This window comes from Onychomys torridus, chromosome 8 (assembly GCF_903995425.1).
Source record: "Onychomys torridus chromosome 8, mOncTor1.1, whole genome shotgun sequence".
NCBI classification, from domain to species: domain Eukaryota; kingdom Metazoa; phylum Chordata; class Mammalia; order Rodentia; family Cricetidae; genus Onychomys; species Onychomys torridus.
This window is the reverse complement of record NC_050450.1, coordinates 103126666-103264320: the sequence shown is the minus strand read 5'-3', so window position 1 is coordinate 103264320 and position 137655 is coordinate 103126666. Positions and strand designations below refer to the sequence as shown.

Genomic DNA, 137655 nt, shown 5'->3' with positions numbered 1-137655 from the left:
TGCAGCATGTATTCAGGACCTTGCAGCAGGCTCAGCTGCCTTGCCTTATGCAACTTCACTGAGGTCTGCACGCCCACCACGTGCAGTTTGCTGGATGCCTGTCATCGCCCCACAGAACCACAAACACTGCCTCACACACCTTGGCTCCACCTGGGTACTGTTGTATGTTGTGAACTGAAGTGTTTTGACTGTACATATGACGTTGTTTTGCTCTTATGGAAACAACATGGTTTAATTACAAAACCACAAAATTTTACTACTGCATTCCTCAGCGTGTGCCAAATCCGGATTCCATTAGAGCGTGGTGTTGAGGTTTGAAATGGTGATCCTGTGCATGCTGGGTAAGCCCCCATCAGCTGCGGTATCTCTTCAGCACTCTTTTAGCTTCTATTTTGTGTAAGAGTGAAGTTGCCCAGACTGGCCTTGAACTCATGGTATATCTAAAGATATCACTAATTCCCTATCCTTCTGCTCTAGCCTCCCAAGTAGATGACACTCGGGGTATGCTAGTCTTGGGCCCAGCTCCTCACCCCCCGACGCTAGAGTATGTTTCCCTGTGTTATCTGGCAGGATTATCATCCTGCCTTGGCTTCCAGGGTCTGGCACTCCAGGCATGAACAGATATGACTGAATTAGGGTTTTTTTTTTCTAAAGGGATTAAAAATAAAAGATTGCATTTGTTTTTATGCATAAAACAATTTGCCTGCATGTATTTCTGTGCACTACGTTCCTGTAGAGGCCAGAAGAGGACATGAGATTCCCTGGAATCCAGATGGTTGTGAGGCACTATGTGTGTGGTGGAAATCAAACACAGGTCCAGTGGAAGAGCAACCAATGCTCTTAAGCACTGAGCCATCTCTCCAGCCCCCGTTATAATTTTTCTTTCTTTCCTTCCTTCTTTCTTTCTTTCTTCCTTTTTTTTTTTTTTTTTAAGATTTATTTACTTAGTACAGTGTTCTGCCTGCATGTATCCCTGAAGGCCAGAAGAGGGCACCAGATGTCATTATAGATGGTTGTGAGCCACTACTTGGATGCTGGGAATTGAACTCAGGACTTCTGGAAGAGCAGCCAGGGCTCTTAACTGCTGAGCCATCTCTCCAGCCCCCCAATAATAGATTTTCAAAAAGCAAAAGCAACAAACAAAAAAACCGAAATCAAGGGCTGGAGAGATGGCTCAGCACTAAAGAACATTGTTTGCTCTTCCAGACAACCTGGGTGGGCTCTCTGTGCCCTCACAACTGGATGTAACTACAGTTCCAAAGGATCTGATTTCTTCTGTCTTCCTTGGGCACCAGGCATACACAGGGTGCACAGACATACAGGAGGCAAAACACCCATGAACATGAAATTATGTATTTATCAGTCGCTAAAAAAATTCTGGGGCTGGAGAGATGGCTCAGTGATTAAGAGTACATACTGCTCTTGCAGACCTGAATTCCCAGCCCCCACATTAGACAGCTAACAACCGCCTGTAACCTCAGCTGCAGCGATCCAATGCCCCTCTGACCTCCTCTTACACAGACATGTACAAGTACACACACACACACACACACACACACACACACACACACACACACACACTTCAGCAGAACATGGAGCCTTTAATCCCAGCACTCAGGAGGCAGATGCAGGCAGATCTCCGAGTTCTAGGCCAGCAAGCTCTAGTGAATTCCAGGACAGCCTGGGCTGCATAGTGAAACTCTGTCTCAAAATAATAAAAAAGATTCAAGGGGATGGGAGTGTATGTACAAGTACTTAGCAGGTGTGTATGAGGACCTAGGTTTCCCATCACCACAGGGCAAAAAAGAAAAAAAAAATCAGGTTCAGATTTCAGCAAATCTCTCATACAGTGAGTGCTATGTTGTTCCTATTGCTAGGCTCCGGGAGGCCCACTGTAGTTGGCTGGCTCTGCCTGGGTCATAGTCATCGTGTATTGAGCATGGGACAGGAGAAATGAAGATGCAGTCTGAGGCCAAGAGGAATGTCATATTCCTTCAGAACAGATTGAAGATTTCCGGGGGGCTGGAGAGATGACTCAGTGGTTAAGAGCACTGGCTGCTCTTCCAGAGGACCCAGATTCAATTCCTAGCACCCACATCAGGCTGCTCACAACCACCTGTAACTCCAGTCCGTAGTGATCCCAATACCCTCTTGGGCCAGTGTGGGCGCCAAGCATACATGTGGTGCACAGACATATATCTGAGCAAACACTCATACAAAATAAATATTAGGGGCTGGAGAGATGGCTCAGAGGTTAAGAGCACTGCTGCTCTCCCAGAGGTCCTGAGTTCAATTCCCAGCAACCACATGGTGGCTCACAACCATCTGTAATGAGATCTGGTGCCCTCTTCAGCTATGCTCTCAACCCTGTGCAAAGAAAGCTTTTACCAGTGGCCCTTACCTGGCATACCTGGCTCTCCAGCTTCCTTCCCTACCCCGGCCCCCTGGGGAGGAACTAAGGGGAGTTTTGTGAGCCCTTCTGTCAGAATTAGCAGACAGTACCAGAAACCTGGGCTCAGAACACGGGATGTGCCTCTTTGAGTTTCCTTCTCCTGGATTGAGGCCTTTCGTTGCTACTCCGAGTGCTTGAGTACACAGCTTCCCCCACCCCCCACCCCCAAACACACACTATTTTCAGAATGAATGCTGGTCAGAATAATCTGGCCCTTGATTATCAGTATCTCAGTATTTACTATCTCCTCACTGGCCCGGTTTCCTCTGTTCCACCATTGCTTGCTTAAATGGAGGCTCTGCGTGAAAGCAGATGGCTTGTCCCTCCTGCTGGGAGACGGAATGTGCCCAGCAGAGTGTCTTTGGATCTGCCTGCCATCACTTAGTCTGCTGTTGGTTTTCTGTCCCCACCACTTCTCAGACTTCCACTGCCACTTCCTCCTTTTCTCACCTTTTACAGGTTTCTGTCCTCTTAGAGTTCCGTCCTAGGGAAGTTCACTCACACTACCAAGGCATCTCCTCTGATGGTCTGTGTGAATGGGCTGGTTCAGGGCTGAGGATTTCAAACCTTCTCGACTTGAGAAGCTGAGAGTGAAAAGTGGAGCCAGATCCAGAGCCTGACACGCGCCATATCACTGTGTAGAGAAATGTGAATCACATCCATTGTACCCTGGCCCTTTAATAACGCATTTGAAAATGTTGATGTATGCCACTGAACCAGCCTCAGTTGAAGGTTTGGCTGTGTGACTGAACAAGCACCCTCTCCCTCTCTTCCCTCCTCCCTGCTGGATGCAACTCAGAAGGCCCAGAAGGAATGACCTGGACCTGCCACAGGTGGATGCTGTGTTTGAGGGTGGCATGGCTTTTCAATAGAGCCACCATACTACCTAGATGTGGCTGCGGTGAATGCTAAGAGAGGAATAAAGGTAGCAGGTATCTCAGCTGAACAGCAACCCAAACAATGGCTTAAGAAAGCGCTACTTGGGGGCTGGTGAGGCAGCTCAGAGGTTAAAGGCTTTTGCAGCCAAGCCAGAGTTTGATTCCTGGAAGCGTTCATCCGTGGTGGAGTGAGTGTGCTGATTCCTGTATGGTCCTGTGACCTCACCTGGGTACTGTGGCGTGAGTGATCCCCATCAATAACACTTTCTAAACAAACAAGTAGCAAGCTACACTCAGCCTTATTATGTGCAATCTGAGAGTCCCCAACATTAAGATTTTTTTTTAAAGTTAGTGGCATGGGCTCATGTAGCTTAGGCTGACCTCAAATCTGCTGTGTAGGGGAGCTTGATCTCCTAATCTCCCTGTCTCTCTTTCCCAAGGGTAGGGATTACAGGCACGTGCCATCATGTCTGGCTGGAGCTGTTAAGGGACTAGAGTTATATCATGAGGATTTGTGAGATGGAAGGTGAGTACAAGTGCAGTATGCAGGCCTGATGACCTTCATGCATTGCTGGATCCCACAGATGGTAATCAAGAAACAGTTCATGTACATGTACCTGCACACCCATAAAATATCAAGAAAAAAAGATTTAAAGTGGAATTTGATGTGAGAACGTTGATTGGATTTTGGCTTAAAAAAGAAGAGCAGCATCTATGGGGCTGGAGAGATGGTTCAGTAGGTAGTTAAGAGCACTGGCTGCTCTTCCAGATGATCTGGGTTCCATTTCTAGCACCCATATGGCAGATCACAACTGTCTGGAACTCCAGTCCCAAGGAATCTGATGCCCTCCTCTGACTTCTGTGGGCACCAGACACACATGTGGTGGACCGACATACATTCAGTCAAAACACTCGTGCACATAAAAATAAAATACATTAAAGAGCACCTAAATGTTTGGACAATTTGGGAAATTTGAGTAAAAACTACATATTTAGGTCATATTGTGGACTTGTTTCTTAAGACAGTGTTTGATGGATCCCAGGCTGGTCTCTAACTTACTACGTAACTGAGAGTGAACTTGAACTACCAATCCTTCTGCCTCTAGTTCCCAAGAGCTGGGATGTTAAGCTAGTGCTACTGAGCTCAGTTTTGCATTGCTGGGAAACAACCCAGGGCTTCCTGCATAATAGGCAAGCAGTCTAACTGAGCTACATTTCCAGGCCCAGATATTGTGGAATTTTTGTTTATAGCTGTGATAGTGCTACTGCATTTGTGGGGAAGAACATTTTTATTCTTTTGTTTTGTTTTTTTTTGAGACAGGGTTTCTCTGTGTAGTTTTGGTGCCTGTCCTAGATCTCGCTCTGTAGACCAGGCTGGCCTCGAACTCAAACAGAGTTCTCTGCCTCCCAAGTGCTGGGATTAAAGGCATGTGCCACCACCGTCCAGCGAATATTTTTAGTCTTAAAAGATGTTGGCTGAAATACTTAAGGTTGAAGTGAGACAAGGTCTATAATTACTTTAGACAAAAATGCCCCAGCAATGTATATATAAAACAAAGACAGACGTTAACAATGGTTGAGTCCCAATAGATGGGAGGCACATGTTCAGTATCAGTCAACCTTTTTACATATATGTGCATTTGGTGTGTGTGTGTGTGTGTGTGTGTGTGTGTGTGTGTGTGTGTGTGTGTGTGGTGTGTATGCCCAGAGGTCAGAAGAGGATGATGGACGCCAGGGAGTTGTAAGCCTCCAGCCTGGGTGCTGGGAAGTGAGTTCTTGTTTGCTCCCATCACTGACAAACAGCAACATCTCTGGTGTCAACAGCTGGTTTGGAAGCAGGGTTGGTTCACTGTGGTATTTCACCAGCATTCCTCCACAGCACCTCCTGACATGTTGCTAATCCTGCCTCTTCCCTCTGCTGCCCATCCCTGCAGCTGGGGCGCTCAGGCCCTCCCTCCCAGTAACTGCACTAACCAGCTGCCTCTGGAGTGACCCTGCGACACTGCCTGCCTGTTCCTTCATCTGTGTGGCTCGCCTCTTCCCAGCTGCAGCCCCCACAGGGCCTTTAAAGGTCCCCCTCACCCCAGGCCTGTGATCAACACCTGTCACTTGGTTCTCACCACCTTCTATCACCCTTCCTCTGCCTGGTAGACATGGGCACCTGGTCTTCTCTTCAGCAACTCCTCCCTGTTCCTCCAGCTCTGGCCTCTGCTCTCAGCAATCTCCAGTGTCAGGAAAGGGAGTCTGATCAGGCAGAAGGAGCAGTGTGTTAAGGAGCACTGAAGAGCAGGTACGGAAAGCCTGTCTGTCCCCTGAGAGCAGCCAGACGATATGAAATGGTTACAGCAGCCAGGGGCTAGCAAATGCACACATGGCCCAAGACCCAGTGCTTGTTTCTCATCTTTATTGACAAACAAGTCACATTTCAGACTTTGTTCAGACATATGAACAGTCACGAAGGACAGCACTCAGCAGTGACTGGCATGGTCCTAGAGGCATGGGACAAAGGCCATGCTGAAAGGTTTAGGTGTCCCTTTGTCTCTACTCCCTGAGCATCTTATCATTCCTTCCCACTCCTTGATGACAGCCAAGAAGTGACTGTGGAGATGAAGTCACCTGAGAGGATGCTGGTCCCATCACCACCAAGGAAAAGACCTGGGACAAAGGAAAACGCAGAAAGACACTCCTATTTGGCGGTCCTAGGCAGCAGTGGCATGTGGGTCACAGACGTCCCCAGCTGACTGGTCAGCCACTCTCCAGCAAGGTTTGAAAAAATAAAAAAAATAAAAAATAAAAAAGCAAGCAGTGAATCCTCTGCTGCCTAGAATACAGACTGTTAAAATAACCCAGGATACAGAGAGGAAGCCACCAACACTTGCTCTCTAGGACAGGGCCATTAATGCCTGCCTCTGGGCTTAGGCTTGATGCTCGCTAGGTGGTGTTCTCTGGAACGTTCAATGAGGATAACACTCCCCATACTCCTTACTCCTTGCTGAACATGGGGCTAGAGGCACCAAGCCTGTCCAGTCCTGGTCTCAACAGACCACCTGGTGTGCCTGAGCAGAGCCGAGAACAGGGGCTTCACAGGCAGAGTGAACAGAGGCTCCAAATGAAGAGCCTCTTCTCCCAACTCGACACCACTGCTGACAGGGTCAAAAGTCCCTTTTCTAAGTTCTAGTATCTGGGCAGACCACCCATCCTCTAGTTTTCCTTGAATACACACACATTTTTTTTTTCTTTTTTTTTTTTTTTTTTTTTTTTTGTGAAAGAGACAGCAATGGATGCCTAGGACCCTGTGGAAGGGAGACTTCTCCTGAAGGCAGCTGTCCAATAGCACAGCCAGCTGGACTGGGGTGCCAACACTAGCTGACAAGCAGGGGCCTAGGACAGGTGCACACAGCACTATGCTGCAGAGCTGAAGGGAAGAGAGTCCTAGGGAACAGCGAGGCTCTCTGGGCAGTCAGCCACAGGACGAGATAGCTGGCACAGAATGCTGCTGTTCTAGAAGTCTCTACCCTCCAGCCCTTGGTAAGTACCCATGCTATAGGATGTAGTTTTTTTTTTTTTTTTTTTTTGAGATAGGGTCTCACTATGGAGCCCTGGTTGTCCTGGAACTCACTCTGTAGACCAGGCTGTCTTTGAACTTACAGAGATCCACCTGCCCCTGCCTCCCAGATGCTTGGATGAAAGGTGTATGCCACCACACCCAATGAAAGCAGAGAATCTTGGTGTTGGAAGAACCCATGGGTGCTGGGCCTGGGTCAATCTGAGGGAGCATTCCATTTTGTACCACATATCACAGTTCAATTGTCTAGGAAGAACAAAGGAGACCCTGGTCCCATCTTCAAAGAATGTTTAGATTCCAAAGTTCAGACAAGCAGGACCACGTCAGCTCTAGGCTGACAGCTTCAGAGGCTTTGCAGCACCCCATCTCACAAGCTCTGAATCCTTGTCTGCCAACATTGCATGCCCAGGTGAAAGTGTGGGGGTGGTATTAGAAATGCAGGGCGTTCACAGACCACCATGCATGTGAACACACACACACACACACACACACACACACACACACACACACACACTGGGGATGATTCTGCAGGGCTGCTTTGCCACAGTTAGAAATCAAGGAGAGACACAAGTATCACCGATCAGTCAGTGCATGTTCAATAGACAATCACAAAAACACCACCACTTTTAGCTATGACAACATGACACATTTGGCAGCTTTCACAGAAACAGCCTTCCTCACCCCAAGCCATACAGAGGGTCCACAAAGTCCTTTCTCTTTGGTCCAGTTCAAGAAGCTGGGGGAGGAAGACGTGGGCCAACCAGGTAAGAAATGCAGAAGCAGTTACAGCAACTGCCTACTACCATCGTCCGTCTAGCGCTGCTTAGGAGGCTGCAGCCTCTAACCTCCTGCTCGAGGCTGGGCCACGTGGAGCCCCACTGTGGGACAGACACCAGGAGAAGCTACTTGTGGGGACAGGGCAGTGCTCAGAACCAGGAATAGCAACCAGTTCCCTCCAAGCACAGCACAGGACACCTCATCCTCCTGCCTCTGGGGCTCTGCTCATAGGATTGTGGGGCCTCTGGCAACTCTATTCTGTACCCAAAACCCCGACTCAACACGCTAAAGCTGGAATCCCCTGCATCCCACCAACTTCAAAGAATGCCTTGGTCATGGCAGCTGCCAGCATCCATCATGGCACACGCAGGCTGAGATCAGGGCACAGCTCAGGACAAGCCTCCTTCCTCTGTTCTAGCTTCCCTGGACTGTTTTCAGGGAGCTAGGCCCTCCTCCTTTTCCCCCAGCTCCCCACAAGGCTCCAGCCAGGGACCCATCCCAGATGCTATTGTGAAGGTCTGTCATAACACTGGCTAGAAAACAAAAGTAGGTTTCTGAAAAGGGGCTGTGCAGCCAGCCAGAGGCGCACTGTCTTCGTCCGAGGCGGGTGGGGCTCCTCTGGTTTGAGCGGACACCACTTCTCTGGGACCAGGCGCAGCTTTGCTCTGCAGTAGCTCAGTTACTGTACAGGTGCAGGATTCCCTTCACAGCTGCTCGGTCGATCACTCTCTTGCCTTCAGGGCTCTTGAACTTCAGATTCTCTGTTTACATCCGAGAGCCTCTCTCCTGAAGAATCTAAAGGTGGAAGAGAGAGGGAGACAGTCAGCTGAGCATCTGCTGAGGGAACGGGAGACCCGAGGGGCCAGGGTGAGGCTCAGAGTCAAGCTGAAGACAGTGAAGTAGGCTAGATATCATAATAACGGTTTTAAAAAGCTTCCTCTGGCCCTGTGGGCAGCTCACAACCGTTGTCAGCCCATGCAGCAAGGCAGGCAGGAGCCTCATTGGGTGCCTGAGTGCAAAGAGCCCTCCTGCCAAGTGCAGGGAGGCTGTTGTGGGGTAGAGGCTCCATGCTGGTGGATCAAAGCTTTCTAAGGGAAAGAAAGCAGTTCAAGTCACCACACACTCAGGCTCTTCAGAAGTGTGCAGTTTGCATCTGCAGGGCACAGTGGGGGAAGAGAGGGAAATAATGGGCTGTCAAGGAGCAAGGCAGACACTGCCTGATTGCATCTAGCAACACTGAGAAGTGCTGTCAGTGCGAAAACCCGCTTTTCCACCATCTTGACAGGATGCAAAAACTACCCTCATCTAGGCACAGCTCCTATGAATCCCGATTGATTGCTTTTCTATGTGTGTGTGGTGTAAGTGTGTGTGTGTTGGTGGGTGTGCATGTTTGTGTGGCAGTCAGAGGTCCAAGCCGGGCATGTTCCTTTATCACTCTCTACCTCATTTTGTTTTCTTTTTGGAGACAAGGTCTTGCACTGAAGCTGGAGCTTACCAATCTGACTCTGCTTGCCATCTCTCATGGCCCTACAAAGCCTGGTTTAAATCCAGCATCCAAGAAAGCATGAGAGAAAACTCGTAGTTGGAGAAGGAGGGAAAGGAACCCAGTGGCAGCCTGGGCAAAGCTGGAGAGAGGCTGGGCACAAAGGAGGCAGAGGACAGCTTGGGGAAGCCATGTCTTACCTTGGCCTTTTCGCTTGGCTCTATGACAATGCCGTTGGTAGAATTATTTAGTTCTCTGGAGACAACACAGAGGAATTCTGCCTGGTCTTCATTTCCATAGTTATAAGAGGAGCCAATGCTGATCAGCTGGCAAAACAGGAGGGTGGTGACTGTACACAGGGGCTTAAAACACTCAAGTCCTGGGCCAGGTGTGGTGGCATACACCTTTAACCCCAGCACTCAGGATGCAGAGCTAAGCAGATCTCTCTGAGTTCAAGGCTAGCCTGATCTACATAGTTTCAGGGAAGCCAGGGCTATTTAGTGGGACCCTGTCTTAAAAAACAAAAACAAAAACAATCAAACCAAACCAAAAAGCACCCCAGGGCCACATGAGTCACACCAACTGGACTGTGTAGTTTTATTCCTCAAAGGATAACAGTTCTTGGGGAGAGCCAAGGTCCCTGGGAATAAGTGGACCCCCATTTAGGTATCACCACGGAGTTCATCCTGTCCCCTCACCCAAGCACCTGACACCATTCCAAAGGCATCCGAACATCAACATGAGGTAAGATGAGTATTCTGCAAGCACTCCCTACAGTCCTGCCTGCTTCCACCAGCTCCTTTTCCAGACCAGAACCCAGAACCCAGAGACCTGGAAGTACCAAGCAAACCACTCTGCAGCCACCAAAAGCTACATGCCATGGTACTTTAACCCTTTGGGAGAAACAAATTCAGCATTTAACTCTAAATTGGAAATCTGCACATAGAGAAGCTTGGCAGAGAGCGAGTGTGGCGTCACAAGCACAGCCTAAAGTTGGGGCACTGCTGCTCCAAGACTGGGCACCCCCATGTCCAACTTCCTCACCCACACCTTGGAGGCAATAAGAACAAACCTCATCCTCCTTCAAGACATCAGAAGATTCCATATGAGGACTAGAGGTGCAGCTCATTGGGAGGGCACTCGCCTAGACTGTGTGAGGCCATGGGTTCAAGCACCAGGACCATGATAACACTAATAAGTAACATTTAAAATTAACCATTACCTTCACAAAGAACATTCACATATTGTTTTAAATAACCTCTGCCTAAGACTAGCTCTCAGGGAAGAGTTGTGACAATAAGCCCTGCGGTGTTTGGCCCCCCAGCTGACTGGGCACCAGGGACCACGTGCCAGGGCTGGTTCTGCGCGCAGACAGAGGCGTCTCTGCCTCTAGCTGACAGTGTCCACACAAGCTGTGGCTTTTGCTCTGTAATGAGCTTCTGGCGACAGCTCAGCTGGCCTCTGAGATTCCACATAAAAGTCATCTCCAGACAAACGCCCACTCCCTGCTGCAAGCTCAGCTTCCTGGAGAGCCGAAGCAACAGAAAATGAACGAGGCTGCCATCTAATGGAAGGAAATGGTAAAATCCAGATCCTCAGAGGCTTTGTTTTCATAACCTCAATTCTAAGCTCAAAGCCAAAACCATCAAGGGAGAGAATGTTGGGAAATGACTGTGACACGCGTCTGTGTCTAGTCCCTTCTATCACACCTGAGACACCCATACATCCAGAACTCTAAGTTCCTGCTGAAGCCAGCCTTCTTCAGGGCTCACAGAATGTCAGCAGAGCACTTCTGAAGGAATGTTTGAGGTGACGAAAAGCAAAGGGAGGTGCTTCAGTCTATAAGCTCCATGACCCTGGGCACTGTCAAGTTCAAACTCTGGATGTGAAACCAAGAAATGTGGTCCTCCCCCGAACCCTTCACATGCCGCTGAGCACATAATGCACACCAAGGAGCTCTTTCCTAATTCTGACTGGGGCTGCACCTGTCTCACCCACTCCCACTTCCAGGGCTGGCTGGTGGTGGCTCCCTGGGGTCGCTGCTCTTTGAGAAATATACCTGTTCAAATTTCCAGCCGTCAGACATGGTGGAGACCATCTGAGTGAGCTCCTCCTCTTGACACTGCAGGACCCTGTAGACGTGCTTCACGGGGCCCTGCAACAAGAGGCAGACGACGATGGCAACATGGGGCCCCACCAGGACCCCACCACCTGCAGCTGCCTTGGGGGTTCTGGGACCACCCAGTGCCTCTCTCTGTGGCACTGTGGGTTCAATGAGAACCCATCAGCTATAAGAACAGAAAGCAAGTCCAAGGGCAAGAATCGATGTGGACAATAACCCTGAACTCTGGAGGACAGTTCGTGTGAGCAGCTGTGCTAACACACTTAGAGCAACCACTCCCCAGTCTCTCGGAGCAGGAAAGTCATGTTGTTTTTAAGTGATTTATATGTGATTTGGATGCTAAGATATATACCATATTTTGATGGTCTAGACTGGATATAAATGATTATGGGAATGACCTTTTTGAAATAAAAAAATTGTATTTATGTGTATGAACATGTATGCCATTTGTTTCTGGATGCCCATGGAAGTCAAAGGAAGATGTGGAATGCCTTGGAGCTGAAGTTACAGGTGGTTGTGAGTCACCCAACACAGATGCTGGGAACTGAACTCCAGTCCTCTGCCAGACCAGCATGCACTCTTAGCCATATGTTCAGCCTCCCCCTTTTTCCTTTTAGAGAAAGGGTCTCACTATTTAGTCCTAGCTGTCTTGGAATTCATTAGTATAGCAGACTGGTCCTGAACTCAGATCCATCTTCCTTTGCCTCCCCAGTGCTGGGATAATGGCATGTACCACCACACCTTGCAAGCTTATCCTAGATGTCCTGGAATTCACTATTTATTCCAACCTGGTCTCAAAGTCCTGATTTTATCCCTGGCTCAGTTTCCCATGTGCTGGGGTTATGGTCTGCCACCTGGCAATGGGGAACTGCATATTAACCTATTATCGTATCAAGAAGAAAACACATATTGTACAAATACTCATTAGTTTCCCCCTTGCTGACGCTACCAGGAAGCCATCAGTGTTTAACAGTACATTCCTGTTACAGAGGTGTGGGATTATAGAAAAAACAAAAACAAAAACAAAAAAACAACCATTTATTTATTTATTTTTGCCTGCATTGCTGGGAGAGCTTCCCAGCTGCTTAGAACTTCCTGAGTAGCTGTGGTGGACATGGACACATTTGTAGCCCTAGCACTCAGAAGGTTAAAGCAGGAGGACTGAGCCCAGGCCAGCTGGCACTGCACAAAGAGGCTGTGTGTCACAACACCGAGAAACAAAAAAGAGGCTTTGGGGCTGGGCATGTGGCTCAGCAGCAGAGCCACCGTCTAGTATTTGGGAGCTCCTGGGATCCATGCCAGGCACCTTTAAAGACAAAACGACAAGGCTGGCGGGGCTGGTGCATGCCTTTAATCCCAGCACTCTGGAAGCAGAGGCAGGGGGAATCTCTGAGTTTGAGGCCAGCCTGGTCTACAGAGTGAGTTCCAGGACAGCCAGAGCTACACAGAGAAACCCTGTCTCAAAAAACAAAAACAAAACAAAGACACAAAGACAATAAACTAAAGAACTATTGGCCAGAGTAGCCAAAGTCCCTACTATCTAAGCTGCCATTAACCCCCCTTTTCTTTTCCAGAGTCAACCCACCAGTACTCCAAAATGAACCAAGACTAATCACGTGTGTGTGTGTGTGTGTGTGTGTGTGTGTGTGTGTGTGTGTGTGACTAAAAGAGACAAGAGGCCACAGCAAAAGGGGGCTTAGGGCCCCCACATCTTAGGTTCTGCCTGAATGCCTGCCATGCATAACTGACAGTGCACACACTCAAGGAGGTACATCTGGAAATGTATGAGGACACAGGAAGACGGAGTCTTTGACTATCAACCCATCTCTCAGTCACTACATAAAAAGGACAGAAGAAAGATCAATCAACATCAAAGGGTCTTGACATTCCTGGAACAAAAAAGCTACCAACAGGGTATGAGTCCTCAAACCTTCAGAATCTGGAGGACTAATTAAGTTAATTGCTGCCATCAAAAAGAAATCTTGGGCCGGGCGGTGGTAGCGCACGCCTTTAATCCCAGCACTTGGGAGGCAGAGCCAGGAGGATCTCTGTGAGTTCCAGGCCAGCCTGGTCTCCAAAGCGAGTTCCAGGAAAGGCACAATGCTACACAGAGAAACCCTGTCTCAAGGGAAAAAAAAAAAAAAGAAATCTTGGAATGCTCTCAGGAATCAACTAATGGCAAAGAATGCAGAACATTCAGGTTCTATGATTTGGATGGTTTCAGATTATGCAATTCAGGGTACCATCAAGATTTCTACTAAGCAATCAAGTTTATTTTAGAATGTGGGAAACTGGGGATAAAGCTAGACTTCTGAAACATCTATTAAATATCTACAAAGCAAAAGATGCCATGGAAATGTAGAATGGCAGAGACTAGAGAACACAGTTTGATGTCTACCAAGTATAAATCTACCAGTAAACATCAACAAGAAACCTAAGCTCTGGCCAGAAGTCTATCTCTGCAAACGCCTGGGGAAAAGTGGTTCAGCAACCCTGGTGGCCTTTTCCTTAGTAGTGACAGCCAAGGCTGTGACAGAGTAAGGAAAAAAGAGCCACCGCTGGAATAAGGTGGTGTAAGAAAGAAGCATGCCATTCAGACAGGTGGCCATGGAGGAGCGAGCACAGCCTGCCTGGTCCTGCAAATCTAGAGCTGCCGTTTCTTTTTCTTTTTCTTTTTTTCTTTTTTTTGAGCTGAGGATTGAACCCAGGGCCTTGCACTTGCTAGGCAAGCGCTCTATCACTGAGCTAAATCCCCAACCCAAGCTGCCGTTTCTTACACACAGGAAAGGGAGAGTCTATTCTCTTCGGCTAGACTCCACAAGGACTTTCTCCTGTTACAGAATCACAAGGGCTTCACACAGTACAGAAGCTGCACCCATGTGATGAATGACATGGGAAGTAGGCTACGTCTGCCCCACCATCTGCCCTCCCCCAACAGGAGGCATTCTGTTATCTCATCTACTGGGTTAATATAAAAATCCAGATATTGTGATAAGGAGAGGCTGGATATCATCTTCTCAGTAGCACAATTCACACATGTTTTTCAAGTGGCTTGCAGAACCTGATGCGAGGTGATCAGAGCTTAAAGATGGTCCTAATACAGAACAAGAGCAAGTGAGACTACGGGCTTTCATACTGTGGGAGGTAGATGCTCCATCAGCAAAGACAGGCTTTGCTGGGCCAGGAATTCCAGCACTAGGGAAGCGGAGGCAGGAAAGTGCGAGACCAGGCTGGCTACAACCTGGAGAACAGACACTGGATTTAGAGTCGCTTGGGGTCTTCCCACCAGCACAAGGTGAACAGTAACACTCTACCCTAAGGGGTGGGGCTGTTCTGTGCTCTCCTCAACGTTCTCCCTCTGAGCCATTGTGGCCCTCCAGCTCTGAGGAGAAAGGCACCCTTTTCACATCACACATAGAGAGAGACCACTGGAGAGGTTTGCCCTTAGCAGTTCCAGACACCTTACTTGTGAAGTTCTGTTCTCATTGTCTCGTATCCTTTCCTTAACCAGCCGCACGAGAGATGCGATATTGTAAAACTCTGCTTCCTCCAACACACCTAGAACAAGGACCAGACCGAAGTCAGAGATGTGTGAGCTCACCACGAAAACAGCAAGACAAGGCTTGCAAAGAACTGTGGGTAGCAGTGGCGGTGACCCACACCTTTAATCCTACCACTAAGAAGGCAGAGGCAGGCAGATCTGTGAGTTCAAGGCCAGCCTGGTCTACAAAGGGAGTTCCAGGACAGCCAGGACAATACAGAGAAACCCTGTCTCAAACAACAACAAAAACAAAAAAGGAAAGAAAAGAAAAAGAGGGGTGGGGATTTAGCTCAGTGGTACAGCACTTGCTTAGCAAGCACAAGGCCCTGGGTTCGGTCCTCAGCTCTGGAAAAAAAAAAAGAAAGAAAAGAAAAAGAAAAAAAGAACTGCATTTTTCAAACACAAATCTCATCTCCCTTTTAACTCTGCCATACAGGGCATGCCTATAACCTTTCCCACATTAAAGTAAATAAAGCAAAGGGGTTTTTTCTTGCTTCCCACCTTATCTGCCCTGCTTCCTCTTGGCACCTTCGCATTAGCTATCTATATGTCACGGAGTTCTTGGAACCTGCCACAGTGGATAACTCCTGACCTTGCAGTATTTACCTGTTTCCCCTAAAAAAGGGCTGGTGGACAGGTGCAGGTATATAAACTTCAGAATTTAATAGGGTAATTATTATCTGAACAAAATTAAAAGGCCATCAGGGGTGGTCAGTGGCAGAATGCTTGCCTAGTAAAGTTTCATCCCCAGCTGACAAAAAAGGCATGTGTGGGGGACAGCAATCATGACTTCTCACGGCAAACAAAAATCAAAGATTTGGAACAATTATGGGATGTATGATCCTGCACTAGGGGAAAAAAATGTTCTAATGAACATTATCACAACAATGAACAAATTGGAAAGAAGATGCAGATAAATGATCAACATTAGATTTCCTTATACGTTTCCTATTATTCAAGTATAAATCTGAAATGATTTTTTTTGAGACAGGGTTTCTGTGTAGCCCTGACTGTCCTGAAACTCACTCTATAGACCAGGCTGGCCTCAAACTCAGAGATCTACCTGCCTCTGCCTACTGAGTGCTGGGATTAAAGGTATGGGACACTACCTACCAGCTTGATGTTTTTTTTTTTTTTTTTTTTTAAAGGCTTCAGAAAGAAAGAGAATGAGCAAGAATTCACAATTCTTCTCTTTACTGGCCATCCTCATTAATGAAGTGGCTTGCCATTACAAGCTTTCCTATCCAGAGATTTTAGATCAGGGTCTTGGATTTAGGAAAGGGCCCCAAATTTCCACTGAATGCCTCCAGAGACCAGGTAGGCCTTTTACATGGAGGACTAGACCCACTTACAATCCAAATGCCCTACAAAGCCAATCGACAAGGCAGCCAGAGACACAGCTGACAATGAGCTGCAGAGTGAATTAGGTCAGAACAACTTCACAGGGAAGCATGAGACCAGAGTCTTAAAGAAATGAGGTCAGACCTTTATTAATATTATTTTTGCAAATCTAAAGGAAAATTGGAAAATAAAAATAACCGAGTGCCGGAGATGTGGTGTTTCAGGCTACGGACATTCACTGGCAGCACATACAATCAATTCTGCACGTTCAGAAGCCTGAAGTAGTCTGCAAAGCCAAGTAACCCAGCTTCCCACTCTGGCAGCTCCTTCAAGGCTCTCAGGACAAGCCCCGGGAGCTGGAAGCTTCCTGCTCACTTCTCAGATCGCGTGTTGTATCTGCACAAGTCCAGTGAGGACCCCAGACAAACTCAAGCCTGTGAGGCAGCTCTGGTGGCCTGGAAGTTCGAAACCACTCAGTGAGGTGTCCTTACCTTCTTCTGCCAACTCCTTGGTAATGATGAGCTTTCCATGTCGGAGGTAGTTTAGGATAGGACCAAAGTAGGTGGGGTCTCTGTCAATCAGATATGCTCCAGTCTCGTCCTGTCGACCAAACACAACCTTTCAGGAATATTTTCTTTCTTTCTTTCTTTTTTTTTTCCCCAGAGCTGAGGACCGAACCCTTGCGCTTGCTAGGCAAGCGCTCTACCACTGAGCTAAATCCCCAATCCCCAGGAATATTTTCTAAATAGTATTTCCCCCTAATCTGTCAGTGCACTCAGGCAATGGATTCACTCAATGCTAAAAAACAGATGTCAGGTGTGGTGGTACATCTTTTAATCCTAGCTGTTGTTTTTTTTTAAGTGAGGTCTGTTTTGCTACACAGTTTGCTTTTTTTTTTTTTTCTCTCAAGACAAGGTTTCTCTGTGTAGTTTTGGTGCCTGTCCTGGATCTCACTCTGTAGACGAGGCTGGCTTTGAACTCACAGAGATCCGCCTGGCTCTGCCTCCCAAAGGTGTGAGCCACCGCTGCCTGGTCCAGTTTGCTTATCTTAAACTATTGGCCAGAAGGCTGGATTTAAGATAATTTCAGGTCAGGTGTCATAGATGCACAGTCACCCCCATTGCTAGGCCTTTATTTACCGGGTAACATTCTTCTGTAGGATACCAGGAGATGAAGGAAATGCCATAGCTGTGTGTTGAACATTTTGACTCTTCATTGCCCCTGGACTACATTCCTAATTCTAAGAAAACCTTCGTTCTATTGGCAACTCTCCTGAGCACAAGGCCAACATCAGTGGGAGTCCGAATTGCCAGCTGTAATCTCACACACCCTAGCTCCGTGCCCAGAGGAAGTGTGGTACTGCCAGGACTTGGCTCTGGGCAGCTTTAATTCTACTCATCTTTACAGTAAAAGAAACAAGAAACTGGCTTTGTGGCCAGAAAGAAGATTTAGGGTATATAAAAATAACTCCCTATAAACAGGAGTTCTAGAATCTCTCCTCAGGATGGGTTAGGTTCCCATTAATTTGGTATGAGAGGAGAACAGATGAAATTGCTAAGCGTTTATCCAAGTCTAACGCTGTTAACCACAGGAGTGCTTTATGGCATGGAAGGCGGTGTAAGCTACAGCCAATGAATGCATCAGAGAATCAAAGATGAACCTACAGAAGTTACAGTTCAAATTGGAAACGAATGACACACGTCTTGCCACCCCTCAACCCTTTGGTCAGCGGTCCTCAATCTTGTCTAACGGTATTTATTCCTCAGTCTACATAATTGCTGAGTCCTAACTGCTCAGCCTATATTTGCATGGGCAAATGCAATCATCTTCCCAATGAATGCGTTTACTTCCAAAAATGTACCGAAACGGCGATTGTTACCCCACACAAGTTCTGGGACTAGGATTTTAGGGAAGCCGTGCAACACCGTCAAGAGCACCTCTGCAGCCTTCAGCGACGGACGCTATCTATCGTTAAACCTCAAGTTTACTAAAGTGACAAAGATGTGGTCGTTCATCCTGACCCAGTTCTGAATGCACCTGGCACCTGAGGGTTGTGCCGGAGCCAGGGGAAAACTCATGCAGCTCTAAGAAGGTGGGGTCCTCGGGAGGGGCAGAGAATGTCAGAGTAGTACACATGGGGGTCCCGTGGGTGCAGGTGGACAACGCTTGGAAGGAGCAGCTGAGCAAAGGGCGGGGTGCGGAGGGAAGTGTGCCTAAAGATGGGGGAGAATGGGGAGGGGAGAGCCTTCCGAGGGCGGCAGGTGCTAACCCGGGGGGGGGGGGGGGGGCGAAAGTGGACTGAAGTCCGGATTTGCAGGGCCTGCGGGAGGGAAGCGCGTCCCAGAGGTCGGAACGCCAGCCTAGAAGGGGTCCCACAGCCCGGGGGCGCGCCCGAGGGCGGGGCGCACCTTGTCCGAGTCCAGCTCCGGGTCCTCCTGGCAGCACAGACGGCAGAGGAAGGACTTGGGCTCCCGGCCTAGCGTCTGTCTGGTGGTCACGAAGTAGGTGCCGCCCACGTTGAGCCGGACCCAGCGGGCCGCTCCGCCGCCCCCCGCCCGCTCCGGAGGTCCGGGCCCCGGTTCCAATGGCTGCGCGACGGCGGCGGGCTGGCGGCCGTGTCCGCGGGGCGTGGGGCCAGCCGGGCGAGGGCTGGGGGGTCCGCGGCCCGAGCTGCCCCCGTCGCCCACAGCACTCCCGCCACCCCCTCCCAGCCCCGCCATCGCCGGGTCCAGCTGCAGCTCCGCCATCTTGGGCCGCCGCTGCCCGCCCGCCACCGGGCCGGCCCATTCCTCGGCAGGGAGAGCCGGGCCGGCCCATCGGCGGGGGTGGGGCAGGGGGTGAGGGACGGGAGCGCCCCCAACCAACAGAGACCCCGACTGCGCAGGCGCCGTGCCCGCCTTTGAGGGCGGGACTTCCTGAGGCTGGCTCCATATTCATTGGCTGACGTGTAAAACAAGGTCCGTCCATTGCGCTTTCGGATTAGCCGAAGGGAGAACTTCCGGCGATCCACTTCCGTTCTTTACTGCTGGAGACAGCGGTCCGCCGGGGTCGGTGAAGGTGAGTGGGGTTCGAGGTACTGAGTCCGATCTCCACCGGCTCTTCTGCATTAGACGCTCTAGACCTCGCTTTGACGCTTGTTCCACCTCCGCGGAGGTCGTCGTGCCTTCAGGCTGCCCCGCTGGCTGAGCTCCCGAGGTCACTGTTTCGCCCTGCTCACCTTCGCGGCGGGGCGAGGCTGGGGCCTGGCTATGACTTGGCCAATCACTACTGATTTAGATGTTGCCACAAACCGTGTCTCAAACTGTGACGAACTCAGGAGTGCAGTGTATGGGTTGGGGAACCATCACATAGCCATAGTGATGGCTTTCTCAGGGGACAGGACACCTAGGAGGTTGCAGCGCTACGTCCTCCCCTCCCTATGGAGGTCCTAGGATTCCAGTGTGGGTAATACTGAGGTTTCTCAAGTTCGCGTACCGGTTGGTCGAATAACCATTGGTCATTCCTTATTCTCATGACCTGTTCCAGGCGCTAGAGATTAACCAGACAATAAAACGTCTGTGACTTCTGCGTTCCCCTCGTGCCTAGGAAAGTGCATTTTGGCATCTTTAGTTCACCTGACAATTGCCTTAGCCTCTCCCCTCCTGGAGACGTAAGCTGTTCTAGAAGGGCTCTGGCATTTGACAGCTTTGATCTTTAGGAAGGTATCCTCCACGTCGCCTGGAATCCACTCAGCTTGTCCAGACGGTTTCCACGTTACAAACCCGTGGATCGTAGTGATTTCCTGTATTTTGTCTTGTTTTGGTTTAAGGCAGCTACAGTCACTTTCTTCTCTCACTGTCGTTTGTGTAAATGCCTCTGGAAATGAAAGGCATGTGTGCTGTGGACAATATGACGCCACTATGAAGTTCCAGTGTAAGACGGCGGTTGAGAGTCCACAGGAGTCTGTGTGAAACTAGAGCAAATTGATGCCTACAGTTTCACTTGGTATTTTTTTGTTTTGTTTAGTTTAGTTTTTTGAGACAGGGTTTCTCTGTGTAGCTTTGCGCCTTTCCTGGAACTCGCTTGGTAGACCAGGCTGGCCTCGAACTCACTGAGATCCACCTGCCTCTGCCTTCCTTAGTGCTGGGATTACAGGCCTGCGCCACCACCGCCCAGCTTCACTTGGTATTTTTAACAGTTCTTTCCCCCAATTTGGAGATGAGGAAATTTTGTCTTCTCTTTTTGAAGCTTTGTCAAATTTTCTCTGTCAAATTTCTATATGGTGGGAAATCAGTGGATAAGGCACAATTGTTATTTATTTAATTTTTGTACAGTGTTTGAATGTCCTTTAGCAATGTTTGCACAGACACATGTAGAACAGAAAGTAGAAATGGGTTTCTAATGATAAAGGGTCGGGCTAGAGGAAGGGTTGAAGCAGGTTATCATGTGTCCCAGGGTGGCCTTGAACTCACTGTGTAACCAGAGATGACCCTGAACTTTCATCCTCCTGCCTCCCACATCAGCTTATGTGGTGCTGGAGATGGAACCCAGGGCTTTGCCCATGCTCAGCAAGCATTCTAAAAACGGAGCCACAAGTCCTAATTCCTTTAGCCATTGAATATACCACCAAATACTTAAACTGTGCTGAGCTATCTCTAGAGAGATTTGTATTTCTCTGAAATACTCTCCTTCAGGGGTTCTCTCCAATTGTCTAATCTGACCTGCCTTGTTTTTTAGGATCCCAAGATGGCTGGGCGTAAATTTGCGCTAAAAACCATCGATTGGGTAGCTTTTGTGGAGATCATACCCCGAAACCAAAAGACAATTGCAAACTCCCTAAAGTCCTGGAGTGAGACCCTCCATACCAGGTCAGTATGTTGTGAAAAAGAGCCCCCCCCCCACTTGTCCCTGACCCAGAAGCAATGTTTTGACATTTCTTACATTTATTTAGTGTGTATATCAGTGCACATCTGCCACTATGTGCACCATGGAGCACATATGGACAAGAGAGGAAAGCTTGTGGGTGTTGGCTCTCTGCCTTCCACCACGAGGCCCAGGTAGTCAGCACATGTCCTCAGGGTTAGCACCAAGTGCCTTTACTCACTTAGCCATCTTGCCAGCACTACACAGGCATTTCCAATATTCTGAGCAAGTAAAGAAATTGATGTGATTTGTAAATGAAAGAGGTGTGTGTGTGTGTGTGTGTGTGTGTGTGTGTGTGTGTGTGTGGCATTTTTGTGGTGGTCCTTCAGAGAAATGTGTGCTGACATTCCAGTGTGATAAGGACTAGGGAGATTGTTGTGTGGGTAGTGTCTGTTTCTTGTGGAATAATCCTGACTTTTACTTTTCCATATGAGCAGGTTGGCTAATGTGTCTGAGAAACCACCAGCGATTGACTGGGCTTACTACAGGGCCAATGTGGCCAAGGCTGGCTTGGTGGATGAATTTGAAAAGAAGGTAAGCTTTCAGATAACTAAAGCTTTGCTCTTGTTAAGGGTGGTAGGTGGGGAAAGTGGGTGTGGCCAAAGGCCCTGCTCAGTGGGCTTAGAGAGCACCTGGGTCTAGGCCCAGCCCCGGGTTCAGCAGTCCAGGGTAACCTTACTCCAGGGAGCTGGAGGGCTGCCAGGGCCAGCTCTTCTCCCAAGTTCCCCTTCAGATCCCTTACCTGCCTCCTTTTCATAAACTAACCTGTTCCTCTTCTCTCACGTCCCTGGCCCTTCTGTCTCCTTCTCTTCTTTAAAAAAAAAAAAAATTTCATGTGTATGGGGTTTTTGCCTGCCTATATTTCTGTGTACATGGCTGGTGCCAGAAGCTTGATGAGGCTACCAGGCCTCCTGGAATTGGAATTCTAGACTGTTCTGAGCTGCTATATGGATGCTGAGGATTGAATCGGGTTTCTCTGGAAGAACAGCCAGTGCACTTCACCTCTGGGCCATCTTTCTAGCCCCATCAGTGATCTGTCTTTTGATACATTACGTCTCAATGTCCCGAGTTCATTTGCTTATTCATTTGAAGATGCTTCTAGGAGGCCTGCTCTTTGTAGCATAGCATTCTGTGCCAGGGCCATAACTAAAGAGTCTTCTGACAACCATTTCTACCTTCATAATGCAAACACGATTCCTGCCAGGCAGTCCTTCAGGGTTTGTGTGAAAAAGAATTAGACACAAGGTGCTCAGTGGCTATTACCAGTCTCGTAACCATTTTCAGATGAGGGAAGGAACATTTGTGATCAAGAAGTGGGGAGGTTCCTGAGTGATTAGTGATAGGGCTAGGGAGATCTTCCAACTCTTCCTACCACAGTACCAGAGATTGGAAGGGGTGTTTTCATGTGGTCTGTAAGGAGTAGAGGCATTAAGTCCTTCGGGCTCTTGGGTACAAGGGTGACTGCCTTGTTCTTGTTTCTAGTATAATGCCCTGAAGATTCCAGTGCCCGAGGATAAATACACAGCCCTGGTGGACAGTGAGGAAAAGGAGGATGTAAGTAGTAGGCACGTTGTTTTTCTTTGTTTGTTTTGGTTTTTTCTTCCAAAATTGTTTTGGGTTTTTTGTTTTGTTTTGTAAGGTCTCACTGTGTAGCCTTGGTTGGCCTCAAAGTCATGGTGATCCTCTTGCCTCAGCCTCCCACTATGATCAGATCTTAATGACTATTGTCATTAGTAGGAAGGGTAGATAGTAAGTTAAATTGAAGGTTAATGTGTTGTAGGAACTAAGAGGATTGCTAATAAATGCAGCAGCGTGAGTGAATCTAAGATAATGCTGGTTAGAAGAAGACAATGAACTTGAGCCTGGAGGTACACACCTTCATATGCAGCACTCTGAGGGGAAAGGCAGAGTAGATCTTGGAGTTGGAGGCCACCCAGAGCTACATCGTGAAGCCTTGTCTTTATAAATCTCTAGAAAATGCAATTAATCTTTAGTGACAGATGACCTGAGAGGCTGCTTGGGGAGAGGTAGGGGTGAGCTAATAGATAAGTCACTGTTTTTGAGCATGACAACAGTGTGTCCAGTGATTACGTGATCTATTGGGAGTTCTTTAAATACATGCATCACAGTGTCAGTTTTACACCCAGCAGATGTGTTAAAAAACAGGACATCAGTTTAAAAATACAATCCATTCAGCATTCAAATATCTATTTGCCTGAAAATACCTCAGGTCAACATTGGAACCTGGACCTAGAGTCATGTGACTTGCCCAGACTCTGCAGTGACCAGTCCTAAGCTGCTTTCCTGCCTGGCTGCTTTGTGGGTGTTGGGAAAGCTGTGGTTTGCCCCCTTCCAAAGCACTCAGGCTAGGTCAGCATGGTCTTCTTTAGATAGCAGAGGGAAATGAGCAGGCTGGAGCTGCTCGCGCCTCAGGCAGGCTGTTGCTTGGTTTCAGGACAGTTTCTCCTTTCTCTTAAAGGTGAAGAACTGTGCTGCATTTGTGTCTGAGTCCCAGGCCCGGATCCGGCAATATGAGACGCAGGTGAGGATGAGCCATGGCCTCTATGACACCCTTGGTAGTGACCGTCCTTGGATTCTTGTTTTGTTCTTGGTGGCCTTGCCTGTTTCCTAGGGCTGACTCGTGCCTGCTCTTTCTAGCTGGAGAAAATAAAGAACATCGTCCCCTTTGACCAGATGACCATTGACGACTTGAATGAAGTCTTCCCAGAAACCAAACTGGACAAGAAGAAGTACCCGTACTGGCCTCATCAGCCCATCGAGAACCTGTGAGACAGGCCAGGAAGAAGCGCCAGTCCTTCATTCCCAATTCTGGACATCAAAATAAAACATTTACATAGCGTGGTTGTCGTCTTTCAGTGGGTGAACTCTTCTGAGGTGGCCCCACCAGAAGCATTCAGTTCTGTGAAATAGTCATCTAAGGGACAGACTGTAGGGAACCAGTTACTGTGGCCTCAGGGCTGCTAAACCTTGAACAGCAGAGCCTGTGTTATGGTGTTAGGTCATAGTGTTATGGTGAGGACAGTCTCTGACCTCCACATGTGCATTCTGTTCTCTACATCACACAAAATGGGAAAATGAAAAGTTAAGGTGGTTGGAGGAGACAGCCCTGAAGTCAGGGCCAGTGCCCAACACACAATTGCTGAGTTAACTGTTTTGGGATTCTACTGTTCTTACAAGCATCAGGATTGTAATGAGAATTAAATAGATAGCCTGGGAAGTTTCTAGATAACCAAGCACCCCCATCTCACCTACTATAGCTTAAATTCTGTAGGGAGAGCATGACCAAGGGAGGGTTCGAATGCAGTCCAGAAAATGGATGACGTCAGTGGCACAGCAGGGCTGGAACTCGGCTCCAATGGGGTGCCAGTCCCACAATTTAGGGATAACTTGGTGTGGTAATCTGCTGTTCAGAACAAAAGGCATAGCTACCTGTGAGTATCTGTGAGCTCCACCAGGTCAACAGAGCTCTCTGCTACCTTCTGTCTACATTTGGGGATAATCCACCTTAGGAGACATTGTTTTATCAGAATAACCGTTCTTGCTTGAGAAGTCTAGAAATTACTGCTGCCCCATCTCTGTAAAAAACAACAAAACACCTGTACCGTACGTATTGGTGCATGCCTTAAATCTCAGCACTTGGGAGGCAGAGACAGGCAGTTCTGAGTTTGAGGCCAGGCTGGTCTACATAGTGATTTTCAGGACAGCTAGGGCTACACAGAGAAACCAAAAGGGAAAAACAGAACAGCCAGGTGGGAAGGTGCACTAATCCCAGCACTAGGGAGGCAGAGGCAGGTGGATTTCTGTGAGTTTGAGGCCAGCCTGGTTTACAATAAATCTTTTGCTGAAGGAACAAAAGCAGAAAGCAAGGAAGTGAGGACATTGCACTGATGTGTATCTATGAAGGAAACAACTCCAGATCAAATGCAGACCTTGGCCAGCTTCTCAAGGCCATGCTTTTGCCCTGGCCCCTGGTGACACCTTGTTATGACAGGGCTTAACCTAACCTGATCTCCACCCCTCCCCTCCATGACAGTAAGGGTTGTGAATGCTGTGTGTGGAAGCGCAAAGGGTGTGCCAGGGGTGAGACCTCTCCACTGCTCTGGGTCCCCGACCTATCTGGGAGGCATCCAAACAAAGGCTGTACTCTCACTGGACCACCTCAGCAGCAGAAAGGATGAAGTTGGGCATTTTCCCTGGTGGATTGTCTCATTCAAAAATTATCTAGTTAGGGCTGGAGAGATGGCTCAGAGGTTAAGAGCACTGACTGCTCTTCCGGAGGTCCTGAGTTCAATCCTCAGCTCACACATGGTGGCTCACAACCATCTGTAACGACATCTTCTGTATACATAATAAATAAATAAATCTTTAAAAAAAAAAAAAGGGCTGGAGAGATGGCTCAGAAGTTAAGAGCACTGACTGCTCTTTCAGAGGTCCTGAGTTCAATTCCCAGCAACCACATGGTGGCCCACAACCATCTGCAATGAGATCTGGCACCCTCTTCTGTATACATAATAAATCTTAAAAAAACAAACAAACAAACAAAAAACTAGTTAAATATATACATGCATGATTGAAGCCCTCAAACCAGACACTCAATGTCTACAATCCCAGCGCTCAGGAGGTTAAAATGGTGGGTGGACGGCAAGTTTGAACCTAGCAAAACACTACCACAAATTTTTGTTTTTTGATTTTCGTGTAGGGAACTCACTCTTTAGCTTCGAATTCAGAACTCAGAGATCCGCATGCCTCTGCCTCCCGAGTGCTGGGATTGAAAGAATGAGCAACCACTGCCTGGCCACAAAAATAAATTTAAAAGAAACAACAGGAAACAAATCATACCAGATGAGACTCAGCGCCAAATCTCTTGCCTACGAGGCCTTACACATTAGGACACTGGAACTTCCTGGGTGCTCTATAATCCGCCTTTTAAAAGGTAAATAAATAACAGAGTCACAAGAATAAGTTCTCCAACGCTAAAAGCCCAGAGTCTTGCAGTGTCTTTGGAAATCTTTTCCATTTAAAACAAGGAACTAAATAGTACTCAATTGGGAAGACCGATTAAGGATGAAAACGTTTCGACCACGAAGGGACTCGAACCCTCAATCTTCTGATCCGAAGTCAGACGCCTTATCCATTAGGCCACGCGGTCTCACTGCCTTAGCTTCTTCACTGGAACGTATTATTTGGTGAAGAACAAGCTCTGCTCCAATGGCCCGATCGTACTGTGCCCTGGCATCTGTAACTTCCGAGAGGCGGCAAGCGGGCCCGGCTGGGGGCCGCTGGGCAGCGCGGATGTACGGCTTGGCGGATAGCTCAGCTGACTTCGGGCCAGTTCGAATCCTCTCCGGTCGGCCCCGTGTGCCCACTGGCCGAATCGCGGCTCTCTTCCATCTCGCAGCGCGTCGTCGCCCGGCTTTCTTCTGAGTCTGGTGAGATCTGGGTGTCGGGTCCACAGGCCCGAGCCACGGCGTTCAGTCACTGTTCCGGGATAGAGTTGGCCACGTCAGCGCGCCGTGCTATCACGGACCACGTGAACACGGCTTTTTATCGCGCCCCAGTGGCCTAATGGATAAGGCACTGGCCTCCTAAGCCAGGGATTGTGGGTTCGAGTCCCACCTGGGGTGGTGCAGTCCTAATTTTGGAGTCGTGTACTTCCTGTCTCTGAGCCGGTTCTTTCGCGCGGCCCGTTTATTTGCTCGATCCTGATTGGTGTGTCCCACAGGTCTGGGTTCTGCCTGTCCTGTCTGGCCTACACCCTGGTTTATCAACGCCGAGCATGCGCGTCTCGTTTACCTGGCTAAAGAGGAGGACTAAAAATAGAGGACACACATCCAGTTTCTACCCCAGGTGGGACTCGAACCCACAATCCCTGGCTTAGGAGGCCAGTGCCTTATCCATTAGGCCACTGGGGCCCACAGCACGTGGCTATCACCTTTTCTGTCCTAATGAGTGCAGACACGACCATGTCTCTGCTCCCATTTAAATGCGTTTTTTGGTTGTTGCCTTGGGGAGCTGCTGGGAAGTGAACTCAAGCCCGAGCTCGGCCAGCGCCCAGTGTGCAGGGTAGGGCCAAGGGGGTACCTTGAGATCGCTCGCACACCGGGACCGTGAACGAGTGGAAGTTTCCACGGCATTAATTCCCGGTGCTCCCCCGTCCCGCCCCCCACTCCCGGGCTATTTTGTTCCTTCCTACACCTCTTAAGAACTGACGGTGAATCCAGAAAGGATGAGAAATAAGTATCAGTCACAATATTGACAATATTGAAATGTAAGCACTGAAAAACTTCCCGATCCTTCCATAACGACAGAAACATTTATACACAATGTATATTCTTTGCAAATGTATAGTGCACGGAGAGGGCGGGCATCAGCCAAAAGAGGGGCGGGAAGGAAGGGAGATAGACAAGGAGAGAGAAACCTTAGTACTGTAATGTTAAGACACTTTATTTTTTATTTATATTTTTATTTTTCGAGACAGGGTTTCTCTGTAGCTATGGAGCCTGTCCTGGACTAGCTCTGTAGACCAGGCTGGCCTCGAACTCACAGAGATCCACCTGCCTCTGCCTCCCGAGTGCTGGGCCGCCACCACCGCCCAGCTACACTTTAAAAAACAAAACAAAACAAAAAACCCTGAGGGGCCAGGGGTTGGTGGCGACGCCTTTAATCCCAGCACTCAGAGGCAGAGGCAGGCGGATCTCTGTAAGTTCCAGGCCAGCCTGGTCTACAGAGCAAGATCCAGGAAAGGTGCAAAACTACACAGAGAAACCCTGTCTCCAAAAACCAACAAAACAAAACAAAACAACCAAAGAACAACAACAACAAAAGAAACCCTGAGGGAGTGGAGGCGCAGAGCAGTCTGGGAAGTATAGTTTAATTCAGGGGCTTAGCAATGGCTTCATGGTAGGTGTTGAGGTTCTGGGAAAGGGCTGAGGCTTGAAAGGAGGCATGTATGATTTTGAACTATGTAACTGACCACAGGAAGCGTTTGTTTAAATGACTTATCTGTGTGGAATAATGGTTCCCCTGTAGTTAATCCTAACAGTTCCCTGGCATGTTTCTCAACGCTGACTTCACTAAGTGCAACAACTGGGGTTGGAGGTGGGAGACTACCACGACCTCGACCCCAACATGCTTGAGGACACTGAAGTTTGAAAGCATTTGGAGAGATGTGCAGACTGGGAGAAACAGAAGTCATGGCCATTGTAGTGACAGTGATATAAAGGAGCCACTGGGCTCAGCAACGACCCAGGGAACTGGCAACAAGATCCATAATGGGATTGTTAAATGGGATTGTTAAAACCCCACCCACGCCCAGAAGCCTGGAGAAGAATAAACCAAACTTAGAGAATGTCCTTGCAGCCCAGCAGTGCTTTATCTCCTGTAGGTAAGTGGCTCCTGCCAGACACTAATGATGCTCAATTTGCTTTTCCTTTCCTTTTTTTTTTTCCGAGACAGGGTTTCTCTGTGTAGCTTTGCTCCTTTCCTGGCTGGCCTCGAACTCACAGAGATCGCCTGCCTCTGCCTCTGAGTGCTGGGCTTAAAGGTGTGCGCCACCACCACCTGGCTGATGCTCAATTTTCAAGCTAATATAGAGTCCAAATTCTGATTTGTCTCTGGGAAATCTGACCAGGGCAGAGCTTATCTGATTAAAAGAAATTAAGTTATATTTGTGTGTGCACATGAATGCTTCACGGAGCTGGTGGAGGTCAGAAGCCAACTCTCATGAGTCAGTTCTCTCCTTCCACCATGTGGGTACCAGGGATCGATTCATGGCAGTCTTGGCAACAAGTGCCTTTATCCGCTGAGCCACCTCTCTAGCCCTTATTTTTGCTTTTAAAAGTAAATCCATTTTGGGGGAAAAGATAATAAACAACTTGCAGGGTTGGTGAGATGGTTCAGCAGCAGGTAAAGGTGCTGTGTCCCAGCCTGACTAGTCCCTGGGACTGCCATGGAGGAGGGGAACTGACCTCCACAAACTGTCCTCTGACCACGAACCATGTACTGTGGTTCATGCACGCCTCCCCTCATAATAATAAATAAAACCAGGGCCAGCAAGACGGCTTGGCAGGTAAAGATATTTGCCTTTAAGCCTGAAGCAAGTTCCACTCCCATGTAAAGAAAGGTGACTCTGTGGGCGGGCTGCCCTCTAACCCCCTCATGTAAATGTGTCACACAAATGCCACCTACCAAATGAGTAAACAAACCCCAAACTTCTGGCCTGGGGATGTAGCTAAACGAATTTCCAGGCTCTTCCATGTCTTCTTCCCAGGTGCGCCTCCCACATCTCCTGCACAGCCTGCCACTTGGCACCCCGGCTTCCTTGTCACCTCCTGCCACCAGCTTCCTTCCTGCCCACCGCGTTCGGTCGCTGTGTGTTTCTGATGGTCCAGCTCAAATGCCTGCTCATGGATCCCAGCCCTTCTAGCTCTTTGCTCCTTGAGGACAGACTCACCATCCTCTGCTGCCCTATGTGCTGTCACAGAAACCAACCGTGAGGCAGGTTTAGGCTGGAAGGCAGGGGCCCTGTTGCAAAGCTCTGACTGAGTGGTGAGGCTCACAGTTGTGCTTAGGAGTTTATTGCTGCCAGTAATAAATGAAGTGGACAACTGAGGGGCTGCCCTGGATGACCTCTAGCCTTCCCTCCTAAGGAAGGTCCTAGCAAGGCTCCCCTGGTATGGCAGCTGTCTGCAGAGCAGCATGACACCCCAGTCTTGGCTGGCAGTGTGGTGACTTCAGTCCACCGTCACCCTCCTGCTCGTCTTTATGGAAGAGTTTATTCTTTTCTGTCGCAGTCTTTCCCGATTCATGTTTTCTATCCTGAAAACAAAAGACGCCAATGAGGTCCAGATGTGCAGTCAGTGCTTTTCAAAGCTGGAAGCTGAGGGGTAGCAGAGCAACCCAGTCAGCAGAAACCAGATGTGCACCTCGCTCCTCTCAGCAGCTTCTCCACTGCCCCTGCTGGGAGCTCCTGGACTCTACCCTGCCTCCTCTCACCCGCCCATCTGTACCTGAGTCTCTGGAGCTGAGCGTCCTCTTTGGATGGCTCCTTGGGCAACTGGCTGGCCTCAGCAATCATGTCTCGAATTTTCTGTAGGCATTCTGCCAGATTCCGGAACTGATAGCGACTGCTCTCGGAGGTAAGTACCAGCTCTCCTGCCTTGTTGATTTTGTTTTTATGCTGCCAAGGAGGAAAATGAGAAACACCACAAAGGCCAACAAGCCTATCCCCACCCCAAGGAGCCACAGGGACAGAAAGGGATGAGTACCTTGAGAGCAATTTTCTGGCGCACGGGCTCAGCAATCCAGTCTGCACTGGCCAAGTGAAACCTGACTTCAGCCTTGGAATTCACTGTGGATGGGAGGAAGGAGCAGGGATCCTGAGACTCTTCTGAGGCCACACTGCCCAGGCATTCAGGGGCAGTCCTGAAGCCAAGGGCAGCCAACTACTTAGCCAGGAACTGTCTAGCCTGTGTCAAAGCTAGCCATGGAACAAGCCCACAAGTTTAACTCTTTGGGACAAATCTAGACTTCTGGTATCCAAATGTCCAGGGTTTCTCCTGACAGTTTTACTGGACTCTGAAAAGAGCAGGGGGATGGGTTTCACGAGAGCAAAGGAAACCTGTTCTCTGTGGATCCAAGCAGGCTGCCAGCTCAAGCTGTGAGTTCTCTTTGTTTATCCTCAAAAGCCAATCCTAGCCTTAGCAACCTACAGCTGAGCACCAGACAATCAGACCACAGTCAGAAGAGTCAAAGGGTTATTGTAAGCTGGGGGTGGGAGAGCTGCAGAAAAACCCCGTTATTCCACAGGAATGTGAATGCGGACCCCCCTCACACCCTCTCCCAGCTGAGATCTGCAGCAAAAGGGAACACTGAAGTGCCTCTACCTTTGTTAACATTCTGCCCCCCAGGACCACTGCTCCGACAGTAAGATATGCTCAATCGATCTGCAAAACAGGAGAATACATACATGAGGGTTCCCCGACGCCTGAACATGTAAAGTGCTAATTTAGTCAATGTGATGATCACACACCTCTCTTACACACACACACACACACACACACACACACACACACACACACACCTGTAAAGCTGGACAGCATCCAAAGATGTCAAAACTAAAATCAGGACAACTGACTTTCCCAAGGCCTCCCAGAGAGTGGAGGAAGTAAAATTATGACCCAAGTCTAGCACATTCTACCAAATCCTTCTTGTGTTTGGTTTGTTTGTTTTAAAGGGAAGACTCAAGCTAAGGGACATATTTAGTTTTACATAGTTCCAAGAGTGATGAATATGGAATCACGATGGGCTAGAATCCTAAGAGGACATGGCTAGGTGGGCGGGATGGCACATTCCTTGTAAAGCTGGCACTTGGGAGGCTGAGGGAGGAGAATGTTGAGTTTGAGGCCTTCAGTGTAGACTACACAGACAGGGACAAGAGAGTATTGTTTCTGACTGTGTCTTCAGGGCCTAGCTCATACTATGGGTTGAAATTATGTGTTGGATGGATGAGAACTTGATCTTTAGTTTGGGAGCTCTCATCCTGAAAGGCAGTGTGGCCACTAACTATATATGATCTTGACAAAGTCCTACAGCTTCTCTGTCTGTCTTGTTTGTTTGTTTGTTTTGTTGTTGTTCTTTTTTGAGCTGAGGATCGAACCCAGGGCCTTGCACTTGCTAGGCAAGTGCTCTACCACTGAGCTAAATCCCCAACCCCCTTCCTCCCATTTCTATATCTCCTGCAAAGGCCTTGACAGTGTCTGGGTAGGAGAGACACAGAAGCAGCAAACTGCGAGAAGATCAGCTGGTAAACCACAGCAGTGTGGGTGTTGAGGTACTGTGACACCATGGTGGCAGGGAACAGTGCCCCATCTTGAGACCACCTCCCAGGTCTTTCCTCCTTTGGAAAAGCCAGTTAAATCTTGTTCTGACTCAGTAACAAAGGTACCTGGTACTGCAGGGGAATGGCTACACTATGGAGCCCAGCACCCTTGCATGTAAGACAGGTAGGTCATGCTGGCTGTGGCTGACTCTGCTGAAATGGAATGCAATGTGAACCTCCAGAGAGCTCAGGAGGCCATGAGAGGCAACCAATGTCCACTGAGCAGAGACTGACGAGGCACTGCCCTTGGCTGCCACTCTCCTGTACCTTCCTTCTTCACACAGCACTCAACCCCGATACACTACAAAAGTTCTAAATCGTAAGCACATCAAGAGCTCTTCACATGTGGGCAGACCTTGCAGTCTACATGCATGGCTGTCATCATTTGGTTGCTATTCTAAGATAAGCTGCAAGGCTCCTTTCACACTCACGGTTGGTCTCTCTACTGTCCTTCACTGGTCTGGTGAGATCTAGAAAGAACATGTGAGAAATTCGGTAAATGGTTTTGTGTGTGTGTGTGTGGTGCCTGGGACTGACCCCAGGGCCTATCTCATGCTAGGCAAGCACTCTACCACTGAGTTAGCCCCCTAACCTAAGATGACTGATTTTCAATAACATTACTTACCTAGAGGGATGTCACTGCTGGCTTGTTTCGCATGCTCCTGGAATATAACATACATAGTGTTAAGGAAGTCCCTAGTTGGCCTGACTTTCACATACATTCTGTGGGGCGCGCGCACACACACACACACACACACACACACACACACACACACACAACAATTGCAATAAACACTTTTAAGAAGTTATGCATTATTGTTTTTAGGCCTTCAGCAAAGTCATGCTATCAAACCATCCCCGACTCAGGCACTACCTCTGAAGCGCTCCTCTAGGAAGATGGAGCTCACGCCTCCAGCCATCTGGGCCATGGTTTAAGCTATTGCTGGGTACTATCAGCAGCCTGGCTCATGGGGACAGGAATGGGGTGGGTGAGACAAGACAAAGATGTAGTAGATAGCTATCCCAGCATTGGCCTGGAAGTTCCAACCCCCACTGAGGCTTCGGTAATGGTCATGCCCACAAGGCGGGGCAGAGGAGGAAGCGGAAAGACCCAAGATAGAGAGGAGGTCTCTCTCTTTTGGTTCTGGGACGCTGGACGCAGGAGGTAGACTGAGCAGAGTTCTCCAGAGAACACCACCAGACTGCGCCATACCTTTGCCAGACCCTACAACCTATCCTTTCATTTGTAAGTTACCCCACAAAATAAACCTCCCTTTTAACTACGTGGAGTGGCCTTAATAATTTTACCAATATCTGGCGCCCAATGTGGGGCAAGAGTTTCCACCTAAAACTGGATAAAAAGATTCTAAAACGGAGCTAAAAACAGCTTCCTAGTTGTCTCTCTCAAGTTAGCAACCTGCCGATTAGAGCTACTATGGCAGGTTCCTGGCGTGTGCAATCTGACCTGCACTGTGGCAGGAATGAGGAGTATACAAGCAGCACTTTACTCTGCTGCATGAGGGATTTAGCCTTTGCTAGTTTAAAAAAAAAAAGTTTCTGGGCTAAGCACTGCTTTGATAAAACTGCTTTTGATAGTTGATGGTACACATGGCTCCAGACCTAGAACTGGTGGTAAACTGTACCACCCCCACTTCGGGAAGCGGAGGTGGGCAGAACCAGCAGCCACAGCAGCGTTTCAATTTACAAAGATGGATATTACACAAAAAATCTGGTTTGTGTTGTTTTTGGGATTTTTAACTAAAAAAAAAAAAGATTTGATCGAAAAAGCTGTTGAGTTAAACAAATATGTAAATTTTAAAGATACCTTGACTTCAAAATTTAGATATAAGGATAGGTTGCTTTGGAAAAGAGTCTCTGCTTTTGTTTTCCACAGAAAGCCAGAGGCTATGGATTTGTTCCAGATTAAGATACATCAGGTTTGATCAGCCAAGACCACCTGAACAGTCTCCGATAACACCATGGCCCAGATGATCCAACATCCAGAATGGTTTCAAGGCAACTGGCTCAGAGGTTTACCCTCACGGACTACTCCATAATCCTAAAATTTTCTTTGTGTCCCCATAAGATACAGTGCCCCCCTCCAGCAGGAAGTAGTAAGAGAAACTACACCCAATTTCCCAAAATTATCAAGCTGGCTTTGGAGATGGAATTGGCTCACTCCTTCTCTAAACCAAGACATATTGCTAAAAAAAAAGGTTAAGAGATTCTTGTGTCCCAAATCAGAAGAGCCCTCTGATGTGGGACAGAGAAAAACCAGTATTTTTATTTAAAGCAGGTTGATTATAAATGTGATCTCTTTCTAAAGAAGAAAAGGGGATATGATATAGATATAATAGGAAAAAAGGGTAGATTAAGAAATTTACTTCTAAAGAGCAACAACTTGTTTAAAATGTTTTACATTGGTATAGATTTTAGTCTATTGATACAAACTTAAAGTTAATTTTGTTATACTGTGTGTATATTTCTACTCTTGTTTAAGGTATTATGTTTGTACAGCTCATTTAAAATTGTAATGTATAATTAAAAATAGATTAATAATTAGTCATCTATGATAATCATACTCATAGCCATGTTAGTTACGTCTTCTAGGTATACGCAGAGATATTTCAGATAGATAGGTAATCTTCAAATACTTCAAAGACCTACAGAATATGGCATTTAAACTATTTTTAAAATTCAGCCTTTCTGGACAGTGAGACATGTCTGCTCCTGGCAGCACCAGATTTACTTCAGAGAAGAGGATGTGGGCATTGAAGACACTTCATATGGAATTTATCTTCACCTTGGCAAAAATAGCCATTTGGGCAAGAAACTGTTCTTGCCTGGACTGCTTGATCAACTGGACATGCAGGACCCATAGAAAGGTGACCACTGAACTTTGCTTGACAAAATGGTCCTTCAGGTTCCTGCTTCGCAGAGGAAACTGCCAGACATTCTACAGGACACTGAGAGAAGTGACCAAGAGACTCTAGCCCTGTGGGCTGAAGACAGATGCCCCAACTTTACAAAGGAACATTAGGTGACTGTCCAGGCTGCCAGCTGTCTCTGTCTACTCTACGAGACTCCCGAAAGTTGCTTGCATCCTTCTTCCAGTTCTCAGGTAATATTATATCCTTCTGAGGTCTTTGATGTGGTTGAAGACTAGATAGTTATAATTTTCTCAGTTATGATAAAAGATAAGTTAGATATAAAAACCTCAGACTCACAAATATAAGATAGATAGGATATCTTCCTTAATATTATAACTGTAATTCTTGCTTAATAATTGTTTTTTTATATGTAATCTTACTATGTAAAAGTTAAAACCTTCCTTTAAAAAAAAAGAAAAGGGGAAGTGCTGTAGATATCACTCTGTATAAATAAAGTGCTGATTGGCCAGTAGCCAGGCAGGAAAGAGGGTAGGCGGGACAAGGAAGAGGAGGAGGCTGGGAACAGGAAGGCTGGGAACAGGAAGGCTGGGAAGAGACACTGCAAGCCGCTGCCATGAGAAGCAACATGTAAAGACACCGGTAAGCCACAAGTCACGTGGCAAAGTATAGATTAATAGAAATGGGTTAATTTAAGATAGAAGAAGTAGATAACAAGAAGCCTGCCAGGGCCATACAGTTTGTAAACAATATAAGTTTCTGTGTGTTTACTTGGTTGGTTCTGAGCAACTATGGGCCTGGCGGGTGAGAGAGGTTTGTCCTGACTGTGGGCCTGGCGGGTGAGAGAGGTTTGTCCTGACTGTGCCAGGCAGGAATCTCCAGCTACACAAAGAGCACACACATGAAGGGCACTAAACACCAATGCCCGCTGCCAACCTGAAGCAACAACCCTAGTGGGCCACCCTGTTCCTTCTGGTGCTCGGGAAGCTGGCAGCAGAGGCACCATGCCTTGAACGATCCTGGTTCATTTGCCTGGAGGGCTTGTGTCACACTGAGTTCCTCCCACCAGACCTTCTCTCCCCAGCTCTTTATTCAGCAGCAATGCCCTTCCTATTTTCCGCTAAGTCATCCCCAGCCCAGGTTTTCTCTTTGACTCTTTACGCCTCTTCCTCACATTCCTTTACTGGGTCTCTGTGGTGGCTAAAACTCTGATGTGCCACTGAAATCTTTTTTCTCCCTCCCTAAAACATTCCATCCTTCTAAGCTGATGAAAATGCCATATATGTTGGTGACTCCCAACTTTTGGGTTCAAGTAAACCTCTTTGCTCCACTACAGTCCCACAGACCCAGCTTGCTCTCACTTATCCTGCCCGGTAGCAAATCCTAGATACTTCCTTCCTTTATGCCTAGGATATGGCAATCTGCAAGACTCCTGTTGCTTCCACGCTGCGAATCCTCTCTTGTCTATGTTATTGCAATCTTCGAGCTCACCTCCTAGCTCTTGCTGTTCTTCAGGCTATTGTCTCTAACTCTCTATAATACACAGTCAATCTTGTAAAGTTCATATCATTCGATTCCCGGCCGCTGCCCACTTCTCTCCTCTTTGGCTTCCCTTCATCGAACTGGCCTGCCCAGCCACACTTGTCCAGCATACTACTGTCCTGAAGGGGCTGCATTTGCTCACCACACTTTTACCACTCCAGGATTCTCATTCCTTCCTGTTCTCTGTCCGTAACAAGGTCTCACATGCTTCAGGCTGGCCCTGAACTTCTGATTTTCCTGCCTCTGCCTCCCAAGTGCTGGGATTGCAGATGCAGGCCACTATGCCCCACTCCTTCAGGCAGGGCTTTTCCAGATCACTCTACTTAAAACTGCAACTCTGAGCTAGGTTTGGTGGTGCATGCCTATCATCTCGGCACTTAAGAGGCAGAGGCAGGAAGATCATTACAAATTAAGAGCCCAGCCAGGGCTTTGAAAGAGCCTTTCTGAAAACAAACAAATAGGCCAAATGCCAGTAATCTTGACACTTGGGAGATAAAGGTGGAAAGATCAGGAGCTCAAAACTATCCTTAGCTCTGTAGCAAGTTTGGGGCCAGCCTAGGTTACATGAGATCCTTTGTCAAAACAAACTTTTTAAAAAAAAAAACTTTCAATTTATATATTATTTTTTAACAACTTTATTTTTATTTTATGTGCATTGGCATTTTGCCTGCATGTGTGTCTGTGTGAGGGTGTCAGATCTTGGGGTTATAGACAGTTGTGAGCTGTCATGTGGGTGCTGGGAATTGAACCTGGGTCCTCTGGAAGAGCAGTCAGTGTTCTTAACCACTGGGCCATCTCTCCAGCCCCAAAACAAACTTATAAGAAACCTGCAGCTGCTTTTCTGGCTTTACTTCTTCCTTCTGGGTCTTATTTTCTCTAAAGTATCATATCCAGTGTTACTTGTCATTTATTTGTCTGTCTCCCTCTAGTATACCATAAGCTCCACAGCCTTAGGATTTGTTTTTACTACACTCTGTCCCAAATTATCAGTGCTCACTGGACAATCTCGAGAAGTCTGGTGAATGAAGTGTGAGTGAATGAAAACACTGGATGCTCTTTCAGTCCTTTGGATGCAACTCAATAGGTTCTCTCTCTCCTGCTCCGGCCCAATGCAGTGTAGCTACGTACAACAGTCTAAATATGGATCACGAAGGAACAACCTTGTCTCTGGCTTCCTGACGTTACTAGGGGCAACAGACCGAGTAACGTTACAACTTGCGGACCTCAGCTTTTATTGTCCACTTTGAGGGTCCATAATTCACATTCCCCATAGAATGTGGGCCTGAAGACCGGAAAACAAACGGGGAAAAGCTGGTGATTTTGAAGGATGCAGAGGTGGCAGGCTCTCTCCCAGGCCCTGCACTACTCGAAGCACGATGGCTGCAACCACACCCTAAAATCCCACAGCCCCCACCCCTCCCACCTGGGTTGCTAGGACGACCAGTTCCTCCCTCAGCAACCAAAAGGTTCCACGCCGCCCGGCTTCTTGGCGTCACCTAGCAGCGAGAGGAACCGCCCTTTCCGTCCCGCCTTTCTCGGCTCACCGGGACCTTCCAGGCCGTATCCACGCCCTTGGACTCGGGGTAGAGCTTGTCCAGGCTGTAGATGCTCTGGAATTCGGTGCCGTCTACCTGTCTGTGCAGAGCGTGGCGAGCACAGCGCGCGGGCGGCGAGAGCAACAAGGTTCCAGCTCGGTGCAGGCCCCAGCGCAGGCCCCCGGCGGCCGCCATGATCATTTCTCAGGACTGCTTCCGGTGCGCACTCTCCCCGTGGTCCGCGAGCTGGCGCTGCCCTCGCGTCCTGAGTTCCGCCTGGTTTTTCGGGCCCTGGGCTGGCCACCTAGGTGTGGTGGTGGTGGTGGGTACCCAGCTGGCATCTGGCAGAGGTTGACCGGCAGACAGCGACCACCTACGGGAGATTCTTTTTAAAAAGACTCCTGTATCTGCCTGGCTTGGTGGTGCTCGCTTGCAGTATCATCACTAAGGCAGATTCTAGCCTAATCTAGTTACATAGTGAGCCCCTGTAGTAAAAATAATAAATAGCTGGGAGGCAATGGTGGCGCACGCCCTTAATCCCAGCACTCAGGTGGCAAAGGCAGGCAGATCTCTATGAATTCGAGGCTAGCCTGGTCTACAGAATGAGTTCCAGGACAGCCGAGGCTACCCAGAGAAATCTTGTCTCGAAAACTAAAAATAACAACAACAATGATACTACTACTAATAAATAAATACATAAATGAACAAACAACCCCTGGGTTCCATGTCCCCAGAAACACACTTTTCTCTTTTTGAATCCATTCTTTTCACCCGGACCCAACAACCTAACCAAACACATCAATAAGATCTTACCTACTACAGAGCCATGGTGGAGCATACCTTCAAGTCTAGCACTCCAGAGGCAGAGGCAGGCAGATCTCTGAATTTGAGGCCACCCTGGTCTATAGAGTGAGTTCCAGAACAGCCAGAGACACACAGAGAAACTTTGTCTTGAAGAACCAAAAAATAAATGAATAAAATAAATATAATCTTACCTGCTTAGTTTGGGTTATCCCTGCCCTCTCCTATCCCTTCTCAGTGTGTGAGCCACATTCCTAGTCTGCTTCAGATAGATGGGTAGATTAGATAGACAGACAGACAAATAGGTAGATAATTAGCCAATCTTTGTGTGTGTGGTTTTGAGTTTAATGGTTGGTTGATTTGTGCTATCTATGTATGGTATGTATATGTATGTATGTACGTATGTATGTATGTGTTTATACGTACTGAGACAGGGTCTCAGTTCTGTAACCCTGGTTGGCCTGGAACTCACTATATAGAGCAGGTCTGGTTTGTGTTTTTGTTCTGAGATATATATATATCTCAGGCTGGCCTTGAACTCCTGATCCTCCTGCCTCTACCTCCCAGATGCTCAGATTACAGGTGGGTGCCACCATGCAAGGCCCAGTCTTATTTTCGAACATAATTTTCTGTCTCCTAGCTGGAATGTAGGCTCTCTGCTATATTCTAAGCATGCAGAGCGTGGCACACCATGGACAAACCATAGTGAATTGTATGGCAATTTGTTTTTGAAAGTTGAGTTTCAGTCAAGTTGAGTTGTAGGGTTTTAGGTGTTCTTTGTTTTGTTTTGTTTGTTCCCACCGTCCCCACAAAAGAGCCTATAAGGACTGGAGAGATGGGTCAAAGGTTAAAAGCACTGGCTGCTCTTCCAGAGGTCCCGAGTTCAATTCCCAGCAATCACACAGTGGCTCACAACCATCTGTAATGATATCTGGCGCCCTCTTCTGGACTGCAGGATACATGCATACAGAACACTGTATATAATAAGTAAATAAAACTTAAAAACAAAACAAAACAAAACAAAAAAACTATAAGTCACCCCCACCCATGTGTGAGTTGTGATGGATGGCTTAGTTTATACCCAGCCTAGGGTGGGAGGGAGATCATTGGAGGGATTGTTTCTAAATTTAAAAAACAAGAAAAAAAATATAGATGAGGTAGATTATTGAATCTATTCTGAAAAAAGAAGATAGAAATAATAGAATAAAAGGGTAGATTATTGAATCTACTCTGAAAAGATAAATGGGAGGGTATAGAAATAATAAGATAAAAGGTAGATTTTTTTAAAAGGGAAGATATAGAATTGATAAGATAAAAAGGGAGATTATTGAATCTACTTTTAAAAAGGAACTACTTGTTTTAAATAGTATAAGTAATGAAATTTTTTTGTCTGAATTTATTAAATGTTAATGGACTGGACATTATTATATATATAATGGAGCCAGGCGGATCTCTGAGTTCAAGGCCAGCCTGGGCTACCAAGTGAGTTCCAGGAAAGGTGCAAAGCTACACAGAGAAACTCTGTCTCGAAAAACCAAATATATATATATTTGAGTTTTTGTCTGAATCTGTCAATTGTTAATGTAATTCTTGAGTGTATATATTGAATATACTTACTGGATATAGTTTTTCTTGTATTAGTTATAAGCTTTTTTAAATTTTAGACAAAAAGGGGGAAATGTGATATTGTGTTTCCCCAATATATTGTGCACCCTAATAATGGAGGGAAATGTTTCTAAATACAGTCCTCTTCCTTCCCTGTAGCTTTAAGCATTGTGGGTTCTTCTAGCCACTAGATAAGACAAGCTGGAGAAATAGGTAAGAATCCAGAAGACTCCAGGTTAAGCAGAGCCATTTCATTTTGGTGTTAAGGCATGAAACCCAGAATTGGTGAAGTCCCAATGCTAAGGCTCCAGGGAAACGAGTGGTGTTTGAAGGTGACTAATTCCTAGCCTAGCTAAGCTACTTAGTTGGGGTTGTGTGTAGATGAAAACAGAGGCCAATAAATGTTAGCAATTGTTAGCAATGCTTGTGGTTAGCTTGTAATGAAGAGTTTGATTTTAGGAGAAAGTGTCATTACCTAGAAAAATATGCCCCTGGGACAATTTAAATATTCCCCAGGGACACTGGCTGATTGGAATAGGAGATTGTCACTGAAGCAAGCCTTTATGGTCTCAGCATTACTGGGGAGATAAACCAGCCCCAGTTCCTAGGCACTCTGTAAACTCAAACTACTAAGCACTGGCAACTGACATATTCCTTTGGGGCTCTGGGCTAGAAGGAGTCTCCTGGGTCCCTCCATGTCTGACTTATTCCCAGAACCTCAGTGGGAGCAGAGACGTTTCCATAGTGACCAGAATAAGCTGCTCAGGGAAGCAAACCCAGACATTCAGGTTATGGATTATGAATAATGAAATCAGAGCATTGCCAAGGTATCTTTGCTCCGAGCTGTGGCTCCAACCTGTGTCTGACCCACGGGTCGAAGGAAAAGGAAGCTTCACATTTTTATGGCTCCAAATAAACATAGCCTGTTCAGGCCATCTGGTGGCCTGGATTCTGGGAGAGATGGGAATATAGCAGAGAATGAGAGGCAGGTTGCCCTGGAGTCGGGGGAAGAGCAGCTGGCAGGCTCTTCTCACTGGCTGCTGCCAGGAACCATTCAGTACGGGCCCTGGGGAGGAAAAATGGGCCTATGAGGTGACACCTGTTCCCTGGATAAAGGCAAGCACTAAGTGGGGTGTGGTGGAGCAGGTCTATAATTTCAGCCCTTGGGAGGCTGAGGCAGGAGGATTACTACGAGTTCACAGCCAGCCTGTGATAGATGCATAGTGAGTTTCATGCCAGCCTACGTTATGTAACAAGATCTCCTGTTAAATAACGGTGAAAAGACTGGCACTGAAGGTTGAAGCCAGATCTCCACTTCCCTCATTGGCCCTCCCAAGGTTGGATGGGCTGAGATGCTGCTTCAGGAAGCGGGCATTCACTCAAGGAAAAATGAAGAAAGGATTAAGAATCGACAAGCCAGTCCTGGAAGCTGGGGAACTGTGAACACAGCCCAGCTGTACAGCTTGTGAGTTGGCATATGACTGTCACATGAAGGGCCCACAGGATTTCCCTTCTGAGTGACCTAAGTCAGGTGGTCCCTTAAAACGCTATGTCAAGACAGCTGGTGGTGGCACATGCCTTTAATCCCAGCACTCGTGAGGCAGAGACAGGCGGACCTCTGGGTTCGATGCCAGCCTGGTCTATAGAGTAAGTTCCAAGACAGCCAGGGCTACACAGAGAAACTGTGTCTCAAAAAACCCAAAACCTCTCTATGTTGTGGGCATAGGCAATATGTAGTGAGGAATGGTGGCATCAGGTCTCAGTTGAAATACTTTGAATGCACTCTGTGTGTGTGTGTGTGTGTGTGTGTGTGAGTGTGTATGTGTGTGTGTGTGTGTGTGTGTGTGTGTGTGAGTGTGTGTGTGTGTGGTGCTGGGGATGGACCATGGGAGCTTGCATATGCTAGAGAAACACTTTGCATCAGCTACATCCCTCATCCTGAGTTGAAATATTTCTGGGTGACCTTGAATGACTCACTTAACCTCCGAACTTGAGTAAATGAGAGCATTTACAGTTGTCTCGTGAAGTTGCTGCGGGTACTAAACAGACTAGAGCCACTTGCCACAGAGCCAGCCACAGAGCCAGCACAAGTCAACACGCAACAAGCACTCCTCAGAGATGCTGTGCACAGGCCCCTTAAGATCCGATGGCTTTTCCCTCTGCAGCCAGAGGGTAGGAAATCCATTCTGACAAGCTCTCTGGACGACTTTTTCTCCCCAGAGGGATGAGCAGCACAGCATGTGCTCCGTGGCTTGAGTGAAAGGGTAAAGCTGTCTCTTTGGAAACTGCATCCTTCCCTACCTCCAGTTTCCTGTCTGGTCCCTGCAGGAAGTATAGGCGGGACAAGAGAGTAGAGAATGCTGGGAAGTAGAAGGCTGGGGAGAGACACCGCCAGCCGCTGCCATGAGAAGCAACATGTAAAGACACCGGTAAGCCACAAGCCATGTGGTAAAGTATAGATAAGCAGAAATGGGTTAATTTAAGATAGAAAAAGTAGATAACAAGAAGCCTGCCACAGCCATACAGTTTCTAAACAATGTAAGTTTCTGTGTGCTTTCTTGTTTGGGTCTGAGCGACTGTGGGACTGGCGGGTAAGAGAGATTTGTCCTGACTGGGCCAGGCAGGAAAACTCTAGCTACAAATGGCTCCCAACGTGGGGCAAGAATTTCCACCTAAAACCTGAGAAAAAAGATTCTAAAACGGAGCTAAAAACAGCTTCCTAGTTGTTTCTGTCAAGTTAGCGGCAGCCTGCTGGTTTTAGCTACTGTGGCAGGTTCCTGGCGTGTGCGTCTGACCTGCAGTGTGGCGGGAATGAGGAGTCTACAAGCAGCACTTTGCTCTGCTGCATGGTGGATTTAGCCTTTGCAAGTTAAAAAAAAAAAAAGAGTTTCTGGGCTATGCACTGCTTTGATAGAACTGCTTCTGATAGTTGATGGTACACATGGCTCCAGAACCAGAGCTGGCGGTAAACTGTACCACCGCCATGTTGGGAAGCTGAGGTGGGTGGAGCCGGCAGCCACAGTGGCATTTCAGTCTTACAAAGATGGATATTACACAGAGAATCTGGTTTATGTTGTCTTTGGGATTTTTAACTGCAGAAAAAGATTTGATCATAAAAGCTATTGAGTTAAACAAATATGTAAATTTTAAAGGTACCTTGACTTCAAAATTTGGATATAAGGATATGTTGCTTTGGAAAAGAGTCTCTGCTTTTGTTTCCACAGAAAGCCAGAGGCTATGGATTTGTTCCAGATTAAGATACATCAGGTTTGATCAGCCAAGACCACCTGAAAGGTCTCCGATAACACCATGGCCCAGATGATCTGACATGCAGAATGGTTTCAAGGCAACTGGCTCAGAGTTTTACCCTCACAGACTACTCCATAATCCTAAAATTTTCTTTGTGTCCCCATAAGATACAGCGCCCCCCTCCAGCAGGAAGTAGTAAGAGAAACTACGCCCAATTTCCCAAAATTATCAAGCTGGCTTTGGAGATGGAATTGGCTCACTCCTTCACTAAACCCAGACATATTGCTAAAAAAAAAGGTTAAGAGATTCTTGTGTCCCAAATCAGAAGAGCCCTCTGGTGTGGGACAGAGAAAAACCAATATTTTTCTTTAAAGCAGTTTGATTATAAATGAGATCTCTTTCTAAAAAAGAAAGGGGGATATGATACAGATATAATAGGATGAAAGGGTAGATTAAGGAACTTACTTCTAAAGAGCAACAACTGGTTTGAAATGTTTTACATTGGTATAGATTTTAGTCTATTGATACAAACTTAAAGTTAATTTTGTTATACTGTGTGTATATTTCTAATCGTGTTTAAGGTATTATGTTTGTATAGCTCATTTTAAATTGAAATGGATAATTAAAAATAGATTAATAATTAGTCATCTATGATAATCATACTCATAGCCATGTTAGTTAAGTCTTCTAGATATACATAGACATATTTCAGATAGATAGGTAATCTTCAAATACTTCAAAGACCTACAGAATATGGCATTTAAAATACTTTTAAAATTTAGACTTTCTGGACAGTGAGACATGTCTGCTCCTGGCAGCACTGATTTACTTCAGAGAGGAGGATGGGCATTGAAGACACTTCATATGGAGTTTATCTTCACCTTGGCAAAAATAGTCATTTGGACAAGAAACTGTTCTTGCCTGGACTGCTCGAGCAACTGGACATGCAGGACCCATAGAAAGGTGACCACTGAACTTTGCTTGACAAAATGGTCCTTCAGGTTCCTGCTTTGCAGAGGAAACTGCCAGACATTCTACAGGACATTGAGAGAAGTGACCAAGAGACTCTAGCCCTGTGGGCTGAAGACAAATGCCCCAACTTTACAAAGGAACATTAGGTGACTGTCCAGGCTGCCAGCTGTCTCTGTCTACTCTTGCAAGACTCCCGAAAGTTGCTTGCATCCTTCTCCCAGTTCTCAGGTAATATTATATCCTTCTGAGGCCTTTGATGTGGTTGAAGACTAGATAGTTATAATTTCCTCAGTTATGATAAAAGGTAAGTTAGATATAAAACCTTAGACTCACAAATATAAGATAGATAGGATATCTTCTTTAATATTGTAACTGTAATTCTTGCTTGATAATTGTTTTGTTATATGTAATTGTACTATGTAAAAGTTAAAACCTTCCTTAAAAAAAAAAAAAAAGAAAAGGGGAAGTGCTGTGGATATCGCTCTGTGTAAATAAAGATCTGATTGGCCAGTGGCCAGGCAGGAAGTATAGGCGGGACAAGAGAGTAGAGAATTCTGGGAAGTAGAAGGCTGGGGGGAGACACCGCCAGCCGCTGCCATGAAAAGCAACATGTAAAGACACTGGTAAGCCACAAGCCATGTGGTAAAGTATAGATAAGCAGAAATGGGTTAATTTAAGATAGAAAAAGTAGATAACAAGAAGCCTGCCACAGCCATACAGTTTGTAAACAATGTAAGTTTCCATGTGCTTTCTTGTTTGGTTCTGAGCGACTGTGGGACTGGTGGGTAAGAGAGATTTGTCCTGACTGGGCCAGGCAGGAAAACTCTAACTACATACATCTCTCTCTCTCTCTCTCTCTCTCTCTCTCTGTGCATATGAACTTACGATTTGCAGAGAGGCTGAAACAGGGGTGTGTTGAATTCCTTACCACAGTGATTTACTGGGTTCAGCCTTGGATCTAGAAAAGTGTTGGTTCAATGAAAGGGAATAGCAGAGAAATTGCTGTGGTGTGGTGATGTACACCTGTAATCCCAGCACTTGGATGCTGCAGTAGGAGCATCCTACCAGCAACACAAGCTGTCCTCTGACCGCCTCATGCATGCTTCACATGAAACCGCCCAGGCTGTTAGTTGATGTAATCACCTATTTGGGGCCCAGCTCTGTGCCCCCCCCCCCCATTGCACCTTCTTCCCTTCCAGAGTTCAAGGAGGCTATGTGGAGACTTGGTGAGACATGCCTCCCAGATAAGAAGTTCACAATGGTGTCTACTGTCCTTTCCACACTGTTGGGAGGAAATGGGTCCCCAGGAATGGATGGGAGCTGTGAGTGCTACATGCATGGAATGTAAGTTTGAAGACACCAGGAGATAAACGGCCCTTTTGTTTTTCCTATAACCGTCTTATGCTCTCAATGGGCAGGGGCTGGTCTGATTCTGTGGTGGTATTGTGTTCCCCGAAATATTGTGCACGCTAATAAACTTATCTGGGGTCAGAGAACAGAACAGCCACAATATTAAACATGAGGATAGGCAGTGGTAGCACTCGTCTTTAATCCTAGCATTCCAGAGGCAGAAATCCAACTGTTCAAGGATACAGCCGAGCATGGTGACTCACGCCCTTAATCCTAGAAAGCGAGCCTTTAATCCCAGAAAGTGAGTGACGGCAGAAAGAGAAAGATATATAAGGCATGGAGACCAGAAACTAGCAACATTTGGCTGGTTAGACATTCAGGCTTTGGAGCAGCAGTTCAGCTGAGACCCATTCTGGATGAGGACACAGAGGCTTCCAGTCTGAGGAAACAGGATCAGCTGAGGAACTGGAGAGACCATTTAAGGTTCCTGCTACGTGATTCCTCCTCTTGTGCTCCCTCAAGGTATCAGTCTCTCCCCTTCTGCCTTTCACTCACTCAACATCACCATAGCAACCCAGGAAACCTTTTAAAAAACCCCAGGGCTGGAAAGATGGCTAATTCTGATGACCTGAGTTTGATTCTCAGAACCCACAGGATGGAAAGATAGAATTAATTCCTGAAGGTTATCCTTTGACCTCCACATTCAAGCCATGGTATGGGGAACCCCTCCCCCATACTACTAATAAATAATAATAAGAGATGGTGGGTAGGACTGAAGAGATGGTTTAGTAGTTAAGAGCATTGGCTACTCTTTCAAAAGACCTAGGTTCAATTCCCAGCATTCACCTGGGGGTTTAAAACTGTCTATAACTCCAGTCCCCATGGATCTTAATGCCTTCTTCTGGCCTCAGACATGAAGCATCCACAAGGTGCACAGACACATGCAGAGAAAAAATTCCTTACATGTTAAAAAAAAAAAAAAAAAAAAAAAAAAAAAAAAAAAAACCACCAGGGTCTCTTCTCCGTGAAAACACTAAAGCAAAGAAGCAATCTCCCCAGTGTCCCTGCTTCAGCCCCCTGAGCTAAGGCCAGAGTGAAGGCTTTGAACTCTAAGAAGTTCATGCTGAATGGCTGCCACAGCCACATGCTGACTCGCCCATCACCCGTCTTCCGGCAGCCTAGTCATCCTGGGAAGAGTGTCCTCTGGTGACACCAGCTTTATCACTGACCACCATCAACTTCCCTGGCCTTGGAGTCAGCCATGGAGAAGGCAGAAGAAGTGGGGTGTTAGTGGTCACTATGGAAGTCAGGGTTAAGTCTAGGTTGAACAGACTCAGAAGAAGCTGCATGAACAAGCTTGGCTGATGTGACCAAGGTCAGCACCCTTAGACTGGAAGGAGAGAAGGCACATGTTCAGCTGGCTCCTCATCATGGTGCTTTGGATGTTGCCAGCCAACTGAGTCCTCCTGGCTTGCTCTAAATTTATTTATTTATTTATTCATTTATTTATTTTCGACACAGGGTTTCTCTGTAGCTTTGGAGCCTGTCCTGGACTAGCTCTGTAGCCCAGGCTGGCCTCAAACTCACAGAGATCCGCCTGCCTCTGCCTCCTGAGTGCTGGGATTACAGGCGTGCACCACCACTGCCTGGCCAAATCTATCTATTTTTATCATCATAAAAAAATCCTAAGTAACTGAATGGCAGTGGCGCACATCCCTAATCCCAGTACTCAGGAGGCAGAGGCCGCAGATCTCTATGAGTTCTAGGCCAGCTGGGCTACAGAGTGAGATCCAGGACAGCTCCAAAGCTACACAGAGAAACCCTGTCTCAAGAAACAAAAACAAAACAAAACAAAAACAAAAACAAAAACAAAAAGAATGATAATAGAAAAGGAAGACTGAGTCACACAAATAATCTCACCACTCTGCAGGCTCAGGGGTCCCAACTTCAAGGCCATTCTGGACTAAATATTAAGTTCCAGTGTAGACAGGTATGTATTGGAATTTTCCCAGGGGTCTGCCCTGAGAAAATTCTTCCCCAGGGGTCCTGGGGAAGATGCTACATCTGGTGTGGGGCTATCTGAGGGAAAATAATCTATGTATACCATGCTCCTTTGCCCATTTACTTTATTTCTCTAAGACCAAATTCTATCTATACAGCTTCAGCTCCATCCTCACATTCAGCTCCTCTCTGTACTACTTTTCCTATTCTCTCAGAGTCCCTAACTAAGCTCCTATGCTTTCAATCTCATCTTCATCCTCTGTGTCTTCATCCTCCACCTTTCCTTCCTTGCTTCTTACCCCTTGGCCTGATCCAGTCTGCCTTTTGCCACCTACAGAAACTCTGCCTTTTTCTCTTCCCTCTGGCCACACTGCTCTGCCTGCTCCAGAAATCCTGCCACAGACTTTACTGCCCCTGGTTATGCAAAAAGCCCTATTGTCCTGAGTCAATAGCTCTGCAATGCTACTAGTACTGAAGGGAGGGGATGGTCTGAGCTTCATTTGCACAAGAAACAAAGCTGTGCATCTATAGTTTGTCTGTCTCCTATGTTCTGTAGGGGTGTTGCCTAGTGGATCAGCAGTAGGTCTGAGAAGTTTATTCTGTTTGCCATATGGCCTAGTAGTGTATAAGAATTTTGTAGCAGAAGACAGCTGATATATATTAAAAGCTGAATAACACGAATATTCCTTGATAAATGACTTCCCTCTTGAAGGATTCCTTGATTGATCAAAGTATAGCTTACATACACCTGAATTCTATGCTATATTCTTGTGGCTCACTTTAGGTATGTAATGAAATCTTCTCTCTCTCTCTCTCTCTCTCTCTCTCTCTTTCTTTAAGCTGAGGCTCGAACCCAGGGCCTTGTGCTTGCTAGGCAAGCGCTCTACCACTGAGCTAAATCCCCAACCCTGAAATCTTTTCTCAATGACAACAAATGACTAAGAAACATTGAACAAGAGAGGTCATGGGCACCTGCTGCCAGTGTGATGATGTTGAGACCCAATGCTGGGCACAGTGTCTGGATCAGGGATGAGGGTGGAGACTGCTAGTTCTAGGTCCCCAAAGACTTGGCTACCATAAATGCAATAAATGAGAGCCTGGTATGGAGGCACATGCCTGTAACCCATGCACATGTGGAGGTTAGAGGATAACTTTGTAGAGTGGGCTCTCTCTCTTTCCAACTTTACATGGATTCTGGGCATCAAACTCATGTTTTCAGGACTGTGGCAAGTGCCCCTACCTGCTGAGCCATCTTATAGCAGGCTCCTATGACTTAAAAATATTTTTTTTACATTTATTTTACATGCCATGATGCCAGTGTGGAAGTCAGAGAACAATCCAAGTGAGTCATTTTCACATGCTGAGCCATCTCATGGGTCCCTCCATGACTTTTAAAAACTTATCTTCTCATATATTGTATCTATGACCTACACATACTAAGATAAAAAAAAGGAGCCATGTGTAATGGGTCTTTCTTTGGACTGCCAGCTCCTGAATAATGACATGGACTTTTTATTAATTATGAAAGTTTGGCCTTTGCTTATGCTTGTTCCCAACTAGCTCTTAAAACTTAAACTAACCTGTTTATACTAATCTACATTCTGTTATGTGGCTCATTACCTTTCCTCAGTACCATATATTCGACTTCCTCTGTGTCTGGCAAATCTCCTGAGCCTCCAATTCTTTTTCAGAGTTCCTATCTCTCCCCAGAAGTCCCGCCTATCCTCTCCTGCCTAGCTATTGGCCATTCAGCTCTTTATTAAACCAATCATAAGGTGCCTTAGGCAGGTGAAGTAAAACAGAGACACATTTTTTACACAGTGTACAAAAATATTATCCTAACTGCCAGGGCATAGTGGTGTGCTCCTTTAATCCCAGCAGAGGGAGGAGGCAAAGGCAGGTGGATCTTTATAAGTTCCAGGCTAGCCTAGTCTACTTAATGATACTCTGTCCGGTTTTTGCTTTATTTTTGTTTTTGAATGTTTATGAGTGTCTTGTCTGCGTGTATATATGTGTACCACATGCATGCCTGGTGCCTGCAGAAGCCAGAAGAGGTCATTGGATCCCCTGAAACTGGAGTTTCAGATAATTTTGATCTTTTATGTGGGTGCTGGGAATGGAACCCAGGTATTCTGCAAGAGTAAAAGGTGCTCTTAACTGCTGAATCATCTCTTTACCCTTCATGAGATCATGTCTTAAAGAAAAAAGAGAAAGAAAAGATAAAAAGCAGTGAGAGGGTGGGGATGTGGTGGCAAATGCTTGTAATCCCAGAACTTGGGAAGGGTCAGAAGGTAGAGGACCAGAAGTTTAAGGCCACCTTCAGCTACACAGCAAGTTTGAATCTAACCTAACATCCATGAGAACCTGTCTTGAAAAGATAGAAAATAACCAACCCCCAGCTGATCACGAATGCCCTGCCTGATAGTGCTTCCCCTCCCTGACCCCATTGGTAGATCACCTCATCTTTTTACTTGCTCTGGGGGGATTTCCCCAGTCAGAAGGTAAACTCTGAGGCAATGTAGACCCTTTGTGTTTTGTTCCTGAGCATGCTTGGCACAGCTGGGCTCTGCAGATACAGACTTTCTCAAGAGTTCAGCGTCAGAGTGACCTCAAAACAAAGCATTAGTTGTGGGGTGGTGTGGCGCTCAGATATACCCCTCATCTGCAGTGGTGCAGGGAAGAGGCAAGCCCGTGAGATGCAGAGACGAAACTGTGGCTCCAGGGCGGTTTCAGAATACTGGTGCATTTTTTATTAAAGAAGAGAATAAAGCATTTGTAAATATATTTCTTTCATGTATACTTCAAAGGTGATGCCGGTCAGCTGCTACAGAACTGGGGAAGTGAAACAGGCCTGAACTCCTCCTCTACCCTAGATGACAGACAACAGAGGGCCCGGAGGTACCCAGCCCTAGAGGACAAAAGGTTCCAAGTTGCATGAACAGAAGGATGCCAGCTGGCATCACAGTGCCACCTGGAGCAAGGTAGCTACCCCAGGGATGTTAGACATGCTTGATAAGAAAGCCCCTTTACCCAAAGAAAGAGGTAAGGCATGGCGGTTCCCACTGGGCTCCCAGCACAGAGGCCAGAGTCACTGCCTCCCACTGGATTGTATGGCTCCTTTGATTTCTAGGGTCTCAGGAGGATGGCAGAAAGGAACCAGAAGCCCTGAAGGGCTGCTGAGGGCAAGCTGGGGACCTGGGCATCTCTTAGATGAAGCTAGACTTTCTGAGGTTTTAGATTAAAATACTGAACCCCTGACCCAGGTTGGGCTTCAAAAGCCCCCATAAAGGTGGGAGGTAAAGAGCAGGCATTCTGTAGGAACGTGGGAAAGGAGAAATGTCTTCCTCAACCTAAGAATATTTAACATGGAGTAAAGATCTTCCAGTCCCCGGTGAAGGACACGGATGGACACTGGGGTCTGGATTGGTGACACTCACATAGGACACTCTTGGAGGCTGCAGATGTGAACTGTACCAGGGCTGGCTGAGGAGGTGAGGAGTGGATGAGACATCATGGTCCCTGAGATGGGGGCAGGCACAGAGAAGGGGAGGGAAGCAGAGATGGTGGCACTCCCTGCCATCCTAGCCCCTGGAGGGCTTCATGGCCAGAAAGTACTTCAGGGATGGAACTTGAAGAGGTTGGCTCTGAGAGGAAAGGGGTGCTACCCAGGTATGGCTGCTGAGGGCCTCCCTCTTCCTGTAGTCAGATGGGCTACAGACCTGTGGTGAGCTGAAGGTCTTTGCCAGGGTTGGAGGGGTCCTGCTCTGCAAAGTGGGAGCCACCTGTGCCCTGCTCAGAACTCTGGGAGTGGGTGCAGCTATGGGAAAGACAGTCATGGTTGGCAAAAGCAGTGAGTGGTCGAGGAGACCCCAGGCACCAGCGACGGCTGGTTCCGAGAGTCCGTTTCAAGTGTTTCCAGTTGTGGCAAGGCTCAAGACCTTGCACTGCAAATCTCTCAGCAAAACAACTTTGGAGGGGAGAAAAAGTCAGCTAAGCAAGAAAGGCTTGCAGAAGACTGGCCACAATCAGAGGGTGAGGCTGGGGGTCCAGAAGTTGAGGGCTGAGGAGCCCCCAGGGGCAGTGGGGGAGGGTGTTTGGCTTTTACACTGAGCTGTGCCTTCAAGCTGAAGCAAAGTGGTCAAGGGAGGCAGGACAGGTAAACCAACAGGAAATACGATGTGTCCCCAGATCAGAGGCCTCTCTGCTCATGCTCCAGCCACCTGCTAGGATACGTTGCTGAGTTAAGGGCTCTCTTATTTGTTAAGAGGCTGCCATCCAGGTATGAGGGACTCCCTTGGCAGGGAGGCAGCGGGGAGGCTGCAGGCCTAGAGAGGGGTCACTTGCTGCTGTGCGTCTTGACTTTGGTGGCGTTGATGTCTGCCTTGGTCTTTTGTATCCTGGCAAAGATCTCTTTGAAGAGTGCCTTGTACTCGGGCTGGCTCTGCTCCAGCCGCTTATCCACGGCCTCGACGTGCTGGCTTAGGCTCTTCTCACCCGCCTTGCCCTCTCCCTGGCCCTCCTCGCCCCCCAGCAGGTCTCTCCATGAGCTGTCCCGGGAGATGGGCCGCGAGGTCTGCACGCCCGCGTGCCGCACCCCGGCACCATGTTGCCGGCATTTGCTCAGCAGCTCCTCATATTTCTCCAGCAGCGCGTGGTACTGCTCATCCACCTCTCTCAGGATAGACATACCACGCCTGCGCACACTGTTGGCATGCAGCGTGAGGTTGCCCGCATGACGGCTGGCTGGGTCTTTGGCCACGATGGCATTGAGTGCCGTGTCACTGCAGCTTTTGCGCACTGCGTGGCTGGGGGAGGCTGCAGGCGAGGAGACACCATCCTGGGCATTGGAGTCATCCCCACTGCCTGGCTGGGGGTCATCAGCCTCAGGGGCATGAGTGAGGGGCGCCAGTAAAGCCTCAGCCAGGTGCTCATCCCGGGCCAGCAGGTAGGTCTTGGCCTGCTTCATCTGCTGCAGCTCCAGCAGCTCGGCCTCCAGCTCCTGCACGCGCAGGCGGCAGCCTTCCATCTCACACAGCTGTCGCTCCAGCTCCGTGTACTCCTGGAGCACCACCGTGTACTCGCGCTCTGCCCGCTCCTTGCGCTGTCGCTCCTGGCTCACCTGGGAACGCAGCACCCCCACCAAGGTCTGCAATCGTTCATTCTCCTGCTCCAGGGGCCGAGGGCCCAGCTCCATCGAGGAACTGTGCAGGCGGAAGGCATCTTCACACCTGCTGGGGGACAGGCAGCAGAAGTTGAGTCATGGCCCCGGCCCCGGATCACACTGGCAGACACTGGATTATTCTCTTGTCCATCTAACCCTTCCTTCTGCCCCTCTGAGCCACCATCCACCCTTCTAACTTTTTCTCCAGGCTGTGTGTCTGAGGATGCTGACCTATATGGATTCATCCAGGAGCCTTCGGCAATGGGAGGCACGGGGAAGGTTGAAGGTGGGAACAAAGGGAGTTCTCCGATACCGGGGGTTGGGGCTGATCAGACAGACCTCTCCATACTTTCTAGACACCGGTAATCTCCCTTCCTCTAGACCCCAGTGCCTAGGGATGGTAGTGGTCCTGTTCTGTTGCAATCCCGGACCTAGTTTCCACACACACTTCTAACCTTTAATTTTTTTTTTTTTTAAGATAGGGTTTCTCTGTGTAACATCTCTGATTGTCCTAGAACTCACTCTGTAGACCAGGCTGGCCTCAGATTTACAGAGATCTGCCTGCCCTTGCCTCCTAAGTGCTGGGATTAAAGGCATGTGCTACTAAAGCCTGGCTTTTTTTTTTTTTTTTTTTTTCTTAAACAGGATCTTATACAACCCAGTTTGTCCTTGAACTCTCTAGGTGAATGTGATCGTGACCTCTTGATTCTCCTGCTTGTAAATGCTGGGATTACAAGTGTACGTCACCACTCCATTAGGAGGTGTTGGGGATCAAACTCAAGGCTTTGTGAATGATAGACAGTCTTGCACCTGAGCCCCATCTCCAGCCTCACCTTGATCTTCATTAATCTGTCTTTCTCCCATCTTAGGCTAGGGATCAAACCCAGGGTAACACACATTCCAGGCAAGTACCTATAAAACTGAGCTCCATCCCCAACCCTGTGGTTTTTTTTTGTTTGTTTGGTTTTTTTTTTTTTTTTTTGGTTTTTTGAGACAGGGTTTCTCTGTAGCTTTGGAGCCTGTCCTGGACTAGCTCTGTAGACCAGGCTAGTCTCGAACTCACAGAGATCCACCTGCCTCTGACTCCTGAGTGTTGGGATTAAAGGCGTGCGCCAACACCGCCTGGCCAACCCTGTGTTCTTATATAAGTAATCGTTGAATTAAAATTTAATGGGAACCAAAAGGAACAGCGCTTAACTCCTCCTAGGTTAGAAGCCTGGCTGTGCCAAGTACTAAACATGTGACCTTGGATGAGCCATGTAACCGACAAGCTCAGATTTTCTCCTCTAACTTGCAGGCAAAATGAGTGTGATAACTGTTATGTTAGCATAGTAACACCTATGGCTTAGCAGGCATCCTGAGGGCCTGGACCAGACACAGTCCTCCTTCCCAGCTACTGTCCACTGGGCTCCTCTTTCACCCTCAGCCCCAGCTCTTGGAAATCTTAGACACAGCATGGCCCTTGCCTACCGGGGGCCTGTGCACAGCTCCTTCAGGCAGGGGAAGGTATGGATGGTTCTCCTGCGCTCTCGCTTCTCCCGGCGAACCCGAAGCGGCTCCAGGCCTCGGAGTTGCTCCACCTGGGCCTGCAGCTCCTCGACCTGGGACTGCAGGCGCTCAATGGTCTCGGTCAGCCTGGAATGGGATGAAGGCACCCATGGGAGACTATTTTTGTTGTTTGTTTTAGAGATTGTTAGGGCTGGAGAGATGGCTCAGCCATTAAAAGCTAGGCTCACAACCAAAATGTTAAGATTGATTTTTAGGGGTGTGTGTGTGTGTGTGTATGTGCGTGCGCGCACCCCACATGTACATGTGTGCATGTGCCTGAGGAGGCCAAAAGAGGGAGTTGGATCCCCTGGAACTAGAACTTGGTGATTGTAAGCCACTCCCTGTGAGTGCTGAGAACCAAACCCTGGTTCTGGAGTAGCAAACACTCTCAACCTCTTGGCTGTCTCTCAAGCCCCACACTGGGGAAGTCTTAAGACGACAGAGATGGCCTCCTCACTGCCACTTGGAATCCTTGTAGATGGAGGACATGGAGTTAAGGACAAACAGACAATCTTGAACATGCTGTCTAGGGCTAAAGTCTGAGACCTCTCTGCCATATTCAAGGACCTGCCCTTCTATACATCCCAGACAGAGCCAACCACTGCTCCTCAGCCATTGTTGCTCCTTTTGTGTCTGTGCACATGTGTGTAAACCCAGGTTCTCATGCCGGTGTGAAAAGCACTTTAGCAACCAGGCCATTTCCCCAGCCCCACTTCACATTCTTGCACACCCCTCTGTCACTACCACTGTGCCCTGCAGTGATAACATGACATGTCTGCCTTCCTTCCCACCTGTGTGGCGCCAGAGGGCAGGTCAGAGTCACTGACTGAGCCTGGTGCATAACCACAGGTGCGAGGCCACTCACTGGAATATGGATGACTTTTCATCTGCCGGTTGTGGGGGCCTGCAGAGATGGCTCAGTGGTTAAAAGCACTTGTTGCTCTTGCAGAGGACCTGTGTTTGGTTCCCACCACCCACAGACACGGTGGCTCATGACCATCTGTAACTCTAGCTCCAGAGGATCCCATACCCTCTCCCGGCCTCAGAGGGCATAGCCCACACGTGGTACACACATACATGCTGGCAAAACACCCACCCACCCAAAATAAAAATAAATCTTAAAAAGAAAGGAAGGGCTGGGTGGTGGTGGTGCACACCTTTAATCATAGCACTCAGAAGGAAGGCAGAGGCAGGCTGATCTCTCTGAGTTCGAGGGCAGCCTGGTCTACAGAGCAAGTTCCTGGACAGCCAGGTTAAACAGAGGAATCCTGTCTTGAACTAGCCCCGTCCCCCCCCCAAAAAAAAGAAGGTAAAAAGGAAGGAAGGAACTCTGGTTTGTGGGATGGATGTTTAAGCACACACAGCTGACAGGAATGGCCTCACTACCATCCCAGCCTCTTCAGCATTGTCCCCTAGAAGTGTGTGAGTCTCCCTGCCAGCCCGCATGCTCACGTGTTCAGCCCTGGGCCCTCACCCGTGGATCTTCTGCTGGGCAGCCTTACTCTCCAGCACCAGCCTCTGGTTGGTCAGCTCCAGGTCTCTGGCAGTTAGGTCCAGCTGCTCGTACACTTTGGCATGCTGCTCATTCACGAGCCGCAGCGTGTCCAGCTGCTTGGTCAGGTACTAGGGGAGGAGGTAAAGGGTGGAGCAAACCTTCACAGTGAGGTGGGGACAAACATCTCTGCCTGGGCCTCCCACCACCTAGGCCGATTGGCTTTGAGAGGTTTGTGTTCAACTGAGCAGGGGCCTGGGATCGGTGGGCAGGGAGTGAACACTGAGAGTCAAGCTGGGATGCCTTTTGCAAGTGGCACAAAGGTACACACAGGCCAAGGCCCAAGGCTCTTGAGAGGTGGGGGAAGCGATGCAGAGCCCAGGCCCCTTACCTCGATCTCCTGCACTTGCTCCTCATTAGTGGAGTACATCTGCTGCAGAGACTCTTCCAGCTCCTTGTTCCTTTCCAGCAGAGTCTTTCCGAGCTCCGCCGCCAGGTGCAAGTCTGGGGGTGGGGTGGGGTGGTGCAAACAGAGAACACAGAGGGAGGAAGTCAGAGAGCCCTCATTAATGCCCTGTCCCCGAGGCTGGGCTCTTGGTGACTCTGAGTCATCCTGACACAGGTTCCTCTCAGAAGCCCTAGCCTGGCTAGAGATGGAAGCCAGGGGCTAACGTCTTGTGCGGTCGTCACTTCCGTCAGAAATGCCCCTTTCCCTACAAGCTCCGGGCTCACTCCCTTCTCATCCTTCAAGTCTCTGGCTCGGTTTTTGTTTGCCCAGGATCTTACTGTGGAGCCCAGGCTAGCCAAAGCTCATGATCCTTCTGTCTCAGCTTCCTGAGTGCTGGGATTGTAGACATGTGCTACCATCCAGCTTGGTGTTTTTTTCTTGCTTGATGTAAAAAACACACAGTGCAGAAAGGTGAAAAGCCAACAATAAAAAATTAGTTGACTCAGGTGTGGTGGGGCTTGCCTTTAATTCCAGTACTCAGGAGGCAGAAGCAGGTGGGCCTCTGTAAGTCTGAGGCCAAACAGGGCTACACAGGGAGACCCTGTTTCAAAAAGAAAAAAAAAAAAAAAGGCTCTGGAGAGGTGGCTCAGCACTCAAGAGCTCTCTGCTGCTCTTGCAGAAAGCCAGAGTTTGGTTCCCAGCAAGCAATCACAGCTGTCTGTAACTCTAGCTTCCGGGGGTGGAACATCCTCTTCTAGCTTTCGTGGGGCATGTGAGCGTGCACGTGTGTACACACACACACACACACACACACACACACACACACACACACCCCTACAAAGGAATACTGGTCCAGTGAGATAGCTCAGTGGGTAAAAGGCAATTGCTGCTGAACCTGACTGCCTGAGTTCAGTCTCCAGGACCCTCACTGTGGAGGAACAAAACCAACTCCACAAGTTGTTCTCTGATCTCCACACACATGCCCATGCATCTATGTGCAGAACACACACATAAAATGTAACACAAATACAAAATACACTGTATTTTGTCTGTACCTGCCTTTCTCCTATAACAGTATGCCATGGTAGCTTTCTAAGGGTAGATCTGTATGCACACTATTTTTTTTTTTTTTTTTAGATTTACTTATTGTTTTATTATGTATGCAGTGTTCTACCCGCATGTATGCCTGAAGGCCAGAAGAGGGTGCCAGATCTCATTACAGATGGTTGTGAGCCGTCCTGTGATTGCTGGGAATTGAACTCAGGACCCCTGGAAGAACAGTGCTCTTAACTGCTGAGCTAACTCTCCAGCCCTGTATGCACACTATTAGTGGATGCAGACAATGCTATTGTATATAAGCTCTAAACACCTTCATCTAAATAGTCCTTATTGTTGGGTGTTTAGAGTGTCTTTGAGTATTTCCTCTATTAAAAGTGAAGCTATGAGCCAAATGTGTTATGGGATATTTGTACACTGTGTAAAGATATGTTGCTGTAATTGGTTTAATAAAGAGCTGAATGCCCATAGCTAGGCAGGACTTTTGGGCAGAGAGAGGAAATAGGAGGTGATAATGTAGGCGCACAGGACACACCAGGAGACTCGGAGGAAGCAGGATGGGCAGTGCAGAGATGAGGTAAGATGACTCATGGAAGAACGTAGATAAAAAAATATGGGTTAATTTAAGTTATAAGAGCTAATTAGGAACAAGCCTAAGCTAAGGCCGAGCTTTTATAATTAATAACAAGTCTCTGTGTCATTATTTTCGGGTTGGCAGTCCTGGCAAAAAAGTACTACTACACAAGTGGGGTATGCATGCCTAACCCCAGAACTCAGGAAACTGAGGTGGGAGGACAGATCTGAGGAGGAACAGATAGGAGTTCAAGTTCCGGAGCAGGAGTTCAAGGTTTGTTCAAGGCCAGCCTGAGTTTTATGAGACTCTGCTTAAAAAAGAAAAGAAAAAACAGCAATAACAACCGCAACAAAAACGTGAAACTGTGCCATAAACCCAAGAACCCCAACTCCTCAGGAGGCTGAGGCAAGGGGACCACAGCTTAAGGCCAGTTCAGGCAACTCAGCCACTGTCTCAAAATAAAAACTAGCTAGCAGTCATGGTGCTACTCAGCACTCAGGAAACAGAGGCAGGTGGATCTCTGTGAGTTCAAGGTCAGACTAGTATATAGAGTGAGTTCCAGGTCGGCCAGGGCTACACAGAGAAACCCTGTCTCAAAAAACCAATAAACGAATGAATAAATAAATAAAGTAAAATACAATGTAAAATGAGGATAAGGATTTGGGCCTGGTAGCTCATATCTGTAATTCCAGCACCTGGGAGGCTGAGGCAGGAGGATTGCATCAAGTTCTATGCCAGTCAGGACTACAGAGTGAAACCTCGTCTTAAAAACTTAACAGTGCTGGAGAGATGGCTTAGTGGTTAAGAACACTTGCTGGCTGGACAGTGGTGGTGCACGCCTTTGATCCCAGCACTTGGGAGGCAGAACCAGGCGGATCTCTGTGAGTTCGAGGCCAGCCTGGTCTACAGAGTGAGATCCAGGACAGGCACCAAAACTACACAGAGAAACCCTGTCTCGAAAACACCAAAAAACCAAACCAAACCAAAAAGCAAAACACTTGCTGTCCTCACAGAGGCCCTGAGTTCAGTTCCCCACACACCTAAGGCAATGCACAACTGTTGGCAACATAGTCCCAGGGGATCCAGTGTCTTCTTCTTGCTTTTTTTGGGCACTAGGCACTCACGAGGTACACATACATACATGTGGACAAAACAATAATACACAAAACTTTATAATCTTTGTTAAGAATCACCGGGCTGGAGAGATGGCTCAGAGGTGAAGAGCACTGGCTGCTCTTCCAGAGGTCCTGAGTTCAATTCCCAACACCCACATGGTGGCTCACAACCATCTGTAATGAGGTTTGGCGCCCTCTCCTGGTCTGCAGGCATGTGTGCAAGCAGAATACTGTATACATAATAAATAAATGAATCTTAAAAAAAAAAAAAGAATCACTAACAACAAACAGTAAGAGAAGGCTGGATGTATGAAGTTCAGTGACAGAAGCAGTATTGTGACTGCCTAGCATGTGTGAGGATCTGGGTCCGATGTATAGTACTGAAAAATAAGGGTCAAACTAGGATTAACTTCACTGTATTAAAACCTTAGTGCAAGTTACTGTCCTTTGTGAGAACACATTCCTAGAAACAGAATTAGTGGAGCAAATAGTAGGCCTGTGTGATTCATTTAGCCCAAAGCAGAAAAGTGGTGACTTTTTATTATTAATTATTATTTAACATATGAGGCCGTTTATTACACCAGCCTTCATTCTAGGCTGATGGTGTAAATCTGGACCAAGATTTGTAAAAGCAGATCTTCTGGGGTCAATAAGACACAGTGCTATTTTATATATCATGATAGTCCTGCCTTCCCTTTTGGGTCCTCCTGGCAAGTTTTAGAGATACAGCTGTTTGGCTACACCCTCTTCAGTGCAGCAGACAGGCCCAGGTGGGGCCTTCCTCTTGCATCCTTACAGAGCAGGGACACTGGATGGGTAGAGAGCAGAGCGTCCTGCACTCTTTCAGCTAGGCCTAGGACTAGGACAGGACTGGTGTTTCCTCATGAAAGCCACTGGACCTAGACAAGAGGCTTAGGAACAAGCCCAAAGTCTCTCCCACATGAGGGTAAAGTTTTCTTCTTCCTTCCTTTCTTTTTTCTGGTTTTTTGAGACAGGGTCTCTCTGTGTAGCTTTGTGCCTTTCCTGGATCTCACCCTGTAGACCAGGCTGGCCTCTCGAACTCACAGAGATCCACCTGGTTCTGCCTCCTGAATGCTGGGACTAAAGGCATGCGCCACCACCATCCGGCCTTCTTTCTTTCTTAAAGACAGATTATCGTGTAGTTCAGGCTGGCCTCAAACTTGCAATATAGCTGAGGATGACCTTGATCTCCCATCCTTCTGCCTCTACCTCCTAAGTGCTGGGATTGTTGGGATGTACCACAATACCTGGTTTTATGTGGTATTGGGGAGTCAAACCCAGGGCTTCCTACATGCTAGGCAAGCATTCTACCAATGGAGGTTACCCATGGAGCTGCGTCCTCAGCAGCTTTCAATGTGGGAGCTGCATCCTCAGCAGCTCCTCGATGTGGTCGTTTTGAGGTAGGCTCTCATGTATTCAAGGATGACTTTGAACTTCCAATCCCATTGCCTCTACCTCCCAAGCGGTAGGATATAGACAAGCTCAGAGCAGGGGTGAGGTTCCAAAACAGCCGGATGGGACCTCTAGAGCTAACTTAACTGGAGAGGAGAGCTTTGTGTCCTGATGTCGCTGGGGAGGCAGACCACAGCAGCTCCCCTCTAGCTAGGCTGTTATGACAGCCTGGAAGAAAAGCAGTTTTCCTGAAGGAAACTGAGTCATGGGAATCAGATACAAACTCCATAGCCTGGGGCAAGTAACCTGCCCAGTGACAATGCCAAAATGTCCAGTCGCCTAATATAAACCCAGTGAGGCATTTGAGGACACTTGCCCTATGAGTTTACATACATTGGGCCAAAGTCTGAAGCCTGATGTTCCCATTGCTGAATGACAGCCTTGTGATATATCATGTGCTTGGGGATAACAGGGGGTGGGGTGGGGTGGTTGGCTGTGAGAACCTCAGTCTGTAACGGGAAGGCAATGTTCAGTTCACCCCTTCTTAAATGTTTCAGGCCTTGGAACTGTTAGGCAGTCTTAGGAAGTGACCATCGCTATACCATATACTTGGCCCGTGAAAAGATCCTGCTGCTTAACCAGAGTTCAAGGCCAGAGGAAGAAGGAAAGGCCAAGGGCAATTGCAGTACCACACAAGCTGGGCTGTGTGACTTCCGGCTGTTTGTAGGCTGGGATCGGGATGGGAGCTGTACTGCACTACAAACCGAGAGACATTGAAGATTGCCTTCTTCAAAGACAGCGAATGTGACCACCTAGTGGTCCAGGGATGGTGAAGGGATGAAGGACAGAAAGGAAGCTTCCTGGGGAGGAAGAGGATCTCAGACCGACTCAGGGAAACTGGATCACACTGCAAGCTAAGCTGGTCAGAGCCACCTGGAGGGGTGATGGGGGGAGTCTAGAAGCTGTAGAGCCAGGCACCTGGAGCAGCCAAGAAATAGGGAGGCAGCTTACTGAAGGACTGTGGCAGTTCTGGACTCAGAGGAGGGTGGCCTGGGAACTTAGAAGCTAGCTAAACAGGATGCGGGCACTAGACAACAGCCTGCTATGGCTGGATGAACAGGCAACTCTGAACCAAGCCAGGGAAGATGCTGAGTCCGGGCTGCCACCTCCCGTCTGGCCCTGGGAGCTTTCTGGGGCTTCCTTCAGGGGACTTTAGTGGTTGTAGGCAAAGGAATGCCCCAGAGAAAAAAAGAGACCCTGAAATCCCATCGCCCCTCTGTCTGGGCATCAGGGTGGAGCAGGACAGACTTCTCACAGACAGGCAGGAAAGGGACAAGGAAATGGGCCAAGAGGCAGGAAATAGGCCAAGGTGGACAAAGGTAAAGGGTGACTGAGGTGGAGATACCAGACGGTGGAGCTGGGGGTCCTGCCCCACAGGGCACGAGGGTCAGGAACTCAGAAAGGCCTCAGGGTAGCCAAGGTGGAGAAAGGATATCATTTTCCTTACCACAGCAGAGCATTCCCTGGGGTGGAGGACTCAAGGTCAGACTAGGCAGGAAGGGGAGGTCAGGTCAGAAAATCTGTGACTCAGCAGCCATCCCTCAGCCTGGACAGAGGTGGTCACAGGTGGAGGAGGAGGCAAAGAAAGAGCCTGTGCTTAATAATTAATTCATGACTTTTTCTATTTTTACAGGGGTTCATGGCAGCCAGGAGAGAGAACAGAGCAAATCTAAGAGCTCACCTGTCCTGACCACCTCCCGCCTCCGGGGCAGAGCCACACTAAAGTCAAACACCATCTGTAGGGACAATCTCTTTGGGAAGTGGAGTTGGGGCTTGGTCCAGGGTAGAGGGGAAACAGGCAGGTACCCCCATGTGTGGGTGGGGAAATCACTCCCCTGGCCACCCGGAAGATGAGAAGAAAAGAATTTGGGGACCAAGTCCAGAGAAGGGGACACAGACATGGGTCCTCCAATGTGGCTGTCTTGGCAGACACTCCTCCTCATCACTCAGCTTCCTGAGCTGGCATGCAGAGCTGAGTGGCTAGCATTTCCTTTGTCCCCTACTTCCCCTGTCCTTCATTTGGTCCCATGCCTTGGTACAAACGTCTCTTCCCCCAGAGTGCCCTCCCCTTCCTTGCTGTGCCTTCCAGCTCAAATCTCTCTCTGCTGAGGGGGGCATGCGGCCACACAGCTGTCACTTTGATCCCACTTCCGTCTCCTCTGTTGGAATGCAGGATCAGGACAGAGATCCCGTCTCTACACCCAGCACAGCCCCTGGAGGAAGGTCCACTTTCCTCACAGAGTGCTTCAGTACTGGGTGTGACCCCATTTCCTGGACTCTGTCTATGACTGGAGCTGCAGGCCAGACCAGCAGGACCCAAGAAGTGGGGGTGTGCAGAGCGCGTCAGGCCCACTGGAACGGCAATTCCTGTCCCTCACCAGAAGCCACACATCTCCCACCCCTACTCTCCGGCTTCTTCCTGCCACATCTGGGCTGGGCATGGTGCCAAGCCTTCATTAGGGGTGTGGGAACTCAATGAGACTGCCATAGTATTAGCATCTGCCTCTCTAGAGGCTGTCTTCCACAGAACTCAGTTTTTCATCTTTCCTTCTGAGCTAGCCACTCCCAGGAAGCCATCCTGTAATCACATACACTCAGAACATCCAAGTGGACCTCTCCCCCACCAGCCCTTGTGTCCCCACAGGTTCGGGGCTATGACTGTTCCAAGGTCCCAGGAGGATGTCTGGCACTCAAATGAGGCCAACAGATATTTGCAGAGAGGAAAAGTTTAGGGGTAGCGGCCAGGTCAGAGGAGAAGGTGCCACATGAGCATGGGCCAGCTCAGTACACAGCAATGTCTAACCCATCACCCTCCATCCTACACAGGTCTCCCAAGGTTCTGATTCACTGACAAGTGCAGGGACAGCTCCTCATGGGCAGGTGAAGCCTGGCGAAGTGGGTCAGGTAACAAAGGCTCCAGGATACAAGTGAATGCTTCCATCCTGGCAAAATCAGAGCTTGGGGGCCCTGAGGATGGAGACCAGGCCTCCACGGCACACTCCATGCCAGGCTTGTGTTTTAATACCTCAGGGCTTGCAGGTGACTGTGGAAAGGTCACTTTTCCCTAGACACGTTTCCTCACCACCTCAAGGTATTGTCAAGAACTGGCGCCTTGGCAGAGAAGAGGGTGGAGCAGACTCCACTCCAGCAGGCTTTGGCCTTGACCCTGACCCTCTCAGACCTCCTCCTTCTGTCAGGACTCCACCTCTCTCCTCAGTGATGTCACTTAAGCCACCTCATCACCAGCTTCTAAACCCCTTCCAGTCACCTCCCTCTTTCCGGGGGCTCTCATTTGGAAGTACGTTTGAAATGACTGAAGGACCCCTCCACATTCTGAGCCACTTGAGTAGACGCCTAGTGCAGGGAAGGACAAGGGGATACTTTTCTCAGGAAGGCAGGTTGGAGACTCCACTTTGGGCTTCTTCCCAGGCATGCTCCCATCTCTGGGCAGAGGGAAGTGAGGTGGGGAAACTTTCTGTAAGTCTTAGAGCTCAGAAATTCTGGCCGGGACAGGTGCTGCTGATCTGGAGAGATGACATCTCAACACAGAGTACGCTCTCAGCAAAAGTAGCAGGAATCCCCTGCGGGCCCCAAGACTTCCATTCCACCTAGTACCCGGGCCCCCTGACAAAATCCTACCAGGGACACCGGGTAGTGTCAGCTACTAAAATGAGAAGGGTGATGGACGCCCCGTCAACTAGACACTTCTGCAGGTCTCCTTCTATCACGTCCGAATCTTCCAGGGCAGCGCCCCTCTCAGTCCACGTCCCCATTCTCAAGACTCATCATGCTCCGCTTGGCGCACCAAGTCCAGCCCAGCCCTTTTCTAGGGTACACTGCCCAACAATGGAGTAGCGGCCAGGGGTCTCGGGGCACACGCCACTTCCCTTCCCTCCGTGCTCACCCTGCTCCAGGTCCTGATGATCGTACCAGGACTCCTCCTCCTCTGCGGAGTAGTCCTCCATCCCCGCCGCTCTCCGCATGGCCCCGCGGGTGGCGGTGGGCGGGCGCTGCGGCAGCTCAGGGCCTGGACTCGCAGCCCGGGACAATGCGGCGGAGGCGGCCCGGGCTTCCCACGTCGTCGCGGGCTCGGGCTGCAGCGCCCCTTCGCCCGCCGCGCGCGATCGCCATCCGCTACCGGCCGTGCGCACAGCGGGGCCTCTCGCTCCCGCGCGCCCTGGGTCCCGCCGAGCTGGGGACGCCGGGTGGCGGCGGCACAAAGGGCGGAGGGGTGGGGACTGCAAAGCGGGACGACAGCTGGGACGACTAGAGACCGCCTGCAGGGCTGCGGTGTCAGTAGAGTGTGGGTGTCGCGGCAGGTACCCCCTGCCCGCCTCGGGCCCGCACACCACCCGGCCGGCGCCGCGACACCCGGAGCTGCTGCTGCATCTCCGCCCGGCCCGCTTGCAGCTTCCCAGGCCGCCAGCTCTGCGGGGTGGGGCCTGCCGCCGGAGGCCAATCATAAGATGTATGCAAATAGGGGGCGGGACCTCGAGTGAGGCCCTTCCCAGTGTCCTGGTCCGGGAATTTCTGGATCAACCCTCTGTCCTCTTTCTCCACATCCGACTTTTGTTTACGTCCATCTGAAATTACTTTGTTTACTTGTTGTCTGTCCTGGCTCTCCTGAGGGCAAGGGTCTGTCTGGTGTCCACAGCGGTCGTCACCGCGGAGAACGGGCTGACCCACGGATACATTCCATGAACGTACTTTAAAACGGTATTAATTTACAAATAGATTTAAGAACTAGGAATGGGGGGTTGGCTGCTGGAGAAAAGAATGGGAGTTAAGAGCTCTTGCTGAGAATCTGAGTTCAGGTTTCCCGTACTCAGGTCAGGCAGCTCACAACAGCCTGTAACCCCAGCTCCTCCCGCAATCTGACACCTCTGGCCTCTGAGTACCTGCAATCACATGAACCTTCACACATACGCAGCACGTACACATGGTTAGAAAGAGCCAGGCACGGTGTCTCCCTCCTCTGATAACAGGACTTGGGAGGCTGAAGCAGGAGGATTGTCTTGAGTTCCAGGCCAGGCTGTTTTACACAGCATGTGCTAGGCCAGACTAAGCTACGGTGTAGGAGTCTTTCTGTAAACTAAACCAGGCAAAGCTAAACATGACCTTAAGGGGGCTGCGGAGGAGGCTCTGTAAATTAAAAGTGCTTAGCAGCTTAAAAAAGAAAAGAAAAGCAGAGTGCGTGGTTCACTCTCGTAATCCCAGTTCTGGGGGCTAGGGAGCCAAGATAGGTGGATCCATGGTGGTTCACTGGCCCCCCAACCTAGACCACTTGGTGAACTTCAAGCCAGTGAAAGGCTGTGGTTCAAAACTAGGTGGACAGATCCTAAGAAACAACACTTGGACACTGTCCTTTGCCCTCAGTACACATGTGAACACACACACACACACACACACACACACACACACACATGCATACACACACAAAACCTTTAAGAATGTGAGTTCTGTGGTGGCGCACGCCTTTAATCCCAGCACTCAGGAGGCAGAGCCAAGCAGATCTCTATTACAGATGGTTGTGAGCCACCATGTGGGTGCTGGGAATTGAACTCAGGACCTCTGGAAGAGCAGTTGGTGCTCTTAACCTCTGAGCCATCTTTCCAGCCCGAGACACAAATCTTATATCCAGTTACACCCTTAAAAGCCACAGTTTAATCCATCCAAGCATTTTTCCTTAAAGGAGTTTTCATATTCAAGCATTCATACAACTTGTTTTTGTTGAGGCCCATCATGTGTGGGACATTGTTGAAGCACTCTGAGTATATGTCGTGGTACACCCAATAAAGGACCTATATCCAGAATACAGCAAAATCTGAAAATCCAAAGGAAAAAGGCATATGGCCAGGAGAAAAATGTTCAAAAGATTGACTAGACAATCCAAATGACCCAGTCAACATGTGACTAAGGTACTCACCCCCCCCCCCCCTTTTCAAGACAAAATTTCTCCATGTAGTTTTGGTGCCTGTCCTGGATCTTGCTCTGTAGACCAGGCTGGCCTCGAACTCACAGAGATCTGCCTGGCTCTGCTTCCCAAGTGCTGGGACTAAAGGCATGTGCCACCACTGCCGGGACTCCTTTCTTTTCTTTTCTTTTCTTTTTTTAAAGGTTTATTTATTATGTATACACTGTTTCTGCCTGCATGCCAGAAGAGGGCGCCAGATCTCATTACAGATGGTTGGAAGCCACTATGTGGTTGCTGGGAATTGAACTCAGGACCTCTGGAAGAACAGCCAGTGCTCCCAACCGCTGAGCTATCTCTCCAGCCCCTGACTCATTTCTTTAGTCATCAGGGAATGCAAATTAAATCCACAATGAGGTACCACTATTACCATGTACATGGGGCCTTAACTGTCCCCCAAAGGCTTGACTCCAGAATGGTGGTGCTAAGACATGTAAAAATGTTTGAGAGATGGAGCCTACTGTGAGTATGTGTTCATGCGTGTGTGTGTGTGTGTGTGTGTGTGTGTGTGTGTGTGTGTGTGTGTGTGTGTGTGTGTCTTCCAGCACCTACAGGGCAGACCACAACTGTCTGAAATTCCAGTCCTAGGGGATCAGATTCACCCTTCTAGCCTTCACAGATACCAGGCACACATGTGGTGTGTAGGTATACACCTATACATGTAAAATTAAAATGGAAAATAATGTCCAAACCTAGTAAAATCAACAAGAATAGTGTTTTGGTTTTTTGGGATAAGCTTTCTCTGTGTAGCTCTGGCTGTCCTGGAACTCAGAGACCTGCCTGCCTCAGCTTCCTAAGTGCTGGCATTATAAACATGCACCACTACCACATTTCCCTGCTCCCTTTTATTTCTTTTTAAATAGTCTTCTGATGTAGCCTTGGATGGCCTACAACTCACTAGGTAGACTAACTTGGCCTCAAACTCTCAGAGATCTGCCTGCCTTCGCCTCCAGGGTGCTAACATAAAATGCATGTATTACCACGCCTGGCTAACAACCATTTTTTAAATTTACTTTTTATATTAATGTGTGTGTGTGCATGCGCACATGCCATGCATGACTATGGAGATCAGAGGACAACTTATAGTAGCCTGCGCTCTCCTTCCACTGTGGGTTCCTGGGATCAGTCTCTGGCTGTCAGGCGTGTGCACCTTCCCTGCTGAGCTATCTGGCTGGCCTGAGCTTAACTGATTTAAGCCGAGAGCTCTGCAGTGTTAACTCACTCTTGACGATGTGCAGCATCATACCATCCACCTACTGAACACTTCGCCTGCTGTAAAACCGAGACTGTGCTGCCACTCACTGTGCATCAGGGATGTTTGTTTCCATTCTGTGTGCTGGTTGATTGGGTCATTTTGTGAACACAGAGGTCTACTTGTAAAGTATGTACCTAATTGGTCTTATCAATAAAAACCAGGAGTCAAATATCGGGATAATAACCTGAAAGATCAGAGAAGCAGAGGCACACTCATCAGTGACTTCTTCTTCTTCTTCTTCTTCTTCTTCTTCTTCTTCTTCTTCTTCTTCTTCTTCTTCTTCTTCTTCTTCTTCTTCTTCCAGGGACTCCCCCACATTCTTCTGGCCTCCTCGGGCACTATACACACATAGTGCACAGACATACGTGCAGGCAAAACACCTATACACATAAAAGAAAAGTAAAGAATAAAAAAAGAATAGGGTATGGTGACCCATATCTGAAATCTCCGTACTCACAAGGTCAAGGCAGGTGGATTGCTAGAAGTTTGAGGATAGTGAGTTCAAGGCCAGGGTGATATGGCAAGACCCTGGAAGCAAACTCTGATGTCATTCCAAGCAACAGAGTACAAGGAAGAGGAGAAGGAGGAGGAGGAGGAGGAGGAGGAGGAGGAGGAGGAGGAAAATATTCTGTGACTGAAAGGCCATTTCTGCTCTTGTGTAGCTACAAACTACAGTGTGAGTTAGGGAGGAGTTGGTGGGGTGGTGAGAGTCTGGGAGATACTTAGATCCAGGCTGCAGAGGTGCCACCCTCAGGATAAAGTGGCAGCCATGCTACACACTTCAGGAGAATGCTCCAGGTATAGGAGACAGCAGGATCAAAAGCTCCTAGGCACAGAAGGGCTTGGCTTATAGCAGAATCCATGGAAAACCCAACACCACTGGCGTGGAGCGAGTAGAGTTATGAGCTTAGAGTCAGAATTTTAGGAACCAGTCAGAATTTTATCCCTAAATGAACCAATGAAAAGCCCTTTGTTTTCATTTGTGAAATATCAGCCTGATACTTTGGGAGCATGGGATTGCAGGGCAGCAGGACAGACACAGGACTTTTGCAACAGCCTAGAGTGGTGGTAACTGTGGGCTGGGCAGGACCGTGGGGGGTGGGGACGGAGAGAGAGGACGGTGGTGGAGTTGGTGCATGATTGACAAGACAGGAATGAATCAACTGTGCCTCAGTGATGCTCACGCAGACTTAGCCCTAGTGACTGGGCAGTGGTGACACCACCCAGAGCTGAGTGTGAGGGACACCTGGGTTGGGAGACTGAGTTCTGAAAGAAAGGTCAGCTCAGCTGAGTTTCACTGAGTGTTTGTAATTCAATCTGCCCCCACCCATCATGTCTTCCTCCTGCAGCTCTGTGGAGATTTGTCTTATTTTATTTAATTTATTTCCCACCCCCAGATTTATTTGATTTATGTATATTAGTGGGAGGTTACCACAGAGGCCAGGAGGGGGTGTCAGATCCCTTGGAGCTGGAGTTACTGGCAGTTGTAAGCTGCCTGACATTGGTGCTGGGAACCAAATCGCCGTCCTCTGAAAGAGTGGCAGACACTTCTTAACCATTGAGCCATGTCTCCAGCCCCTTGCTTGGGCAGTTAAAGGCGGATCCCAAACACAAGACTTATTCCATCCCTTGGAACTAATACTGCTTCCAGTGGTGACTTACATGCTCTCTGTGCTTGAGAGGCACCCACTTCTTCTTACCCCTTAGTCTGTAGCCTTGCCCACATTGACCAAGTCCTCAGCTCATCCAAACACTTTGCTTCCCAGAGGCAGGATGGACATGTCATGTGTCAGTCTATGGAGATGGGGGGAGGGGAATGTGTCAACTGGCATCTAGTTTTTTGTTTTGTTTTTGTTTTTGTTTTTGTTTTCCAAACACACTTGTAGAATAAAGTTGGAATCTCAATGCATATCCTAGGTGACTGGCCTGAGTGTAAGGCTGAAGCAGGGCCCTGACCTGGCCAGAGTGATGGAGCCTCTTGGGCCCTTCTGCAGATCACAGAGGATACCAGCGTAGGACACTCTTGGAGATGTGAGTTGGCTGGGGGAATGATTAATACAGGATGTGTGCCAAGCCTGTGATATATCAGTTGTCTGCTCTAATTCAGAGGCCTCAGGCTGCCGGCGGTGTAGGGGTGGGGCCACTTCCTACGCTAAACTAGTCCATGAGGAGATAGATATGCCTCCCAGGAAGAAAATTCCTCTATCTTCCTTAGCTACCAGCCATTAGGCTCAGGTGGATCAACTTCAGACATGCCTCTGTCATGTAGTCAAAACCAGGTGGATGCTTTATGCCCAGGGTGAGACAAATCAATCTCCTGACCCAGATAACCAACCATTTGAACGGTGTATCTCTCTTTTGGGTCAGAAAACCCATGCCTGGGGGCATCAAAGTGCAGCGCCGATGGCGGGAGCCTTTGGTAGACTAGATGTCTTCCCGAATCTTGAGCAATAGAATTTCTTACAGGTCTGTGTTGACTGCAAAAAGCAAGATGTACTTCTCTGAGCCCACCCTGGATGCCCAGAAATCTGAGGATGCAAGTTCTGATCCTGAAGATCCGAGCCCAGGTCCTGGGGACGCGAGTCCAGAGTCTGGCTGCGGAATGGGCCACCAACACCAATCCACGACTGATCTGGGAGCCCGCTAGCGTGGAACTCCCTAGCTGCCAGATAAGCTCCGACTGGGGTGAGGCTCTGGAAGTCTATCTGACCGCTTGGAGTCGCCCAGCCTCCCAGCCCTTTGCCTCTGTCGGCCACCTCCGCATCCAGCCCCAAACAGCTGGCCGGAAATGACGGCGCACTCTGGCAGCGCTGACGTTGGCGGTCCGGTGCTCGGAGTCACACCAGCCTCTTCGGAAGAGGATAAAGGCGTCTATTCGCATCTCTGTGCCCTCCCGTGTCAGCAGACGCGATGTATCTTGGACTAAAGTGAGAGAGGCGACACTAAGGATTTTTTTTGAGGTTTTCACCTCTTCTGTGGCGGTGCTCCCTCCCTGTCCCCGTTCCCGGTCATTCCAAGGGACAAATGGCACCCAATGATCTCTCTCTCTCTCTGCCCTTTCTACCAGCGTGAGGTCAGCGCCTGGCAGAGTAAAGCACTCGATTCATCTGAATGGGTGAGGTCATCTGGTGTTTCTCCTCCCTCGCCTTTACACCATCTGAATTTATCCCAGACAACTGCTCTGAAAGAGGAATTTTAGATTCTCATAGACCTTCTGGAAGGGGGTGCTTCCATGTGTGTGCCTCAGGTCCATAAAGCTCAAACCCTCCAGGCTTCTCATGAGCAAAGTGACTTTTAGGGTGCTAATGCAGTGTCCATCCTTACTCAGAGGTTAATGAGAGAATTCAAAGATTTAGTATGCCAAATGCTTAGAGCCAGGTCGGAGCCACGGGACAACAGGAAGTGTGTGTTTGGTATTAGCATCTTACAAATATATGTAACACCTGCATCTATCTTCCATCTATATTTTGTTTTGAGTCAGGGTCTCATATGTATCTTTGACTGGCCTGACACTCAATATGTAGACCAGCTTGGCATCAAACTCACAAAGATATGCCTGCTTCTGCTTCCTGAGTGCTGGGAGTAAAGGTGTGGGACACCTTGCCTGGCTCTACTTACCTTTTTTGGAGACAGGTTCTTGTGTATCCCAGGCTAGCCTCAAACTGTAGTCAAGGATGACCTTGAACTTCTTTTTTTAAAAAATAACTTATTTAACTTTATTTTATGTGCGTTGGTGTAAAGGTGTCAGATCCCCTGGAACTGGAGTTACAGACAGTTGTGAGCTGCCATGTGGGTGGGTGCTGGGTATTGAACCCAGGTCCTCTGGAAGAGCAGCCAGTGTTCCTAACCTCTGAGCCATCTCTCCAGCCCCAACCCTGAACTTCTTGTCCCATGGGTCTCTACTTTCTAAGTGCCGAGATCACAGGCATATGCCATCACTCTTGATGGATGCAGTGCTGGGGACTGTATCTGGGGCTTTGGGAATGCAACATTGTACCAACTGAGCTAACTCTCAGCCTTTTTGTGTGTGGTTTCGTTTTGTAGCCCAGGTTGTCTTCCAGCTCACTGTGTAGTTGAGGATGACCTTGAATACCCAGTCCTCCTTCATTCATTCACCACCCGCCAAGGGCTGGAGTTACAGATTTGAGCCACCATGCCCAGTTAATTAATACACTTTTAAAGGGTTTCTTGTCCCCTCACTGGTAGGACTCCTGAGGCAGCTGGCTGGGGAGGCCTGTCCAGGAACTTTGCCTCCTGGCTGGGGGCTTGGGGGTGTGTGGAGTAAAGAGCCAGACTTCTGAAGGAGAGAGCTGTGGGTAAGCCCCAGGGTACAGTGGTTCATTGACTGCTCCTGCTCAAACTGCATCGTGCCCAGTCACATCACAGCAAGCTGTACCATTGCCTGAGATGCTCCAGAACGCCTTGAGGGAAGGGCCTTTGGTGACATGTGGCTGGCACCCAGTCAGAACAAGCATTCTGAAAACGTGGCAGAACCCCAAATTCCTTGGCTTTCTCCACCGTTTTCCGGGTAACCCTCTACACATCACAGCTCTCCTTATTGCTTCACCCTGGGTCCCCTAAAAACTCCGAAAAGAACCAAAGATGACTTTGAAAACAGTTGATCAAAATGCGTCATTTCCATGGCCTCGAGTGGAATGCACATTACCCAAGACTTCATAAAATCAGGCGTTACCTTCCTCTCGGTGGTAAATATGTGCTGAGAGCAGGGGATTCAGGGAACAAGACAGGATGCAGTCCCTGCTCATGCAAAACTTAAATTAGAGGGGCTGGAGAGATGGCTCGGAGGTTAAGAGCACTGCCTGTTCTCCCAGAGGCCCTGAGTTCAATTCCTAGCACCATATGGTGGCTCACAACCATCTATAATGAGATCTGGCGCCCTCTTCTGGACTGCAGGCATGCATGCAGATAGAGCACCGTATACATAACAAATAAATAAATCTTAAATAAACTTTAAATTAGAAGCAGAGACAGGGACAGGCATGAAACAAAAATGTATATATATATATGAGAGAGAGAGAGAGAGAGAGAGAGAGAGAGAGAGAGAGAGAGAGAGAGAGGCGGTGTAAACCTGGGTGGCTCAGAGTTAAGAATGCATATTAGTGGCACACACCTTTAATCACAGCACTTGGGAGGCAGAGGCAGGCCAATCTTTGTGAGTTCAAGGCCAGCCTGGTCTGCAGAGCAAGATCCAAGAAAGGCTCGAAGCTACACAGAGAAACCCTGTCTCGAAAAACCAAAAAAAAAAAAAAAAAAAAAAAAGAAGAAGAAGAATGGGTATTATTCTTGCAGAGGACCTGAGTTCAGTTTCTTATTGATCAGTTCACAACACTTTGTAATTCCAGCTCTTAGGAATCCCACACCCTTTTCTGTTCTCTGTAGGTACTGTACTCACATATGCATATACCATCACACAGGTACACACGTATATACCTAACTAAAAAGGAAATAAATCTTAGATAAAACAAAACAGCACTCAAATCATATGTTTCTAATGTATATCCACGTGTCCTAGTGCATACCTCCATGTAACTCGGAAGCTGAGGCAGGAGAATCAGGAATTCAAGTCTAGCCTTGGTTATTTAGTGAGTTTGAGGCCAGTCTGGGCTACAGGAGACTCTGATTAAAAAACAATAAACAAATAAAAACAGGAAACAGGGGCTGAGAGCTGGCTCAGTGGTTAAGAGCATTGGCTACTCTTCCAGAGGTCCCAGGTTTGATTCTCAGCACCCACATGGCCACAGTATCTGATGTCCTCTTCCAGCCCCTGCAGGCACTGATGTGCAGACATACATATAGGCAAAACGCTCATATGGGTATGTCTTTAAAAGCAAAACAAAATAAAAATGGTGGCTGGCCGGGCGGTTGTGGCGCACACCTGTAATCCCAGCACTCGGGAGGCAGAGGCAGGTGGATCTCTGTGAGTTTGAGGCCAGCCTGGTCTACAGAGCTAGTCCAGGACAGGCTCCAAAGCTACAGAGAAACCCTGTCTCAAACCCCCCTCCCCCCAAAAAAAATAGTGGTGAAAGTTTTAGGGAAAATACAAGGGGCTGAATGAAATAACACGTGGAGATGGGAATCTCTTGAGAAAAATGACTTTTAGGATGAGATGCCAAAGGATGAGCAAGGGGCAGCCACTGGAACAGAGGAAGGAGGGATTAGGAGTAACCTGCACAGAGGCCTGTGCAAGAAGAGGGTGTGGGGTTGAGGACCAGTAGCTGAGAAAGAAGGAGAAGGCCTCGGACTGTGCTCAGGCTGAGAGGTTGTGGTGGGGCCCTGACAAAGCTGTTCCAAAGGAAGAGTTTGTGTGTGTGTGTGTGTGTGTGCGCGTGCGCGTGCTGGACACGGGTGCACTCTTAGCCACTGAGCCATCTCTTCAGCCCCACATGTCAGTATTTTATCTGCAGACTCAGCTGAGCCCAGCCTTGGGCATTCTCTGAGCCCTAGTCCGGATGTGTGAATGGAGACGTTCCCAGGTGGTTCCATCCCCCAGCTGTTCTGAGCTAACTTGCTCCAGCCATTCCAGTCGTCCCAGCTGAGACCCAGGCTGTGGAGTGGAGACCATCTGCATCCCAATAAGTCTCTAACCCAGGGAACTTTAAGAGACGGAAAAAGTGGGCATTGTTTTATGCCATTTGCAGGGGAAGTTGTTTTGTGGAAATGCTCCTTTAGAATGGCCATCAAATTCCAAATGCGTTCTTCACCTCCATCCTCCTGCCATTGCTTTGGCTCAGCCCTATCAGCTCACCTCCCTACCTACTCTCAGCATGCAGGTCCCTTTGTTCCTCCTGCCTCATCCAGGACAATTCGCTAAGACCTAATGCCATCTGGTGACATCATTTCTCTACTTCAAAGGCTTTTTTATTGGTTGTACAATAAAATTAAAGCTTATCAGGTTGTATGTAGCTCTCTATAGTCTGCTCCTGGGATATCTCAAATGTTATCTCTCATCGCTCCCCTCCCAGGCTCTTCCCCCCACACCCCTGACAACCAGGTCTCTGGATGTGTATACCAGGCTCTCTGTGCTCTAGGCTTACCTTTTGCTTGCTCCCCCTAACAGCTGGGTGCTGAAAAATTTCCACTTGCCTCTGTAGATTTCCTCCTGTCTCTGATCCACTTTGTTCCATGTCTGGATGGCTGAGCTTTCCTGGGCTCCATCAAGGGTTCTCTTAGCTTTCTGCTTTCTGTGGGTTCACCTGATTAGCAGGAAGTTGGAAGCAAAAGAGGAGTGAATTGGGGTGTCCATTTGCTATCTCATTCTCTTCTGGAAGACTATAGCTTCTGTTGGGATTTTCCTATGGTGAGCTCCCTTTCCCTGGGTGCTGGACACTATTTCTTCCCCTGCCCCTTAGGGGTCTCAGTGACCCATTCTGACCCCAAATGCTTACCTGTGAATAACCCCTTGAGCTGTCTTCCGTCTGTTTCCAGCTGGGGCCCTTCCTAACACACTCAACCATCCTCTCCTCCATCCAGTTTTTCCTTACCTGTTTCCACCAGGGCGTCTGGGCAGACATTTGCTTACCATGTCATAGCTCTCTGGCTCACATCATCGCCCTTTGTGTCTTGTTCCCTTAGCAGCAGAAACATGCATAGCTCAGGTTCTAGCCCTTCAATGGTAGCGGGCACCTAGCAGGTTCTACATCAATGTCTGTGGGATGGATGATATTTGAACTCAGAGGAAGGACTCCAGAGAGGGCCACAGGAGCCATAGACAAATGAGTCTTTTATCCTGGGCACAAAACAAGTACATAACATACTTTCTCACAACCAAAAACCTTCTAGAAGATTGTCACATTAATAAGGAAAGAGTAATTTCTGTGAGTGTTCAAAAATGCTATTTTATTTACTGATGGTATGTGTATGCACACAGATTATTTTCTTAAAATGTTTACTGTAAAAACTTTACATGTAATTAATAGTAGAGAGACCAGTGTGTTGAGCTAATTTCTTTGCTGCAACAGCTTTTATTTTTATTTATTTTTTTGTAGGGCTGGGAATGGAACCCAGGATCTCCTGCATGCTAAGCAAGCAGTCTACCAACTAAGATATATCCCATGTTCATTGCCCTTCCTTTTTAATTCAAGTTTATTGAGGTACAATTTACATACAGTAAAACTCACTCTCTTGAGGCATGCGGTTATGAGAACAATCGAACCGAAGGTTTTCACTGCCCCACAAAGTTCCCTCGTTACCTTTCCTAGTGCACTCATCCCACATCTAGCTCACGGCAACTACAGGTTTGTTTTCTGCTCCCATGGCTCCACCGTTTCCAGAATGTCTATAAACGGTGATATAGTATATTGTAGCCAGGAAGGGCAGCACACATTGTAATCCACAGGGGGTGGAAGCAGGAAGATCAGAAATTCAAGGCCAGTCTCAGGTACATAAGGAGTCCCAGGCCAGCCTGAGCTACATGAGAGCCTGTCTCCAAATAAACACACAACAAAGAAACAAAAATAATCTTTCAGTTAATCAGTTAATAGCTGATCCCACTAACCAACTAAGCCACAGAGGCAGATTAATTTCCTACTATCTTAGGGCAAGCTGGAATATTAAAACTCAACAGCCTGATTAGGAGTCTCTTGAGAAGCCCACAGGGCTGTGACATTGCTGCTGAGTGCTGTGGAATGTCCCCAGATATTTTTTGTTTGTTTGAGACAGGGTCTCATTATGTAGCACTGGCTGGCCTGGAGCCAACTATGTTGAACAGGATGACTTTGAACTCAAGGAGATCCACCTGCCTCCGCCTTTTGTGTGCTGGGAATAATGGCCTTTGCTACCATACCTGGCTAGGTAGTATGTTTGGTTTTTTTCCTAATAAAGAAGTCATTTATTATTTTGAAGTGACAAAGAAAAGCCCTAGGGAATGCCCAGGATTTTGTTCAGGGCAGGGATAACACACCTTTGAAGAAAAACTAGAGCTACCCAGTGCTGTGGCCTGCTCTGTGAAGAGGTGACACCGTTCCCCTCTCCCTGCCTCCACACCTGCTCCAACGGCAGGATTCTTGTTTGGGATAAAGTTGCCTTGTTTTGAAGTATCCAAGATTCCAAGAAGCTTCCAGACACGGTAAGTTGATGATGTGGGGAAATATCACCCCCCCCCCCTACATAGCCCTTTTTTGGGGGAGGGGACCTGGACTTGATTTCATTTTTTTTCTAAGGCTGGCCTCAAGCTCACTATGTACCAAGGATGACAGTGGGTTTCTGCTCCTGTCTTTATATGGATTCTGAGATTTCAGGTGTATGCCAGCTTTTATTATTATGTAACCAGCTGTTATTCTTAATTTAATAATTAGAGTGCTTGCCTAGCATCACAAAGTCCTGGGTTCGATCTACAGCACCTTATAAAACCAAGGACGGTTTGCATGCCTGTGATCCTAGCGCTTGGGAAATAAGATTAAAAGTTCATAATCAGTAACAGTGAGTTTGAGGCCAGCCTAAGATAAAACTTTCAAAACAAAGTGTACTGGGCTATACCATGGGTAACTCCTTTCTTCTCCTAAGAACAGGTTCTGTGATGTGGTTCTACAGGGACAAGGTGTTGTATACCAGCTTCTCTGCACCCCAAGAAGTTCCCAGGAAAGCCATCGGGCCAGAGAGGGGTCAAGACCCGAGGGCTCTTTCACTGTCAGCTGCGGGCTGAGCTGCCTTCCTGGAACAGAGACACTGAGTCGGCCCCTTCTTCCACACAAGCAAGGGCTAAACCTGCAGCTGTGGTTAGAATAACTGCAGGGCTGGATCGATGGTTGGACAGGTCAGAAAGAGAAACAACAACAACAACAAAAAGAAAAAAGAAAAGAAAAACCATAAAACAAATGCTCAAACGCCACCAACAGTAGTAGTAATAAATGGGGAAGCAGGAAAGTCAGAGTGGCTGGCGGAGAAACTGCAGGCCCCGGACAGAGCCCGAGTGAAGAGTGAAAACGGAGTCAGGGGATGAGATGCCAGGAGGATTTCGGTCTCGGGGACTGAGTGACAGAAGGGGGCGATGGAACAGGGCAGCTCTGGTTGTTGGGTTCCACAGAGAACTCTGGACCTCGTCTCCCGAGGCCTGAACGGCAGGTGCAGAGGCGGGGCCTCGTGGGGGCGGATCTAGGGGCGGGGCCACAAGGGGGCGGGGCCGACGCCGGCGGCGGGCGGGGTTCGCAGCTCAGCTCCTCCGAGAGCAGCTGGGGCCGCGGAGCTGGAGCTGGAACCAGAGCCGGAGTCCGCGGCAGAGTCGGAACCCGGGGCTGGGCCGGAGCGGGCTCCATCGACATGGGGTCCGCAGACTCCAAGCTGAACTTCCGGAAGGCAGTGATCCAGCTGACCACCAAGACGCAGGTGCGCGCGGGGACCCAGCCTCTTCATCCACCTGCCCGGCTTGGGGGCAGGGCAGTGGCGGGGGCTGGGGTGAACTTGGCTCACTGGAGCGTAGGGTGACCGGATAGTCCAGAGGGGGATGCTGAGACCAGCACCGGAACGAGATTTCCCCTCTGTACCTCTGGGCTCCATCTCTACCTCTGGGAGCCCACCCTAAGCCTGCTCTCCCCTGGGAACACTCTCCCCGGGCACTGCTGTTGCCACCTTAGGCTGACGTGTGCCTACTCCTGAAGCCGGCGGCGACAACGCTATCCGCCCCCTGTCCCGCCCCCCAGTGCCGGCAACCTCGCATAGCCAGCCTCTTCCCGCTCCCACCTACCCATCCATCGCCCTGCTCTCCTCCCTGCCCTCGGTGCCCACGGTCCCGGACGCACAACCCGGGCTGACTCAACGCAAACAAAGCCGGGCCGGCGCCTGCTAGGGTCGGGGAAAACAGCTGGTGTGCGGTGGCAACGGCGGCCTCTCTGGGCCCTGGTAGATGCCTGCGGGCAGGGAAGGCCCAGGTCTTCCTAGGAGCTCACAGAGTGGCAGGCGGCTGCAGCCGGGTAAGAGGGAGCTGTCCTCAGGCCTAGGGAAACCAGCTTTCCAGCTAGGGATGCTCCAGGGGCTTCTCCAGGCCTGGTGGAGCTGATTGGCTGTGCTTTCTGGTACCTGAAATGGGGATTCCGGGTTCGGGCATGAGGAGGGACTCCCAGATTGTCTTTAGTCTGTTGGAGAGGGAGCCATAGGTATCTCCAGCCCAATCCATGCTTCCTACATTTCCCCCTGAGTCCACAAGTGTCACAGAAGCCTCCTCCTATCTCCAGCACACACACACCTCTTGACCCAGCAAGGCTCCTTCCTTGCCCTCCCCGGAACCAGGCTACTATGATCACAGAGATACCCAGCCATGCCTCTCCGGGCCCTGACTCTCAAAGGGCTCTAGACCACCTGCCATCTGGAGCCCTACCCCCATCCTGCTGTTCTCAGAGCTCTATATTGTTCTTGGCCAGTTTGAGTGGGATCAGGAGAGCCATCTTCCCACAGCCAGCCAGTCATAGCCTGAGAGGGCAGACTTCTACTCCCACACTCTGCTACTCACCATTGGAAAGGTCAGGGTCTGAAGAGAGAAATGCCAGGGCTTCCATCTAGAGAGCCCATTTCCAGCGGAGAGGCACTTGATAAAAACCAGAACTTCTCTTTGCTCCCCATGACTTGTTCCAGAACCTCAGAGATGAGACTCTGGGTCTGTGGGCAGCAGAAAAGGGTGGTGTGGGGCACCTTGCACTGTGTAGGGCGACAGGGAGGGGGATGGTGTTTCCCGAGTTTAATGCCTGCTGGAAGGTGTGGTGGGTTCAGCAAGTCTTTTGGGAGCAGGATGGACTCAGACAGATGTAGGAAGGTGACCTGCTTTGGCACCCCCTGCCCCTGAGTACTACACCCATCTCTCTTTTCCTGGCTGAGATGGTCTGTCCTCCTTAGCTGAAGACAGTCAGTTGCTGGGACAGGGGCCTAGAGTATGCTGGAGACCCAGTCTGGGCTACTTCTCTCCCCTCCCTCTCCCTCCTCTCCCACCCCTTCCCCTCCCTCTTTTCAATTTATATGATTTATTTATTTTTGGTGTGTGTGTGTGTGTGTGTGTGTGTGTGTGTGTGTGTAGGTGTGTGTGTGTAGGTGTATATACACGTGCACCATGGTATATGTGTGGCGGTCAGAAGCCCACCTGTGGGAGTCAGCTCCCTTCCACCAGGTGGATCCTAAGGATTGCGTTTAGGTTATTAGCCTTGCACACCAGCAAGCATGAAGTGCCTTCACCAAGCATTTTTACCAAGAGCCTTCACTGCTGAGCCATCTCCCCAGCCCATTGGGCCTTTATGTGAGCATGGGACTCTCACAGGTGGGAGGGGCCAAAGCCTCGGACCCTGTAGTAATCAGCGTTGGGCAGCTGGGATTCAAGGATCTGAGATGGTCTTCCTGGACCTTCACTCAGGATCCCCAAGGTGCTTCAGGTGTGTTGATCACAGGACGCCCGCACTGCCAGGCCCTCAGAGGCTGTGCTTTGGGAGTAGACAGTGGACTGTCTCCTGTAGCCCCGGCCTGAGTCCTTACAGGTCAGCCTTCCCTGCCTTCCTGCCCTGCATCCTGTTTCCTTCCTGCCCTGGTGGCCAGTCCTGGCCTGGCTTAACCCTGACTCTGAGGCCAGCAACATTGACTGTGTTTCCTGTCTCCTTACTTGGCTGGGGCCCCAGAGTGGGGCATTACAGGATCAGAAATCCATGCCCCCACCCCACCCCACCCCGCCACTGCCCGCCCAATCCTGCCTATTTGAGGATGCTCTGCTGCAGGCCAGGGTAAGAGCTGATAGGCGTGTGTTTGCACGCATGCAATTGTGTGCTTAGAACACTTTGATCACCTGTCAGGACAGATCATCCTCCTCAGGCTAGATCACAGCTGGTTTTGCCCCCTTGCCACCCCCACCCTAGAAGGAGACTGTTAAAGCCACAGCTTGGGGGCTGGGGAGATGGCTCAGTGGTAAGAGGGCTTGGTACTCTTTCACATGAAGAGTGGTTCCCAGCACCCATACTGGGTGATTCACAACTGCCTATGACTCCAGCTCTGGGAGATCCAACACACTGGCAGAGTGCTTGCCTAGCAAGCACAAGGCCCTGGGTTCGATCCTCAGCTCCAGCAGAGAGAGAGAGAGAGAGAGAGAGAGAGAGAGAGAGAGAGAAACCTGATTTTTAAAAGCTACATCTGGTTCCCTCAGCCTATGCAAATGCCTAAGGAACAGTGGGGTGGGAGGAGGCTGCAAGCTGAGGTCCTGTGTGTGTTCAGTCTCCATTATGAGAGGGTGTGGGGGATGTGAAGGGTGAAGGTTTGATTTCCACAGACAGGTGTGGTGTAATCCCAGCACTTGGGAGGTTGAGGCTGGAGGGTGATGGTTGTAAGGCCAGCCTGGTCTATACAGAGAATTCCAGGCTAGCCCTGGCTACATGAAAAAGGTTGGGGTGGGCAGGAAAATAATAGCTTCTTTCTGAAGGGTTTCCCTCTGCTTCTAGATTTGATCTCTAAGGTCCCTCTTAAGTCGATTTTGGATTTCAGTCCCTGATGCTTGCCTAACGAACGAGGTCAGAGGTCAGGTCCATCTGTGCTCAGCTGGGCTTCTGCCCCCTTAAGGGTGGTGACTACCTGGGAGGTGGGCTGAGTACCAGAGGTGACAGATTTCCAGACATGCTCCCTGTGAGGGGAGCTCCACAGGCCTTCTGAGGATGACTTCCCACTCCACTCTGGCTCCAGGCCTCTAGGACTGGGGTCCCAGCTCCTGCCCATCCCCACCCTGCATATGTATCAGATGACTGTGGAGCTGAGGTCCAGCAAACCTGGCTCCAGGGCCTCTCCTTTGGCCTTTGTTTACCTCCAGCTAACTTGCTCTACCAGTTCTGGGACTGAGGCTGCAGCCACAGGTTACCCTAGGACTCCCCAGAGTGGAGTGGGGGATTTTTGTTCAGGGAGTGGGCACTTTGGTGAAGCGTGCAGTCCCAGCCTCGGGTTTGGGCAGCCCCCTGGCACTCAGCCTTGTCAGGATTCATGATAACTTCAGCACACCTGTCATCTCCCTCAACTGCAAGATCAGGGACAAAGGGCTGCCTGCTGGGGCCAGCATATCTAGACCTGACTCCAAAATGGGATGATTTGGCCAGGTGGTGATGGCACAAACCTTGAATCCCAGCACTCAGGAGGCAGAGGCAGGTGGATTTCTGTGAGAAATCCTCTGTAAGAGGGCAGCCTGGTTTACAGAGTGAGTTCCAGGACATCCAGGGCTACACAGGGAAACCCTGTCTGGAAAAAACAACAAAACAAAACAAAAAATGTGATGAGTGGAGATTGGGGCTAGAGGTCCCCAGGTGGGAGCAGACCTGAACTTAGGGATGAAACGCTGTGACCAAAGCAGCTTGGGGAGGAAAGGCTGAGGTTTCCACATCACAGTTCACCATCAAAGAAAGTCAGGGCAGGAACTCTAACAGGGCAGGAACCTGAAGGCAGGAGCCGACACGGAGGCCATGGAGGAGTGCTGCTTACTGGCTTGCTCCCCATGGCTTGCTCAGCCAGCTTTCTTATAGAACCCAGGACTACCAGCCTAGTGATAGCTGGGCTAGACCCTCCCTCATCAGCCACTAATTAAGAAAATGTCCTCCAGGCCTGCCTACAACCTGATCTTATGGAGGAATTTTCTTTCTTTCTCTCTTTTTTTCTATCTATCTATCTATCTATCTATCTATCTATCTATCTATCTATCCATCCATCCATCCATCCATCCATCCATCCATCCATCCATCCATGCATCCATTCATTCATTCATTTAAGGTAAGGTTTCTCTGGCTGTCCTGGAAGTCACTATGTAGACCAGGCTGGTCTTGAACTCAGAGATCTGCCTGCCTCTGCCTCCCGAGTGCTGGGATTGAATGTGTGCACCACTGTGCCCAGCTGGAGGCATTTTCTTAATTGTGATTCCCTCCTGTAAAGTGATCCCAGTCTGCATCAAACTGACATAAAACTATCCAGCCCGGGGCGGAGGGGGTGAGGGTGGGGGTGGACATTCTATAGATGAAATCTATCATCTAAACTAGTTGCCTTGGTCATTTACTTGTGGGACTGTCTATATGATTCAAAGACCACAAAGTTTATATTTAAAATTTTTATTTTTAGTTATGTGTATTTCTTTGTGTGTGTGCCACAAATGTGCATGTGCCTACAGAGGCCAGAAGAGGACATCAGAGATCCCCTGGAACAAAACCTGAATCCCATGGAAGAACAGCATGCACTCTTGACCTCTGAGCCCTCGTAACCTCTGCAGCTCCCATGAGCATATATATATTGGTTTTTCGAGACAGGGTTTCTCTGTGTAGCTTTGCGCCTTTCCTGGATCTCGTTCTGTAGACCAGGCTGGCCTCGAACTCACAGAGATCCGCCTGGCTCTGCCTCCCTCCTGCTGGAATTAAAGGTGTGTGGCTACTACACCCGGCCTGTTAAAAACGAACAAACCTGTGTGTGTGTGTGTGTGTGTGTGTGTGTGTGTATGTGTGTGTGTGCATGAGGAAGGTTTACATTTGTGCAAAGTCACACGTGTGGCTGTCAGAGGACAACTTGTGGGAGTTGGTTTACTCCTTTGGATGAGTATTGATCCTGAGTTCAATACTCAGGTCATCAGGTTTGGGGGCAAGCTCCTTTAGCAGCTGAGCTGTCTCTCAAGCCCCAAACCTGTAGGACTTTGTTTTTGTTTGTTTTTTCGAGACAGGGTTTCTCTGTGTAGCTATGGAGCCTCTCCTGGATCTCGCTCTGTAGCCCAGGCTGGCCTCAAACTTACAGAGATCTGCCTGCCTCTGCCTCCTGAGTGCTGGGGTTAAAGGCGTGCGCCAGCACCGCCCGGCTCCTGTAGGACTTTGTAATTACTGTTGAAATGAGAAGATTATGCTGGGAAATGGGGACAACCTGAGCAAAAGATTTGGTTTGGTTTTCTCTGTGTCGCTCTGGCTGGCCTTGAACTCAAAGAGATCTGCCTGCCTCTGCCTGTCCAGTGCACCACTGCCTAGCTTTTGTGTGCTGTTTTGAGACATTATAATTGAATTTCAGGCTGTCCTTGAACTCACTCACAATGTAGTTTAGGATGACCTTGAATTTCTGATCTTTCCAAGCTCTGGGATTGCCGGCCCTCACCACCAGTTTTAAGGTGTGCAGTGCTGGAAATCCATTCCAGGGCTTTGTGCACACTACACAAGCCCTCTAACAACAGTTGAGCTGATGTATAGACTTGATTCAGCTGGTGGCGGGGACCCCAAAGGCCTGTATGTGATTTTGGCCATTTACTTTGGTGCGTGGCGTGGGGGACAGTGTACAAACAGCACCAAGAGGGGTAGCTTTGGAGGCTGGAGCTCCCAGAAAGTGGCTGGACCTGCAGCGTGGACCAGCAGTGGGTGCTGAGAGGAGCATGTGTGAGGGGTCAGTGAGCTCACTGGGGTTGGCACTTGGTGGGTGTGCTGAGAAAGGCTGAGAGAGGAGACAGCATTGGTGACTGTATACGGAGTGCATATGCCCTTCGTTATCTTCCTTTGGCGAGAGCCCTGGTGTAGGCCCTAGACACTTGACCTCCTGGCGTGGCCTAGGGACATGGCCTGGTGGGGATATCAGTTTCTCTTTCAGAGGTGCATGGGGACTTTGCTGGGGATACACAAACCCTTGGGGACTCAGTTGGTTTTAGTTCCAGCTGACTCCCTTGGCCATGCACATCTGTCTCTCTTCTGACCCCGTCCTGTGGCTGCTGAATAAGCCTTTAATCCAGATTGGGAGGCTCCTGGGTGCTGGCTGGGATGGAGGGTGTGGCTATGGTCTCCTGCCAGGGTTTGTCGGTGACTGTCAGGAAGACGTTGTATAACTCTGGACACTGGATTCCCCTGTAGCCCGTGGAAGCCACCGATGATGCTTTTTGGGACCAGTTCTGGGCAGACACAGCCACCTCCGTGCAAGATGTCTTTGCACTGGTCCCAGCAGCAGAGATCCGGGCTGTGCGAGAGGAGTCGCCCTCTAACCTGGCCACTTTGTGCTACAAGGTAAGGGCTGTCTGGCCCCTCACTGCTGGGTCTCCGCTCCCCAGGGTGGTCGAGTGCCCGGTCTACACTCATTTGGAGCATTTCATCCCAGGTCCTGGAGGACCAGTCTCTTTGCCTCAAGCTCTCCTCGGTAGGGTTGAGGGGAAAGCAACCATGGCCACTAGGAGCGCTTTATCTTGCCTTGGTTGGCACTTTCCACACACTAGCTCACTTTGCTTTCCCCATATGATGTTGTTGTTATTTTCTCTATTGCAAATTTTAAAAAAAATTAGATTTATTTGTGTGTGTGTGTGTGTGTGTGTGTGTGTGTGTGTGTGTGTGTTTTGCCTGCATGTATGTATATGTTTCGTATGCACGTGTGATGCCTCTGGAGAGCAAAGGAAGGAATTGGATTCCTTGGAAATGGAGTAATAAATGGTTGTGAGCCACCATGTAGGTACTGGGAACTGAACTTGGGTCCTCTGCAAGGACAAGTGGGGTTTGTTTTGTTGGGGCAGGGTTTCTCTGGGTAGCCCTGGCTGTTCTAGAACGCACTATGTAGACAAGGCTGGCCTTGAACTAAGAGAGAGCCACCTGCCTCTGTCTCTGCCTCCTGAGCGCTGGGCTTAAAGGTGTGTGTCACTAAATCTGGTTAAACAAGACATATTCTTAACTTCAGAGCCATCTCTCCAGCCCCTGTCTTTTTTTTTTTTTTTTAACTTTTAAAAACGTTACTTTTATATAGGGTTAAACAAAAGGATTAGGAGAAAAAGAGGCCCTCAGAAGAAAATAAGATGTACCTAAGTGTGGGTACACACTCTTCAAGGAAGGGATGCCACAGATGATGTCATGGTCATCCAGGGAACTGGACTTTACTATTCTGATGCTCTGGGTTGGTTTTTTGTTTGTTCTTTTGAGACAGGGTTTCTCATGTAACAGTCCTGGCTGTCCTGGATCTCGCTCTGTAGACCAGGCTGGCCTTGAACTCACAGAGATCCGCTTGCTTCTGCCTCCTGAGTGCTGGGATTAAAGGCTTGAGTTTTAACTACATCTCATCATCCATGAACTAGCTCTACAGCCTGGGTGGCCTGAACCCAAAGGACCACGTCACATGTTCCTTCCTTGCTGTCCATCCCCGTAGGCTGTGGAGAAACTGGTACAAGGGGCAGAGAGTGGTTGCCACTCGGAGAAGGAGAAGCAGGTCGTCCTGAACTGCAGCCGGCTGCTCACCCGAGTGCTGCCTTACATCTTCGAGGACCCCGACTGGAGGGGCTTCTTCTGGTCCACAGTGCCCGGGGCAGGGCGTGGAGGGGTCTGTGGGCCTGGCCAGGGGGGTGGGAGAACCCTGGCAGAGCACCTGCTATTTAGGAAGTGTGGGATGGGGACTAGGGTAGGGTGCCACTGAGCAGGGAGGAGCCAGTACCAACTTCTCCGGCCCTCAGTTTTCCTCCCAAGGGGCCTTGCCCCCTATATCCTGGAGCAGGAGTACAAGGATAGGGCCCAGTGATGTCTTTAGAAGGTCCAGAGGGACCATATTGCCTTCTCCCAGACCCCATCTGCTCTGGGCTTATCTCCAGGCAAGTGCCAAGGGCTGAGACCCTTGAGCTTAGTGCCCAGCACCCCTGGTGAGGGGGGTGTTTCCTCACTGTTCCCTAATTCCTGTGTCTGCTCTGCTCTCTTCTGGTTAAGGGAGATTTGGGGTAAGCAGGAATCTATTTCTTCTTCCTCGCTCTGTCCACGCATGCCTGCTAAGACCCAGTCCCTGTCCTCTACACCTCCAAGCCCTGGGGCTCCCTCTCCTTAGCCAGCCTCCACTGAGCAGCCTGTGTCTCTCCTAGCAGGGTGAAGAAGAGGATGAGCATGCCCGACCCTTGGCTGAGTCCCTGCTCCTGGCCATTGCTGACCTGCTCTTCTGCCCAGACTTCACTGTGCAGAGCCACCGGAGGAACAATGTGGTGAGACACCCCCGGGCTGGGCTCTTGGGGCCAGGAGATACAGGGTGCAGAAGCAGGGGAGGTGTGTACATATCCTGGGTGGGGTGGGGGTGGCACAGCTGGAGAGGAGCCAGCTGGTGTCCCGCCTGACCCTGTCTCCCAGGCAGCCTGCACAAGCACCCATTGTCCTCTCTGCCTGAGGTGGGAGGGTGCAGGGCTGGAACCAGGAAGCCCGACTTTTTACTCAGGGACTCCACCAGGAACGCTTTCTCCCCTCAAACTGCCACACCCCATTCCCCCAACCTTCTCCTTCCTCCTTTCCCTGCCTCAGACTGGACTCAGAAAGTAAAATAATCAACATAAGATTTGTGAGTGAGCTCCCAAAGAAATCCAACAACATTCATTTCTCTCCTTGTACATCAGGACCTAGGGCATGGTGGGGGCTGTCTTTAGGAGAATACTGGGGTATCTTGCTGCAACTAGAGACAGTGGGAAGCTTGGGTAGTCTGGGCCTGCCTCACGTGACTATTTATTTTGTGATCTTCCTCCCTCCCCACTCCCTCCCCGCAATTACTCCCTCTTCCTAGGACTCAGCAGAAGATGTCCATTCCCTGGACAGCTGTGAATACATCTGGGAGGCTGGTGTGGGCTTTGCTCATTCCCCACAGCCCAACTACATCCATGACATGAACCGGTGAGCTGGACCCAGGCTGGGCTTTGCATAGCTCAGAGACCCACAGGGTCTTCCAAAAGACCCAGCCCACTTATCATCCAACCTCGGCTTTACAGGGAGGAACAGGGGTCATTTTCCCCGTGGACCATGGTCAGGGTGGTGGGTAGTATTGGCAGCTGCCTCCTAGAGGGAGGCGGGTCCTAATGTACCCTTTCTGGTCCTTCCTGCAGGATGGAGCTGCTGAAGCTGCTGTTGACGTGCTTCTCAGAGGCCATGTACCTGCCCCCATCTCCAGAGAGTGGCAGCACCAACCCCTGGGTTCAGTTCTTTTGTTCCACGGAAAACAGGTGGGAGGCTGCACTAGTCTCCCTAGGCACTTAGGAGTTAAGAGGCGTGCCAGCCCGGTTGGCTTTATTTGGGGAGAGGTGCTGCCCCCTGGTGGCATGAAACCATAATTTAGCTACACCTTTGAACTATCAAGACCCCCAAAACCTGGGGACCCCTGGGTGGCCCAGGTCCAGGTCTTCCATCTGGAATCACATTGTCCATTAGAAATATAATGTGAGGAATTTGATAGATGTATCTCTGTGTGTAGAGTACTTGCCTAGTATGCATGGAGCCCTGGGTTTGACCACCATGTGAACAGTGTGGTGCTGCACAACTATAATCCCAGCACTCTAGAAGAAACAAGAAGTTTAGGGTCATCCTTGGCTATTAGTGAGTTTTAGGCTAGCCTGGGGTACATAAGACCTTGAATCAAAAGCAAAAAGAAAGAAAACTAATTTATATATTTTATTTAACTCAGTATATTTTAAAAAGTGAGCATTAGGTTTGTAATGAATTTATGAACCTATCAAGATCGCTTGCGTTTCCTTCTCTCATGCTTCTTTCCCCAAATCCAGTGTGTAGTTAATACTTCCAGCATGCTTCATCTGGACCAACCACTCAATAGTACTCAGTAGCCAGCCCCATTCGGCCTGTGGTTGTCCTTTGGGTCAGTGGGTGGAGAGGAGGGTCTGAGGACCACCCTGATGGATAGAGGGTTCTGGACCATGGTGGGCACTCAGGGAATATGGGGACACTTACTAGTACACGTGGGTGTCACACACTCATCAGTGCGACACAGTATTTGAAATGTACACTCCAGCTGTGGCCGCGATGCTGGCACAGGCGTGGGCATTCTAAAACTTGTAACCTTCCTGCTTCTGGACTCAGATCCCTGAACAGCGTGGCTCCCTCCTCTGTGTTTCGCTGGCTTGCTGCTGGATTTCTTTTTATCTCCAGAAGTGAAGGGCTCCCAAGTGACCCCTCAACACCAGTCACAATCAGAGGCTGGCCAGAGTTTCTTCTCATGGCTGCATCAGGCAAACTGCCACCCTTTGTTACTCACTTAACTGCTGGGTCTGTCTCCTCACCTGTAAGATGAGGAACTTGAACCCTAACATCTTCTGATTCAAGTCACCCTGTGGCTTGGGAGCCAAGGGGATGGAACTGGGTTCTGATCCCTAAGGGGAAGCTACGTTCCCCTGCACTTCTAACCCCTTGTCTAAAGCCCCTGAGAACTGAAAAAGACATGAGCATGTTCTCCACAAGGAGTCTCTCACCCCAATAGGTTCCTCTGCTCTTGGCTCAGCCTGGCCCTGGTCAGGGTCAGCCATATGCATGGATAGGGAGGGCCTTATCTACTCAGGAAGGGGCAAGCTTGCACTTCTGCTTCCCAGGTCCCAGCCTGTAGCCCAGTAGCTCAGCAGCTCCTTCTGGGGCTGGAGATGTGTGCCCAGGGGAGCATCCCTGCAGCCCTGCTCTGCCCTCCCCTGCAGACACGCACTGCCTCTCTTCACCTCCCTCCTCAACACCGTGTGTGCCTATGACCCTGTGGGCTATGGGATCCCCTACAACCACCTGCTCTTCTCGGACTACCGCGAGCCCCTGGTGGAGGAGGCAGCTCAGGTGCTTATCGTCACCTTGGACCATGACAGCGCCACCAGCACCACCCCCACTGTGGATGGCACCACCACGGGCACTGCCATGGATGATGCTGATGTAAGGGCCGGATGGAGGGAGGGCTGCAGGCAGATGGGATCTCCTTAAGCGGGACCCCATGGTGTGCCTGGGGGTTCAACTGCCACTACTCAGGCAGACCAGAGTGCAGGGTCTGCTCACCATAGTCCTCCTTTTGGCAGCCTCCAGGGCCCGAGAACCTGTTTGTGAACTACCTGTCCCGCATTCATCGTGAGGAGGTGAGTCAGGCAAAACTAGAGGAGTCTAACTGCCCATCTTCCCCAGTGGCTGTGGCTTTGTGGGATAGAGGAGTCCTGTCCCCCTGCATGAAAGAACGTGCTCACCCTAAGTAAGGTGGTGATGGCAATACTTGGGAGATTTTGAGGCACAGAAAAGGTTGATGGGAGTTGGGGGTGTGTGGCTCAATTGGTAGAGCGCTTGCCTAACAGGCACAAAGCCCTGACTTCAATCTCCAGCATTACACACTCAGGCCGCGGTGGTGCCTGACTGTAAAGCCAGTATCTGGGAAGTGGAGGCAGGAGGGTTAAAAATTCAGTCATTCTTGGCTAGCCTGGACTACAGGAGACCCTGTCTTTAAAAGTAAATAAATAAGCCGGGCATAGTGGCGCACATCTTTAATCCTAGCACTCAGGAGGCAGAGGCAGGAGGATCTCTGTGAGTTCAAGGCCAGCCTGGTCTACAGAGCGAGATCCAGGACAGCCAGGGCTGTTACACAGAGAAACCCTGTCTTGAAAAAACGAAAACAAGTAAATAAATAAAAGAAAGGAAAAAAATCAACAAAGGACTCATAGCCTCGGCTGGGCCAGGATAACCAAGAAGGCTTCTCAAAGGAGGGGGGTTGCTGTGATGTTGGGGTTCGGAGGTAGCCTAATGTCCTCAAGCAGAGGGGAGGTGCTACAGTTCCTAGGACTCTGACTTCTGCAGATGCACACAGTCAGGGACTGTAGGTGAGCCAGCCCCCCATCCCCCAAGATCAAAGTAGAGCATGGCCCAGCTGGTGGTGTGTGCCTGGTAAATGACAGCTCTGAGACTGGGGAGTACTTCTCGTGTGTGATGTGGTGGGGGATGGGGGTGCAGGGGGCAGGGTGAAGGACAGTCCCTGTCAACAAGGAACCCAGGTGGTTGGGGAGCCTGGTTCAAGGGTCCATCTGGGGGTTACCGGGAGCTGCAGCCTTGCATAGGGGATCCTCTGACTTGCTGGTGGGACGGCAGAGGTTCAGCTTTCCAGTGTGCTAGCAGTAATGTCCAAACCTGGCCCCTTGATTGGAGATTTTAAGGTTATGGGAGATTGATAAAGATCGGGGAGAATGAGGCATTTGCAGGGGTATCCAGAGCTGTAGGCAGCTGGGTTGGAAGGAACCCTGCTCTGCTCTCCCAGGACTTCCAGTTCATCCTCAAGGGGATAGCTCGGCTGCTGTCTAACCCCCTACTCCAGACCTACCTTCCCAATTCCACAAAGAAAATCCAGTTCCATCAGGAATTGCTTGTCCTCTTCTGGAAACTCTGTGACTTCAACAAGGTTAGTGGACTCCAGGGCTCACCTCAAGGGCAACAGACATGAAGGGACATAGCTGAAGACTTAGCGGGGTTCACAGAGTCCAAGACTGGCATAGCATCTGGGTCTGCCCAGCCTCGGTGGGAGAGAGCAGCTTAGAGCTAGTCCTCTCACTGACCTGCTCACTTGCCCCCTCTCTCATTCCCAGAAATTCCTCTTCTTTGTACTGAAGAGCAGCGACGTGCTGGATATCCTGGTCCCTATCCTCTATTTTCTCAACGACGCCCGGGCAGATCAATGTATGACCGTAGTGGGCCTGTGATCCTGGGGTAGATATGTGGTCTTGGTTTTGGGAGGGGGGTCCAGCCAGTCTGTCCTGCCTCCCAGAAACTCGAGTCTGGTGTCCTAATCTTCCATAGGGGCTCCCTTGAGCTCCCAGAGATGGGTCTTTGCTGAGTTCTCCACCTCCCCTCCCTGCTCACGTGATACCTCCTGTGTTGTGTACCTCAGCTCGGGTGGGCCTGATGCACATCGGGGTCTTCATCCTATTGCTCCTGAGTGGGGAGAGGAACTTTGGGGTACGACTAAACAAGCCCTACTCAGTGCGAGTGCCCATGGACATCCCTGTCTTCACCGGCACACATGCAGATTTGCTCATCGTGGTAAGGGGGTGTGCATGGTCAGCCTTGGGAGCGTGGGGGTGACAGTCTCTTATTGGCTGAGTCTGGAGATGGTGGGTAGTCCACACCGTCCCTTTCCTCCCTGCATAGGTATTCCACAAAATCATCACCAGTGGTCACCAGAGGCTGCAACCTCTCTTTGACTGCCTGCTCACCATTGTGGTCAACGGTAGGGGCCTGGAGCCTAACTTCCCCATGCTCACCAGCAGGTGGCGCCAGGCCACAGGCCAACCAGCAATCAGGCCCCTGGCTTTCTCGCCTGGAAGAGCCAGCCATGTTACTGTTAATTTTCCTAGTACAATAAAAAAGGGGCAACAAGACAGGTGATAAAAGCTTCAGAGAGTCTATGAAACAGCTCAGCAGGTAGAAGCTCTTGCCACGCAAGTCGGGCGTAAAAGTGGAAGGAGAGAATTGATATACTGTGAAGTTGTTCTACGACCTTCACACACACACACACACACACACACACACACACACACACACTGCACACAATAATAAGTAAAATTTCTAAAAAAGCTTTAGTATACACTCTATCTAATCTCCTAAATTCAAAATACCACCTCTTAGATATGAAGAAATTATAAAAATTATTGAGACAGTTTATGTTCTGTTTTGTATCCAGTCTTCCAAGTCTTGGATGTGTTCTGTTCACGCAGGAAATCTCAGTGGAGACTGGCTGTATTGCAGACATTTAATGGCCACATGTGACTGCTGGCTATTTATTGGGTAGTACAGGTTTGGGCTGAGTTACAGTGGGGATTTCAACAGCATCTTCAAGGGCTGCAGGCTGCTATCTGGGAATGGCGGCAGGAAGGCTCAGGCTAGTTGGGAGTCCAGCAAGGTGAGTAGCAGTAGGCTAGGGCAGAATGGCTTTTGTGGATGTCTTTCGGCCAGTGTAGTTCATTGATAGGTTTTTATTCCTGTTGCTGTAGCAAAGACCCTTAAGTTTATGCGGCTTATAATTCCAGGTTACAGCCCATCATTGAGGGAGAGTCAAGGCAGGACCTGAAGCAGCTGATCACATGACACCCACAGCCAGGAGCAGAGAAACTAGCAGATCCTTGCTGGCTGCATAGGTGCAGCTAGCTTCCGTTACTCTTAACTGTTCAGGGCCCGGCTTAGGGAATGGCACCCCCACATTTGTAGTGGTTCTTCCCACCTTAATTAACAATAAGACACCCCCGCCCCCAGACGTGCCCACACGTGAACGTGATCTAGACAATTCCTCGTTGAGTCTCTTCCCGGGGTGACTAAGTTGTGTCAGGGTGGCAGTGAAAACTAGCTAACGTGCTGGCCATGCTGTGCTTTGTACTTCGAGTGTCTGGGGCAGCACAGTGGGTCCTAAGGCCCCCGGTGGGGTTGTGAGCCCTGCACCTTCCCTTTGTTGATCCCCTAATTCTATTTTACACGTCCTGACTGAGTGCCCAATGAGCATGGGCAGCTCTGAGAATGGCTGTGTGACCAGGATGGTCTCTGTTCCTACCCTCTGGGGCCTTTGGGGGAGCCAGGGGAAAAGGCAGGCGACAAGGGCACACACAGGTCAAACTGTGCAGTTCCTCTCTGACTCCTGTTCACAAAGCTGTCCCGAGGAATATGTATCTAATGACAGCAGCTTGTCACTCTTGAAAGATGTCTCATCCCATCCCGTGTTAGCACCCTTGCCCTGTCATTTTATTGCTGGGGAACTTGGGCTCAGTTTATAACCCTCTCTAAACCCTAGTTCCTTTATCTACATCCTTGGCCTTGTCTCTCCTCTCTCTGTGTTGGGAGATGCCTGGGAGAAATGAGCTGAGTGTGCCTGTGAGGGTGCGGGGTGGTGGGGGCACGGGAGCCTCGTCGTCTTTGGGGGGCTCTGCAGGGAGCTGGGGACAGAGGGGATCAGTTGAGGTGAGCGGTTCTGCCCTGGCCTGGAATTTTCAGGGATGGCCCAGCACAAGCTGACTCTCCCTTACAGTGTCGCCCTACCTCAAAAGCCTGTCCATGGTGACTGCCAACAAGCTGCTACACCTGCTGGAGGCCTTCTCTACCACCTGGTTCCTCTTCTCCGCGTCCCAGAACCACCATTTGGTCTTCTTCCTTCTGGAGGTCTTCAACAACATTATCCAGTACCAGTTTGATGGTGAGGCCTGAGCTGAGCCCCTGGCTTAGCTTAGGGGAAGCCCTAGCCTGGCACCTGCCTGTTAGCTCGGTCCTTCAGTGTGCACTTATTAAGCACCTGCAGTGTACCTGGGTATAGGGAGCTGCAGCGGAGAATCAAAGATAATGTTCTCCATCCCTCCTGGAGCTCACAGATGGGGCATGGAGTCACAGAGGGAGGCTTTGGGCTGACAACCTGACCCTGAAGAGTTCATTTAGAGTTGGGTAGCTGGAAAACTCCAAGTGACAAGAGCCTGCTGGCTGTCACCACAGGTGCCAACCCACACCTTGCCACCCATGTGCTCTGGGGCCATGAGTATGTCAGGCTGTGGTCCTGGTCCCTCATCTGTAGGATGGTTCATAATGACACTGCTGTAAATCCCCCTTGCAGAGCGCACGCCTTTAGTCCCAGCACTCGGGGGACAGAGGCAGGTGCATCTCTGTGAGTTCGAGGCCAGCCTGGGCTACAGAGTGAGATCCAGGACAGCCAGGGCTACACAGAGAAACCCTGTCTCAAAAAACAAAACAAAAAACAAACCACGAAAAGGCCCTCTCTTAGAGATTTTGGGGGGATTAGTAATTCACAGAAAAAGCACTCGGCACAGCATCTAGCAACCCAAATATGAGCGAATATTACTATTTGCAAAGTAAGTAAGATTTAGAGGTCTGAATGAGTGATGACAGAGAGTAAGGCAGAGAACATTGCAGGGGAAGGGAGATGTGAGAAGGGCCCTGGGGTGGATGTTAAGCTAAAAGCAGCATGGTGCACCACAGGACTAGAGAGGTAGATGGGGGCTCTGAGGGCTCTGGGGAGCCTTTGCATCTTCCCCGATAGCTGTGGGAACTCAGAGGTGGATGATGGAGGACAGGCGCATACAGCAGTGTCCTCCCAGACTTTTCTGTGTGTTACCGAGAGGGCTACATAGTTAATGTTGGGTTGGTGTAGAAAGAATAGGGCTCAGATTGCCCCACCATGCCAGAGGACACCCCTTAGTACTGGGCTCCAAGAGGATTTCAAGATACCAGAAGAAGGATACCGAGGGAGCTCGGGGCACAGCTGTTTTCCCTAGAGCCTAACATCTGGGCACCTCCACAACCTAACTTCTTGGTATTCCCCACAGCCTAACACCAGGCCCCTCCACAACCTAACTTTTTGGTATCTCCTGTATCTACTGTGGCCACTGATACCCACATAGCTGGGCCTGCCCTGCTCTGTACACCCTGCACCAGTTCTTACTTCCTGTCTCACAAACTGCCCTGTAGTCCTGGAAGCCATCCCAGACGTAGAGTGGGAAGCAAAGTGAGGCTAGACTTGTTCCTCCCACAGGCAATTCCAACCTGGTCTACGCCATCATCCGTAAGCGTGGAGTCTTCCATCAGCTGGCCAACCTGCCCACTGATCCACCCTCCATCCACAAGGCACTTCAGCGGCGGCGGCGGACACCGGAGCCCCTGTCCCGTGCTGGTTCCCAGGAGGGTGCTTCCATGGAGGGTTCCCGCCCTGCCGCCCCTGCAGAACCAGGCACTCTTAAGACCAGCCTGGTGGCCACCCCAGGTCTGGATGCTTTCAGGCTAGAAGAGTGTGGGACTTGGTTGGAGATGGCATTGTCAGGGAGTGGGTATGATCTCGGGGTGTCCTTCCTGTCTAGGAAACTGAGGAAAAGGAATTCCACAGCACCTGGAGGTGGAAGTATTGGGTGGGCCTAGGAAGGTAGCTTGATGGGGGTTGGGAAGGGACATAGACAGGGATCATAGCTCAAAGTAGCTCTCTCTACAAGGGAAGGACAGACACAGCACCTCTGCGGTGAATGGGGAGCACATAACCTCTGCGGCCAGAAGGGGGCCCTGTGGCATGTCCCCTCTCCCTGCTGTGTCCTACCTAGGCATTGACAAGCTGACAGAGAAATCCCAGGTTTCAGAGGATGGTACCTTGAGATCCCTAGAGCCTGAATCCCAGCCAAGCTCAGCAGAAGGCAGCCCATCTGAGGGGGTAGGTACTGGGGACCCCCGAGGATGGTGTTGAGCATCACTTCATTGCCTTTCTTCTTGAACCCTGAAGTGTAGGAGCGGGCAAGGCCAGGACACTCTGCGGTTTCAGTATTAGAACAAGGGAATCGGGGCTGTCACTGCTGTACCGGGGGAGGGGGCCGTCTATAGACCTCTCTCTTGTTTACTGATCCCAGCAAAGCCCTGTGACCTTCGGGCTCCTCATCCATCAGCCTTATCTGGGGCCAGCCTTTCCCTACCTTCTCTGTCAGCCTCTGGTCCTAAACCTGTCACTGAGCTGGGCTGGGCTGGGCTGGGCCGGGCCTTGGGTCCAGGGCAAAGGGTACAGGACTGGACTCACCTCTCTGGTGCAGCCAACCTCCCCATAGTGGGGTCAGAGGAGACATGTAGTTGCTCTATGACTGTACCCTGGACCCATTCCTTCCCTGGTCACTTCCATCCCTTTCTGGGAACCAGGAGCCCAGCCAAACATGGAGAGATCAGCGGCGATTGTCCAGCACGTCAGCCAGTGGCCAGTGGAGCCCAACATCAGATTGGGTGAGGGGTACTGCTGGAGGATCTGGAGGCTGGGGTTTGGGTGGATGGCATGGAACAGGGTCTGTCTGTCAGAGTGCCAGCCCAGGACTAGGGTAAGAAGACCAAGAGGCATTTGACCTAGAGGCCAGGCTGAGGGGCGGTCCTTCCAGTTGCGTGACCTCGTCTCCTGTCTGACCTTTCAGCAGATGCCCAGGACTGATTCCTTTGTCAATCATCCTTGCTGGTTCCTCCCCAAATCGCTTCCACTCCCTGTGTGTTTCCTGTGAGCCCCACTGATTGCCCTGGATGGGGATAATAAACATCCTTACGATCGTGCCATCCAGCCATTGTGAGGATTAATGGGACAGTCTTCCGGAAGGCACGAGGCACAGCAGCTGGCCTGTGGCACTACTGCTCAGCATGGCCTGGGCTCTTCCCATTAGCATCAGTTCCCTTTCACAGGCCCTGCTTGAGGCAGGCCCTGCTGCGCAAAGTATCACACTTCCTGTCCTGGGGAGCCTGTGGCTCTGGGGCAAGGTCAAGCTTGTCCTATAACTCTGGGTGTGGCTCTCGCAGATCTTGTCCTGGAAGTCAAAGCTGCCTCTGCAGACCATCATGCGCCTGCTGCAGGTGTTGGTCCCCCAGGTGGAGAAGATCTGTATTGACAAGTGAGTCTGGAAGCTGGGTGGGGAGGTGGTCCTGGAGAGGGGCCAGCCCAGGCTTGGGCTGGGTGTGATGGGGAGCACACACCTCAGGGTCCTGTGTGCAATCTCTACAAACATGCTGGAGGCCCCACCTTTTTCTCTAGGGGCCTGACAGACGAATCTGAGATCCTGAGGTTCCTGCAGCATGGTACCCTAGTGGGACTTCTACCAGTACCCCACCCCATCCTTATCCGGAAGTACCAGGCGAACTCAGGCACTGCCATGTGGTTCCGCACCTACATGTGGGGTGTCATCTATTTGAGGTGGGCCCTGTGACGGGTAGGGAAGTTACATCCTGGGGTGGATATGGATGTCTACCTGAGGAATGCCCACAGGGGATTTAGCTCTGGGTTTTCTCCCACCCATAGTGGGACTAATGTCCAACCAATCTGGTTGAAGGTGGGCACTCTTCACCCAGATGGGGGCATCAGGATGGGCGGGGAGTCTTGTAGCTACCTGGCTCTTTTGCTCCGCGGTGCCCCCTTCTAGAAGGTGACAGCCCATTCCCTCTATAGGAATGTGGACCCACCCGTCTGGTATGACACAGATGTGAAGCTGTTCGAGATCCAGCGGGTGTGAGGATGGAGACCTGAGGGAATAGGGCCAGGAGGGCTGGTCCTAGACCCCAGGCTTCCCACCCCATTGTTCTGAGCTTTAAAGGACCATTATCAGGGCAAGTAAAGTGGTTGGTCCTGGATGGCAGGTCTCAGGAGCCCACTGTGACTGGAGATGACAGGGAGAAAGAAAAAGAAGTGCCCCTCTGCCCCTAGACTGTTCTCCTAGGAGTCCTTTGTCTCCAGAGATGCAAGCCCCACCAGAGCCCACTCCGGCTCCTCCTTCAAGACCTGCTCCTGGAAGCTGCCTGGTCACACTGACCTAATAGGTTTTCCCCAAAAGGAGCCATGTGCTGTCCCCTGGGGCACCTGGTCATGATGGAGGAAGTCCTGGCTACCTGGCCTGAGACTACTGTTCTAGGCCCTTTCCCTGCCAGGGCCCTTGGGGAAAGAATGGCTGAGCTGCTGGCCAAGGAGGCTGGGGGCTGGCAGTTTATGAAGCAAGACTGGTGAGTGTGCTTTATGGACCTGGAGTGGGGTATGGAGGGTCCACTGTTACTGTCTTTGGGCCAGTGGATATTGCCTGACTGGTGGGGCCTGAGGGATGTCAGTGCCCCTGCCCTATCTACTGCCCGGGGGGTGGGGGTACCACATTCTACCATCCCCAGCTCCGGCCTCTGGGTCTCCCCTGCCCCTACCTGTGTTAGTACAATCTTTGCTCTGTACAATCGACCACTTTACACAATAAAATGTCTCTCTCTGTGCTCTGCCTCTATGTCTGGAGTTGGGGAGGTGCCTGGCCGGGGCTCTTATCTTCAGGGCAGCTGGGGACTCTACACCCCAGAGTTCATTCCCCAAGGGCTCTTGCCCTATAACTGAGCCATCCACCTGTCATTTGATGGAGGGGAGTGGGACTGCAGGATTGGGCTCTGTCACCCAGTGTTTGGCTGTGGCTACTCAGTAAAGCTCACACAGGAGAGGCCAAGGCCTGACTAAGTTCTTTGCATGGCCTCATGTAGCCAGGACCAGTGTTGAGGGGGCCTGGTTTGACAGTGTGTGGCTTAACAGTTTGTGGCTTCATGGGAGCAGGGGGATTCCAGGAAGGGCAGAGCCTTGGTTGCAGGGCCAGGGCCACACTCTTTGGGCCTCGCCCTGCACATATTTGTTCTGGGCTCAGAGAGATGGATGGAGTGCTGGTGTTACCTGCTTGCTCACCTTCCTGCCCCACCCAGGGGCTCCGAGGACCAGGCAGGCCTGGGCACCAGGCAGGCAGAGGTCGCAGTGACCACCCATAGTGAGCCAGTTGTAATAATGTCCCCAGGCTCGGTGCTGGCAAAGGGCGGAGGTCAGGGCCATACAAGCCTAGACTCATCTCTTCCTGCTTCTGTCCATGGACCAGACAGAGAATATCTGGTGTAGACTCCTCCTGGCTGAGGAACAGGACTGTCTTGCTTGAGAGGACCATTCTTCTCACCACACCTGGAGTGGCAGTTCTGTCCCCAGGAACAAATGCCACAAAGACGGAATGGGATCGATCAAACAAACAGGGTTTATGGAAGCAGGAGAGAGCTGTTGAGCCCTGCCTGGCAGCTAATTAATGAGCTCATTAGGAGCTGGGGTGTTTGGGGGAGAGAGGCAGGGCTGCCTGCCAAGCTTTTGAGTGCTGGGTTCTGCACTCCCCTAGGAGTTCTGAGCCTCCAGGATGTCCAGCAGGACCTTCCACAGGATGAATCAGCCCCCTCCCAGCCCCCAGACTCCATGATTTCACACTGACCCTCACAGATAGTAGTAGCCTTTGCTGGTCACTCGGGTACACCCTTAATTACATGGACTATTGTGAAGAGGCTCTGGGAAGGCTTGTGCTCAGGCTCCACTTCCAAGCCCTGCCCTTGGTTCTGAGCTCCAGGCAGCACCTTCCCTCTCAGTCAGGTTGAAGAAAGGTCACTTTGGGAACCTCAGGCAGGTTTCTGCACCTCTGTAATGTGATGATGTGTCTGCCCAGACAGGCCACGCTTCCTTTTCTGTCTTGGCACTTTGAGGGTGCTGCTGTGGCTGATTTCATTGGGTCCTCAGGCCCCCAGGTAGACCTCCACCAGTCCCCCAACAGAGTGCATTCGATAGAAGACTCCCAGAGGCAGGCCGAAGTTGACAATGGTGAACCAGGTCCTGTAGCCGTAAAAATCCTTTTCCAGTCCATTCTCAAACTCAGGGTGTATGCCAAACGCAGGCATCATCCACAGCTGGGGAGAGAGAGGAGGAGGCTGCTGGGTGAGGAGGGGCTCTCCCAAATCTTAAGATGCTCGACTCCTGGGAGGTGATCTAGAAGCAGCGGTCCCCAGCCCTGCTCATACTCCATCATCCTGGGGCTTTCCGAGCAAGGTCCCCAGCCCTGCTCATACCCCATCATCCTGGGGCTTTCCGAGCAAGGTCCCCAGCCCTGCTCATACCCCATCATCCTGGGGCTTTCCGAGCAAGGTCCCCAGCCCTGGTGTCTTTCTCACCCTGACACAGAAAGTCTTGGCCACCTTGGCTTGCCTGAGGCCAGCCTGAGCCCCAGAGGGCTGCCTCACACATGACATTTAGCAGGACCTCCCAGCCAGCTATCTATGCTGCCAAGTTGAACGGTTTGTGCCCTAAGCCCTGAGCTCAGGCTTTACTATTTCTGATAGTTGCAGCCACCTTCATCCCCCCTGCTCTCCTGTGAGAATTCTACACATTTGCCAAAGCCCAGATCAACCTTATCCACTTTCCAGAAACACGCCTTGGCTCTTTGGACACAGGCTTCCGACTCTGAACTCCTGGTGCAGTTTAAAGCCAATTTATCACTTCTTCTCTGCATAGACCAGCTGTTTCACATCTGGGTTGTATTTTCAGTGCTTTTAGAGGTTTGGAGTTAAACAACCCTGAGTTGTCCCATATCTGCCACTTACAGGTTGTGAGAGTTGGGACTGAGCAGACAACATATGCTTCAATTTGTCCAGGAGGTGTGTGTGTGTGGACAGTAACATTGCCTGTCATTTAGAGGTACTGTGACGATTCAAGGGATGTGGAGATAGTGCATGGACCTTTGGGCCTGTGACTTAGCAGCCACCAGAAGCTAAGAGATCAATGCCGACCTCCAATTCCTCTAGGGATTAGTAGAAAATAAATAGTTCTGGGCTGCTCTTTTGGCCAAATTCAATAGATGATGAGTTCAGCGGTCATTTTCTAACAGGCTCCTTCCCCATCAAGACTGAAAGCTTCTGGGGTTCAGAATCACACACATTTGTATAGAGGGCTTTGCTACGTGCTGAGCACACTAACTTAGGCCAGGCAGCTTGCCCGGATCTGCTGGAAATATTCCTGGCTCTCAAGCAGCATCAAACTAGCTAGAGATGAGTAAGGGGCTCTGGGTCCACACACCACCCCCATGCCCCAGGAGTTTCTGCTCAGATACTCACTGTGATATTGCAGAGGATGAGGAAGAGCGAAATCTCCTTAAGAATCCTTCGTTTCCAGTTGAGGTGGTTGTAGGAGTGGATATAAGCCCTCGAGGCTCTCCGTAGGTCTTGGCCCAGGTCCAGTAGGGAACCTCTGCGGGGCAGCTCAGCATCCTGCTTCCCCATCACATCAGGGAGCACAGGCTCCCAGAGGGGGCGGCGGTGCAGGCCCTCGATGATGAAGAGGTTCTGGGTGATATGCTGCAGGATAAGCAGCAATGAGTAGGCCAGGATGAGCTGGTTGAGCAGTTCGTGTGGCTGGGTGGCCACAATAGCCACAATGGAGAAGTAAGCAATGCCCATCTGGCCCAGTGCAGCGCCCATCAACAGCACCACATCCAGACTGCGGGTGGGGTTCTTGAGTGTGTCCAGTTCTCGCTCCTCCAGCCTGTGCATGGCTGTGCCTGCCAGGCACGCCAGGCTCATGGTGGGCAGCACAACCACATAGAATGCATAGTAGAGGGTAAAGTACTGGCGGGCTATGTCAGGGCCACTTGCCTCGATCTGGAAGAGCACAAAGACGCACACACCAGCCACAAGTGCCAAAAGACCCAGCAGTGGCCCAAAGATGGCCCCGTGAAGGCGGAAGGGTGGTCTGTTGGGATGGGCACCTGAGTGGGCTGCCAGGCGGCGGCCCACGTTCTTCCACATCACGAAGAGCACCGCGCAGCAGATGAGGCAGTACTCGGTGCTGAAGGGGTAGAGCATGAGGTAGCCCTTCTGGAAGACCTCGCACACCGTGGCATTGAGGCACATACAAGTGTTGGTCTCGTTACCTGAGAAGGGGCAGGGCAGGAAGATACAGCTTCTCAGGCAGGCCCTGCCCTGAGAAACCTAAGTGGCTCGATCACTCTACCCACTTTCTGGAGCACACAGGATCTGGACAGGACCCAGCCAGATGTTTGTTTTACAAATGTGGAAACATCCGAGGCTGGAGCATAGAGATTGGAAATCACGAAATGATTATTCTTTTACAAAGGGATTCAAGACTCTAGGTGCCAAACTTTCATAAAACATTTCAGACATGCCCAAGCATCACCTCCACATGTTGCTTGGTTGGCAGAGCAAACCCATCATTTGCAATAAGAAATTGGGCTGCCACACCTGAATGCAGTGACCAGCCTCAGCAGGACATATTGGGGTAATTAGAAGTCAGTGCTTCTGGATGAGTGCATGGTGTCATTCACTGGGGCACACAGGTGCCAAAATGCTTGAGCTGAATCCAAGTCACACTTTGGGCTGTATGTACATCCAGTACTAGGAAAAGTAGGAGAGTGGGGAGGAGCTAAATGTGACCACGGGGAAGTAACTGAAAAACCTCAAGGTCGTTTTAAAGAAGAATCTTTACCAGAGGCTAGAGAGATGACTCAGTGGACTGTTTCTGCAGAGGACCCAGGTTTGGCTCTCAGCCTCCATATCAGGTGCTCACAGCCACCTGTAACTCCAGTTCCTAGGGATCTGATGCCCCCCTGTCTCTGCAGACACCCACACTCATGTGCATGTGCACAGACTCTCTCTCTCTCTCTCTCTCTCTCTCTCTCTCTCTCTCTCTCTCTCTCACACACACACACACACACACACACACACACACACACACAGCCACAGACACACACACACACACACACACACAGAGCCACACACAAAAATATGTAATTAAGAATAAAATAAATTATTAGAAAAATAGAATCTTAGTTGGACAGTGGTGGTGCACACCTTTAATCCCAGCATTCAGAGGCAGAGGCAGGCGGATCTCTGTGAGTTTGAGGCCAGCCTGTTTTATAGAGTGAGTTCCAGGACAGGCAGAACTGTTTCACAGAAAAACCCTGTCTTGAAAAACAAAAACAAAACAAAAAGAATCCTAACCAAAATACCAGGTGTAGTGACACACACCTGTTATCCCAGAGCTTGGGAGACCAAGGCAGAAAGATCTCAATTTCAAGGCCCGTCTGGGCTACATAGTTAAACTCTGTTTCAGAAAGTCAAGGGTTAGGAATGTGGCTCTGTGGTAAATCTCTTGCCTAACATAAGACTCTGAGTTTGAACCTCTATACTGCAAAAACCACAAACAAACAAACAAGCAAGAACTTTAGCTTGGAATAGCAGCTCACACCTGTAATCTCAACACTTGGGAAGCTGAGGCAGAATGATCGGGAACTTGGGGTTAGCCTTGGCTAACTTGTCTTAAAAAAATGTAACCACTATATTGTATATTTGGTGCATGTGTGTGTGTGTGTGTGTGTGGCGAGGGGAGGGGGGTCTTGGCATTGATTTGTCTTCCTTAATTGCTTCTCCACCTAATGTTATGGGACAGGGTCTCTCATTGAACCTGGAGCTCAGTATTTTGGCTCAACTGACTGGTCATTGAGCCCCTGGAATTGTCCAATAATAATAAACTGAAGCTATGGGTGTGGCTCAGTGGTAGAGTACTTTCCCAGCATGAATGAGGCTTTGTTCCAAGCCCTAGCCACAGGCATACAAACACACATCCATGATGTTGCTTGACCAAAGCTCCCTCTTTGCACTTTTTGTGCAAAGTGCAAACAGAATATAAGGATGGCCACATGTACAGACGTGGCATGATTCATGCGCTGGGTGTGTGAAAGCATGAGAGCTGGTGCACACGGGTCATGATGCCACCTGTGGGTGGGGCAGACACATAGGTGTGGCTGAATCCCACAGACTGCAAGCTCCCCTTGTGGATTTATGGAATGTTGCTTCAAAGGGTGTACTGTACAGGCTCAGGATTGGCCAGATGGGATGATCTAGGGAGAGCTGTCTACCCACAAGTCTCCTCTCCCTCCTGGTATGTTTAGATATTAAGATTACATTAGGACAGCATTCCTTTCAGCCCCAAAGGCTTTTTAGTCTCTTACAAGTAAAATACAAATATCATGGGTGGGTGCATGCCTGAAAGACTTCTCAGTGACCAACTCAGCCAGGATTAGTGGTTGGCTTGCTGACTACACATGGCTACAGGAAGTAGGATGACAGGTCCCAGTCCCTGTTGGAGCATGAAGGGGACCATTGACACAATGAAGTGTGTGTGTGTGTGTGTGTGTGTGTGTGTGTGTGTCTGTGTGTGTGTCTGTGTGTCTGTGTGTCTGTGTGTCTGTGTCTGTGTGTCTGTGTGTGCACATAGAGACCAGAAGACACCCCAGAGGGTGTCGTCCCTTAGGTATCTGCTTTGGTTGTTTGAGACAGTCTCATTAACCAACAGTTCATCAATTAGTCTTGCTGGCCAGTGAGCCCTAGGGATTGATATGTCAGGCCATGCATGGCCTTTTTTAAAAGATAGGATCTCACTGTGTAGTCCTAGCTGGCTTGGAACTCACTATGTAGACCAAGCTGTCCTTGAACTCACAGAATTGAACTCACAGAACTGCCTGCCTCTGTTTCCCAAGCACTGTGAGGGTTAAAGGGGTGTGCTACCATGCCTGGCTCTGCCTAGTTTTTTTTTTTTTCCCAGAGCTGAGGACCGAACCCAGGGCCTTGTGCTTGCTAGGCAAATGCTCTACCACTGAGCTAAATTCCCAACCCGCTCTGCCTAGCTTTTTAAATGTGAGCTCCTAGGGACCAAACTCAGGTCTCTGTGCTTCTGTGACAAGCACTTTATAGACTGAGCCATCTCTACGGCACACACTTTTTAGTTTAACAGTGACCTGGCTTGAGTGTCCTCCCAACTTCAAACTGTGTATGCCTCCCCAGTTGTGTGTGTGTGTGTGTGTGTGTGCGCGCACATGTAAATGTGATAGGGGAGTGGTAGGTTCTGGTCCCCTCTGTACCTGAGAACTTTTCCATGAGGGCGTCGAGCTCAGCCTCAATCTCACGGTGCATGGAGTCATTGGTCACAGCCAAAATCCACAGCAGCAGGTTTGTGGCCAGTGTCAGCATGAGGCCACACCTGGAGGGAGGACCACACTCTGCTCACACACACAGCTTACACAGCCTGAATAGCTCCCAGGGCCCCAACCTCACCATTCACTGCTGTTAGAGTGAACACATGGACTCAGAAGCAGATCTCAAGTGGTGGTAGGATTTTAGGAACCCCTAGGGATCACTTGGGATGTATACCATGCTAACCCACAACTTCAGGCTCCTCCTATCTGGGGAAACTGGAGGGTGGTGGAAACAGAGAGCCCCAGGAGACTCCAGCTGGGGACATCTTACCTGGTGAAGTTGGTCTGCACCTGAACACAATCTTTGCAGTGTCTCCAGAGTACCCATGTCTGAAAGAGAGAGAGTCTTGAGCCTAGCCTAGGTGCTAATGGTGTGGTGGTATATAGTGTGAGCACCTCAGTTTGTGTGTGTGTGTGTGTGTGTGTGTGTGTGTGCGTGCGCGTGCGCAATGGAGGAGCCCATAAGGAAGTCTGGGTTGGAATCCTGGCTCTGCCATTTCCTTTTTCTGTGTGGTGATGGGCCAGGGGTAAACATCCCTGTGCTGCAGCTTGCTCAGCTGTGAAAAGGGGCTCAGTCGCCACTGCTTGGGGAGGAGGAGAAACCTACTTGGTTAGGGAAGTAAGGGTGATGTAAATATAGCACAGAGAGGCTCAACAAGATGGAGAGGCAGGGAGGGGTATCTGGGAGCTGGGTTTAACACTATTCAGGCACGTTGGGCGGTGGTGGCACACACCTTTAATCCCAGCACTTGGGAGGCAGAGCCAGGAGGATCTCAGTGAGTTTGAGACCAGTCTGGTCTACAGAGTGAGATCCAGGACAGGTACCGAAACTATACAGAGAAACACTGCCTCAAAACAAAACAAAAAAAGAATATGCGGGCACATATAGGCAAATGTGTTTATAGGTGTCTACATATGGGAGACAGGTATGTGTGGAGGTAGTGCACATGTATGGGTGTGGATACATGAAGGTATCCACACTATGATTGGTGTGTGTCTACACTGTGGGGCATGGAGACATTACCTATGTGGCTGGTTTTAGTATAGGTTGGGTGGTATTTATGTCCCCAGAGGTATAGGGGTGTGTGTGAGAGTTCCATCACCTGGACACTCATGAAGATGATCTCAATGACTGGAAAGATGAGTTCCACTTCTGACTTGCAGTGAATGTGGCTCACATCATAGCCCATGCGAAATACATTCAGGCAGATGGTACAGCTACCGAAGAGCACCAGGGAACCTGGCCAGGAGAGGATGGGCAGGTGGGCACCTGCTCCTGAGCAGGTTCTCCTTCCCCGGCCCGCTCCATCCTCCTAGCACCGAGCACTCACCCCTCACCCAGATGGGTCCTGCGTGGGGGTCACGGTACAGCACTGCGTGGGGCTTCCGTGCAGTGCCCACCATGTAGTAGAGGAGCCAAAACAGAGAGAGGACCTTCAATGCGGCCAGCAGGATCCACACATCACCCAGAGTGACAGCCACATTGTTGAAGATCATGCTACAGATGAATGCCCCACCCAGAAATACCACATTGAGGGCCAGGAGTCCGGAGAAAAGCTGCCCGGCCTTCTGGGCCTGTCGGTCTTTCCTCAACAGCAGGGAAAAATGGCGTGCTAGCCAGGACTTCTGCTTTGGAGGGCATGGGGGCCCTGTGTGCTCAGTTGCCATGTCTGCTTGGTCATAGGTAGATGCGACTTCAGTGGTTGCTGCTTCTGAAGATGACATGGGTGCAACCTGAGCAGGGGCTGGAGAGGAAGACAGAGTAAACAGATCAGCTGACAAGGAGACCCAGGTTGGAGCCCATCACAGTTCCTAATGTCTGTGTGACGAGAGCATACTCTGGAGCCCTTCAAGTTGGGATACTGGAGCCGCCCCATATCCCTTATGGGACTCAAGGTTGAGACAGACCAAGATAGACACAGAAGTCCTTCAGGCTGCACATGAGCATAAAGGGTTGTTTTGAATACATTGAGAGCCACCTTTCCCTCCCCACCCGTGACTGGGCCTCCTCCTTCGCAATTCAACACATCATCCTGAAGTGGGGTAATGGTTCTGTCCAGGCAGCAGGGGTCACTTGAGTTCTGCCCTGTCACTGGGCATTTTTTCAGAGCTGGAACTTTTCACCAGCAAAAGTCAGTATGAACCTGCTAGTTTATAGAGAAATTCCACTCATGAAAATCAGGAGGACAGGGGCTGTCTCCCTGATGGTAGGGTGTGAGTGCATACAGAGTTGTGTTGAGAAGGGTCCTGAGAGTGAGTCTGGGCTTGGTGGGAAAGAATGCTGTGGTCTATTAGGGGTGCACTGGGGTATTTGTAGAAAAGGGCAGGGTCTAGACGACACCCATTGGGTTCACGGTAGTTTCTTCTGGGGGGGGGATGAAAGGAGTTGGAGAGAGAGAGAGTTCCCTCTAGCTTCAGTGTTCTTAAATAAATTTAAAAAAGAAAGTGGTGGCGCACGCCTTTAATCCCAGCACTTGGGAGGCAGAGGCAGGTGGGTCTCTGTGAGTTTAAGGCCAGCCTGATCTACAGAGTGAGTTCCAGAACAGCCAGGGCTACACAGAGAGACCCTGTCTCAAAAAAAAAAAAAATTACCAATATAACTAAAATGTATGTTTTCAAAAAATAGACTTATTTATAATGTATATGAGTGCTCTATCTGCATGATGCCCTCCTATGCCAGGAGATGGTTGTGAGCCACCATGTGGTTGCTGGGAATTGACCTCTGGAAGAACAGCCAGTGCTCCTAACCACCGAGTCATCTCTCCAGCCCCACTAAAATGTATCTTAAAATTCATGAAAGGTTTGGAGGAAAAGCTCTGCAATTGATTTGCCGAGCCTGCCATGTAGATGGGATGGGGAAGGATCAGCATGAATGCCATGCACTTGACTTTAACTGCCCCAACTTCTGGCTGTCCTATGAATGTACAGGAGGACACTGTCTCCAGCCTACTTTGCCCTGACGCCTCTTGCCATTTCCTTGCTCATCTGAAGCTTCTCTCTGGCCACTCACTGCCACCACTTGCTTGGTCCACCCGGTAGCTGTAGAGCTGTCCCTTCAGGCCGCTTTGGGCGCCTCTCCTCCCCAGTGTGCTCCCTTCTCCACTGCCCCAAAGGCCCTCCTAGTGCTCTTCTGCCTCCAGGCATTCTGGCCTCAGGGCTCCTGGTTCCCACTGACTCATCTCCTGATCCCAGGGGAGTTCTGTATGCACATCTCTTAGCAGAGAGCTGGACTTCATCTTTGCTTTCGTCCAGACTATGCATGCCATCAGACCCCAAGCCTGTCCATTCCAGCTCCCACACTGCCTACCTTTGGCCTTCCTTCCTCCTTTCCTTCATCTTCTCTCTCCCTGGTTTCTCTCTTGTTAGCTTGCTTTCTTTATAGTCTGGCTCTGCAGCTCAAGCTGGCCTTGAACTCTCAATTTTCCTGCCTCTGTCTCCCATGTGCTGGGATTACATATACCTGCACCTCCCTGTACCTCTATGCCTGCCTGGCTACTTAGATGAACCACTACTTTAGTCTGGAGCCCGTCTAGTCTCTCCTGGACTGGCCTTCCTGCTCACGGTGCCTGTCTCCTGCAAAGACAACCAGCTACCCTCAGTATGGAGTCCAAGGCTTACGACGGGGCCTTACAGAGTGGAATGAGACAGTGTGTGCTAATGAGGGCCTGGTGCACACAGTGCTCTAGGGAGAGTGGGGGTTGCTGCTGCTGCTTCCTGCTCCTGCCTTCACTCACCTCCCCAGCCCCCACTGCTCTCCCCATGGGCTGCAGCATCCTGCTGTAGTTCCCAGAATGCTCTTGCTTACCTTCCTATCTTTGCCCATGCCCCCATCCTTTGTCTATGATTCCCTCCCTCTTGTTCTTTAGTGACTCCAGCTGGTCCTTTAGGACTCATCCAGGCTTGGTGAGGGTCCCTTCTTGCCACTCACCAGCATCCCTTGCTCAGTGCATTACCTAGCATGCTCTCTCTTCATTAAGGAACTTTGCTCTGTCTGTCCCTCAAGACCCTACTAGGAAAGCTTCACCACACTGGCCCTCACCCAGCCTCTCTGCAGCCCTCTTTCCCCACATGCACCCTGAGCAATACTGAGAACTGAGAACTCCTGAGGTGCTCTATTGGACAGTGAAGTACTAAAGTTTGAACCCCTTGCAGGAATTTATAAACAAGTTTCTCTCCTTGGACAGTCCATCCTTGAGAACAATTCTGCCTCCTCCCTGTCCAGCCCCTGGCCACACCCCAGGCTCCTCATATCCATTCAAACCTCAACAGAGGACTCCATGTTTTCTGTGTGGTCTCTTGACTCCCTCCTCTGTACTTTCTCTCTTCCTGCCAGCTCCCACCAGTGACCCTCACCCAGCCTCTTCATGGGGAAGCCTTCCCTCTGCCCAAGTAGACATGTGGCTACTATGTCAGGCCACTCCTCTGCTGAGCGTGAGTGTGCACCATCCAGGGTGGTTCCCTCAAGATCTGGGACTCCTCCAAGGCAGAGACGAGGTCCTGTTCCACTCACCTATCCAAATCTAGTACACTCCTAAAACCCAGCCAATGTATGCCCTGGATCCTGGCTTTTTCTAGGGGGGATTTCAGCCCTAGACCTGCGAACAGAGACCCTGCCCCTTAACCCTTTCCATGCTGGTACAGGTGAGGAGGCAGTCCAGATAGTTATCTTTTTACCTCCCTCACCCAGGTTGAGCAAGGTAAGGCTCCCAGGACACCTCCCTGCTCCCTTTCTGCCAGCTCTGGTGGCTCCACCTCATCTTCTCCACAGTCTGCCCTCCCTTCCCCACTCCCTACTGATCAAGAGCCCAGATGGCATTTAGCATCTCTGTGATCTTGGCCAAGCTACTTAGTTTGTCTGGTCAGTGTCCTTGTCCATGAGCGAGCAACGATGGGATGGTAATTCCCGGCGCTCATCACCGGCTCCCACTCCATCTAGCAGCCATTCTCCTGCTCCCACAGCCTCGTGAATGCTAGGCTGGTACAGTACCACTGAGCTACATGCCCAGCTCAACAAGTTCTGGAATGAATAAATGAAGGAATGAATACATGATACCTTACCTCAGGAGTTTTGTCAAAATTTAATTATTTGATATGTGAAAATACACGAAGAGCGGTGCCTGGTTGATGTTTGTGAACTTCCCTACAGATCAAGATGCTAAAGGGACTGAAAGATTGGAGTTTTCGCTCAAACTACAAGCTTTGGGAGTGAGGGTGTGTGGAGACCCTGGAGAACAAAGTTCCAGGTCTTCTCCCTTCAAAGGGCTTGCACTCTGATGGTCTCCCCTGTTCCCACGCCCGTGGTTCAGTGCTTCACCAGCGGTTATCAAAGGGGCAAGTATGGTTCACTGCCAGACAAGGTATTAGGGTGGACGTCAAGGGGTCCAGGAAAAGAGCTAGAACTAATGAGCTTGGAACCAACTAGAACTCCGCCACCCTTGGCACGCCTCTCAGCACGACACCATTCCAAGGGAGGTCCTAGACACCAAACTGGTTTGTGGGTCGCGTTCAGAGGCGGGCAGTGAAAGAAGATGAACCGTCGGGGACACGGGGCCAATAGCGCAGGACCAGTTCGGTGGGAGGCTGAGGAGTGCGGCCGGGGAAGCTTGGGGATTTCGTTCCGAGGCAGGGGAGAGAGGTCTAGGCATTCTCTTTTTTAATCAACCATCCATCCAGGTCTCTGGATTCTATCCGGTCTAGGCATGCTCTTTGGACTGTGAAGACAGACCCTTGAACCTGAGAGTGAACTAGAGGAGGAGGTATGCGCAGAGCCAGAGTTGGGGTGCTCGATACAGAGGAGACAGCCTCGGCTGCTCCACTCACTCTCCCCTTTCTTCCCAGCCCTTGTAGCCCCCGGCTCATGAACCCCACTTTGGAGCAGTAAGTGTGAGGATGGGCTTCTGGGGAAGGTTCAGTCAGCTGTCCCCGGGTCCCAGCTCGAGCTGAGGAGTCCTACCTGAGGTCTGCGAAGCCATCGTCGCGAGCTCCCCAACACCTGAATTGCAGCGTACCTTCTGTCCAGGTGAGGCCCCGGGAGCCCTGGGACAGAGCCTCGACGCCCTTTCCTCCGCCCCCAGACCCCCCCTGCGAAGTCTGCGCAGCCGCCGCTCGGGCTCCGAGGCCCATCGATTTTTCTGTTGACTTTGGGAATCTCATTAATCCCTCGTTAATTACTCCGCCAGGGGCTCGGGCACAGGACGGGCAGCCAATGGCGAGGCGGCTAGGCGGGAGGGCGTGGCAGGAGGCGGGGCGGACGCCGGCTGCAGGGTTTGAGTAGGGGCAGACCCCAAGGTGTATTGGGGTACGTTGTCCTCAGCCTTGCACCGAGAGCTTGCTGGCTTCAGGCTACACTTGCCTGTGGCGTCTGAGCTACGAATAGGACCCTCTTCTCTCCAGGTCCAGGTCGCCTCTTTTCCACACCCTACCCAGCTGACCTAGCTTCAAAGCCGCCTCTCTCGGGATCTGCCTTACTTCAAACCTGAAGTCGGGTAGAAGAGACCCAAGGTGGGAGATGGGATTAGAAAGCAGGAGGGCAGGCAGTCTTTAGGGCTTTCTCTGGCCTTCCCCTTCTCCTCCCTTCCCCTCTCCGCCTCACATCCCCACCACTCCCAGCCTCAGCCTCAAAGACCTGTGGACATCATGCTGACGACAGAAGCTTCTCTCTTTTCTCAGACGTCTCAGGTGCTCTGCACATCACTGTTCTCACACTCTTCTCCCAAATGCCACCGCTCCCAGCTCAGCCTAATCCAGGTCTGGCTCTCCCTCCCTTCTGGCTGTGAGGTCTCCTTTCCAATCTCTGACTCTCACACCCAAATAAATAAATAAATAAATAAATAAATAAATAAATAAATAAGCTGGCTGGTGCCGGTGAGATGGCTCAGTGGGACCTGGGTTCCATCTCTGGGACCTATAAGGTGGGTGGAGAGAATTGATTCTGCACATTGTCCTCTGACCTCCACTGGTTCACACACCACAGCAGGTGAACACACACACACACACACACACACACACACACACACACACACACACACAGAGAGAGAGAGAGAGAGAGAGAGAGAGAGAGAGAGAGAGAGAAATTAAAATGTAATGAAAAATTAAAAATAAACAAGCAGAGTGACGACGCCTGTAATCACACAGTACTTGGGTGGGGAGGTACGACCATCTGGAGTTAAAGGTCATCCTTGGCTACATAGGGAATTAGAGGCCAGCTGGACTCCATGAGACTCTGTCTCAAAAAAACCAACGCAATGTAACATGAAACCAACTCTGATCCTCCCTCCCTCCTCCACCTCTGTACACAGCTGTGGCAGAACAGTCTTGTGGCTTTGGAGGGGTTCCTAAAGGGCTCCAAGCAAAGTAAGTAATGGGGGGCCCCTGGGGATGAGGACTCCCCCAGCTTCTCTTAAGCTGGAACCACCTCTTCTATCTACACTAAGAACTCATGCTCCTGGTATTCCTGAGGTGTCTGAAGGAAAAATATCTGCCGCTTAGGATTAATGGGTTTAGGTTCAGATGGACAGGAAGATTAGCTTCTGTGGTTCTGTAGCACAGGAGGGTAACAATGGCTGGCAACAATCCATTGCATATTTCACAACAGCAAACAGAGGGACTTTGAATGCTCCCAACACACATACACGATGTTCTTGGTTCTCCATCTGAGGCAACCAACATGCCAGTCCTAGGATCCGATCCTGACACATTGTACTCTGAAATGGCACACTTAACAATTACTATGTATGGATTAAAAAACATGTTAGCAACAACAACAAAAACCTCTACTGCTCATAAAAAGGAGGACGTTTCAAGGCTAGGGGGATAGCTCAGTCAGCAAAGGGTTTGCCACACAAGTGTGAAGACCTGAGTTGGCTCTCCAACACTATATAGTCCCATGCTTGCAATAGAAGGGTTGGAAGGAGGGACAGGAAGATCTCTAGAGCTCAGTGGCTAGGTAGCTGTGTTGATTTGGTGAACTCCCCAAGACAAACCCTGTCTTACATGATGGGGGCTGGAGGGACGGCTCAGCGGTTAAGAGCATGGGCTGCTCTTTCAGAGATCCAACAGGGTGGCTCACACCTGTTTGTAACTCCATCCCCACAGGATCTGATAGTATTCCAGGAGGCAAAACCAATGTTGGCTCGGGAGTTAAAACACTTGTGCAGATCCCCAGAATTCACGTAAATGGTGAATGCCCTGTGGTAGCTCCTTTGTCCTCCCAGCCTTGGGAAGCAGAGACAGAATCCCTAGGGTTAGTGAGCTATCAAGATGAGCCATACGAAATGGGCTCTGAATCTGATTGAGGGCCCTTCCTCCAAGAGTAATATGGAAGTGGAAGGGTGGGTGGTTCCTGTCACCAACCCCAGGCCTCCATATGTCCTCACACGTGTATACTCACACACTCCCTCACACACAAGTACACACTCATCCTCACACACACACACCCTCACACATCTATACACACACATCCTCATTCATGTGTACACACATTGGGGACGGGAAGAGGGCAATGTGGAGAGCTCCCTGAGGTTGACCTCTGGCCTCTACACCCACCTGCACATATATGTGCAAGTACACACACACTTGACAAATTATTGTTGATATAAAGGCTCTGTCTCTTTATACCCATGAGCCTTAGTTTCCTTCTTTGTAAACATTAGATTGAATAGGTCTTCCCTAACTTCCCCTGGATCATAAGAAAGAAAGTCACATTCATGGGCATTCCATTGGTCCCTCCCAGCCACCCTGTCATCCACTGTTGAGAAAGCCTGTAGCTTGGACTCAGCTCAGCTCACCCACTGAAAAGGTGGATGTCTGAAAACCTTGAGCCTTTCCAGCTCAGAACCCCAGGTTCCTCTCCTGTGATCATCGCGGGCAAGGCAGCTGAGACAAGAATTGGGGACAAAGTGCAGTTGCAGGTTTATTGGTTCCTAGTTCCAGACAGTGCACAGGCCACACAGCTGGGATTAGAGAGAGAGCCAGAGACCGTATTTCCAGATCCTGTCTGGTCCTAGGGAATGCTTGCAAGGGACTCATTCCCCTGCTTGGGTCTCCCCAGGCTCCAGGGTCATGCAGGAGTAGATGGGCATGTCTCAATTTTGATTTAAAAATTCATCCTGGAAAAATAAACTTTGATGAAAAGTTTAGTTTCAGGCAGGAAGGGAGTGAGTGCCAGCCCAATTCACTCCCAGAGGAGCTGGAGTTCCTCTGTCCTGTCTCTGTGTGGTGCTTCAAGACAGCACATAGACCTCCAGCAGACTGGAGACAGCATGCATTCTGTAGAAGATGCCAAATGGCAGACAGATGTTGACGATGGCCGCCCAAAGGGAGTAACCGTAAAAGTCTATCTCCACGGTATTGCTGAAGTGTGGGCGGGCGCCAAAAGCAGGCATGATCCATAGCTGTCGGGGGGAAAGGGGTGCATCAGGACCCTGCTTGTGACTTCTGTTGGCTTTGTTGTACATGAAAGAATGGGATGCCAGCCTTCTAGTTTGGTGGCCATCGGAGACTGTCACCAGGGCTGACCTCTAGTATAGAGGACAGGGCCTGAGTGAGGAGCGGAGGAAGTGTGTCTAATTAAACTGGCCTGTCCTAGGCTGGGGAACCCACCTGAAGCCACTCCTCCCACCCTTGGCCTCCTCAGATGGAAGCTGCAGAAGGTGATGTAAGGAACTGACACAAACACCTGAAGGGGCTGCTGGGAAGAAGTGTGTTTGAGTACTGACCTAGACTCAATCAAGCTTAGGGGAGGGTTAGGGGAGGGGTGGGGTGTGGTGGGGGTGAGGGTCAAAGCCTAGCCAGGAGGCCCCCACTCCAACCCTCCAGGAGCTCTACCCCTGTTCCACATCTCCTCCTTGTCCCTCCTGTGTGTGGGAGAAGTCAAAGGCTAGACTCCTGCTTCACCTCCGGATAGGAACTCAGACCTTCCTTATGGGTGTGGGATGTGGGGACAGAAGGTCTTCAAGGCTAGCCTAACCCCTGTGCCAATTAACTCCATTCTTAGGGGACAGCACAACCTCTCCTGAGTCTGTTTCTCTTCTAGAAAATGAGCAGGGGGAGGGTGCTGCCAAGAGTGGTTTTACTCAGATACATGGAATGGCTGGAAGGTAGCTCTCAACCTCAAGGCCAGGCTGGAGGTGGGGGAGGCCCTATTACCAAAGTGGGCCCCAGATACAGTGAGGTTTTGAGCCTTATTGCTTCTCCTGGTAAGGCCAGAGCTTGAAGACTGAAATGTTTCTTTTTTTTTTTTTTTTCTTTAAAGCAAAATTGACTGTTGGAAGTCTGCATGGAGGTTCATATTTCCAGCCTCAGGATATGACCACATTAGGGTGTTTCTATATAGGTGATATTCTACTGTGGGGCACAGTCAAAAATGCTGGTATTGAGTCAGATTTCATTAGAGATTTTTTTTTGGGGGGGTGTTTCCAGACAGGGTTTCTCTGTGTAGCTTTTTGCCTTTCCTGGAACTGACTCTGTAGACCAGGCTGACCTTGAACTCACAGAGATCTGCCTGGCTCTGCCTCCCAAGTGCTGGGATTAAAGGCGTGTGCCACCACCGTCCAGCCTAGAGATTTTTTTTGTCTGCTTGAGATGCATGCACAGTTATCATTTGGTGTAGTACAAAGGATGTTCAATTCCCTTACATAAAATGATACATAAAAGGACTTATATACATCTTCTTATATACTTCAAACTACTGTGTTCACAATATATATAAATGTTATAGAAATAGTTTGAACTTTGTTTTGTTTAGGGCATAATGACAAGGAAAAATATGTTCAATATGATCGGAAATTTTCCTCTAGTATTTTCCATCTAAGGGTTGGGCAAATCCTGGGGCCTGGGACCTGCAGACCCAGAGGCTGACTTTCCCCACAGGTGCATGTTTCTGCATCAGATATTTCTGTGTTGGGGATCATGTCTACACTGGAGCGTGGCTATGCTGGGTGTAGCTACGCTAGGAATGTTCCTCTTTGGGGTACCGTCTTACTATGAGGGTTTCTGCTTTGGGGTATTTCCTTCCAGAGAACGTACTTGTACTGGATGCAGCCTCTCATTCTTTGCCAAGTCACCTGCTGTACACAACCCTCTTCCCTGTCGGCCCTCCGCTGCATCCTGCCAACAGACTGCTCACACTTACGCTGATCTTTGCAACTTCCTGAGGCTGCTCCAATTATTCTGAGAAGCAAGCAGGTCACAAGATCCTGGGAGCAGTCACACCTCCCACCTGGGGGTGAGGGCCTTCACCCCTCCACATCAGCTCTCAGGTCACTCTCACTTCCACCCAGCCCCCATGTCAGTCTTCCCCGGGACCCTCATCAGCTGCCTACATGCCAGAGAACTGGGCTTGCATGCTCCCTGTGCCCTGAAATGCTGTGTGCCCAAAGGCTGCAGCTGTCTCTCTCTGAATGTGCTCCTGTATAAAATTCTAGAATGAGCCTTTGCAAGATAGAGAAGGTTAAGTGGTCAGCAATCTTCCCCCAATCTAGGAGCATCCCCACCCCTCTCACCCTCACATCCCCCAACTACTCACAATGACATTGCAGAGTAGGAGAAACAGAGAGATATCTTTTAGGCACCGACGTCGCCAGTGGCACCTGGGGGCTGAGATGATGGCCACTGCTTCCTGGGGACTTTCTGAGTTGGGGCCGACCAGCCTGGGAGTGGATGGGCAGGAGGGCAAGGTATGAATGGCATCCAGGTTGGCAAAGGTGATGCCTTGGCGGGGCTCCGTGGGGGGTGTTTCACAAGGCTCAGCCTCAGGTGGTCCTCGATGGAGGCTTTCAATGATGAACACATTCTGGAAGGTGTGCTGGGCAATCATCAGCAGAGCATGTGACAGACTGAGTGCCCCCAGCAGGTCCCTGGGTGAGCCCACCACCACGGCCACAATGGAGTAGTAGGAGATGGCATACTGGCCCAGGGCGGCGCCCATTAGCAGGGCTACATCCAGGGTCCGTGTTGGGTTTTTATGGTGGTCCATGACCCGACGATCAAAACGATAGATGACTGAGCCACTCAGGCTGACCAAAGTCATGAGCCCCAAACAGACGATATTGAAACTGTAGTAGGTGACCAGGCCCTGCTGGGTATGGCCTTTCTCCCTACTCACCTGGACCTCATAGAGGATGAAGACAGCCAGCCCCACAACAAAGAGTAGCAGGCCCAAGACTGGACCAACGAAAAAGGTCTCCCGGAAGAGGCTGACCCTGGACGGTGTGTGGCCGTGGCCATGGGTGGATGCAAGCAGTCTGCCCACATTCTTCCACATGACGTACAGCATGGTAGAAGCAAAGAGGCTGTACTCAATGTTGAAGGGATACAGGTAGAAGTAGCCTTTCTGGAAGATCTGGCAGATGGCTGTGCTGCAGGGGCACGGGTCTCCTCCAGCTGTGCCACCTGCACGCTCTGCTGTGGAGAGAAGGACACAGGGCTGAGCTCTACCCTCCTCTGCTAGTTTGTGACAAGTGAGAGAGGTGCTTCTCTCTGCCAGTGACCACCACAGCCCAAAGGACCTCACAGGGTCTAGAGTCTTCACTTACTCCACAATTATTTGTTGTGCCAGACACTACAAGACAAATCAACGCTAAAAATGAAAAAGTAAAACAATAAAAATCTGGGGCTTGGAGAAGCCTCAGTTTATAAAGCACTTGGCATGCAGGCATAAGAACCAGAGTTGGGAGTTGGGCGGCGGTAGTGGTGTATGCCTTTAATCCCAGCACTTAGGAGGCAGAGCCAGGAGGATCTCTGTGAGTTCAAGGCCAGCCTGGTCTACAGAAGGAGATCCAGGACAGGCACCAAAACTACACAGAGAAACCCTGTCTCGAAAACCAAAAAACAAACAAACAAAAGAACCAGAGTTGGACTCCACAGTACCCATGTAAAAAGCTTGGCGTGGTGGTACATACCTATAATCCCAGGGCTAAGGAGGCAGAGGCAGGGGATCCCTGAGGCTTGCTGGCCAGCCAGTTTAGCTGAGTCTGTGAAGTCCAGGTTGAGTGAGATAACTTGTCTCAGAAAGTAATGAGGTGGAGGGCCAGTGTGATGGCTTAGCAGATAAAAAGGTGCTTGCCACCAATTACCACCAACCCTATGTATGACCTAAGTGTAATTCCTAGGTGGAATGAGAGACCCAACTCCTGAAAGTTGTTTTCTGACCTCTGTACACACATACACACACACACACACACACACACACACACACACACACACACACACACACACAAAGAGAGAGAGAGTCCATAAATACATAAATATCTGTAAAAATACAGAAGGAATTGAGGAACCATTTAACATTGACCTCTGGCTTGCACACACACACACACACACACACACACACACACACACACACACACTCAAACAGAAATGAAAAAGAAAACGAGAACTGCAAATCTGAGCACCTCCATTTCGCCAGTCCCTCCTGATCCATGAGGACACTTTGCTCCCTGAGTTAGGCACACTCTGGTCCTCATAAAAGGAAGCACTCTCCCCCAGATCAGCTTTCTACAGCTCTCTCCACATTTGACAGCTCTAGCTGCTGTGTCCAGACCCCCACCACGATTTCCGTCATTTTGGTTTGTGCCACAATGAGGGTGAATTCAGAATTGCTGTTTAGGATGCCTGGGGCCTCTGCAAACGGCTCTTTTGGCTCCAGAGCTACCCCAGAGGGATCTGTGGATGAAGAATCTGAGGCCCAGTGAGGTCTGAGAACTAATGGGCGAGCCAAGAAAATACGTGTAACTCCTAATGCTATAGTCTCTCCTGCTCTGGATGGAGTTTCACCTGTTAAGGTGCCCACCTGTCTGGGGCTGTCTTCCCCATCATCAAGATCCCCTGTATACACCAGGTGGCTCTTATCAGCCCTTCTACACCGGGGTCTCTTTGCAGGCCAGGGTCATGCTTCCAATTTCTGAAGCCTCCCTTGTGACAGTAGGGCTTGGTGGTGTATGTGGGAGTCTTAGTTATCTAGTTCAGTCCTGGACAGAGGAGAAGTCGGAGGTCTAGAACCAGTAAATGGACTGTGAAGGATGTTCTTTCTCAGGGTAACTCACTGGCTAAAAGCAAAGGTGCATTTGAACACTTCCATTTTAGGCTCTGTGACCTTGGGCAACTATTTAGCCTCTCTGTGCCTAGTGTCTGCTTCTATAAAATGGGAACGGTAGTAATATTTATCTCCAAAGGGAAGTTGTTAAGTAGAACATTTGAGGCATTCTGCACCAAGCAAAGCAGTTACATATCCAAGTGATGATGTCATCGTGACATCATAAACACTGCGGGGGTGGGGGGTGGGGGGGGTGGGGGGGGGGTGGGGATTCTTGCCTTCCCTTCCTCCCCTGGCTGGAAAGGCTGAACCACTTGGTCTCACTTCCCTTTCCTCAATGTCTTGCCCTTCCTTCTGGAAGCTTGGGCTCCTTTGGTGGGATGGAGATTTGGACAGTGTGGCTAAGACTGACTCTCGAGGGTGAGGAAATACACCATATTCTCTGGTTCCTTGTTGCCTCTACTCACAATTCCGAGGGATGGGAGGAGGCCCACGGCTTCTACCTTTACCACCGTGCCCTGGCAAAGGCATGGTTGACTGACTATGAGTACGCAAAGCACCCATCCAGTGCCTGGCAGCCACAGGACCAGTGCTAACAGGGAACTTACGGTCAGGGGCGAGGCGGGTGTGGCTGGTGTTGCCATGAGAGGCGCTGTAGGAGTGGGCCTGGTGCACGGACTCATCCACAACGGCTGCCATCCAGATGGCTAGGTTGGTGGTGAGGGTGAACATGAGCCCACACCTGTTTCAGAACGATGGACGAGGAGAAGAAAAGGCCCGTGAGTCTTGGACTCACTATGGGTCCTTGGCAAAGCAAGGCAGGGTGGGGAGCCCTCCTGAGAAACTGGGTTATAAAATGAGAAGGCAGGTGGGCCCCGATGAACACGGGGATTGAACTTGGAAGCAAGACTCAGCCTGGTGGGATGCCAGATAAGAGAGGGCCAGCGGGTGTCCTGAGGCTCAGGCCCCACTAGGGGAAAGGGCACCATCCAGGCAGTGGAAAGTAAGAGGACAAAGAGGAAGGGATGACTGAAACCCCACCCGGGACTTAGGGAGAAGAGCCACACCCAGGATGACAAGCCTCCTCTCTCATGCCAGGTGAGTCCTTGGCCCACAGACACCGAACTGTGGTTCTTACCGGGTCAGGTCCAGGTGGGTATGGATACAGTCTTTAGCAGAGACCCAGAGAAAGTAAGTCTGCAGAGAGAGAGAGTGGGGGGGGGGGACAGGTTCAATACTGTGTACATGGGCTAATCTCTAGAATGTAGTGCCCACTCACACCCAGTACAACACTTTCTCTACAAAGGAAAAGGAATAGTTTTTCTTTCTACTCTGTACTTCAGCTTGCTTTTTTAAAAAGTGCTTCTCTGTTCCTTAAAGATTAGACCAGACTTCGCCTGTAAGACATTTTCATCTTGATGAGATTTGGAGACCCTGGAGTGCTGGAGGAGCAAGCGGAGTCTTGGCTACCAAGTGGCATATTTCTGGGAGCAAGGCCAGGCTCCGACTAGATCTTGCTCAAGGTGGAAAAGGTCTTTGGGTTTTATTGTTGCTGAGACAGGGTCTCTCTATGCAGCTCTGGTTGACCTGGAACTCCATATAGTCTAGCCTGGCCTCAAATTCACAGATATCTGTCTGCCTCTACTTCCCAAGGGCAAGTCTCAAACTCATTATGTAGCAGAGAGTTGCCTTGAACTTCTTACTGTCCTATCAACACCTCTGGCTTCTCTGTCCACATCCCCTGCTGTCTTCTTCCTTCTGTAAGAAAGATTTTGTGGATCTGAAAGACTTTACCCTCATCTGACTATCACTGAGTCCCTGACTTACTGATGTGGGGGTATTTGGGTTTTTATTTTTCCTGAGCATTCTTCAGACTTATAAAATGTAAAAGACTAAAGCTACATTAAGTGCCACAGCCACATGTGTGTGGCACTGTGGACATCTGGGTGCCAGGGGGATGCTCCAAGGCACGGCACCATCCCTGGTCAGCTTGCTTGTACTACAAGGTGAGTTGCTCTTCTGGTCCCATGCAAGAGCAGTCCTGCCTCGGCCGAGTCAGCTCTTTCAAAACGGTCTTTATGCAACGCATTAAAACAAAACAAAACAAAACAAAACAACAACTAGAGAGCCAGGTGTGACACACTCCCGGAATCCCCAAACTCAGCAATCGAAAACAGGAGTTCAAGACCAGTCTGGGCTGCATGAAGTGAGTCACAAGAGGAAAAAGAAAAGAAATTGATTTGAACTTGTCTGAAAAATCCTAGTTACGGGATGCCCTGCCTCCTAAACAAATATCAAACATGGAGCTATGGTCATGGTCATAGCACAACCTTAGTCAGAGACTGGTGCCCTCCACGGACACCCAAGGTTCTATCAGACAGAGCCAGCTGTCACAACTTGCACCTCTGAGGTGTTAATTACTGGCACCACTTAGGTTGAAATAAAATTGCAGCACCCCTAAGTAGCAACTCACATTTAGACACCACTTCATGAGTCAGCGTTTCCCTGTTTATGGGCTCATATGATCCCTACCACAGTCCAATTCCATTTACTGAATTGCTCAGGGTTGGGGGGTGGGTACATGTGGAGCTCAGATCTCCTGAGCTCTTGCCAAACATCAGGCTCTTCTCCATATGGGGACATTCCTTCTACCCACCTGGACAATGACAAAGACAGCTTGGATGATGGGGTGCAGGATCTTGATGGCCGACTGGCACTCAAAGAAACTGGAGTAGTAACCAGTCTTGAAGACATCCATGACAAGGGTACAAATCCCAAACAGCACAAGCCCACCTGAGAATCAGGGCCAGCAGGAGAGTAGTATATCAGAGAGGCAGGAGAGAGGGCTTGTAGGGTGGAGGATAGGTTCTAGTTGGGAGGGGGTGGAGAGAATGGGTGGACAGTTGGATGGAAGAATGGGTGACTGGAGAGGGTGGGAGAATCAGTGAGTGGATAGATGAGTATATGAATGGTCACATGTGTGACTGAAAGATGAATGAATGGGTGGATTGAAGGTTGAGTGCGTAAATGAACAGGTGGATGGGTGGATGAGTGGAGAGGTTGGGAGAATGAATGGATGGAAGCATGAATAGACGAATGGACTAATGGATGGGCTAAGAGATTACTGGGTGGACGGATGAGGGCATTAACAGGTGGATGGGAGGAGGAATGCATGGAGAGGGCGAGGGACAGATAAATGGATGATGAATAGGTGCATGGGCAAACTGAAGGGCTGGGAGATGAATAGCTGGGTGGAAGACGAGCGTGTGAGTGGGAAGAGGGTGGACAGTCTGTGTCCCCTCCGCTGCACGGACAAGGGAAAAGCCTCGAGACAGAACTTGTTAGCTGCTATTATCTTGTACATTTTTTGCTCACAGTCAAAGGCTGTGCATGACCATCTCTGTCCAATCTTTAGACAAGGCAAAGAAGCTTCCACCTCCCTTTACCCTCTAGGACCCATTTGCCTCCCTCCACCCTACATCTTCATCCCACCCCAATGAGCTCTGGCCACATCACTTCCCAGGGAACTTTACACCTATCTACCCAAACTCATACCCTGCAGATTCTCCATGAGCCCCAGACTGCAGTTCCCCACTGTGCCCACCCTGCTCTTGTCCCCATCTCCCAGGGCACCTCGGAGCCAGATGGGGCCGGCATGCGCATCCCGGTAGGGCACGGCATCCTGACAGCGCGCAGTGCGGACGAGGTAGAAGACTATCCACAGCCCGGCCAGGAGCATCATGGTGGTGAGCAGCGCGAACACGTCGGTGTCATACACGGCCACCTTGTTGAAGGCGCCACCGCTGATGAGCGTGCAGGCGAGCAGCAGCACGTTGACAGCCAACAGCACTGACAGCAGGCGGCCGCCCTTTTTCCACACCTCGCGGGGGCTTGCCCGAGGTTCCGGCAGGCTCTCCTTGGGATGCGGGACCAGCTCCTCCGACATGGTGAGGGCGACTGGAGGAGGTTGAAGGGATCACTGTGGCGGGGGGAGGGAGGGGGATAGGATTCCAGGTCAACCCGGGGAGCCCTCCTTTTCTCCTACATGATCCTTGGATTTGGGGACCCCAGAATGTGGGGACTAAGGGTGCTAGACCAAGCACCGGGGAAGAAGAAGAGAAAAACTGAACCTTCAGTCTGGATAGGAAGTATTGTACAGAGAGAAGCAGTGGCACTAGGCGGGATCCTTCACAAGGTCCCACTCCCCAAATCTGACAGGGGCACGCACCTGGCTGCACCGGGAGCCGACACCAAGTTGGGGGTCAAGGGGCAGCGAGCGTCTCCTCTCTCCCACGCCGGGCTGGACCAGTGCTTTATACCGGAGAAGGCAGAGTGATTTACAGCCACAAGAGCTCGGCTCCATAAACCTCTCAGTCCTACTCACACGATCCATCTTTTCTCCGAGCTGAATTCAGGGAAGCCAGATAAGGTGAGATTTATATTTACCTGTTAAGATCCCCTCGCCCTGTTGCGCTGGCGTGGCCTGAGTCCAGGCGCGGCCCCAACCTGCGGTACCTAGAGGGTCCTCCGTCCCCAATACCCACCGCAACCTGGTACTAAGAGATAGCACCCACCCGAAGCCTGTAGAGCTGACCCCCACTCCCAGTGCCAGCCTGCATCTAGACGCCGTTGTAGCTCAGGAGCCACCTATATCTTGGATCTTGCTTGCTGCCCCGAGATCAGGACAACAGTTCTCCCTTTCCCCACCTTCCCTCAGAGTGATCCAAGTTCGGTCTTCCTGTATCCCTTACTACTGCTTCCCGGAGATGCTTGTTGGATGCTGCTAAGTCTAGTTCCCATGCGGTGCCCGAAGCCGGCTTGCGGTAGTTTAGCGCCCCCTGCTGGAGAACTGTTGTCTGACCCCACGCGATTAGGCTACTCTGCAGGGATCGCTGCGCCCTGCTCGCGGATTGTCTTGCAGTGAGTGGGTGAAACCTCTAGGCCACTGTCCTCCGGATCAGAACTGCCTTTCCATCCCACCCTCAGACACCACTCTCCAACACTTGGCCCGTTCCTTTTGACGCGTACACCCGGAGCTCTGTCGAGGACATACTAAATGTCCCTGTACTGAACCTCAAGGGGAGCAACGTCAGAGCAGAGTAGACGCTTTTGGCGCGAGAGAGCTGGACTTCACTTGAGTCGCCCGTGTGCTGAAAAGCAAGGCCTTTAGGACCCAGGGGAAGCTCCTGGGCCGCTCCTGGGCAGTGAGAGATTTCCCCCCTCCCTCCCCTGGTGGCTCAGATGTCCTGTGTAGTCTGTAGTCGTCTGTAGTCGTGGCTCTGGCGCTCCACATCCTCCATCTGCAGCAGCAGGGGCTGGTGGCACAGGCCCCTGCCCAGACCCTTCCCTCAAACCCATGTTTCGGTCCTAACCCGGCTGCCCTCCCCGTCGGGGGCCATTTCTCAGTGCCCCTTGCCCGACCCTTCCAACTCGGGCGCCATGAATGACCAGTATCACCGGGCCGCCAGGGATGGCTACCTGGAACTCCTCAAAGAGGCCACCCGGAAGGAGCTGAATGCCCCCGACGAAGATGGCATGACCCCCACCCTCTGGGCTGCCTACCATGGCAACCTGGAGTCGCTGCGTCTCATTGTGAGCCGAGGGTGAGTATACACTCTGCCCAGCCAGCAGACAAACCATAAGAATCCTGTGTCCCGAACCTCATGGCATCGCTTACCCTTCCTTTCCCGTGAGGTGCCCTCCTCCGTATGGATAGCCTCTAAGGTGGTGCAGCCTGCCACACTTTGAGAGACACACGTGGAGGGGAGATCAGCTGAGGCTTGTGACACTTGGGAGCTGTATGTAGGGCTTAGGGGAAAGGAACTACAATGGGGGGGGCATCTATGATTATGGGATGGGGGCTGCAGAGTAAGTCAAAGACATTGCTGGGTTGGGGGTACCTGGAAGCAAGAATGAGGGGAAGGTGGGAACCAGAGAGAAGGCTGAGAAGTCTCTAAGGGCCTAGAAGTGGGGGCCAGAAAGGAGAGACCTTCACTGCCTACTCCCCAACCTGGAGTCAAAAGGCTGTCCCCACAGTGCCAATGACTGCCACTGGACGAGTCTCCCACTGACCCGTGTCTTCTCACCACTGCACTTCTGAGATTTATGGACACTGTTCACATTACCAAATGTCACTGGTCCAGCCAGTAATGAACGTTCTGTACCCCTCCCCCACCGCAGGACCGTGGAGTGGGAAGCCAGGGTGTGTGGAGGGAGCATCTGCCCCTACCCTCCCTCTGGAGTGGTCCTGGTAGGGAAGGTGGGCACAGAGTCCACCTGGAGGGGTCAAGCAATGAGGATCCAGGGTCACTGAAGTGAGTTGGGGGAAGGGAACTAAATCACATTACTGGAAATATCCTAACATCAACAGTTTGCTAGGGCTGGCCCCATACTGATGTGGCCTGGACAGAATAGGATACTCCAAGAGGGCTCGTGTGAATGACTCAGGCTCTAGGGGTCAAGGGCGGGGGCAGGGATTGTACTGGCCCTGGTATTTGGAGTGCCTGAATACATGGGTGAAGGGTTTCTTTCTCCTCTGACAGCTCCCTGGGTCTAGCAGCAGGTGGGAAGAGTCGGGCTTAGACTGTTGAGGCACTTAGAGGCCAAGACTCCAGCAGGGCACACGATGTACCCATTCTCCCTGCGCATCCATCAGAGAGACTCACAGGAGTCTCATGCAGGGGTGTAAAGGAAAGAGGGCTTGTCCTTGGCTCTCCAAAGCCCTCAAGTTCTACAGAGTCAAGGATTTGTACTTGATGAGAGAGGGTCTGTGTACTTGGCAATCGAGGGGCAAGCTGAAGTGGGGGTGAGATGGGAGGTGTGCCGAGAGCCGTCGAGACAAGGGAGTGATTCTTTCCCCAGCTCTGGGCGGCCTTGTGGCCTCATTAGAGTGGAGCAAGGCCCCCGTGCTAGGACCAGAGAGAGAGAGAGGCAAGATTCCCAGAGAAGCCAGCAGGAGCTATGGGCCGGAGTCAGACCCCGAGGACATTACAGAGGGTTGCTGGAGGGCGCCAGGCCACCGGCTTCAAAGGGCAACCAGAACAAGGGAGAGCAGTATAGTCAGGTCTCAGGCCCTCTTCCTTCCCAGTTCTGGCTGTCCCCACAGTCCCCTTCTGGCCCAGGCCAAGACCCGACACCTGCTCTAACACTGGCGTTGCCAGGCCTGGCCCTGCTCCCTGCAGACATGGCGGTGCCCACTGCATGCCAGCACGCACCCTCTCACGCTCTTCCAGGCTTAAGCTCAGCACACACCACCCTCTAGTCCTCTCACACAATTACTCTGAAACATGTGGCTTCACGAACCACCTCAACCGCCTAGAGACCCAGACTCAGCCCTGGCCCACCACCTCTCTGGGCCAGCTCCCCGCAGGGCCCATGAATAATTCACTCTTTTCTTTCAGCGCATCAAATATTTATCCCCTGAGATTCCCAGCCCTCCCTTCTGTAGAGGTAGGCCCGCCCCACCCCGCCTCCTAGGTAGCCCCGCCCCTTTGTAGGTTGGACCATCCCCCACATCACCACACCACCACACTCCCACACTCCCACACCCTGGTGCTGTGCTCAGTCCTGATACATCTGTTGGCTCATCTACTTGGAGTCTAGAGCTCAGCCCCATAGATTTCTTTAGGGCAATGCTTCTCAACCTTCCTAATGCTGCGACCTAAGCTTAATACAGTGTTGTGGTGACCCCCGAACTATAAAATTACTTTGTTGCTACTTCATAACTATAATTTTGCTGCTGTTATGAATCGTAATGTGGATATCTGATATACAGGATATCTGATATGTGACCCTATTGGGTTCGTGACCCATAGGTTGAGAACCTCTGCTTTAGGGGATGCTGTGCTGCAGGCCCAGGATGCTCTCAATGTCTTTGGGTTTTCCTTTCTTTTTCTGGTTCCCCCCAACCCAGATTTCTTATACCTCCAACCTGAGCCCACGGTCTGGCTTGCTAAAAGGACTCATCCTTCCTCTCAGGGGTGATCCGGATAAGTGTGACATCTGGGGAAACACACCCTTGCATCTGGCAGCTTCCAATGGCCACCTGCACTGCCTGTCCTTCCTCGTGTCCTTCGGGGCCAACATCTGGTGCCTGGACAATGACTACCACACGCCACTGGACATGGCCGCTATGAAGGGCCACATGGAGTGCGTGCGCTATCTGGACTCCATCGCAGCCAAGCAGAGCAGCCTCAACCCCAAGCTGGTGGGCAAGCTGAAGGACAAGGCCTTCCGCGAGGCAGAGCGGCGCATCCGCGAGTGCGCCAAGATGCAGCGCAAGCACCATGAGCGCATGGAGCGGCGCTACCGGCGAGAGCTGGCCGAGCGCTCCGACACGCTCAGCTTCTCCAGTCTCACGTCCAGCACCCTGAGCCGCCGGCTGCAGCACCTGACGCTGGGCAGCCAGCTGCCCTACTCGCAGGCCACACTGCACGGCACGGCCAAGGGCAAGGCCAAGATCCAGAAGAAGCTGGAGAGGCGCAAGCAGGGGGGCGAGGGCACTTTCAAGGTCTCCGAGGACGGGCGCAAAAGCGTCCGGTCGCTCTCGGGCCTGCAGCTAGGAAGCGATGTGATGTTTGTGCGCCAGGGCACCTACGCCAACCCCAAAGAGTGGGGCCGTGCCCCACTCAGGGACATGTTCCTCTCGGATGAGGACAGCGTCTCTCGTGCCACACTGGCTGCCGAGCCTGCCCACTCGGAGGTCAGCACCGACTCAGGCCATGACTCCTTGTTTACTCGCCCCGGTCTGGGTACGATGGTATTTCGAAGGAACTATCTGAGCAGCGGGTTGCACGGGCTGGGCCGCGAGGATGGGGGCTTGGATGGGGCCGGGACGCCGCGAGGTCGGCTGCAGAGTTCCCCCAGCCTGGATGATGACAGCCTGGGCAGTGCCAACAGCTTGCAGGACCGCAGTTGCGGGGAGGAGTTACCCTGGGATGAGCTAGACCTGGGCTTGGATGAGGACTTGGAGCCTGAGACCAGCCCCTTGGAGACCTTCCTGGCTTCCTTGTATTTGGAGGACTTTGCCTCGCTCCTGCGGCAGGAGAAGATTGACTTGGAGGCCCTGATGCTGTGCTCAGACCTTGACCTCCGCAGCATCAGCGTGCCCCTGGGGCCTCGGAAGAAGATTCTGGGGGCCGTGAGGAGGCGCAGGCAGGCTCTGGAGCGCCCACCGGCCCTGGAGGACACAGAGCTGTGAGTGCAGTATGGGAGAGGGGAGCTACCTTTTCAGTAATGGGAGGGGGCTTAACACCTTATTCCACAAAAATCAAAGCTATCATCAACAACAAAGAGGTCCATTATCACCAGCTCAGAAACAAACCAACCAACAAACAAAACAACTAGCCAGTTTACTAATTGGAGGCTTTCTTATAGTTGATACAGTTCTGGGGTAATCCAAACGGGGTGGGGAGGGGGAGGAACGAGCAGGTGGGATACATTCAGAGTGATCATGGCTAGGATTTTACAAGCCTTTTAGACAGAGTCTCCTGGAGCCCAAGCTGGCTTTAAACTTGTTGTGTTGCTGAGAATGACCTTGAATTTCTGATTCACTTTCCAAGTGCTGGGGTCTGAACCCAGGCTTTGTGCATACTAGGCAAGAACTCTCTACTGACTGAGCTACATTCCAGCCCCAAAGCTGGGATGTTTTTGAGCCCTGCCACCTTCCAGGTCCTTGAGCAAATGTTTTCGTTGAATTCTGAGTTCCATTCTCAGTGTGCCACAGGTGAGCCAGTGGAGGATCAAGGATTAGACTACAGTTCACTTCCTGCCTCATCATGGTTCCCTGCGGAATTGACCTGATCTTGGGTTGGGTTTGGCTCTGGAGCCTGGGGAGCAGCCAACTGCTCTGGGATGGAGGTGTGTCACCAACACCTCATCTCAACTGCCCACACCCCCAAGGCAGATGTGTTTTATCTACTGTCCCCAAGCCCTGCTCCCAACAGGTCCAACAGCAGCCTTGGAGGCACAACTGTGGTTTTGGAAAAACAATCCTAGCAGCTCAAAGCCTTGCCTGTCCCTCCTGTCCACTAGAGCATCCCACAAGCTCACTGCCCTTCCGTTTGGTATCTAAGGCCTTTTACCCCAAGTGCCTGGGGCAAGGCTGGCTGTGAGAAGGCAGTCTGGCTCACAATTCAGGGGATGGGGGAGTCAGTGTCCCCTTTCCTGGCCACCAGCCTGAGGAGAGAGGGGGTAGCTAAGCCATCAGAGTGGCTGGTCTTGGAAGGAAATGTTATCTTGAGGGCTATCTTCTAAACTCGGGTTCTGTCTGTCTTTCTTCACAGATGAAAGGTGCTCTTCTCCTCAGACCAAAGTGAATTACTTACAAGTTGCCACAACCCGTGGTGGGGACCAGAGGTCCTCACAATTGCCATCTCTGCAGCCTCTTCTCCAGGAGCAAGGGTCACATGGATCATCTCCCTCAAAACCCTGTCCACACTCTGAAGGAGCAGCGTAGCCTCTCCAGGCTACATTCCAGAGCACCACTTCTGAACAGTGTTGGAGCCCCTGAGCCACCTCACTGAAAACCCCTGAATTAGGAGAGGATTGGTGGTTAGGGACTGATTGGTCCTGGGGGCTGGATGGCATCAGATCTGAATTAGAAATAGAGCGCAGTGGTGGTGGGGAGCTTGATCTGTTGCAGGTACATCACCTCCCCACCCACCCATCCTCTCCAGCCCTTCTTGGGGGTAGGGGTGGGGTCCTGTTCTTTTTCAGGCTGGAAACTTGTTGCTTCCTACTTACTGTAATGGAAGAGTTTGGGTACCCCTCCTCATACACCCAAGAAGGGAGGTTTCTCAGCCAGACTCTTCGGCCAAATGCCTGTCTTTCACTTCGTAGCACAAGCCCTCTCCCAAGGCCCATCCCTTCTCTTTCACCCACTGCTCACGCCACAGCTGGAGAGCCAGGCTGGGTAGACTGGTGTAATTGGTACTTCCCCAGCTCGTTCTGGGAGCCCAGACTGCCTCCCTTAGCTTCACCCTCCTCCACTGTGCAGCCTGCTTTCCCCGGGCTCTCCCGAATACCAGGGGGCCTAGAAGCAAGGTTCTAGGAAGGCCTGGAAGTCGAGGATGCCTGGCTGTAGAATCACATCTGCTAACTGCCTCAGAGTCTCCTAGGGCTAGACAGGCAGGGGCTGGACACAGTCTGTGTCGGGCCCAGTGTTCGAAAGCTCTGTGAGGAAGATTCTGGACGATGTGGAGAACCTAAGGTCCTGATCATGCCCCAGTTCCCAAGGCTAGCTCTCCCTCCCTCCCCCTCTCTCTCCCTCCCTCCCTCCCCCCTCTCTCTCTCTGTATGGTGTGTGCACATAGGGTGTGTGTATTTTGTGTGAGTGCACATAGGGTGTGTATATTTTGTGTGAGTGCATATAGGATGTGTGTAGTGTGTGTGTGTATGTGTGTGTGTGTGTGTGTGTGTGTGTGTAATGTGCATATAAGGTGTATGAATTGTGTGTGTGTATAGTGTATATGTGTAGTGTGCATATAGGGTGTGTGTAGTGTATGTATGTGTGTGTTGGCGTTGGTCAGAGGATTTCCCTCAGGGTCTGGAGGGGCCTGGGCTGCTCTTGCATGGATCATGGAGAAGTGGGAACCCACTGTGTCCAGCCCTGTGATGGTATGGAGATGAAAACCAGAGCAAAGGCTAGTCCAGAGGTAGGTCCTCAGAGGAGTGTGTCCTCATGGCTCTTCCATCACACCAAGGTTAGAGATGTGGTTAAGTCTCTCAGGAGCCACATGCATGCAGGTTCACATCCAGCCCCCCCCCCCATATGCCCGTCCTCTTTGTCAGCAGTGAACCTGCATCCCAGACTCAAGCTCAGAGAGCAGGGGGTGTCACAGCCTCTAGCTCCTCCTTGAGCTCCCTTGGGCAGAGGAAAGAACCCCAGAGACTTCTGTGTTCTGTCTGGAGGTGCACTACCCAGGCAATGCAGTTCTGAGTGTGGAGGAGGCAGCTTCTTTCCCACCACCATCCCGAATCCACCCCCAGCTAGCCTTCTTGTTTTCTGGGTCCAAGCCTGGGGCCACCTCCAAGTGCCGACTCATCTTTCTCAGAGCCCCAGGTACCACTATTTCTCACATCTTCTGACTGTTTACTGCCTCGGCCCCTCCTGGTTCTCCCTGCACTGGGGTGGCCAGATGCTGTGATCCCCACCATTGTACCCTAAACCCTTCCCCAGGCTCATTATATTTTTTTACAGCATGTTCTACACTGGTTTTGTGCCTGTGTTCTGTTCAATAGGCACTGGGAAGTGGGTGGGAGAGGAATGGGGTGAAGAGAAATTGGGGGTTGGAGGTGGGCAAATGTGGGGTCTGTTCGTTGGAGGGGTCCTTGAGCTCTCCACCTCTGTACATGTCTGCAGGGATCATTCCCAACATCTCTGGGCCATTGCCCCCCTATGCTCTGCAGCAGCTGAGGGCAGGATGGCACTGTCCCTTCCCACCAGGCCCACCAGGGCTCTCAGCAGTCAGCAAGAAGCCCTTCTCCCAAGGTTGCTGCCTGTCACCCAGGAGCTGAGCTTTCTCATCCTTGCAGACTCCAATGGGAGGGGGGATCTCTATTTCCTTACCTAGCTCTGCTAAGTCTTTTGGGGTTCCAGATTAATACTTTCTTCTCTCAAGGATGTCTTCCCAAGTGGGTAGGCAGTAGGCTGTGATTTCTTAGCCAAGTCTGGGGTCACCTTGTTCCATCCCCAATGGTGTGCCTGACCCTGTACCAGTCAGAAAGGAACATAAGATAGAGAAGCTGGTCGGTTACCTAGCAACCATCCAGAGGTTCTAGGCTACTTGTCTCCACTTTACAGATGAGAAAATTGAGGCCCTCAGAGGTTAAAGGTCAGAGGTGAAGAACACAGGTCTTCTTGGGGACACAGTCCAACACCCAAGTCACAAAGAGGACCAAGACACCGTCCTGCCAGCCAGGGTTACACAGCATGTGCAGTTGTGACCACTGCTGGCCATCTTAATTATTGTGCCTACCTCTGGGAAGGCACACTGGTCCTTGCCAAGACTGTGCAGGGAGGTGGGGGGAGCAGGACTTGGGACATAGTGGGTGAGAGAGACTCTGAAAGACAAGACAGAGTGGGTTGGAGTGTCAGTGTCCAGGCAAGGTGGAGGCAATGGGTGCGTGGATCTCAAGGGGCCAGTGGGGCTCAAGGGTGAATGGGATCCTGGGCAACAGTAGCTGGCCAAGATTCAAGTACGATAAAGGGAAGCATTTTACAGCTGTTTTTGTTTTTGTTTTCTTATTCCCCCACAGAGTAAATTGATCCTTGCCCTATGGACAATATGTGCTTATCATATGGGGGTCAGTGAGATGGCTTAGAGGACACAGGTCCTTGCTGCCAAGTCTGCTGGCCTGAGTTTTGTCTCCAGGACCCATGTGGTGGAAGGAGAAAACTCCCATAAGCTGCCCCCCCCCACAGACACACACTAACTAACTAACTAACTAACTAACTAACTAACTAACTAAATGTAATCCAAACATAATTTTCTCATGACAGATGAAAGTTGCATAATACAACATTGTCTCTCTTGAGCTGGAGAACTTACCACATTCTTATGCTTCTCTGTGTTTTACAAATGGCTCAGAAAAGTCCTTGATCCATTGTGCAGACAGCCTTTCATTGAAAAACAGGACTTTCTACAAATTTAGAAACACTAATGATTCTTAGTTCTGGCATTAGAATCTGGTGATGTTTCCTGGAAAGCCTACACAAAACACATGTACACACATGCATGTACATATGCTCACACTCACTCATATCCAAATCTGCTCTTAATTCTAGACAGTTTACGGCCGGAATCTGAAGAGACCCAGGGACCCTGGATTAGAAAGCCTTGGGCTGGGCCTGGAGGGATGGCTCAGCAGTTAAGAGCACTTACTGCTCTTGCAGAGGACCTGGGTTTGGTTCTCAGCATCCTCATGGCAGCTCACAACCATCTGTAACTCCAATTCCAGGGGATCCAACACCCTCTTCTGGCCTCTGCAGGCACTGCACATGTGTGGTACACAAACATACATGGAGGCAAAACACTTACACACATAAAATAAAAACAATTTTAAAAAAGGTTAGATGGCTGTAAAATTAGTGTGTTATAATGAAAGTAGTGATGTGGTGGGGGTGGGTATGGAGTGAATTAGTGTCAGAAGTGCTCCCTAGTATATGATTAACTCTCTCATTATGTAAGGGCCCAGAGGGAAGGGGCTGGTCAAATGCCATACAACAACCACAGGGCAACAGCTCAACTCCTGATGCCTTATGAGGGACTCTTAGTCACACGTCTCCATGTTATGACTGACCACAATTTCCTAAATGTGATTTCCCTGTTGACGCAAAGCATGCTTTTATCAACTTCTTTTAAATAATCCAAGTGAGGAGATGGCCGGGCTCAGGGGAGAGCCCAGTCTGAACAGCAGAACGGACCTGTCTCTCCAGCAGCTGTGTGGCTTTGTGTAAGTGACCTCCCTCAGTCCTCTCTTTATGCATAGAATAGGTATTATAATCACAGTGGTCACCCACAGGTTATTAGGGTGAGGTGAGTGTTAGTGCACCGTAAACACACCTGATACTTAGTACACCCCAGCTACTAATGATCACAGTCATTGTCGGCCTGAGAGTGGCCCAGAGGGGTAATACTCATATTTGTGATTTTCACAGCTACCCAGTAGATGTGTCCTAGACAACCCCAGGGAACAGCCTTCCCTCCAGGCTCGCTTCTGAGAACATGGCTCACCCTTATTCTCAACACCACCCTGGCTCCCAGTGGTGGGAACACTAGAGGCATCTTTATCACACCAGTAAGGGAACAGACAGAGCGGCAGAGCTGGACCTGCCCCATCCAGTGGGCCAACCCAGGGAAGGCCAGCGGGGTTCTTGGAATGTCCAAGGAGCTAAGTGTCTTTTCTGGAGGAGGACTTTCCCTCATTATGCCAGGCAGGATCTGAACTTGAAACTTTATCAGAAGGATCCCTTGGGAAGTGGGTTCATGGGGATAGGTGTGAGCTGCAGTTCATAGTTGAAGACATGGAATTTTGTTGAAGCTATGATATATATACATATATACATTTTTCCGATTCATATGATATGAATATAATATAAGTATATATATGAACATATATGAATTATGACATGATATATATGATATGGAAAAGAATATCATATATATTCTTTTTCTGAGAAAGGGTCTCTCAGTGTACTGCTGGCTGTCCTGGAACTTGTTATATAGACTAAACTGGCCTTGAACTCACAGAGATCTACCTGCCTCTGCCCGCCAATGTCTCTCTGTCTCTCTCTCTCTAGCCTATGACCTCAAATTCATTGTATAACCCAAGCTGGCTTTGGACTCTTCTTCCTGCCTCAGGTTTCTGGGATTGTAGCTGGGCACCGTCACAGGCCACTCTTGCTGTCTTTCTCTCCATCTGTCTGTCTCCCATGTCTCCCATTTGCTCAGGCTCTTTGTGAAGTCCCTGACTGTCTCTGGTTGAGCAGGAGCCTGTAGGCCATCATCTCCTTCAAGCACTGCTTCCCCCCCTCCCCGCACCCTGACCTCACTCACACCTTGGAAGTTTGTGAGGCCTCTCTGAGAGAGTCCACTGTGCCCGCAGGGAGTCCAGTGTGCAGGGCACTGAAGCTGTGCCTGAGATCCATCAGAGATGGTCTGAGAGCTGGTCATGCCCCAGATCTGATACTAAATAGCCATGACCTGGTTCAGCCACAAACTCTACAAAAAGAATCTCAAGTTTTCCTAGTGTGACTTTATCATGGGGCCTCTTGACACATAGTACATGTGTGGAATCCAGTCTGGCCTCCCTTTGCTAGTGAGAGTCACACCTAATGTGACCCAGACACACTAGTAGTGATACTTACTCGGTCTATTGCTATAGAACAAATGGAAAGGCTGTTGTTATTTCCATTTTTTTTTTTTTTTTTGAGCTGAGGGTCGAACCCAGGGCCTTGCGCTTGCTAGGCAAGCGCTCTACCACTGAGCTAAATCCCCAACCCTATTTCCATTTTTTTTTAAATATGAGGAAATTGAAGGGCAGAGATATATGTAAAAGGTATTAAATCGCACCACTGGGAAGGGGTGCTATTAGAAACCCATCCTAGGCACCCAGGCCCTACAAAACTTATACCCTAACTTTTCTTTGTGTGACCAGCTTGCTGGATGGGAGGTTCCCAGTCTTGGGAGGGGGTGGGCAGTAGGGAAGAAGCTAGTATAGTGATGCACCCCTCTAATCCTAGCACTTATAAGGACAAAGCAGGATGATTGAGAGTTCGAGGCTAGCCTGGGCTACATAAAGAGACCCTGTTTAAAATAAAATAGAGCTTATGACGGCTCAGTGGCTAAATACACCTGCCACACAAGCCTAGTGGCCTGAACTGGGTCCCCGGAGGCCAGGTAAAGAAGAAAAGCAACTCCAGAGAGTTGTTTGGCTTCCGTGCATGCTCTACCTCTGTGGGCAGAAGTGCCAGGCTGGTGAGATTTGAACCCCAAACTCTCAGTCTTTCTCCATCCAATTCCTTAGCACCTCCCTATCTTCCCTCAGTACAGGCCTTGTCCATCCCACTCACTGACCAGGAGCAGGGGTTCAACTGGTCAGACCTGGGGAGATGTGGTGGGGAACGTCTGTCTCTCATCCTCCACTTCTTTGCAGTGGCCACCCAGGCAGCCCCTGGAGGGAGCAGCTGGCTCTGGAGAATCTGAGTGTGGTGCAGTGAGGGTGTCATCCGGTTTCTCTGCAGCTATGGCATGGGTCTGGAGCTTTCCTGGCAGGCTGTGTCTATCTGTGAGCTGAGTGTGTGTGTGTGCGCACACATGTGTGCGCGCACGCAAATTCTCACAAAGGGCCAAATCTGCATCACTTTGTTTGGAGTCTATTTTTAGATTCTTCCTCCTGTCTGTTATCTATTTTTAGGGGCCTAGCTCCTTCCTACTGGAAGATCCAAATTCCCAGACACTCCTGGCCCTGCCCCTCCTCCTGAGTCAGGGCCCCACAAAACTCATGTCCTAACCCCACTCTGGCTGACTGGCTTGTGTATGGGAAGGTTCCCAGTCCTTGGGAGGGTGTGGACAGTAGGAAGAGAAGGACCAGTGTTCCAGAAGACACGGGTAGCAGGGGACCAATCAATTTTGGGGGTACACAAGCTGCTGGGGTCTTGGAGAGGATTCCCCTATGTTAGGGTATCTAGCTAGAAGGCCTAGGCTGTCCCTCATTAGGATGGTGGGTCCTCTTCCAGTCTCTCATGTTCCCACCTGTGAATGGGGATAGCTGTACCCCCCACTTACAGCCAGTTGTGAGCTTAGCTCAGTCCTCAACCCTCTCCAGGTGGAGGATCAGCCTGGAGACCTGGAGGATGGGGGTCTGGGTATCAGCCAGACTTGGGCATCCCTGCTCTGATGACAGTGGGAGCTGCCATGCTGAATGGTCCCCAACCCCCCATATGGTTTGTGTGGAATATTCTAGAACAGAACTGGCAGGGGCCATCATTCTACTGAGGCCCCAGATTTCTCTACACACACATGTGCACCTGTATGCATGTGTGTGTACACACACAGGGAGGCACAGGCAAGAAGAGGAGCTGGAGGAGTACACAGTGTCTCCTTGTGTGTAAGCTATTTCAACAATTCAACAACACAATGCTATGAGAATCACAACAGCACATCAAGCATGTTTGGATGAACTCTACCTCAAGTGCAAGCCCAGGGTGCTCATTGATGGCCACAGAATGGTCATCTTGCTCCTCTCCACCTTAACTTTCTTAGGAACCAGAGGCTCAGGGAGGTTAAACCATTTACTTAAGGACACAGAGCAAGTCCAAACCTGCGCTTGGTTTCCCTCCACATAGCTCACAGCCCTTGCCCCCTTCCATCTCAGCTATTGCATCCGTCAGGCCCAACACGCTCATCTGTACCTCATAGGAGACAGCGGCACTGCCCTGATGTGAGGGGAGGGAACCTGTGGTCCCTGGAAGATGCCAGGAGGTCCAGCTTTGGGTTCTGAAGGGTCTAACTTGTCCTGTAACTTTGAGGGGCATCCTGGGCTACAGATTCTTTCTCTGTAAGGTGGGAAGAGGCTGGGAGACCTTTTCGCAGCAGCAGAGTCCCTGCTGGCTCCGGGCCTGTTTTCTTCTTCTTCTCCTCCCTCCTCCCTGTTTCCCTGAGCCATCATCACTCACCCGTCTTTGTCCCCACAGAACAGCTGGCAGCCAGGAAGGCTGGCTGGAAGCAGAGGCAGGGTCCTTGGAGATGAGGCTCAGTGCCAAGATGCTGTGGATATAGTCCTGTCCTGTGGGAGCTGGAGAAGCTGGGGGAGCTTGAGGTGTTAGTCCCAATCTCTACTGGCTAGGAGCTGAGCCATGAGCCCCACCACTTCTTTCCAGGCTTGCACAGCCCCACCCTGGTGAATAATGCCAGTTGCCTGGGGAGCTGGGCCCCACTGGGTCTTTGATGAGTTGGGGGAAGTATGAATGGGTGGGGACAAGGAAGGACCAAAGACTCAGCCAAGTAGGCTCAGGTAGCAGAAATGGTTAAATTGTTAGTAATAGGTAGCATCCCTATTCCTCCAGGGCTCGATATCCATCTGAC

General features: G+C 50.1%; 8 protein-coding genes, 1 long non-coding RNA gene and 3 other non-coding genes across 17 annotated transcripts; 4 read left to right on the top strand and 8 right to left on the bottom strand.

Moving 5' to 3' along the window:
* Positions 1-7468: 7468 nt before the first annotated feature.
* Positions 7469-19035, bottom strand: Kctd2 (potassium channel tetramerization domain containing 2). The gene is made up of 6 exons (XM_036195813.1): positions 18568-19035; positions 16651-16759; positions 14744-14835; positions 11215-11310; positions 9356-9481; positions 7469-8467 (listed from the first exon to the last, which is right to left on the bottom strand). The coding sequence occupies exons 1-6, from the start codon at positions 18904-18906 to the stop codon at positions 8438-8440; spliced, it is 792 nt and encodes a 263-aa protein (XP_036051706.1). The 5' UTR covers positions 18907-19035; the 3' UTR covers positions 7469-8437.
* Positions 19036-19136: 101 nt separating this feature from the next.
* On the top strand, positions 19137-23923 carry Atp5pd (ATP synthase peripheral stalk subunit d). Its single transcript, XM_036195814.1, has 6 exons — positions 19137-19216; positions 20876-21006; positions 21499-21595; positions 22544-22615; positions 23541-23603; positions 23720-23923. The coding sequence occupies exons 2-6, from the start codon at positions 20885-20887 to the stop codon at positions 23849-23851; spliced, it is 486 nt and encodes a 161-aa protein (XP_036051707.1). The 5' UTR covers positions 19137-19216; positions 20876-20884; the 3' UTR covers positions 23852-23923.
* Positions 23253-26601, bottom strand: LOC118589008. Its single transcript, XR_004945630.1, has 2 exons — positions 25922-26601; positions 23253-24657 (listed from the first exon to the last, which is right to left on the bottom strand). It is a non-coding gene; the product is annotated as an uncharacterized LOC118589008 (long non-coding RNA).
* Positions 26159-26231, bottom strand: Trnar-ucg. The gene has a single exon. It is a non-coding gene; the product is annotated as a tRNA-Arg (tRNA).
* A 32-nt stretch (positions 26602-26633) lies between the features above and the next one.
* Trnar-ccu lies at positions 26634-26706 on the top strand. The gene has a single exon. It is a non-coding gene; the product is annotated as a tRNA-Arg (tRNA).
* A 215-nt stretch (positions 26707-26921) lies between these two features.
* On the bottom strand, positions 26922-26994 carry Trnar-ccu. Its single transcript has one exon. It is a non-coding gene; the product is annotated as a tRNA-Arg (tRNA).
* Positions 26995-29636: 2642 nt separating this feature from the next.
* Mrpl58 (mitochondrial ribosomal protein L58) lies at positions 29637-38140 on the bottom strand. 2 transcript variants are annotated; one of them, XM_036198166.1, is made up of 7 exons: positions 37936-38140; positions 32587-32623; positions 32393-32431; positions 30967-31026; positions 30349-30431; positions 30091-30260; positions 29637-29899 (listed from the first exon to the last, which is right to left on the bottom strand). In XM_036198166.1, the coding sequence occupies exons 1-7, from the start codon at positions 38125-38127 to the stop codon at positions 29815-29817; spliced, it is 666 nt and encodes a 221-aa protein (XP_036054059.1). In that variant the 5' UTR covers positions 38128-38140; the 3' UTR covers positions 29637-29814. The 2 variants fall into 2 exon arrangements, with proteins under 2 accessions (XP_036054059.1, XP_036054060.1); XM_036198167.1 differs by lacking the exon at positions 32393-32431.
* Positions 38141-50613: 12473 nt separating this feature from the next.
* Positions 50614-65186, bottom strand: Cdr2l (cerebellar degeneration related protein 2 like). 2 transcript variants are annotated; one of them, XM_036197027.1, is made up of 5 exons: positions 64676-65186; positions 56497-56609; positions 56088-56236; positions 54536-54700; positions 50614-53135 (listed from the first exon to the last, which is right to left on the bottom strand). In XM_036197027.1, exons 1-5 carry the CDS (start codon positions 64752-64754, stop codon positions 52241-52243), a joined length of 1401 nt encoding a protein of 466 aa, XP_036052920.1. In that variant the 5' UTR covers positions 64755-65186; the 3' UTR covers positions 50614-52240. The 2 variants fall into 2 exon arrangements, with proteins under 2 accessions (XP_036052920.1, XP_036052921.1); XM_036197028.1 differs by having other exon boundaries at positions 50614-53132.
* Positions 65187-78132: 12946 nt separating this feature from the next.
* Hid1 (HID1 domain containing) lies at positions 78133-98425 on the top strand. Of its 2 annotated transcripts, none has more exons than XM_036196045.1 (19): positions 78133-78338; positions 84812-84961; positions 86082-86252; positions 86782-86895; positions 87462-87568; positions 87778-87894; positions 89368-89590; positions 89731-89787; positions 90948-91088; positions 91273-91363; positions 91575-91726; positions 91835-91913; positions 93699-93863; positions 95208-95435; positions 95764-95870; positions 96344-96424; positions 96980-97071; positions 97212-97370; positions 97623-98425. In XM_036196045.1, the coding sequence occupies exons 1-19, from the start codon at positions 78273-78275 to the stop codon at positions 97684-97686; spliced, it is 2364 nt and encodes a 787-aa protein (XP_036051938.1). In that variant the 5' UTR covers positions 78133-78272; the 3' UTR covers positions 97687-98425. The 2 variants fall into 2 exon arrangements, with proteins under 2 accessions (XP_036051938.1, XP_036051937.1); XM_036196044.1 differs by having other exon boundaries at positions 78139-78338; positions 86779-86895.
* A 767-nt stretch (positions 98426-99192) lies between these two features.
* Positions 99193-111157, bottom strand: Otop3 (otopetrin 3). Its single transcript, XM_036194538.1, has 7 exons — positions 110990-111157; positions 106368-106781; positions 106140-106276; positions 105308-105366; positions 104923-105041; positions 101102-101916; positions 99193-99901 (listed from the first exon to the last, which is right to left on the bottom strand). Exons 1-7 carry the CDS (start codon positions 111006-111008, stop codon positions 99731-99733), a joined length of 1734 nt encoding a protein of 577 aa, XP_036050431.1. The 5' UTR covers positions 111009-111157; the 3' UTR covers positions 99193-99730.
* A 2782-nt stretch (positions 111158-113939) lies between these two features.
* Positions 113940-123867, bottom strand: Otop2 (otopetrin 2). Of its 3 annotated transcripts, XM_036194557.1 has the most exons (8): positions 123776-123867; positions 123297-123473; positions 122702-123047; positions 121725-121861; positions 120207-120265; positions 119677-119810; positions 116561-117438; positions 113940-114428 (listed from the first exon to the last, which is right to left on the bottom strand). In XM_036194557.1, exons 3-8 carry the CDS (start codon positions 123012-123014, stop codon positions 114258-114260), a joined length of 1692 nt encoding a protein of 563 aa, XP_036050450.1. In that variant the 5' UTR covers positions 123015-123047; positions 123297-123473; positions 123776-123867; the 3' UTR covers positions 113940-114257. The 3 variants fall into 3 exon arrangements, with proteins under 3 accessions (XP_036050450.1, XP_036050451.1, XP_036050452.1); XM_036194558.1 differs by lacking the exon at positions 123776-123867 and having other exon boundaries at positions 122702-123025; positions 123297-123379; XM_036194559.1 differs by lacking the exons at positions 123297-123473; positions 123776-123867 and having other exon boundaries at positions 114258-114428; positions 116561-117435; positions 122702-123014.
* Positions 123868-124341: 474 nt separating this feature from the next.
* On the top strand, positions 124342-128267 carry Ush1g (USH1 protein network component sans). Its single transcript, XM_036197651.1, has 2 exons — positions 124342-124671; positions 127046-128267. The coding sequence occupies exons 1-2, from the start codon at positions 124508-124510 to the stop codon at positions 128265-128267; spliced, it is 1386 nt and encodes a 461-aa protein (XP_036053544.1). The 5' UTR covers positions 124342-124507.
* The last annotated feature ends 9388 nt before the right edge of the window (positions 128268-137655 follow it).

Bases quoted from the DNA above. Each gene is read 5' to 3' on its own strand.
- Atp5pd (XM_036195814.1), top strand. From the start codon at position 20,885: ATGGCTGGGCGTAAATTTGCGCTAAAAACCATCGATTGGGTAGCTTTT. The intron at 21,596-22,543 runs GTAAGCTTTCAG...TCTTGTTTCTAG, and splicing joins TGGATGAATTTGAAAAGAAG to TATAATGCCCTGAAGATTCC. The intron at 23,604-23,719 runs GTGAGGATGAGC...TGCTCTTTCTAG, and splicing joins TCCGGCAATATGAGACGCAG to CTGGAGAAAATAAAGAACAT.
- Ush1g (XM_036197651.1), top strand. From the start codon at position 124,508: ATGAATGACCAGTATCACCGGGCCGCCAGGGATGGCTACCTGGAACTC. The intron at 124,672-127,045 runs GTGAGTATACAC...CCTTCCTCTCAG, and splicing joins CGTCTCATTGTGAGCCGAGG to GGGTGATCCGGATAAGTGTG.
- Otop2 (XM_036194557.1), bottom strand. From the start codon at position 123,014: ATGTCGGAGGAGCTGGTCCCGCATCCCAAGGAGAGCCTGCCGGAACCT. The intron at 121,862-122,701 runs GTGCCCTGGGAG...CCTGATTCTCAG, and splicing joins CGGCCCCATCTGGCTCCGAG to GTGGGCTTGTGCTGTTTGGG. The intron at 114,429-116,560 runs GTGAGTAGTTGG...TCCCCCCGACAG, and splicing joins TCCTACTCTGCAATGTCATT to CTATGGATCATGCCTGCTTT.
- Hid1 (XM_036196044.1), top strand. From the start codon at position 78,273: ATGGGGTCCGCAGACTCCAAGCTGAACTTCCGGAAGGCAGTGATCCAG. The intron at 86,253-86,778 runs GTCTGTGGGCCT...TGTCTCTCCTAG, and splicing joins CCGGGGCAGGGCGTGGAGGG to CAGGGTGAAGAAGAGGATGA. The intron at 89,591-89,730 runs GTAAGGGCCGGA...TCCTTTTGGCAG, and splicing joins CTGCCATGGATGATGCTGAT to CCTCCAGGGCCCGAGAACCT.
- Cdr2l (XM_036197027.1), bottom strand. From the start codon at position 64,754: ATGCGGAGAGCGGCGGGGATGGAGGACTACTCCGCAGAGGAGGAGGAG. The intron at 56,237-56,496 runs GTAAGGGGCCTG...CTCCTCCCCTAG, and splicing joins AGCAAGTGCAGGAGATCGAG to TACCTGACCAAGCAGCTGGA. The intron at 54,701-56,087 runs GTGAGGGCCCAG...ATCCCATTCCAG, and splicing joins GCCCAGCAGAAGATCCACGG to GCTGACCGAGACCATTGAGC.
- Mrpl58 (XM_036198166.1), bottom strand. From the start codon at position 38,127: ATGATCATGGCGGCCGCCGGGGGCCTGCGCTGGGGCCTGCACCGAGCT. The intron at 32,432-32,586 runs GTAAGTAATGTT...TGTTCTTTCTAG, and splicing joins CAGCAGTGACATCCCTCTAG to ATCTCACCAGACCAGTGAAG. The intron at 30,261-30,348 runs GTACTCATCCCT...CCTCCTTGGCAG, and splicing joins GCCAGAAAATTGCTCTCAAG to CATAAAAACAAAATCAACAA.
- Otop3 (XM_036194538.1), bottom strand. The intron at 105,042-105,307 runs GTAAGATGTCCC...TCCTCCCTCCAG, and splicing joins GTGCAGACCAACTTCACCAG to GTGTGGCCTCATGCTGACAC. The intron at 101,917-104,922 runs GTACAGAGGGGA...GCCCCTTCTCAG, and splicing joins CCTCATGGAAAAGTTCTCAG to GTAACGAGACCAACACTTGT.
- Kctd2 (XM_036195813.1), bottom strand. From the start codon at position 18,906: ATGGCGGAGCTGCAGCTGGACCCGGCGATGGCGGGGCTGGGAGGGGGT. The intron at 16,760-18,567 runs GTGCGCCCCGCC...TTTGGTCGACAG, and splicing joins CGGAGCTGGACTCGGACAAG to GACGAGACTGGAGCATATCT. The intron at 9,482-11,214 runs GTATATTTCTCA...CTGTTTTGCCAG, and splicing joins ACGGCTGGAAATTTGAACAG to CTGATCAGCATTGGCTCCTC.